The following is a 144,179-nucleotide window of genomic DNA, read 5'->3' on the forward strand; positions in this document are numbered from 1 at the left end:
TAAGGGGAAATTTTGCCGGAGCAATGTGTCTCAATGTGTCAGAGAATCCGATTTGATCCCGGGTACATTTTTAGGGTTTCCAGAAAATCTGGAACCCGACTACCTAGACATTTTCTCCGTAAAACCCACCTTGAAACTCATAGCCTAGCAATCTCTGCTTGCTGGCACACCTGGAAAGATTAAAGACATAAAATTCTTTGTCGCATAATTTACAGACATGCAATGACAATCACTGGGCTCAAGAGCCGACACTCCCGAACCCCAAGTAACCAGACGGGCTTAACCTTTATTGTTGAGGCTGGTTACCACTTCACCGTCCCGGTTACGAATACTCTCTTGATGCTTTTGACGTGGCACTGCATTGTTTCAATTGCCTTGGATTTTTGTAAACACACAAGTTCTTTTAATGACCATCACCCAACCTCATAATATGGGAGGTATTCCTATTTATATCAACTAAGCTGAACAAACTTGTCCAATCGCAGCTTGTTCTGAAATATATGGGGTAACTGTAATAATGCCACCTCTAACACATGAATCGATAAGATGCTCTTTCATGCAGTCCTTCAAATTTTGAGTTGGTGCATGTGGACATTTCATAAAGTGTGTTGCATAAGTCATTTGAACTAAGAAAGGTCTTTCTTTCCTAATAATGTATGTGTTCACATTATACACATGGGTATTTCTTTATTTCTGTTTGTGTTCATTACCTGTCTTTAGGATTGAAGGACATATGCACTACTTGATCATTTGATTCAACTTATCTATTTTGGTTGGAATGCCTATCTAAGATATTAAATATTTCCAGAATGGCAATTTAATTCAGCTAGGGAAACTTACCAAGCACAAGGAATATCCACCAAAGCCAATATTGTCCATTGAAGTATCCAGTGAAATAATCAGAAAACTACAAATAAAAAGAAACAAATCAAACATTGTTATTTTTAGAAGACGTGCAATTAATACTTTAAGGGTGAAGTTGCCTGAAGTGCAATGAAGTGCTTTAAAAAGTACTCATCTGGTTAATAAAAATATAGTACATTAACATTAGTCACGTTGACAAAAACTGAATCACAGAAAACTTTATAAAAAATAAAAAAACACAATTGAGAAAACTTGTTAGAGATCTCTTAAATATTGTTTAATATACTATATACAACTATATATATGCATTTAAAATCAGAATATTATGTGCTCTTGTTACCTACTGAAGTACTATCATCCTGCACCCTTTTTCCCCTCCTTGTACCAAAACATTATAACACTGTTGCTTTAACCATTAACACCAAATCCTACTATAATCTTATCAGACGGGATGTACAGCTAACCCCTTAAAAGAAGAGCTTTTGACCTTCAGTAACCCCCTATGGCTAACCGCTGCCAAGGATACCAACCTCAAAAGCCTCAGACTCATTAAAGTCTTTTCATTTTCAAAGTAGATGTTCTTGTATTTGGTTCCCAGCAGAGAGCAGAACATGGCTAAGTGAACCTTGAAGTGGTGTTTCAACCCTGTTACTGACCATGGCAAACCGTTTTGTCCTTCTTGTGATAAGGAAATATGACGAGGCACGCTTTGAATGATACTGGGAGGATGATACTGGAGACAGGCAGTGCCTCCCTAGACAGGCTGTACGCTTCACTGATAAAATGACTGATCAAAAGTCTTCAGGATTCATTAGGCTCACTTTTTTCCTGGTCTTCAATATGGTATGCGCAAATTATTTCATAAAAAAAAACAAAAAAACAAACATACATACATTTTTTTCTGACTTGTTATAACATGCTTAATGTACAACAGTATTCTACTCTACTGAATGACAACTTTCTTGTGGAAAGACCCAGTATTAACACTTCTGCATTAAATGTAACATATACAGGCAGTCCTCGCTTTACTGACAGAATGCATCCTGCAAATCCGCGTCGGATAGTGGACCGTCAGAAAGCAGGACCCATGTTAACCGGCGGCGGTATCCATCGTCGGATACGCGAAAACAGCAGCGGATAACGCATTTTTGGACTGCATTATGCGCCGTCGGAAAACGCATGCGACGGAAAGCGGAACGGCGTAAAGCGAGGACTACTTGTACAATATTTAATTAAGTGACTGAATAATCTCCTCACTGAACACTCCAAAACCCTCTCACTAATGTTAATTATTTCAGCGCTTCTAAAATAACTTTGCTAAAGCTGTTTCACTTTTTTCTTTTTGAGATCAATTTTACCACATAACTTCCACCTAAAGCCATAATTGTAATGGCCATATAAATACAGTGCTTGTAATAGCAACATAAATGCACATCCACTTCACGTTTACAGTGCAAGGAATCTGGAGAGTCATTTAAACATCATTGTGTCCGAATATCAAATAGTTCTAAACATGGTTAGATTATGTTTATATTTATTTGGATAATGCTATAATACAGTACATAGGTATTAAGCAGACGTGTAAGCAAAGCAACTGGAGTTATACAGTACATTGGTTAATTAGCACTATGCTGCTTGGAATCAATGCAATCAATAGCATAGCACAATGTAATATTTTAAAGGAAAGTCATTTTGTTTGACACACACACACACACACACACACACACACACACACACACACACACACACACACACACACACACACTAAAACTGTAGTTTAAAAAAAATGTTGTTGAGGAACCCTATAATTACATTGTGAAATTCTGCGGAACACCGACCCTCTCTAATAGCGCATCCGAGATCAGATGCATTGTAAAGAATCCCAACCCTCTCTAATAGCGCATCCGAGATCAGATGCATTGTAAGGAACCCCAACTCTCTCTAATAGCGCATCCGAGATCAGATGCATTGTAAGGAACCCCAACTCTCTCTAATAGCGCGCCTGAGATTAAATTGATTGTAAATTCTTCTGTATTTGGTACCATTTTTTAATTAAAAATTGCAGGAAACCATTAAGGGATGTTCGGGAAACCCCAGAGTTCCTAGGAAGTGGAACCCCTGTTTAAAAACACTGCTGTAGAGTGTATGGATAAACAAATTGCGTTGCAAACTTCTTTAACCCCTTTGCTGCCACAGAAACAGCTTCAACAATCCAAACAATGTTGTGCCTCTATCAGCATAGAGATTCAAATATTTGGTAAGTAAAATGGCATTCAAAGATTTGTCCCATAAATAATCATCTAATGTTCACGTTAAACTGGTCTTTTTTTTTTTTGTTTCTCCAAACGTAGGCCTTGCCAATTGTGTTTCTATGCATCAAACATTCATAACTGATCAATAAAAATGGTATGAAGCAATAACATCTTCTAGAATGTGTCACTATAAAGTAAAGATTGCAGGTCTTCAGTGTTGAAGTTTAATGCATTATGTGCAACCCCCTACAAGCAAGGTACATTATCCTCCCCTATCTTAATTAGGCTTCCTGTATTTAAATCATAGTGGAATAAACAAATAAAAGGAGATTGAGACTATAAGAGATGTATTTATTGGAACTTCATAAAGTAGCCCCTGTAACATTAAGAACTCTTCACCGGGTAAACAGCTCCATACATCTATAAACCAGATACACTGGTGCCCATTATTATGCAGTTCTCATGCTGCCACATCTATTATTAGCACAGATGTTCCCATAACACAAGAAAATGTGCTCAAGCAATAATTGTAGCAACAGTGACACACAGTGGCAAGACAGGTGCATAACAAAAGAACTCATGATACATCGAATGCAATTTCATTTTTTTCAACAAATAAGTGGAGAGGCGGAACTAGGTATTTTTGCACCTGGGGCAAGTCCCAACTGCACCCCCCCCCTCCCCAAATGTTATAATCTAAATGCAACATGTTTATAGTTTCAGCTTTACTTTTCAGTTTGAGACATTTTAACCACCGTTTAGTTACTCTTCCTCTTGTTCCCTAGTTTTCCTCCCCTTGTGAAATTCCACACCCGATGGACAATTCGTACCCATGTTTCATGATTGAAATTCTTTGGGGCATATTCTCAAATCTCCGAGATCACCATTCCGTGTGATCTGACCCGGTTGGCCCATTGAAGCAAATGTGGCTTCTGGGTCAGATAGTATGAAACGGCGATCCCGAGCTTTGAGAATATGCCCCAAAAATTGTACAGGCATACCCCGTATTAACTTACGCAATGGGACCGGAGTACTGAATGTATGTAAAGCGAAAATGTTCTTAAAGTGAAGCACTGCCTCTTTTCCACTTATCGATGCATGTACTGTACTGCCATCGTCATATACGTGCATAACTGATGTAAATAACGCATTTGTAACAGGCTCTTTAGTCTCCCTGCATGTGCACTGCTTCGGTACAGGTAGGGAGGTGATATTGCTGTTCAGGACGTGCTGACAGGCGCATGCGTGAGCTGCCGTTTGCCTATTGGGCTATATGTCCTTACTCGCGAGTGTACTTAAAGTGAGTATCCTTAAAACTGGGGTATGCCTGTACAATAAACCAAATTCTGCACCCACTATCAGGCTGCGTACAGGGAAGATTTCCCCCGCTCAACCCACACTAGTTCCAGGGATCACTTTTCAACTACTATTTCACTGTAACTAGCATGCTCAAACATTTGTATTGTAGCTTTAATAGGCAACATTAAAAGGAACAGCCTCAGATTTTCTTCGATTACAAATTATTTACTACTGTTCTACTTCTGCTAGTGGAAACAATGCAAAACATTTGTTGCTCAAGAATACAAAATCAGAATCTAAATGGTGGTGTGATTTCAATTATTTCTATAATGTATGTATGCACTGCGTGTATATCTTTATTTAAATAGCACCATTTATGTACATAGTCCTTCACAGCAGTAAAACACACGATATAATATAACAAAAAAGCGCTTCAAACATAAAAGTAACATTAGGAAAAAGGAGTCCCTGCCCAAAGAGCTTACAATCTGAGTGGTAAGTAGGAAGAACGTACAGAGAGAGTAAACGGTTAGTGTGTCTGCAAGGGGCCAAGGAAGATGTATGAGGTGTATAGTATCAGCCACGGAGCTACCCATATGCTTTGTTAAAGAGGTGTGTTTTAAGATGCGATAAAAGGTGGATAGTGAGGGTGCCAGTCAAATATTGAGGGTAGGGTATTCCTGAGGTGTGGGGCAGTAAGGGAGAAAAGTTTTAGGCAGAAGAGGGCTTTAAATACAAGAGGGGTAGACAGAAGACATCTTTGAGTAGAACACAAGAGTCGGGATGGTGTATAGCAAGAAATTGGGGCTGAGATGTAAGGAGTAGCAGAAGCGTGTACAGCCTAAAAAGTGAGGAGAATTTTGTGTGTCTTAGGAGATTTGATAAGAAGCCAGGGAAGGTAGTTCAGCAAGAGAGACACAGACAGATTTAGGAGAAAGTAAAGTGATTCTAGTAGCAGAGTTTAGGATAAATTGAAGGGGAGACTGGTGAGAGGAAGGAAGGCCGGACAGTAGAAGGTTACAATAGTCGAGACAGGAGAAAATTAGGGCCTGTGTTAAAGTTTTAGCAGAAGAGCAACAGAGGAAAGGGTGTATCTTTGAGATGTTATGGAGAAAAACAACTACAGATTTGGACTACATAGTCAACAGAGGAAAATGTGAGGGAGTGGAATATGACACCTACAGTAGGCAGTGTGCTTGTGATACTTGGTGTATGATAGTGCTGCCAACAGTAATGGAGAAGGGGGCAGTATGTCCATGCTTGGGAGGAAGTATGAGGAGCTCCATCTTTGACATGTTAAGTTTGAGTCAGCGGAGAGCAATCCAGGATGACATAACGGAGAGTCATTCAGAGACTTTGGTCTGTACAGCAAGTGTAAGATCAGTGGTTGAAAAGTAAATTTGTGCGTCATCAGGATAGAGGGGATATTTGAACCCAAGAGATGTGATAAGGTCACCTATAAAGTGTGTAAAGAGAAAAGAGAAGAGATCCCAGAATAGACCCCTGGGGTAAGCCACAGGGAGATCGACAGAGAATGAGGAGGTGTTAGTAAATGAGACACTGAAAGTACGATGGGAGAGATAAGAGGAAATCCAGAATACAGCTCTGTTACGGATACCAAGAGTATGGAGAATGTGAAGGAGAAGAGGGTGGGCCACCGTATCACAGGCTGCAGAGAGGTTGAGCAATATGAGCAGAGTGTAATGATCTTTGTCTTAGGCAGAATGGAGGTCATTAGTTATTTTAGTGAGGGCGGTTACCGTGGAGTGAGCAGTGCGGAAGTCAGATTGTAGAGGATCTAGGAGAGAGAGAGGTGAGAAAATGGAGCAAGCGAGAGAATACAAGGTGTTCAAGGAGTTTAGAGTCAAAAGGCAGGAAGGGGAAGGGAGAAAGGTCGATAGGACGATAGAGACGTGTAGGGTCAAGCTTGCTATTTTTGAGTAAGGATATAACTGTAGCATGTTTGATGGAGGAGGGAAAGGCTAATAAACACACATATACCCAGCAAGCTCTATACATTTAGCCATGCCCACTAGCACTCCAATGGACACACACACACATTTATATATATATATATTTTTTATGTGGTAATTTTGGGGGGGGGGGGGTTTAGAGGTTGCTGGGTATCTGTGTGTTTATTAACTGTTTCCAGTTGTCTCAGCTGTTTTGGAGGTTAGTGTGGCTGCTCCCTCCCAGGGTTTAAGATAGCCCCTCCCCACTATCTAAATAGGCACTTCTCTTTCATGCAGCTGGTTGTGACAGATCCAATGCGATAATTCTTCCTCTAACTATAGAGGTAAATAAGAATTTTAATCAGTGTTAGGACCTGCAATATTTGGTCATGCCTTGAAGTGGCTTGCAGGCTTAAAATGCTTTGGCCAAAGGGTTTAACTAAATGACCCTTTTTCACGAGATATATATGTATTGCACTGTATATTTTTGTCATATTGGATGCATCTTTGGACTTTTGTTTTTTGTAGGAGGGAAAGGTATCAGAGTAGAGGGAGGAGATGAAAATGTGAGTGTAGGGATTAGAGTAGGAACAAGAGGTTTGAGGAGATGTGAGTGAATGGGGTCGAGAGGGCAAGTGGTAGAGGGAGAAGAGTAGATCAGCAGTGACACATCTTCGTCCATGACAGCTGAGAAAGAGTTGAGGAAGACAGGAGAGTTAACAAGAGGTGTAGAATGTGAGGAGGATATAGAGAGGATGTCTTGACAAATGGAATCCACCTTTGTCTTGAAATAGTCAGCAAAGTCCTGAGGTGAAATGGAGGAAGAAAAACCGGTAACAGATGGCATTCTGAGTAGAGAGTCAAAGACAGAGAAGAGGCGGCGTGCGTTAGACGTGTGAGTGTTGATTAGCGAAGAGAAGTAGGTTTGTTTAGACTGGGATATGGCAGAGTTGAAACAGGATAGGATAAATTTGTAGTTAAGAAAATCTGCCACAGTATGAGATTTCCCAGAGGAACGAGTGCAGGAACGCAGCATGCGTGTGTGGCTATAAATGAAAAGAACATTGCGACATTGCATCTGCATTTAAACCTATAAATGTGTTTTATTAACTTAAAAAAAGAGAAAAAATCCCCTTGTATTACTGCTTTTTGCTTAAAAAGATAAAAGTATGTTGTGGCTGACTTACCCTTACAATTAGAATCCATTTGATCAGTGAGAGACCAAAACCACAAATTGCTCCATATCTCCCAGCAATTGTGTTGGTTATGCAGAAAGATAAACAAAATCCAATCCAATTGAAAATGAATGCCACTATAATAAGAGAAATATAATTAATAAAAGCAGAACTTCTCTACTGCATACAGTATAAAAAATACACACAACCATCTAGTTGCAACATGCCCAATTACATTGTACCTTGTCATAAATATCTTGTTAAAGCATTATAATTTAAAGTGTCTTTTTAACTGTAATTGTAATTCTTCACCTGCATCTCAAAACTTCCCAACGTGTCGGAAATACTGGTCATCTTGTTTTCATTTGAATAGGAGTGCACACATTCTCTCATGACATGATGCTTACTTTGTACCTTTCTAAGGAATGTATTTATTTTCTTAAAATCTTCAAGCACAAAAAGTTCCTTCAAAGCTGAATTTAAATTTTACCAGTATTTTAGCCCACTGTGCTACTTACTAATCTAGAAAAGAAATGATGTGGTGCTGCTATAATTAAAGCACAGACTACCCAAAGGTTGCTGTACTGCATTGCTCATCATTGCTTCATCGTAAAACCCATCACATACACATATCACTGCAAGGACTGCCAATTGCAAATGGACCTGAATGGCAGTTTTCGGATGATCGCAGTGCAATCGCCTGTATCCGACCTTACTGAATACGGGTCACTTCCTAAAACTTGGCCCCCGCTTTTTAAGTGTTTGGCTACCTCCTTCTGACCAATGCTTCAAAGTAACCACATGATAGACTGAATACTATTTTCATACAAACCAGACGGTGGTTCATAAAAAACCCTATGGTTTTTCAGAAGTTTGATGTTATAGCAGCCTTAAATGCTCTATTGCGAAAGTAAAGTTCATGCAGTCTGCAACGTTAAAAATGTTAGATGCCTTTTCTTTTTCATTATACATTAGAGCCTCGATTATCCAACTTTCTGTTATCCGACACATCGTTTTATCCGACATCTACGTGCTACCCCCCATCTCCTCACTACTGTCAGTGGCAGGAGGACTAAAAACCACGGGAGCGAAGCAGCACAGGAGGAAAACAGCTGGCAGCAGGAGAAGAGGACTGCCAGCGGAAAGGAGTTAGACAGCGGGCGGCGGTGGCAGCAGGAGAAGACCATGAGACCATGTGAGCGGAGCAGGAGAAGAGCGGCGCTGACAGTCCTCTTCTTCTGCCGCAAGCTGTCTTTTCCTCCTGTGCTGCTTCGCTCCCGTGGTCTTCAGTCTCTTCTGCGGTCGCCGGTAAGCCTGATATTTTCCGTATTATCCATAATTTTTGGTTATCAGACACGCCATCGTCCCGTTTACGTCAGATAATCGGGACTCTACTGTACTGACAAAATACCACACTGCGACAAAGTAAGTCACATTGGGAGAGTAGTGCTTCATGAAACAAAGTGCTCTATAGTTACAATACACAACACTGCCGATACAATTATACAGGTACAGTCCTTGCCCCAATCTTACACAGGGCCACAAACAGAACTATTGGGGGCCAGAACAAATTAAACGAGCAGGGCCCCCTCTGGCGCACCTGGAGTCCCTGGGGGAGGGTAGGCGAGATATGGACCTGGAGGAGTAAGAGAGCGAGAGAGAGGAGGGGCGAAGAGAGAAAATGGGGGGGGGGGGTGGGGGGGGGGGGAGAAGAGAGAAAATGGGGGGGGAAGAGAGAAAATGGGGGGGGGAGAGAGAAAATGGGGGGGGGGGGAGAGAGAGTAGGGGGGGGGGAGAGAGAGTAGGGGGAGGGAGATTAGGGGGGGTGGGAAAGAAAGTAGGGGGGTGGAGAGAGTAGGGGGGTGGAAAGAGAGTAGGGGGGAGAGAGTAGGGGGAGAGAGTAGGGGGGGAGAGAGAGTAGGGGGGGAGAGAGTGTAGGGGGAGGGAAGAGAGTAGGGGGAGGGAAGAGAGTAGGGGGGAGGGAAGAGAGTAGGGGAGAGAGTAGGGGAGAGAGAGAGTAGGGGGGGAGAGAGTAGGGGGAGGGAACAGAGTAGGGGGGAGGGAAGAGAGTAGGGGGGAGGGAAGAGAGTAGGGGGAGGGAAGAGAGTAGGGGGGGAGGGAAGAGAGTAGGGTAAAGAGAGTAGGGGGGAGAGAGAGTAGGGGGGGGAGAGAGAGTAGGGGGGAGAGGGAGTGGGGGGGGAAGAGAGAGTAGGGGGGAAGAGAGAGTAGGGGGGAAGAGAGTAGGGGGGAAGAGAGTAGGGGGGAAGAGAGAGTAGGGGGGAAGAGAGAGTAGGGGGGTAGAGAGAGTAGGGGGTAGAGAGAGTAGGGGGTAAGAGATAGTAGGGGGGAAGAGAGTAGGGAGGAAGAGAGAGTAGGGGGGGAAGAGAGAGTAGGGGGGAAGAGAGAGTAGGGGGGGAAGAGAGAGTAGGGGGGGAAAAGAGAGTAGGGGGGAAGAGAGAGTAGGGGGGAAGAAAGATGAGAGGGAGACACAAAGGGAGGGGGGGAGAGATACAGTGAAAGGGGGGCGGACAGGAGCCTACCCCCCGCCCTAGAGGATTGAGGGGGCCTATTGAGAGGCCTGTGGAGAGGGCTTGCTGAGCTGCATGCTGGAAGTTGTGCACGAAGGTGCCCGACAGGGAAGCCTGCCTTCCACCAACCTATAGTATGCTGTCTCGAGCACACCTTCCAGCAGGTTCCTTCTATGGATCAGGACACTTTGTTTGTTTGCTGGCAGGAGGCTCAGGTCCCTTTACACACCGGGCACGGGACAGGAGTCCCGGCTGTGTCCTGTACCCCAACCCCCCCCCCCCCCCTTCCATCAGCAGCTCTCACCTAACCGTTTTAGTGCCAGAGGCACAAAGAGATGACCAAGGTCTAAAGAAACAGATGTAATGGTAGGGGGTAACCTGATAAGTGTATAAGGGTTAAAAAAGTGTCAGCTCTTAAACCCAGCAACAGTAAATGCATAATCTATAAAATGCGTTAAAGAATTTATGTGTTTTTGCCTTTCCAGGAATGCCAGCAAGCAGGGATTGCTAGGGTATGAGTTTCAAGGGTTTTTTTGCAGAGAAATAGTTGGCAGAATGTGCCTGGGTAGTTGGGGTCCAGAATTGTTGGTCCCCTTAAAAATGTAACTGAGAATCATGCTTGGTTCTCAGAAACATGTAGGCACATTGTCCCGGCAATATCTCCCCTTGGAAACACTTGCGCGACTCACTGCTAGGGTTCCCTGCTTCAGCACAGCCCAGAAAGATAAATGGGGCAAAGGGATGCAAAGTGACCCTGAAACTATGAGGGGTCCCTAGGTTAAGGGGGATATCCAGTTAATGCCCAGAACCTGTATTGGGGTTCATGGGCACTCCAACCATAATTAGAAGGTTGTGAGAGGACTCAGATTCCATTCCAAGTCTCTGAGATAGGTGTTGGGAATAAAGGCAATTAAAAAATAAAGTGTAGCTTTCTATTCTATTCCCCATACCCAGAGACATAGGAAATATAAAGTATATTTTATTAATAGTTTGTTTAATATGGTATATACTGTTGTGCACGGTAAATGAGCTGGGACATTCAGAACCAATGTTCCAACAGGTTCCCAGGGCTACCAAGTTAGGTGCCAGTAAGTCTGCCACCAGAGGATAACAGGGGTGTGAAGACCATTTAGGTAGCAGGGCGGGGCTTAAGAACCCATGTCCTGGGATGAAAGGCAGTCGTCCGGGCTGCCATTTGTCTCACCAGACTTGGAGGAGCCTGACCCAGCAGTGGCATCTGAATAACAAGGGACTAAGGTGGCAAACTTCGCATGTCCTTGGCAGATTCAGATTCTCCGCTTACCCAGCTTTCCAGGCCGACAATGCTCTGATTGGCTGTAGTATTTTGTGAATGAACTCCAAAATACTATAAGAAACCTCTAAGCCAATCACCGGTAAGATTCTGAGCGCCAGAAGTAGGGCGGGTTTTTTCAAAGTGCTCTTGCGCGAACAGCAGAGCACCAGCTTCAGAAAAGTCTGTCCGTAAAATATTCTAAGTCCAGCTTTTTGTGACCAAGTTCTCAGAAAGGAACGTAGCGGTCATGGATGGGATTTCAAGCTGATTTGAGTTCCAGGACATTTGGAGCAAGTCCCGGTCAAGCACAAACTCTGTTTTAGAGTGCACAGCAGCTAACAAAGTCTAGTTTTTGACCCCAGTCCCTAAGTGTGTCTTTTCACCTGTATTTTGTGTTCTACTGTGTGTATGTCTATTTTTGTGAATAAATCTCAATTTATTTCATTACCTTGTTTTGCTCAATTTATGATCCTGGTAAAAGGTGTACAATAAACCTGGTCTCCAACAGGAACCGGAATATCAACCAGACTCCAGTTCAAAGTCGGTGTCATTGTTTCAGTACCTTTAATCCCTGTGTCACTCCTTCTGTATTTTTTGTTGTTGTTTTTAGTATTACGTAATAAATTCTGAAGACAATATTGATTAGGTTCCACTGCAAGGCTTGGAGTCCCAGTAAGCAACATTATAGGCTAAAGCTGTAAAATTCTGGGCATTATTGAAATCCCTGCTCTCTGTTTGGTTAAAATTCCAGGCATTATTCATTCAGTAATGCCCGGAATTTTTGCAGCTTATTATGTGTTTATTTCCAATGTGTTTATTTCCAGCCAATCAGCTTTCAGAACAGCTCTGAGACAGGGCAGAGGATTGGTCAGGAATAAGCAGCGTGGCAGTGACCCCATCCTCCGTGAACAGAGCTGCCAGATTCAGTTGAATTGGGGAGGGAGAGAGTGTGTGTGTGCGTGTAGAGGTGCAGCGTGTGTGTGCAGAGGTGCAGCGTGTGTGTGTGTGTGTAGAGGTGCAGCGTGTGTGTGTGTGTGTGTGTGTGTGTGTGTGTGTGTGTGTGTGTGTGTAGAGGTGCAGAGTGTGTGTGTGTGTGTGTGTGTGTGTGTGTGTGTGTGTGTGTGTGTGTGTGTGTGTGTGTGTGTGTGTGTGTGTAGAGGTGCAGTGTGTGTGTGTGTGTGTGTGTGTGTATGTGTGTGTGTGTGTGTGTAGAGGTGCAGCGTGTGTGTGTGTGTGTGTGTAGAGGTGCAGCGTGTGTGTGTATAGAGGTGCAGCGTGTGTGTGTGTGTAGAGGTGCAGCGTGTGTGCGTGTAGAGGTGCAGCGTGTGTGTGTGTGTAGAGGTGCAGCGTGTGTGTGTGTATATAGAGGTGCAGCGTGTGTGTGTGTCTGTGTAGAGGTGCAGCGTGTGTGTATATAGAGGTGCAGCGTGTGTGTGTGTAGAGGTGCAGCGTGTGTGTGGATAGAGGTGCAGCGTGTGTGTGGATAGAGGTGCAGCGTGTGTGTGGGTAGAGGTGCAGCGTGTGTGCGTGTGTGTAGAGGTGCAGCGTGTGTGCGTGTGTGTAGAGGTGCAGCGTGTGTGTAGAGGTGCAGCGTGTGTGCGTGTGTGTAGAGGTGCAGCGTGTGTGTAGAGATGCAGCGTGTGTGCGTGTGTGTAGAGGTGCAGCGTTTGTGCGTGTGTGTAGAGGTGCAGCGTGTGTGCAGAGGTGCAGCGTGTGTGCAGAGGTGCAGCGTGTGTGCAGAGGTGCAGCGTGTGTGCAGAGGTGCAGCGTGTGTGCGTGTGTGTGTAGAGGTGCAGCGTGTGTGTGTGTGTAGAGGTGCAGCGTGTGTGTATAGAGGTGCAGCGTGTGTGTGTGTGTGTGTGTGTGTGTGTGTGTGTGTGTGTGTGTGTGTAGAGGTGCAGTGTGTGTGTGTGTGTAGAGGTACAGCGTGTGTGTGTGAGTAGAGGTGCAGCGTGCGTGCGCGTGTAGAGGTGCAGCGTGCGTGCGCGTGTAGAGGTGCAGCGTGCGTGCGTAGAGGTGCAGCGTGCGTGCGCGTGTAGAGGTGCAGCGTGCGTGCGCGTGTAGAGGTGTGTGCGCGTGTAGAGGTGCGTGCGCGTGTAGAGCTGCAGCGTGCGTGCACGTGTAGAGCTGCAGCGTGCGTGCACGTGTAGAGCTGCAGCGTGCGTGCACGTGTAGAGCTGCAGCGTGCGTGCACGTGTAGAGGTGCAGCGTGTGCGTGTTAAGCTGCAGCGTGTGCGTGTTGAGCTGCCGCCACGTGACAGCCTCTGAACAAATCAATGGCAAGGTCGCTTGCGACGTCGCTGTATAGCAAAATACAACTTTCCCGGGTGACGACGGCGATGGGTGACGTCATCTGTCGCGTCGCCATCGCGCGCACTATAAAGGGGGCGGCCCAAGTCCCTTCTACAGCGCACGCCATCGTTCAAGCTCCGCTCCGCCCCTCCCCAGTCAGGCCTGTCCCAGTTACTACATTGTCGCGCATCTTTCCCCAGAGGTGCGCAACAGGTTTTCAGTCAGGCAGGGGAATTTAAACTCAGAGTTTGCGACGGAGGCATGGCCACACCCACCCCGGCGGTTCAGCCAATGAGGGCGAACCAGCCCCGTGAGGTCATGGCCACGCCCCTGCAAACCTACCGCCACGCCCCCTTCCGTCGCAAACGCTCCCACTCTCCCAGGACTGCAGATGGCGGTGCAGCGCTGTGCACGCGCCGCCCCTCCGCCAAGCGCGCGTGCAACTGAACGCACTGGGACCTCACCCTAAGTGCGGCCTAAAAAGGTATTAATGTTCATTATGGGATTTAATGCAAGGCAAATTAGATGGGTCTGCCTATTAGAGCATTGCTATGGTGTACACACAATATAGGACATGGTTTAGAAGTGTAATTACTATTTTGTAAACAGTTTTATTTAAATTATAATTGTATGTATTCAGATTGTACACATGGATTCCACTATGATTTTGTTCTAAAATTCTCTAGTTATTGTTTTTTCTGTGCCACAATCTTTTTTGTATAACTATCAGTATGTATTATATGGACACATTTACTACACACACTTTTATTCCATAAAATATTCTGGTGATGGGAATCTGTTGCCACTGAATTGGAAAATCAGCATGTGCTCCATTTTGTGCTTTTAGGCCAGGAAACAAAGCTCACTCATGTAATGCGCATATTCACCACTAGATGGAGGCTTCCTACTTAAAAATACATAATTGAAGCATAACCTCTCTCTCTGAATAGTTGATATCATTTAGTTCCCTGCTGTTCTGTAGTCTAAAATCAAGAGACTATTCTCCATTATATTATTAAAAAGTGTCACTTTCATAATGTAAGACTTGTTTGTAGGAACACATGAAATGGACCATTCAGATTTGTCTATTAAACACTGCACATGAAGACATAAGAGGCGAAAATACAACAAATACATTGCAGACTCCTGCCTTACACTGAACAATTCTGTCCAATTGTTATTACACCACGCAACTACCTAATCCCTGATTCAATGTAACTGAAAGTTAGACAATATTCACGACCAGAGTGACCACCAGCACAACATGTATGCAATTACACTGCATATTTATATATACAGCAATAAAGAAAATGACTTGGCTGTAATAACAGCACTAAAAACACCCTGTAAACATGAAGAGGCATAATTGTGATTACAGGTCATCAGTGAGGCATCAGGAAAACCTTTCAGAAACTAGCTAACAATATATTTGGATTGTGAAAGCGCATACATTCAGTTTGCCAAACAAAACATTGCTTGACAGTCACTTGCAACTCATTTCCTTTCAGGGAGGATGGAAGACCTGTATTTATTTACAGTACAATATTGATGATAACCAAGGTGGTCTCCATCTCTTGTTGTCCTTTTAGTGTTTTAAAGTGTCTCCTCTGTGCTACCTACTAATCATGGTGCGGGCGTACCATCATCTAAAAAACAACTGGGTTATTTTGTGTTGCAAACGGATACAAATTAGTAGTTGATATATAGTGCATAGTAACACTTAAGAGCTGACAATGAGAATTGTGTTGCTTATCCCTGCCAATTAAGATTTGTACTATTGGTGTAACAAATACCACCGACCACAAGAACCAAATCTAATAATAAAGTTAATCACAGCTACGCAATCAACAAAAATAGAAAACACATGAAAGCAACAATACTACATTCCTATTTTTCTTATTTTATATGTAAAGCATGTGACAATGTATAACTTTACATTCTTACCTAAGATGACAAATCGTTTTGGTGCTCCTGTTTTAAATCTGTAAAAATCCTGATTGTGTGACTAACTAAATGGCCGCCTTCTGACTGTGCTGCAGTCAGTGAAATGCTACAACTGCAATGTAACCTATTCCCAAGTGTAGCACATTGTTACATCTTTCAGAGCAATACACAGTCTGCTGTTGGGAACACAGCAACAGATGTGTGTGATACTTTGTTGCCAAAGGCAGAGCTCATAAAGGTGTCTCAGACACCTGTTTCAATAGAGGGAGTGGATTTTACTTTCTAAGGCCTCGTTCATGGTGCAGGCTTCGGAGGGAGGGCGTGCTGCCGTGCGTGCTGCCGTGGGACACAAAGTATTCAAATTGAATACTGGTTGTCAGGGTAGCAGCTGCACTGTCTCCGAAGTACGGAGTTGACGCTGGCTACAGTTTCAATAAACAAAAAATTCGTTTTTTGAAGCTGCAGCAGCGTCACTGGGACCGAGGCAGCCAATGAAATCATTCTTGAGAATGATTTCATGACTGCAACTTGGATCCCTAACCTGCCGTCTGTAGCCCCGCCCCCTCAACTCCTGAAAAAGTCTGCTGGGGAGGATGAACACACATCGCCCAGCAGACTGCCGCCCTCCCTCCCGAACGCCCTCCCTCCAACTCCTGCCTCTGGCACCCTGAACGAGGCCTAAATTGTTGCTGTACCAAGCAAAGAACTCAGAATTATTTTTAAAAGAAATGATGCAAAATCCAAAACAAGCACGAAAACAAAAATGTAGAAAAAGAAAAGGAAGGGGAAAAGTAGTAAATGAAATAAACACTTTTTGGTTGTATATTATGGTTTGTATAGCGAAACCCTACCCTAATCATTTACAACTTTTCAATAAGCTGCCTAACCAGTTAATACACACAATTGGATACTTTAATAACAATGCCTAAACCCACAAAATGACTACACAAACAAAGGATATGATTGTAAAATGTACAAAAATTCCTGCAAAAATATAACAGTAGGAAAAGGAATATGAGAAAGTATACTCAATCGCATGCGCCTTCATACCACATAAATGAATAGAGTTTATAAGCAGATGTTTTTGGCTAAAATTATATATTGTGTACCTCTTTGTAGCTCGTTATGCATGCTTGTCCTTATATGTACAGTATGTAACGGTTTACATCATTATCAAATCTCCGTACCCCACTGCAGAATAATTGGGCGCTTTAGAAATAAATGATATTACAAGGTGCAGTCAAAAAAAGTGGGGGGAAAAATTTGTAATAATTATTTGTTCATTTGCTCATAAGAAATGAAGGCTACTAAAAAAACAGTAGTAACCATTTTTGGCAAATCCTCTGGAACCTTCTGTCACAAACTAGAGAAACCATGTTTCAAAACAAACATATTTGAAAAGATAATAGTTATGAACACATGAAAATGACTTACTAAAGAATGCCAGCATGAAGATGCCATCATTTCCAACTCTCAGCTGATCAGCATCACTGAAGTCATCCCGTGGTGGGTATTCTTCTTCCTGTTTGAATACATTGTCAATATGTCAGTAGTGCATATGTATCTGCTGTGTGAAAACAGTGGGGAATGAAAAGCATATTCATATGGGTCAATAAAAACACAGACATTTAGGCCATTACAAACTAGATATTGGTTGTTACAAAAATATTCGATAGCCATTTGGAAGTACAGATAACTAAAACATAAATGTTTCTACAGCCCTTGTTTTTTTTTTTTTTATGTAAATAGAATGAATAAATAGCAAGTAATTTTATTTATTTTTTATTTTTTAAACCCCCATTGAAATACTAGGCTAATCAAAAAGTATTTATTTAGAGATGGATTCTTTTCAATTCTAGGATACTGAAACTGTAAAAAAAAAAAAAAAACACACCTCTCTCTAAGCAGAATTTGCTCCCTGTTGAGAATCTGAACTTATTAACCACAACTGGGAAAATATAGGCAGCAACCTCCATTTCAGAACACACAGAATCTGATAGTTCTACACCTCATCTCTTTCTGCCGCAAGCAAGTCTTGTTTGAGACTGGCATGAAAATAGTTGCCATGTACCTTTTTAATTTAGGATACAAGAGGCTCTATCGTAATGACAATGTAATGACAATTTTAGCAATATTACTTTCCTTCCATTTTTATTTAACATACAGTCAAGTCTTCCAGCAGTAACTTTAACAAATGAGGAATATTATCAAATAATGCCACAACATTTTGTTCACCAAGAAATGCCTTTAAGCACATGACAAAAATCACAGCAACATTATTACCAACAGAGCCAAGAAATACAAAGAAATGCAGGTATACTCTGTTTATTTCAATATACAGTATATGCAAAAACATTTCAGGTATGTCAGGGATATCCAATCTTAACAGTATAATGTAAGCCTACTCTGTACATATAGCACTTCTAATTAATGCACAGGCAAACACACGATATGCCGATAGCATTGGGGGGAGGGAGGTGAACCTGCAAAATACACACAAACACAAAAATGTTTGTCTCTGTGAATTGAACATAAATCTGAAAAAATTATGAACTGTAAATTTGTGTATTTTTATTATTTTAATATTCTGTTTATTTTAGCTGCTAATTTTGTAATTAAAATTAAAACGTTCTTTAATATATGTACTAATAAGTAAGTGTTTCAATTATTCATACATTCCATGAGGAATAAAATGTAAATGAGTTGACAGTTTTCAAATAGCCAGTTCATTGTGTTTGTCCACTATAACTTTTGAGTTTCATAGGGATATTACTTGTTGGAGTCTCCTCTTATAGACCAGAACATGGAAACGTTACCAATACTGCACCATATTTATTTCCAGGGGGATGAAGTTTATCCCAAAATGTGCATTTAACAAGGTGGCTTTATGACAGATACATTAAGAGAAAGCCTCCAAAGTCATTGAATATATAAATTATGAATATGATTAAGCACTTCAATGTATTGAAGACTTCTTATAGATCGTGGAAATACAACATGCCATTGGTTATTTTTTTATTGTTTTTGTTATATCTTTTTTTGTAGGGAAGCAAGGAGGACTTAGAAAATCTAGAAATGACAAAGGAATTATCCAGAACTAAATAATAAAACAAATGTTTAAAGTGTCTTGCGGCGGCCTGAGGTGAGGTCTGGGACGGTGCTTAAAGTGGTGCAGGCTGCCGACACCATGCTCCGCCGCCCACAGGACACGATGTCTTGGTGTAGGTAGGAAGTGGTAACGGGGGTGCACCCGCCGGGTGCGGGAGATGGCGCGGGGGCGAGCAGTGGTGGCTGCACGGTCGCTGGCGGGCTGGGGGAGGCGGGGAGCCCCCTGCTCGGATCGCGGCCTTTTCTCTCTCCCCTGCCCCCCCTCCAGTCACTCACATCCGTTTCTGCCTCTGTTATCCAGTGCGTGTGTGGGTATAGAGGAGAGAGTGTGTGAATCAGTGGCTGTGTGTGTGTGTGTATAGGGGAGTGTGTGAGTATAGGGGAGTGTGTGTGTATAGGGGAGTGTGTGTATCAGTGGCTGTGTGTATAGGGGAGAGTGTGTGTGTATGTATCAGTGGGTGTGTGTAGGGGAGAGAGTGTGTATGTGTATGTGTGTGTGCGTGTGTGTGTGTGTATCTGTGTGTGTGTGTGTATAGGGGAGAGAGTGTGTGTATGTATGTGTGTGTGTGTGTGTATAGGGGAGAGTGTGTGTGTGTGTGTGTGTGTGTGTGTGTGTGTGTGTGTGTGTGTGTGTGTGTGTGTGTGTGTGTGTGTGTGTGTGTGTGTGTGTGTGTGTGTGAATAGGGGTGTGTGTGTGTGTGTGTGTATGTATCAGTGGGTGTGTGGGGGTGTGTGTGTGTGTGTGTAGGGGATAGTGTGTGTGTGTGTGTATCTCTGTGTGTGTGTGTGTGTGTGTGTGTGTGTGTGTGTGTGTGTGTGTGTGTGTGTGTGTGTAGGGGACAGTGTGTGTGTATCTGTGTGTGTGTATAGGGGAGTGTGTGTGTGTGTGTGTATGGGAGTGTGTGTGTATATCAGTGGCTGTGTGTGTGTGTGTGTATATCAGTGGCTGTGTGTGTGTCTGTGCTGCCTCTGTTATCCAGTGCGTGTGTGGGTATAGGGGAGAGAGTGTGTGTATCAGTGGCTGTGTGTATAGGGGAGAGTGTGAGTGTGTGTATGTATCAGTGGGTGTGTGTGTGTAGGGGAGAGAGTGTGTATGTGTGTGTGTGTGTGTGTGTGTGTGTGTGTGTGTGTGTGTGTGTGTGTGTGTGTATGTGTATAAGGGAGTGTGTGTGTGTGTGTGTGTGTGTGTATCTGTGTTTGTGTGTGTATATAGGGGAGTGTGTGTGTGTGTGTGTGTGTGTGTGTGTGTGTGTGTGTGTGTGTGTGTGTGTGTGTGTGTGTGTGTGTGTATAGGGGAGAGTGTGTGTGAATCTGTGTGTGTGTATAGGGGAGTGTGTGTGTGTATAGGGGAGAGTGTGTGTGAATCTGTGTGTGTGTATAGGGGAGTGTGTGTGTGTATAGGGGAGTGTGTGTGTGTGTGTGTGTGTGTGTGTGTGTGTGTGTGTGTGTGTGTGTGTGTGTGTGTGTGTGTGTGTGTGTGTGTGTAGGGGAGTGTGTGTGTATAGGGGAGAGTGTGTGTGAATCTGTGTGTGTGTATAGGGGAGTGTGTGTGTGTATAGGGGAGTGTGTGTGTGTGTGTGTGTGTGTGTGTGTGTGTGTGTGTGTGTGTGTGTGTGTGTGTGTGTGTGTGTGTGTGTGTGTGTAGGGGAGTGTGTGTGTATATATATATGGGAGAGAGTGTGTGTGTGTATCAGTGGCTGTGTGTGTATAGGGGAGTGTGTGTGTGTGTGTGTGTATGTATCAGTGGGTGTGTGTGTGTGTATGTGTATAGGGGAGAGAGTGTGTGTGTGTGTGTATGTGTATAGGGGAGTGTGTGTGTGTGTATGTATCAGTGGGTGTGTGTGTGTGTATGAGTATAGGGGAGAGAGTGTGTGTGTGTGTGTGTGTGTGTGTGTGTGTGTGTGTGTGTGTGTGTGTGTGTATATATATATATATGTAGGGGAGTGTGTGTGTGTGTGTGTGTGTGTGTGTGTGTGTGTGTGTGTGTGTGTGTGTGTGTGTGTGTATAGGGGAGTGTGTGTGTGTATCTCTGTGTGTGTGTATAGGGGAGAGAGTGTGTGTATCTCTGTGTGTGTGTATAGGGGAGAGAGTGTGTGTATCTGTGTGCGTGTATAGGGAAGTGTGTGTGTGTGTGTGTGTGTGTGTGTGTGTGTGTGTGTGTGTGTGTGTGTGTGTGTGTGTGTGTGTGTGTGTGTGTGTGTGTGTAGGGGAGTGTGGGTGGGTGTGAATATATATATGGGAGAGAGTGTGTGTTTGTATCAGTGGCTGTTGTGTGTATAGGGGAGTGTGTGTGTATATATCAGTGGCTGTGTGTGTGTGTGTGTGTGTGTGTGTGTGTGTGTGTATCAGTGGCTGTGTGTGTGTCTGTGCTTGCCAGCAGTGGCTGTGTCTGTTCAGGTCTAACTGTGTGGGTGTCTGTGCGTGGTCAGTGTCTGTGTTGGTCTGTCTGTGCGAGTGTCTATAGGTCAGTGAAAGTGTGCGACTGTGCAGGTCAGAGAGAGAATGGGGACGGGGGGAAGAGAGAGAATAGAGGGGATTGGGAGAATATATGAAATCTGTATGGACATTCATAACTGTTTTATTTTACCTATAGGCGATACATTTTTTAGTGGGTCACGAAGGAGAAGTTCAAAAATAACCGGGTCGCGTTTGGGAAACACTGGCTTAGAGGATTTTGTAGGACACTTGCTGGTAGTGCTAGGTACTACCATAACTAGGTAATGGTGAGAATCTTGCTGTGATCATTTCAACTAATTATTACCATTGTGTAAACACATGTGGAGTTAAAAAGTAAGGGGTGTTTATTTATTTTTAGGACTGAACAAGCAACAGCTTAGTATTAAGAACACTGCCTTTTGCAAGTTGTAAATCCAGACTGGAACTCAGTGTCAGTCTTCTGTCATTCTGGGCAAGTCACTTTATCTCCCCATGAATCAGGCACCAACAGTAGATTATAAGCTCGTCAAGCAGGGACTTAATGTAAACACAAAAAACAAAACTGTGCGCTACTACCTAACTACCTATAAAGTTTAAATGTATAAATATATACAGTGCAGTGACTATACCATCAATTTAGTGATAAAAAATTAAACCACAACTCCCACAGTGAGATAGTTAAACATTAAATAATAAGTGCCACATAACCGTGTTGGGGATAATGGCGTCTGCAGCTGTAAACGCAGGGGTGGCTCAGCACCCCACACACACTAAGAGAAGGGAAACAAAAGAAAACAGCGCACAACGCCAAATAGTGAAGCAAATTCAACAATATATTATAGAATTAAAAAGGGGGTAATATATCTGCGTACATAAAAAAGGTTGGTAAAAGGCATGTAGTGTGTATCACACTGTTTACCACTCGGCTGTTAGCTGTAGATTCAGGTGCTTGCTTCCCTCTGCTGCTGCAGCTCAGTTGATTCTGACACATAGACAAAGGCCAATGTAAGCAGATATAAGGCAATAGAATGTTACATCCAACTAGTTTCGTAGAATTAACTACTTCTTCTCTGAAGAAGTAGTTAATTCTACGAAACTAGTTGGATGTAACATTCTATTGCCTTATATCTGCTTACATTGGCCTTTGTCTATGTGTTGGCCTGTCCTGTTTTTATTTCATCCTGTGTGCTGTTTTGGACACTTGTGAGAGACTCTGTAAGACTGTTCAAACTTCCCTATTGAATCCACCACTGCTGCGAAGACAGCAGCAAGCTGCGTTTTAACCTCTCTGCAGAGGATACACCTGCCAAGGTACAGGAGCAGCTTCATATCGGCTAGGAAGCAGGAGCGATTTCACCGAGCCCCAGTACCAGCTGCTGAACCTGGATGCATGAAGGGAAATCCCCTTGGGAGTGAAAAGACTGACGTCCTGCCCCAGAATCAACTGAGCTGCAGCAGCAGAGGGAAGCAAGCACCTGAATCTACAGCTAACAGCCGAGTGGTAAACAGTGTGATACACACTACATGCCTTTTACCAACCTTTTTTATGTACGCAGATATATTACCCCCTTTTTAATTCTATAATATATTGTTGAATTTGCTTCACTATTTGGCGTTGTGCGCTGTTTTCTTTTGTTTCCCTTCTCTTAGGGACTTAATGTGCCTGCAAAATGCTATGTACAGCATGGTGTGTACATCAGAAATGTATTACAAATACAAAACCACTGCACTACAATATTTAGAATAATGGGTCAGCTGATTAGCAACGTAACGGCACCGACATATAGAAAGAAATAGGCAGGTTTCTCATTTTCTTAGCATGTTAAATATATGTTCTCCACAACTGCAAAAAAATATTGAGCACTAGCTGAGAGACCCGGCGTTGCCCGGGATGTAATTTTGGGGGGGCGGACGACAGGGTTGGGCTTCCCCCGGGTGACTGACTGAATGGGTGGGTGACTGAATGGGTGGGTGACTGACTGAATGGGTGGGTGACTGACTGAGTGGGTGGGTGACTGACTGAGTGGGTGGGTGACTGACTGAGTGGGTGGGTGACTGACTGAGTGGGTGGGTGACTGACTGAGTGGGTGACTGACTGAGTGGGTGACTGAGTGGGTGGGTGGGTGACTGAGTGAGTGGGTGGGTGACTGAGTGAGTGGGTGGGTGGGTGACTGAGTGAGTGGGTGACTGAGTGAGTGGGTGGGTGAGTGAGTGGGTGACTGAGTGAGTGGGTGGGTGAGTGGGTGGGTGACTGAGTGAGTGAGTGGGTGACTGAGTGAGTGGGTGACTGAGTGAGTGAGTGGGTGACTGAGTGAGTGAAAGTGGGTGACTGAGTGAGTGAAAGTGGGTGACTGAGTGAGTGAAAGTGGGTGACTGAGTGAGTGAAAGTGGGTGACTGAGTGAGTGAAAGTGGGTGACTGAGTGAGTGAAAGTGGGTGACTGAGTGAAAATGGGTGACTGAGTGAAAGTGGGTGACTGAGTGAAAGTGGGTGACTGAGTGAAAGTGGGTGACTGAGTGAAAGTGGGTGACTGAGTGAAAGTGGGTGACTGAGTGAAAGTGGGTGACTGAGTGAAAGTGGGTGACTGAGTGAAAGTGGGTGACTGAGTGAAAGTGGGTGACTGAGAGAAAGTGGGTGACTGAGTGAAAGTGGGTGACTGAGTGAAAGTGGGTGACTGAGTGAAAGTGGGTGACTGAGTGAAAGTGGGTGACTGAGTGAAAATGGGTGACTGAGTGAAAGTGGGTGACTGAGTGAAAGTGGGTGACTGAGTGAAAGTGGGTGACTGAGTGAAAGTGGGTGACTGAGTGAAAGTGGGTGACTGAGTGAAAGTGGGTGACTGAGTGAAAGTGGGTGACTGAGTGAAAGTGGGTGACTGAGTGAAAGTGGGTGACTGAGTGAAAGTGGGTGACTGGGTGGGTGTGTGGGTGACTGAGTGAGTGGGTGACTGAGTGGGTGACTAAGTGAGTGGGTGGGTGACTGAGTGAGTGGGTGGGTGACTAAGTGAGTGGGTGGGTGGGTGAGTGGGTGAAAGTGGGTGACTGGGTGAAAGTGGGTGACTGGGTGAAAGTGACTGGGTGACAGTGCGTGGGTGGGAGACGGTGGGTGACTTACCTTGACCCCGTGGCATCTGGCTGGGGCAGGAGGTGAGTTCGGGAAGCTGGCGGGGGCAAGAGTGGCCGGAGGCCCGCGCCGCGCTTACCCTCCGTCTGGGAGCCGGTGCATGTGAGGAGGCCCGCGCCGCGCTTCCCCTCCGTCCGGGAGCCGGCGCACGTGAGGGGGAGTGCAGGAGGCCCGGGCCGCGCCACGCTTTTCCTCGTTGTGACCGAGGGGGGAGGAGCCTGGAGTTTGCTGCTGAGCAGGAGGGCCGCGGTTCCCCTCTCCGGGAGCGGCGCACGGTGAGGGTGATGGTGCGGCTGGGGATGTTGCGGAGCGTGGGGATTTGGGTGAGGTGGGGAGGGGGGAGAGAGTGAGGGGCACCGGGAGAGGAGGGGCACCGGGAGAGGAGGGGGGGGGGGGTGTGGAAGGTGAGCTGCGGTCCAACTGACGGGGGAGAGTGAGGCCAAGCAACAGAGTGTGAGTGTGTGTTTGGTCACTCCGCCTCAGGCCAATGAGAGGTGTGGGGGCGGGCGGCCCAAGGGACCAATGAGATTTCCCCTAGGGACACAGGAAGATGCAGACAGGCATACAGTGCTTTCACAAATATATAATAAGATGTAGTTGGACAACATTAAAGCTCGTTTAAAATATATACCCTTCACGTGGTGTTCTTGATTTGTCTCCACAGTAGAGTTTTGTTCATTTCTCTTTTTCCTTTTACATTATTGTTTTTTTACTGTTTGAATCATCCTCAAAATATTTTGAGTTCATAATGCAGCATTTGATGAAAAGCAAGAAAGCTTCATAATGTCACTACTGTGGTAAAGTCAGGTTCCATCGCACAGTCCAGAGTATGAATTAAGGGCATTCCAGTGAAGATTATATGGCTCAAAACGCAGCAGGAAAAATATATTTTAAAAAAGTATACCACTTTAAAAAAAAAAAAAAAAAAAAAAGTTTTTTGAAAACTATGGTCTAATCTATGGGGGTTATTTTGGGACTGGTCTTTTCATTAATAATCTCACACAGCGCATTATGCAAAAATAGAGAGTGAGGGGTGCTTTCTAAGTAACTTGTGTGTTATGGACATTACCACAAGAGGACTCCTATTCCTAATCTTCAAAGACGGTAACTCAGGTTTCAGATCAGTCCCAGGGCTGGGACAAGTCCCTTCATATTCCTCTGTGAAGCATGTAAAATGTTATGCTGCATATACAATCAGTGCCATTTAATAAAAATTAGCATTACTATGTAACAATCATTATTGAACAATTCATATAAAAGTCATTCCATACGAGAAATAGACAGAATGAAATAGGAATAGTTAGCTTCACAGCATAGAATGCATTATCAAAATCTAGACTAGGTAAAATTGTTCCATACCTCTGAAGGACTGAGGAATATTTCATCAAACAGACTTCTAGACTCTCTAATTTGGCCGTGCTAAGCATGTAAAACAAAGACAAGATAAAAAGGACTGAAGCAAAGATGTTAAAGGCCATCAACTAGACAGAATAAACATTTTACAAGTTTCCAATCCTCCAAGCTGTTTTGCTAAAATTCAAGTGAAGATGCAGTACCACATAATACCAGAGTGAATGAATATCACTGATGGGTTTCATATGCTAAAAATAAGTGTTTTATATATTTAATTAAAAAGAAAAGGGAAAAAAAAAATCTGAAGGCAAAATCAGATTTATGGACACTCGCGGTTTTGAAGGTAAATTGAGAAAAATAATGACAATGGAGAGATAGTGGAAAAAGGAAATATTACTCACCGATAATTTATTTTCTCATGGTCCCTCCATGGCAGGGCATGACAGGAGGGATATGCTCTCCCACCCAAAGGTAGGACATACGTCTGACCCGTTTGAGGTCTTAGAAAGCCCCTTCTATGCCTCTCTCTCTCATTTATATGTCTAGCCAAGCTCAAAAACATACATAGAATTCCATAAAAGAAAATAGAAAATGGTAGAACATGCGAGAAAGAAAATGCACAGTGAAATCTGCTTAAAAAAACAATATAGAGTTGGGAACTAGGCACATTCTGTCAAGGAGGCACCAGAAGAAAATAAATTGGAGAGTAAAATGTACGTTCTCTTCCATTCTTCCATGTCAGGGCATGACATGGGGGAATATACAAAAGCAATTCTCGTGAGGGAAAAATAAAAAATGGGTTGGGCAAATTAGTGATACCACCACCTGGAGGACCTTCCTTTGCAAATTTGTTCTCCGGATGCAGGTTTCGTAGCCCAGGATATTGCTACTGCTCTGGTAGAATGAGCCTTTAATTAAATTGGTAGTGAGTTTGTCGATGCCCTATATGTCTTTTTGATGGAGGGCCTTGATCCATCTGGCTATCACAGTCTTTGTTGCCGTTATCTTCTGTTTCCCTGCAGAGAGGATGAATACATTTCTTTATCATCTACAAAACTGTCCAGTCAATATATGCCTTGAGAACTCGAACCACATCTAAAGTGTGCAGATATTCTTCCTTCTGATTCTTGGAGTTTGGGCAGAAGAAAGGTACCACTATTTCTCCATTAATGTAAACTCCACCTTTGCACGGAAAGTTAGGTACTGTCCTGAGAATAGCATTGTCTTCATGGAAAATGCAAGAAAAATAAAATAAAAAATATGGGGGTCACAAGACAATGCACTAAGTTGACTCACTCTTCTTACCAAGTGATAGCCATGAGAAAAGACGGCCTTCAATGTTAACCATCCCTGCTGGAATTGGATCGTATAATTTTATGATTCTGTGTTTTATTCCTCATGCCTGGTGATCTCAGTGTCTGGGAAAAAAAAGGAGATGGCATTTGATGTTGTGTTTTTTTTGCCATGAGATCTATTGATAGCTGTACAAATCTGTGAACAATATTTACGAAAATTCCTTGCTCCAGAGACCAAACCCCTGGGTCTATAATATTTTTGCATAAAAACACAGCTCGACATTCTGGTGTCCTGTGATATGAACCATCAAATAGCTGTGATATGGTGTTCTGCCCATCTGTTACGTCTTGCAAATGTTCTTGGGGCTTGAGGGATTCTCCCCAATTGTTTATATAAGCAACCACTGTGATAGTTAGCGTGTATCTTGACTGGAAGACCCTTCAGATGATAGAACAATGTCGAAAGCACCTTGAAGATCACGCCTCTCCAGAATGTTGATATATGTTGCTTCAGTTGAGGACTAAATCCCTTGGATGAATGTTTCCTGCTAGTTGGCACCCCATCCTGAAGAGCTTACGTCTGTTAGAAGAACCCAACTGATCGAGCCTAATGATTTGCACCATCTCAGTGACCCATGAGTCACTGGAATGAGAGGTACTCTATAATTTATGAATGACTGCTTTCGCCCTGAATCTGGCTCTTAGCAGGATACTGTTCATATATGGGACTAAACATATTTGTTGCCTACTGTAGTCACTCATGACCACTACTGTATATCTGTGAAAACCTTGAGGGGCTGAGGAGGGGCCAAAGGAAAGAGCTGCGAACGGATAATGCTGGCTCATGATGTTGAATCGGATACATTTTGTGAATGGATAAGTATATGTCATAAGCATCCTTGAGGTAAACGACTGCTAAAAAGTCTCCCCTTCTGATATCTACGATCGATCTGATGGATTCCATCTCGAAGTGTGTCTTCTTGATTAATTTGTTCAAGCCCTTCAGGTTGAGCACTGGACTAAAGGATCCCTCTTTCCTTGGTACCAGAAAGAGGGTAGATTAGAACCTTGACCCTTCTGATCCATGGGTACCTCTAAGATCACCTGATGTTTCACTAGATCTCTTAAGCACTGATAAAGAGATTGTAATTTCTGAGGATCTTGGGGCATGGACGGTTGAAGGAATCTTGAATGCAGGGGTGTCTTTAAAAATTCTGTGGCATAACCACTCATGACGACTTGGAGTGCTCAGCAACTGGTTGTTGATTGGATCCAAATCTCCTTGAAACACTTTAATCTGTCCCAAGTGCAACTGTGTTCAAGAAGGGGATAAGCAATTGAGGGGAATTTCAGAAAGGCATTTCTGGAAAAGGATTGACTGTCTTCCTCTGCCAGTGAACCTCGACATCCTACCTTCTTGCTGGCAATTGGTCTTGGTCCTTTAAAAGACCTGTAACCTCCAAAGAGGACTGCCTGTAACCTCTGGATGACTTAGTAAAATTATGTTATCTATATTGAGGAAAGATGGTTCCTTTGCCACTGCCAGCAACCCCCAATTCCATGATTCTGGCGATTATGGTCTCCAGCTATGGGCCAAAAAGCGCTTTTCCTAGGTAAGACAGGCATCAACTTGTTCTTTGACGAAACGTCTGCAGACCAGAGTTTGAGTCAGAGATCTCTCTGCGTGGCTAAAGACATTGCAGAGGATCCAACGAGCAATTTGATTGTGTCCAATGAAGCATCGCATGATATCCAATGAATCCAACATGATAGAAATACTATTATAAAAAGGACTGCACTATTTGTATCTATTGCTTTCTGAACGGTGGAGAACAAGATCGTCATTGCTCTTACCAGGGAGGATGATACAACCATGGACTTGAGGGAAGCTCCTAATTTCAAATACAATCTTTTTGCCAGACCATCTATTATCTTGACTATAGGATTCCTGAAAGACGCTGTCTCGTCTAGGGGGATAGTCATCCTCCTAGTCAGTATAGATACTGTGACTCTGGGTGGATTGAAACAATCTTCATCTTGTTGTGAATGGGTACATGCAATTAAACTTAATTGTCGCCACTTTCAGTCCAGGCATTTCGAATTGCACGATACTAAATCTTTTAATAACTCATGGACCAGAAAGGTTTTGGTTTTCTTCTTTTATCAACAGAAAATCCTATCCTAGATCTTTTTCTTCTGGTAGCACAAGAGTCGATGACATTTCATTAATAAGCTCGTCTAAACTGTCAAGATAAAAGCTGGCATGCTCTTCTCTGACAGCTTACACTACTGAGGAAGAGTGGAGGTATAGGTCTGACATACCTTCACGCTCCGAATACGAACCAGAGAAGTCAGATTCTGCTTCATAGGGCGCGCAAAATGTCAATGTCCCGTGGCGCACTCTTGGACCCAACAAGACAGCTCCGATAAGAGAATCTTTAAATGTTTTGCGCGGGACCGCTACACTGCCTAGGTCGTCCATTCCGCCAATTATGTACTGCTCGGGACATTTAAAACTGCAGTTATCTGAGATGGTTTGTTGTCAGAGCAGGCGGTTGGGCGCGGCATTGACATTTTGTGCTGCGAAGTCTGATGCAGTTGGGTGCCCTGCGGCCAGGTGTCTCACCGGCGGTGACCGAGCACCGGTGGCCAAACTATCTAGACCGTGAAGAGAACCTGTGTATGGAATCCGCTCCTGGCTTTGATTCTAGCCTTGCAGATCACTGCAGTTTACAATGTCTCCCTCTGGCAATCAATAGCACATGTGCTGCCTCTCATTGCAGCTTCCACCTGTGCATGCAATTACTGCAGTCCTGCCTCAGTGCGCTCATTGGAGGAATGCTCTCATACCTCTCTCCTGTGATTGGTCCGCTGGCCTTCTTATACTATTCTCTCACACTGCATCAGTGCCGAGCATAATACTTTGTCATAGGATGCAACTGTGTTTGCAACAAGCTGCCTGTTTGGCCGTCCTGTTCTTGTATCTTGTTCCCAGATCTGGTTCCTGTTCTTTGTTCCTGGGGCCTGCTGTAAATGTCCATTGCAGAGGCCATGTCCTGGTTTCTGTGCTGAAGCGTTGGATCCCCAGCATTATCCTTCAGCTCCCTGTTCCCCGAGGCCTGCTGCCTTTCCCATAGCAGAGGCCTGCCTTCTGAGTCCTGAGGTCTGCTGCTCGCTCTACTCGCAGAGGCCCGTTTTGGACTTCTGTGCTGAAGCACTGGTTTGCCAGTGCTGCCTTGCGGTGTGCCTACTCTGGTCTGCCTTCTCCCTTTGCAGTAACCGGTACCATGGGCCGTTCCCGCTCCTCGCACAGAGGCCACTCCTGCGCTGCTGCTGCTGCTCCTAAGCTGAAGCGGAGCGCACCTGACTTCCCGTTGCCGAACCCCTGCTTGGATATCGATGTTGCTACTGTCTCCAACCCTGGCCCCGCTATGAACGACTACGAACTGCGCAATCCAGAACCGGCTGTGCGGCCTAAGGTCGGTGAATTCACATCCCCACCTCAGCCCCGCGGTCCGGTCCCGGTTTGTGGCGAGCACGTCCGTTACACCTGCCCCTGGAACATTCTCTCAGCCTCAAGGAGTAATAAATGGCACCTGGAGGGGGGTAGTGCAGGGTGAAGGCGATACATGGCTGAACGCCTGCACCAGTGGAAGCCTAGGGCAGCACAATAGCTGCTCTGTAGAGTGAAAGTAACCAAGGTCCTCCTTTAGTGTAAGACACAGACAACTGACCTGAGAGGCATAGGAGGGGCTTCTAAGACCTTATACAGGTCAGAAATCTGTACTATACAGAGGACCATATCATTACCATCTTGTCATGCGCAGACATGGAGGGCTGGAAGAGAAAAGGGAAGTAAACATCATTCTAAACGTCAAACTACAATATTAACATTGACAAGATCATATTAAAAACATTTTTTATTTAAAAAGCACTTTTTTTTCTAAAAGACAAACATCTAGTTTTAACCTGTTAAATGTATCTTTGCTGGTAGTTAAAACTGGTCCTACAGTACGTAGGATTGAACATGCAACTGAAAAGGCCAAAAAGGTGACAAACTAATTTTAAAAGAGCTGCTGAAAAAGATATCTTCTATAAACATTGAACAAAAAGAAAATTGTAGTTTGTACATTAAAATATAGTGATGGGCGGAACAAAAAGACAGACTTCCATTTCTTCTGTAAAAGAAGGTATTCCAAAATGTATGTGCATAAAGTCCTACAGTGCCTAACTTTAATAGTATTACCACGTGCTGCTGAACATTTTCATACAAAGTTCTAGTAGCCGTATTGGTCTTTGAGAATTGTAGATTTATCATATAGATGTGTCCTGCTTCATTTGCTGGATTCCTATGCTTTGAAATCCCATCATTACCTATGTCTGGTATAGTTGATGTGGGACATTATGTTTGTATATATGGAGCCACCAACAAAAATCTTCGGCTCAGGAAAAATTAAACCCCTCTGTGGTGTCTGTTTATATGTTTTTTTCAAGTTGACAACGTCATTACCTGAGAATGTACTTATGACGCAGGACACATCTAGCCACACCCGACAAAGCATCTGGTAAAACGGTGTTCCTATGTGGTTGGACTCCACAGACGCTTGGCAATCATTACCTGTCTCTTAGGATGTCAGTTTGCAGAATGCCGTGTGATGTTTCCATAAGCCTGTGGATATGCGGCTCAGTGTTTAACGATTCACTATTCTGGACTATCAAACTGCCATCATTTTTTGTATTCACAAAACACTGACTTATGCTATTTGCCTCCATTACTGTCAACACATTAATAGAAAAAAAAATTCTGGCTGCCATATGTTCATCTGGGCAATATCAGTTTACCGTTGCACACTGCACTTTATTATACCCGGGTATACTGCGACTGACTTCAGAATTCCCGACTGGGGACTCCCTGGAGACACAAGGTTATCGATTAATTTACGGCCTTTCAGAGTATTTATTTGGGCCGTTAATTACTTGGGGAGTCGTCTTTTTGTTTTTAGCGGTTTTTAATATTGTTAGATTATGTATTTTTCAATAAATTGATCTGTGATATTTTTACTTTGATTGCCCCACACTTTAGATTTCTCTCCTCTCCTTTGTGAGGTATCAACTTGGTATTTGTTTACAATTTAAACCAGTAGCCAACAGTCATCACAATTCAAATTTTTTTTAAATCTAAACAAAAATACATAGAAAATTTAATAGACAATGCATTGGCTATTACTGTATTCATCTGTACCCACAGATTAATATATTAGCAGTCAATGGGGAATGAAAAACAAAGACAAATCCACTGAAAAAAAACCTGTAAAAATAAAAGTACATACATTCAATATTTCTCTTAATGTACCTTTAGAAGTGTTGGCCCTCCGAATCCAGGCGAATCAGGAAGCTCTCGTCAGTTAACGTCACGAAACACAATCCAACGCCATCCACTGAGAAGATCGTGGCCAGGTAACAAAATTCTTCTTTCTTCATTTGTGACAATTTCTTTAATTTCTTTATCTTCTGTCTTCTTCTTTCAATCCAATAGCCCCATATTAAAGCCACGGTGTTGACATGTCTGCTTCTTGAGCTCAAATGAGCCGTCATGGCCTTAAATATGGCCCATGACGTCACATTTAATTGGCAAATGGTTCTCACGGCTGTGAAAATCATGTGTCTTTTTTTTTTTTGGGTGACGTCATGCAAAAGGGACTGAAGCCAGCCAATCACAATGGCTGTGCTTCATTTCCCTTTAACATGACGTCACCAAATCCAAAATGGCTGCCCTCACGTGGTACTTCAGCCAATCAGATTGTGAGAAATATAGCCCCAAATCTGATTGGTTGTAGCAGACCATGTGACTCCCTTTGGATGACGTCACATCCTTTCCCACAAATTACTCGGTCACATGGTCTACTACAACCAATCAGATTGGGGCTCTAGTTCTCACAATCTGATTGGCTGAAGTACCACGTGAGGGCAGCCATTATGGATTTGATGACATCATGTTAAAGGGAAATGAAGCACAGCCATTCTGATTTGCTGGATTCAGTCCCTTTTACATGACTTTAGGAAAAAAAAAAAAAAGTACATGATTCTCACCGTCAATCACAGGTGTGAGAACCATTTGCCAATCAAATGTGACGTCACAGGCCATGACGGCTCATTTGAGCTCAAGAAGCCGACGTGTCAACATCGTGGATTTAACATGGGGGATTGACAGATGAAGACTGAAGATAAAGACAGAAGATAAAGAAATTAAAGAAATAGTCACAGATGAAGAAAGAAGAAGAGTAAGATAGATGAAATAAAGACGAATTTTGTTATCTGGCCACGATCTTCATCGTGGATGGCGTTGGATTGTGCTTCGTGACGTCACCTGACGAGAGCTTCCTGATTCCCCAGAATTCGGAGGGCCAACACTTCTTAAGGTAAGAGAAATACTGAATGTATGTACTTTTATTTTTACAGGTTTTTTTCATTGGATTTTTCTTTATGTTTTTCATTGCCCATTGACTGCTAATGTATTAATCTGTGCCTGTTTAGGGTACAGATGAATACAGTAATAGCCAATGCAAATTTTGGCAAATGCATTTCTTCTATTGACTGTTATATTTTCTATGTATTTTTATTGTTTAGAAAAAAAATTTCAGATTGTTTTGTATTTTTATTTATGTATTTTGTTGGATACTGGTTTTAATTGGTGCTGTCTAGTGTTGTATTAATTAATTGTTGTGTTGGTTAGTTCTTTTAGCTATTAAATTATTATTTTTTGGCTAGTGGTGTGATTTATTTAATTGATTGGCTAGTGGTGTGATTTATTTAATTGATTGGTTGGCTAGGGGTTTTATTTAGGTAATTGATTGATTGCATATTGCTTTTAATTTTCCAGTTTGGGTGTGTAAGTGCTTGTTGTATAGATTTTATTATTGTGTATTTTGGACATTCAGGCTTTTGTATTAGGGTGATCATTGACTGCTATAGTAGCTTATGCCTATATTATATGGGTATAATGTACTACTATAACAATCAATCAATCAATGGGTATGGGTAGGTATAGTGGCTAGGCCTCCCGGGTGGGTAGCGGGGCAGGGTGGGATAAACCCTTAATTACTGTAGCGGTAATTAACCGCTATGGTGATTAAAAGCCATTAGATTGTATTTATTATGTATGCTTTCTGGCAACGGGGGACATGGCCCTGCAGTATGCGGACGAGGACGCCCTTCATATTGGAAGAGGTAAGTAGAACGGTTTTTAGTTACTTTATTTATGCTGCTTGGCTAATGTTGTGTTTAATAATGGGCAAATGATCTATTATCCATATCTGGATAACGGTTATTTTGCCCATTACTGTACTTTATGTGTTTGTTGGGTGGGTGGTTGTTCTAGGTGTATTTATTGAAAAGTAGGCTATGTTTATTTTTAAATACAGGAATGGTACCGCAGGCAAGCGGGGACCCACGGGGACCACATGAGGACCCACGTACACCTGCGGGGAGGGACAGGGAGCCTCACAGCTGTGGGGGACCCGTAGGGACCACATGAGGGCTCCCAGACACCCGTGGGAACAACTTGAGGGCCCCCAGACAGTTGTGGGGATGACCTGGGGACCTCCAGACACCCGTGGGAACCCCGCAGGGTGCACTGTGGCGCCTGCAGGGAGCCATGGGGACCACCCAGGGACCCCTGCCAGCCTGTGGTATTAATCCTGTGTCTATAAAAATAAATATTGGTTTTATGTGGGGGCACAGGAGGTGGGTTGTGTATTGGTGCTTACACCATATTTTAATTTAAATGTATGACTATTGTAGATGAGCAGGGGGTCTCCGGAGCAGAATTGTGTTGGTTTCCTGTCCGGGGACACCCTGCTTCCCGTGATACAGGCCCCGTTATGGGGTGCCGGTATCTCCTATGCATGGAAATGTCCTGATCACGTGAAGCGAGACTTTTCCATGCATAGGCGATACCGGCACCCCATAACGGGGCCTGTATCTCGAGAAGTAGGGGGTCCCCGGACCTGAAATCAATGCGGTTCAGCTCTGGAGACGCCCTGCTACATTACTGTAATGCTTAAAATTAAATAAAATCCCCGCGATCACCTGTGAGAGGCACGCAGTTAGAGTGACTGATTCAGCCCTCTTACTGCACGTCTCTCACAGACAGGCAATCCCGGTAGGACTCACACAGCAGGGACACCTGCAGTGTTAATCCGATGGGCTATTATGTCTTCAACGGAACATCTCGCAACACCACGCGGCATAACGCTAAATTTACCCAGGTAAATGTTCGAATAACGGCCGCTGCCTCTGTATATTTCATGATCTCCTGTGTGAGCACCATCGTCCTGTTTTATCGAATAAAATTGATATTTTGGAGATGTTTTGAGGCAATAGTTCTTTATTTTTAGTTATTTCTTGAGTGCTATTGTTTTCAGTTTTGTGAAGGCATAAAATGTGTATCAAATTTCATAACATAACTAGTTATGAGTTACTTCATCCCAAGACACAGCTGTTTTCCAAAGGTCATCAAAAGATGGAACCGAATTAGTAAGTACAGCTCAACCCTGTTATAGTGCGATCCGCTATAACGCGGTTTGAGCGTGGACCCCGAATTTTAAAAAAATTAAAAAAATTTACACACACACGCACAGCACACTGCACACTGCACACTGCATACACGCACAGCCCACTGCATACACGCACAGCCCACACAGCCCACTGCATACACGCACAGCCCACTGCATACACGCACAGCCCACTGCATACACGCACAGCCCACACGCACACACAGCCCACACGCACACACAGCCCACACGCACACACTGCCCACACGCACACACTGCCCACACGCACACACTGCCCACACACACACAGTATCACAGTCAAATACACACACACACACACAGAGACGCACTGTCTCTTTAAGGGAGCTTGCACTCGCAAGACTGAAGCAGAAGCAGGAAGCAGAGACAGGGAGAAGAGCTGCCAGATGCCGGGTAAGTGCTGCGTGCTGTTGCCACTGCCCCACCGGGTCTGGGAATGCTGGGAGAGTTCTCAGCTTTCCCCCTCCGGCGGACCCCCGAGGACCGCGCTATAACGGGGTTAAGCTGTACCATAATTTGCAAGCACATCCCAGCAGGTAAAGACTGTAATTTGTGACAAAATAACCATGTACAGTAGTAAATTTTTGGAACGTGACCAGCACATCACTAGTATTATTCATTTTTACAAGCTAGGGTTCTTATAATCGTCAAGACAAATATTTTAAATAGTGCTTTCTTAAAAATCCCATGTTTATTTATTTTTCTTAAAAATCCAACAGGGTTTATATTAACCAATTCCATGTCTTTTGAAACAAAATGATGTTTGAATTAGACAAACAATGAGTAATTAAGAGTCAGGGTATGTGCAAAAGTAAGAGAGACTATTTTAATCAGCTAAATTTAAGGGGATAATTAGAATCAGGTGTTTAAATAATCAGGTAGATCTTCAGGTTTGAGTTTAGGAGGCCCCACCCTATTCAAAGATCAGAAACTTTGTGAGTTTGGTCATCATATAGGTGTGTGGAAACAAGTCATGTCACGATCAAAAGAAATCTCTGAGGACCTCAGAAAAACAGTTATTGATGTTCATCAGTCTAGAAACAGCTACAAAAACAATTTCTAAGGATTTGGGGCTCTACTAATCCACTGAGACTGAGTCTACAAATAGAAAAAGTTCCAGACCACCATCACTCTACCCAGAAACAGTCATCCCACCAAAATCTCTCTATGAACAAACCGGCAACTCATCCAGAAAGTCACAAAGAACCCCAGAGTAACATCCAAGGATCTGCAGGCCACTCTCGCCTAGGCTAATGTGAGTATTCCTGACTCGGCTATCAGAAAAGACTGAACAAGAATGGTGTTCATGGAAGAATAGCCAGGAGGAACCCACTGCTCTCTAAAAAGAACATTGCTGCCCATCTGAAGTTCACCAAAGAGAACATAGATGATCCACAAGACTTCTGGAACAATGTTCTCTGGACAGACGAGTCAAAGATAGAACTTTTTGGCCTCAATGAGAAAAGTTATGTTAGGCGAAAACCAAACAATGCATTTGAACAGAAGAACCTCACCCCAACCGTCAAACATGGTGGGGGTGTGTGATGGTTTTGGGCTGCTTTGCTGCCTCAGGACGGTTGGCCATCATTGACACAACCATAAATTCTGCATTGTATCAGAAGATTCTAGAGGAGAATGTCAGACTATCCGTCTGTGAGCTGAAGCGAAAGTGTGCCATGCAGCAAGGCAATGATCCAAAACATACAAGTACATCTACAAAAGAATCGGTGCAGAAGAAGAAATGTCACATTTTACAATGGCCTATTCAAAGTCCCAACCTAAACCCCATCGAAATGTGGCAGAACTTGAAGCGAGCTATCCATGCAAGGAAGCCCTCAAATGTCACTGAGTTGAAGCAGTTCTGTAAGGAGGAATGGGCCAAAATTCCTCAAAACTGACGTAGAGATTGACTAGCAGTTACAGGAAACTTTTAGTTGCTGCTCAAGGGGGTGTCCCCAGGTAGTGAATCTAAAGGTTCACTTCATTTTTCACACATGGATATTGAATTTTGAATCATTTGTGATAAATAAATGTTTCAAACGTATCATGTTTTGGTGTAATTTGTTGAATCAGGTTATCTTTTTTTTTTTATAACTTTTATTTTATTGGGTGATACATTACATATATGGTAACACAACCCATTGGCTTACAAAGGACCACCACGTTTTCTACTCCACCCGCCGACAAAAACAAGAAACTGACCGACAGGACTCACAAGACAGACAGGGAGACAGGACCTCAGGGAAGCTGGGGAGGGGAGGGATGTGGAGGGGGCGACCTTGGCGACCAGACTTTTAGAAAATTTGAGCCAGTGTCGTTAACCAGACTTGTCAACTGTTCCATCCGGCAAACAAACCAAATTCTGTTTCTGATTCTGGGTACAATTGGGATATCTGGTTGCTTCCACAATGCTGCGATCTCACATCTGGTGGCAGTGGCAAAATGTGTAATTAATTTATGAGTTGCGTTCGAGAGCCCCCGGACCCGCCTGCCCAGTAGGAACAGCCATGGGTCAAGGGGGATCTCCACACCTATCAGCTGCTGTAGCCACTCCTTAATTTCCGGCCGAATCGGAGCCACCTTCGTGCACGACCAAAGCATGTGGCGCAGGTCCACTCTTTCTCCACACTGCTTGGGGCAGAGAGGAGAATAGCCTCTGACAAATTTAGATAGTTTTGTTGGGGTGTAGTACCAGCGCATCAGGACTTTATATGCGTTCTCCTTTAACGTGGTACAGATAGAGCTTTTAGCTGCCGCCTGCAGGATCCTATCCCAGTCCTCGTCCTCTAGGGTCTCCCCTAAATCCGCTTCCCACTGTCTCATGTAGCTAAGTCTGGGCTCGTCTTCTGTCCCGGGGCAGATCACTTCCTTGTACATTCTAGAGGTTAGTCCCCTCGCGTCCGTTCCTCTTGAACACAGCCGCTCTAAATTTGTTCTCCGGGGCCGAATAAGGGCCTTTTTATAGAATGCCCTGACCTGTAGGTATCTAAAGAATTCAGCGTTAGGAATATTTTTTTCCTCTTTGATATGGTCAAAGGTTTTGACAAATTTTCTTCCTTCCAGATCTTTTAGTCGGAGATACCCTGACTGAATCCACTTTGAAAAATTAAAACTATCCATGCCTGGAGCGAAGTCCGGGTTATCCCAAATTGGGGTCATCAAGGAGTTTTGTGTTGTTAGAGAACATCTAAATTTGGTGGCCTCCCAAACTTTAAGGAACTCAGCATGGCCTGCAGAGGTGTCCGCATTTTGGACCGGCTTATCTTGGGTAGCCAGATTAGGTTTCGCAGCTCTAAGGGTGCGCAGCACTCTCTCTCTCAAGCGCCACCCATCTCCGGAGAGTCGGGTCGGCGTGCCACTGCAGAATCTGCGTTAGCTGGGCCGCTTCGTAGTAGGCGAGCAAGCAAGGCACCCCCAGCCCTCCTCTTGAGGTCGGCCTCCTCAAGATATCTTTTCTAATTCTTGGGCCCTTTTATTCCAGATAAACTTCGTTATTGCGGACTGCAGCGAGAGGATCTCCTCCTTTGGCAGGGGGATCGGGAGGGCCTGGAAAAGGTATAGCACCCGCGGAAGGAGATTCATTTTTACGCTATGAATTCTACCTATCCAGGAGATGCCACACTCCGCCCATCTCCTGAGATCCTCTCGTAGAGTCTTAAACAACCTGGGATAATGTGCCTTATATAAGGCTTTGTAATCTTTAGTTAGATATACCCCTAGGTATTTGATCGTGGAGGGCTGCCATTTAAAGTTAAAGTTTAGTCCAATTAGTTTTTCCACTGGTTTAGGTAAATTTAGATTGAGGGCTTCCGACTTGGTCTGATTAATTTTGAACCCCGAAATTTGGTTAAACTTCCCTAGAGTTGAAAAAACAGAGAGGTGAGAGGTTTGGATAATGTCAGGATCACATCATCCGCGTACAGCGCCACTTTATGTGACTGCTCTTTTAATGTTATTCCCGAAATATCCGGGTTGATTCTCAGATGTGCCGCCCAGGGTTCTATACAGAGGGCGAACAACAAGGGGGACAACGGGCATCCCTGCCTCGTGCCACTGCGAATTTGGAACTGTTCAGATGGGAACCCCTGGTGTCGCACCCTTGCCGCCGGCCCCTCGTACAGTGCCATAATGGCTCCCAATAGACGTCCTTCAAAGCCAAATGTCTATAGCGTCCCCCTTAGGTAGGGCCAGTCGATCCTATCGAAGGCTTTTTCCGCGTCCAGACTTAATACCATTGACGGAATATTTTGCTTTTGAGCCAGATCAATCAAATCGATTATTCGTCTGGTATTGTCTGCCGCTTGCCTTCCTCCGATAAACCCCACCTGATCTGGATGTATCAACCTGGGAAGGACGATACCCACTCTATTAGATATAAGCTTAGAGAAAAAATTTAAATTCCGTATTTATCAAAGAGATGGTCCGGTAGCTCTTACAGTCCGCCGGGTCCTTTCCAGGTTTATGGATCAGAGAGATAGACGCCTGAAGCATCTGAGCTGGGAACGAGGCCCCTAGCAAGACCGAATTAAAGAGTTTCAGCATATGCAGGGCTAGAATTTTCACATATTTTTTGTACTAGAGGTTTGAGAAGCCATCTGGACAGGGCGCCTTGGCTGGCTTAAGGGACTTTACAACTTCCGTTAACTCTTCTAAAGAGAAGTCTTTCTGTAACGCCTCTCTCTCCGCTCTGTCCAATGTCGGCAATTTCGCCTCTTTTAAAAATTCTCGGAGATTGTCCCTCGTTCTCTGATTGTGTATGACCTTACCTCCATCGTAGAGCGTTTCATAGTAGTTTTTAAATTCCTCTACGATCCGCTTAGGACTCGAGGTAAGTTCCCCACCCTGCGTGCGAATAGATTGAATGTGGTAATTTGGTATTTTGTTTCTTAGTCTATTAGCTAAGAGAGTGTCCGGCTTGTTCGCCTTCTCAAAAAACCTGCGCTTAGTCCAGCTCATCTCCTTTTCAGCCTGGGAAGCCAATCGTATATTTAACTGTCGTTTGGTATCTAAAATTTGTTTAAGGGCAGAGTCATTTTTGGAGCTTTTATGCGTTGCTTTGAGGGATGCCAATTTCTCCTGCAACTCTTTGATCTGGCTCTCTTGCTCTCTTTTGCATCTAGCGGCTAGCCACATAAGAGATCCCCTGAGGGTAGCCTTATGGGCCTCCCACAAAGTGGCGTGTGATGACACACTACCCTCGTTCTCTGTGAAATATTCCTTGATCTTGTCTGCGACCTCTGTCTCAATTTTTGGAATTTTTAACAACAGCTCATTTAGTCTCCAGCCCGCTCCCGGCCTGTCTAGTAAGTTTAGTGTGCACCGCAGCTCTATAGGTGCGTGGTCTGACCACGAAATGTCGTGTATTCCCGAATGGCAGACCACTGGAACCAGTCTATTGGACACAAGGAAGTAATCTATCCGACTATAGCGGTTATGGGGGTGGGAGTAAAAAGTGTAGCATTTGATCTGTGGGTGTTGCTCCCTCCAGATATCGACTAGCTGGCAGTCTCGTAGTCCTTGGGTAATGTTTAGTACGTCCTGTCTGAGGGGGGGATTTGGTGCTGTGCAACGGTCAAGCTTAGGGTTTAACGTCCTGTTCAGGTCCCCTGTCACAATCATATTTCCCTTTGCCTCCTTCTGCAGTTTCCGGAAGAAAAGGGAAAAAATCCTGCAGCTGGCTTGCATGGTGCATATATTGATGCCAGTGTAAGGGCCTGGCCCTGTACGGATCCTACGAGAATAAGGAATCTGCCCTCTGTGTCCACTACCTTCTTTTCTAGCTTAAACGATATTCTATTGTGAATTGCTATGGCTACCCCTCGCTTTTCTTCTTTTGCTGATGCTAGGTGTACTGTGCTAAAGTCCTTGTCTAAAAATTTGGGAAAGCTAACTTTGGAAAAGTGGGTCTCTTGGAGAAAGAGAATGTCAACTTTGTGTCATTTGTAATCTTTAAGGGCCAACTTACGTTTTGCGGGGCTATTAAAGCCTTTGACATTATGGGAAATGCACCTGATCTCTTTATTCATTGTGCTTAACTCGAGGCGACTCTCTATCGGTGCATTTCCGGGCTGTTCTGTTCTTCAGCGGCGGTGCGCTATTCATGGCTCCGACTTCTCTATTTTCACCGTCTCCTGCCTTGGTTGCACATGGGAAGGGGGAGGGGGTGTGGGATGGCGGGGTGTGACACAGAGGGAAAGACCATTAGGGAACACAAAAGGAAAAACATCACATAAGTACATGCACAAAAAGAACAATATGTCCTCGGCTCCAGGGCCTCCCCGTCCTGTAGCCAAGTCCAGCGCCTTTGGGGTGGCGGCTCCTGTGGCCTCCTGACCACGACCCTCCCTTACCCCCCAAAGGACTTTAACGGAACCCAGGGGGACCCACCTCCCTTGGCCCCATCTGCAGCACATGCCGACCCCGAGGCGTGAAGCTCCCTCACCACCCCGTGCCCGCGCTCTCTCTATACCCCACTTAACCCTTTAAACATACAACCATAACCATAGTTGCCTTAACTTGCCTGTATGAGCTCTAACCTTCACCTCTATTTAACTCCACCTGCCCCTACAGCGTGCTTCTACCTTGCCTATCCTCTGCCCCATCCTCTTCAAACCTATGCGCTCTTATCTCCTCTGCCCCCATGTCTCTCTCTAGGCCCCCTCCTTTTATCCTTCTCCCCTGTCTTTCTTATCCCCTCTGTCGCTTCCCTCCCTCCCCTCTTCCATCGCCTCTCTTCTCTGGCCTCCCCTGTCTTCCGTACTGATCTGCCTCATTCTCCTTGGGCGGCCCGCTGTCAAACCCTACCCACCCCCTGACCCTCCGTCCTTCTAAACCTCCCCCTTTCCTTCCGCTGCTTTCTCTGTGTCCAGCGCCAGGTTGGGCTCCTAAGTGGTGCTTTCCTCTCCCAGCTGACGCTCGCCGGTGCGCTACCGCCTGCTTGTGACATCAGCTGCCCCAATCAAGATGGCGTCTCTCTGTACGGCTCCATGTGATGGCCGCCGGAAACCGGAAGTCGTCGCCATTTTGGATTGTCTGCTGCCTCGAGGAGGATGGAGCGCGCTCTCTCCTCCCGCCTTTTTACCTCTTCCTGGTTCTGCGCCGCACGCTGGATCGCGAAGAGCGCCATTTCGCCCGCCATCTTCTCGCAACCTCCAGGACCGGAATCAAAAGGTGAGTTTCTCTCTTTTCTTTACCAGGAGCTGTCGCGAACTGTGCTGATTGATGGGGGGTTTTCGGGAATCATCCGGGGGCTTCCACTTTTCCCTTCCACCGGGGCATTCCAGATGCCATGCTTTCCCAAGTGGGAAGATCCCATAACTCACAGGCAGGCAACTTTTCTCTGGATTTAACTGAACAACTTTTAACTTTGTGTGAGCCATTATCGTGCCTATTGTAGTCCTTCACCGCTTGCTCCCCTTGGACTTTGGTGAGCCCGCTCCTCCGTTCCATTCGGGCTCCAGTGTGTCTGCCTCATCCGCTGCCCTTACAGGGGCACCCTTCAGGCCTAGTTTGGCTAGGAACTCCGGCCCCTCTGCAGGTTCTTTCATCGTGATGGACCTCCCATTCCGCGCCACCAGCAACCCAAACGGGAAGGTCCATCGGTACCGCACGTTCTGCTCGCGCAGAACTTTAGTGACCGGCAGCAGGCTGCGACGCCTCAATAGGGTTACGGGGGACAAATCTTGGAAAATGAGCTTTTTATTATTTTCGAATTCGACAAATGGCAGGGCCCTTGTCTGGCATAAGACTGCCTCCCTGGTAGTGTAGAAATGCAGCCGGATAATAATGTCCCGCGGCTGTTCGTTTTGACCCGGTCGGGAGCGGAGGGCTCTATGGCAACGGTCCATGGCCAGAGCCTCCTTGCCACAGTCCGGCAGCAGGGATTCCAGCCAGCGCGCAGTGAATTCTTCGCAGTCCCCCACCTCCTCGGAGACCCCCCTGATTCGGATGTTATTCCGCCTGTCGCGGTTTTCTGCATCTTCTTGCCGCTTTTAGTTAATCTATTTGCCTCTGCAAGTCGCCTGTCTTCTTCTCCGTATTTTTTTCCTGCTTTGATGGTGAGATCCACTTTATTTTCCAGGTCATCTATTCTGGTCCACAGCTTCACCACGTCTCTTTTGACCTCCTTAATTTCCGCCTGCAGTGGGGATTTTAAATCATTATAACGTCTTTCGAAGTCGCAGCGCCGTACTGGGAGAAGGGATTGACTGCTTATTCCTTCCCCGTCCCCCTCTTGTTCCGTGACGGTATCTGGAGTTGAAGCCGGCGCCATTTCTCCTGCTCTCTCACTCGCGCCTGCTCCTCCAAAGTATGCCCTGACATCGGCCAGCTTTTGCTTTTTTTGACTTGCTGGCTTCTTTGGGGCCATCCTGGGATGTTTATGCGGTGATGTCTAGAGGTTTTATGTAGATTTTGTGAGGTTTGGGGTATTTTTAATGTATTCTTCGTTGAGCGCGGCACGGAGCTATTCACTTATGCCTCCATACCCTTGTCCGTCGCGCAAGCGCCCCGAATCAGGTTATCTTTAATCTATTATTAGGTCTTGAATTAAGATCTAATAACATTTTAGATTTGAAATATGTGAAAATCCTAAGGGTTTCACAGCTTAAAATTTCAAATGTTAATGCAATTGCCCCATCCACATCTACCCATGCTCTTGAAATATTAATCTACTGATGCATGGATTCTACCCTACGAGGCTTGATTATCTGTGTGAGAAAGCGGCAGCTTTCAGGTTAAATTGCTGACGTTTCCAAGAAACAAAACAGATGAAACAGAGTCACAAAGAAGCAATACAAAGCTAGTATTCAAGAAGAATGCAGATGATAACTAAAATGTCACTGGGCTTGCATTATTGCTGAAGCTGGCTGTGGTTCACCAGCTTGCTATGGTTCACCAGCTTGCTGTTGTGGGGATCGATGTGTATGGACTGACAGAACCCGAAGAGTGGCTCCCTCCCAATGTCCTGCCAAGACACTGTTTACAAAAAGAGTACAAAAGGTTACAGGTGGCAGACTTGCATTCACTACTGCATCTGATAAACAAGTTTAATTCCGTGATACTTCTAGCAGGATAAAGCACCCAGAAGATGAAATATAAAAGACCTAATAAATTACCCTGTCAGACCCCATGAACACTAAAGAAACACACAAAAAGGTAGGCTACAGTATTTCCATTGAACAGAAAAAAACTGTTTTATAGAACAGAATTTTCTTTATATCACTTCCACTGTACAGTCAAAGGTTTTTATGCATAATGGGAGAGCAACGCTGTCCAAAATTAGATAGTACAGTAGGACTCAAAAGTATAAAGTCTGAAAAGCAATTCTTCCTAGCAGGAGCAAAACTAGGTTATTGCCTGATCATGTGATCAATGTTGCTTGTTTAAAGGAGCAATACAAAAACAAATTTAAAATCGAATGCCTAAAATCAACAGGGACACAGTGTCAGTCTCCTCCAGTATGAAGCAGTGCCATCAGGGCATGACATTGTGGCTTCTTATTGGTTGACTCTGGCATCCATCTTGATTTTTTCAGTGTACACCAATGTAGGACTTAAAAAGGCTTTAATATTCTAGGGCTTGCATTATACCAGGATTACCATTCCGACCTAGAAGAAGGTGGGTGGTGTGTTTTATCAACTACTGCACAAGGAAGGGCTTGAAGTATAAAAGCACCTTGTCCCTTCTTTCCTACAAATGCATACTTATCAGTGAGTGTGTGCCAACATTTCATTAGCATTTCACAAATGGTAGTATTTACCCGTTTCTATATTTTAGCTGAATAAAGGATACATGAAAGGAAAATAAATAAAGAATTAACACTACTTGAGAGAGTTTGCAAACATACTACAATTAACAGATATATTCTTAGGAAAGTTGATGTAATGAAAGTTAGTGAAATTATGCAATATGGCAGTGATTTATAACAGGGGGGTTGGTTACCCCTAGGGGTCTGTGAGGTGTCTCCAAGGGGTTCACCAACAGAGTCTGTAATGGGTTCCTGAGCCGGTGTGGGGACTGCGCACTAAGGCCCCAAACTGCACCTTAGCGTGGGTAGCATAACTGTCAGTCGCTCCGCAGAATGTTTTTGCATCCACAGCGGCAAGGCATTGTGGAGTGTGACTTTGAAAGCTATACCACCCATGCTCTCGGCAGACACTGAAGTTTTGTTTGGTGCATTATTAAGCATGTGTTCCCCCAATGATCTCAGGGCACTATGCTGCCTGGTATTGGTCAAACAGTTTTGTTAATGATGGTCTGGTAAGCAAGGGGTGCACAATATAACAAAAGTTGGCAACCACTGGGATGTTGGTATATTCGTTTTCACTGGTGTCCACAAAACTTGGAAACCTAAGACACTAAATAAAAGTCATAGGTCCACTGCAATTTCTATTAAAAAAATATATAATTAAAAAGGGTTAGTGTGTAAAATGTTTACATACAGGTACATCGTATAGTAGAAACTACTAGAAGCAGTGACGGGAAAGAGTAGAGTTTTAAACGGGTTCCAAGATAGTTCGGATTGAGTACGATTGTAGCGAAATTACGTGCAGTCAGCAGCAAGACGCTAGACACATTACTTATCGATTAACTTGGCTAATGGCTATTCTGAGATATTTCTATCATCTGTTTTAGGAGAGGGCTAGCCAGGAACCCAATTAAAGCAGCAAAACGTGAAATCTCATGGGGTTTTTGTTGTTGCTAGTTTTTTAATAAATCAGTTCTGTAATATTAGATAGTGACTTTTCTGTTTTTATTCAACTCAATGCCATTTTTAAAGCATCCATTGATTTCTATAGCAGGTTCTAATCCACCTCCCAAACGTCCTGTTTGGGATAATTTGTTGCAAATGTGCCCAGCAGTTTGAGCTGTAAACTGCAACAATAGATGTTACTTTAGTAATATAAGGATACATTGTAGCGGCTGTGCTACACTGACTGAAGCAGCCATTATGTTAGGCACACAATCAGGAATTTGACAGATTTATAACAGGAGCACCAAACGACTGCCAGCTTAGGTAAGAATGCAGACTTATACATTGTCACATGCTTTACATATAAAAAAAAAAAAAAGTTGGAAAGTAGTACAGTATTGCTGTTTTAACCATTGTTCCGTAAAAACGCTACTCACTATTAGATACGAACTAACACTGTGTGTATCTAAAGCGTCTGCTGTATAAATGCTGGATACAACTGACTGCAGTGCTATTTTGCTTTAATCAGGGTTATGGATACTTTATGATACCTTGTAATTAGACACTATCTACAGAGACTGATCTCATTTCAGGTTTCAATATGGTGCAAGCTATAAATGTGAATGATCTACTTCTGGCCTTGCATTGCATACAGCAATAAAAAGAGGATTACTTTAGTTCTCCTTTCATCTGAATCAACAGGATAAATTGACAAGAGTTTTACCCTTTGGGTTTGAACAATTATAATAATCCTGAGGTGGACAAAAAATTTGTGGGACTACTTCAGCTTCCTCGCTCTCACCTTTAATGAATTCACTTAATGTTATCTTAAGTATTTGGATATATTTCTTACCTGTAAATGATACTAAAAGTTAAATCTTTTATGTTGACCCCGGCGGTTTGCTCCAAAAAGTGAACTGCTCATTCCAGGGTCTCTCTCTCTTCATGCCTGCAGTTTTCTGTTTGTTTGCAATTAATAGGTTCACATGGAAGCACCATAATTTATTCATCAATATTCCATAAGATTAACATTGGGAGGTTACGTGGTTCATTTTGATCTCTTGTACACGTAGCCTTATTGGTTATCAAGATATCATCATGATATTTTCAGTATTTTAATCAATCAATCTGGCACATGAGGTTGTATTGTATTGTATGTCTTTATTTATATAGCGCCATTAATGTACATAGCGCTTCACAGTAGTAATACATGTGGTAATCAAATAAATAATAGATAATATAAATAACAGATCATGGGAATAAGTGCTTTAGACATAAAAGTAACATTAAGGAAGAGGAGTCCCTGCTCCGGGGAGCTTACAGTCTAACAGGTTAATGTTGACTTAAAGACTATTTGCAAATACAAGAATTGGTTTTATGGTCTGTTTAAACCCCTGACCAAATCTAATTTTGTATGTTTTATTGTAGTGGTAAACAACCTTTTTTTTAGCCGCAACCCCTAAATATAATTGTCCACTACGAAAGCCCCCAAACCGCGGCCTCAAAAACATAAGTATTAACTCTGTGTGGGTCCCTGCAGCCTTAACCTTCTGGCCGAAACTACAGAAACAAACTTGCACTGTAGCAGCAGCAGCCCATCTCTCTCCGTCTCCCCAGCACCTGCAGCAGTCAGAAGCAGTCTCTCCGGCTCCGTCCAATCAGCCTGGATGACGTTGTAGAAGCGAGAATATGGATATGCCCATATTTGGCCATCAATGTCGTCATTCAGGCTGACTGAACCGAGTGAAGACTGCATGTGGCTGCTGCTGCAGCTGGGGAGGAGAGAGATGGGCTGCTGCTGCAGTAATGCAAGTTAGTTTCTGTAGTTTCAGTCAGAAGATTAATTCTGCATTGTCCCATTCAGAAGCAGTGACCCTCGCAGAGTTCATTGCGACGAATGGGTTGTGCACCGCTGTTTTACAGGACTACGGTCATCTTAAGTCAAAATTTGGGTTTCAGGAAATTTGGCGTCGCAAATCGTTTAACAGAAATAAATGAAACCCCTCTTTTTTGTATTTTGAAAGAGAGATTCCTAAAGAGGATCTGCAAATACCAGAGGGTGGGGCTCAGAAGGTATTCCAAAAAGTGTGTACATTTATTAAATGGGAAATATCCTGGGCCTCACAGCAATACACAACAACAAATAGATATTTGTAAGGCCGAGTCCATGCTGCCTGCTTGCGCGCTGAGGCGCAGGGAAAGTGGGTGCTTTCCCTGGCATTGCGGTTGTTTACTGCACGCGCCGTCAGCGGGCCTTCAGGGGGCAGGCCGGGGGCGGGCGCGTCACTGGCCGGGGGCGGACCAGTGACGTCACGGAGCTGGTTCGCCCTCATTGGGCGAACTGCTCACGTGACCGGCCTGTCTCGCCGGCAAGCGGGGGATTTTTAAATTCCCCCAAGACCTGCGCTTCCGCAAGCGCGCGGAAGCGCAGGTGAGCCCCTACTAAAGCCGCTCTAATTGCGGCTGTAGGGGCTCAGTGCTGAGCGGGAGCGCGCCTCAGCACGCTTCCGCCAGCAAGCAGTTAACATGGCCGAGGCCTAACAGTTGCAATGAGATGAATGAAATGATGCCAAACATTTCAGTATTATGAGGTGCAAAGGATGTATATCTGGTTCTCATGCAAAACGATAAGGTGCGTTGGCAAATACACTTGCCTATTAACTATAAAAACGTGACAGTGAAGGTGCCATTCTACATATTATAGAAATAACGTCACGAGCGGATTTCTACATTCAGGAAAGTTTAAAAGCAAAACTGAAGGTTTTTTTCTTACTTCAGTCGTAAAACTGTCATGGAGCTGATGGATGAAAAGGGGTGGGTTGAGGACACAACCTGAAAGTATGTTTTCAGTGAGTTTCAATTAAAAGGTTTTGTATAAAAGTCACCCATTTGAATTATGAATTAGAAATCATGATGTATGATGTCAAGAAGATACGTGAATTCTTATATTCCGATCCATGACCTCTTGGGGAAAAGATCTGACCAGTGTTCTGTTATGTTATTGCCTAAGTTAGAATCTATTTATTTTTTAATTTTAAGAAATGGTCTGCATTTGTATATAGTTACATAGTAGATGAGGTTGGGGGGAAAAAACCAACAACGACATGCCATCAAGTTCAAACTATGCTAAATTTAGACCACAGATACTTATTCTATATTTGTATCTACAGTATTTTGATCCAGAGGAAGTCAAATGAAAACAACCCCAGTGAATCATCCAATTCTGTCTCATAAGGGGAAAATTAAATTCCTTCCTGACTCGAATAATAGGATTAGATTTCTCCCTGGATCAACATTCTTCCCATGTTTACTTATTTGGTATATCCCCGAATACCTTTCTAAAAAGATGTCCAACCTTTTTTTGAAGATATCTATTGTATCTGCCATCACAGTCTGCATGGGTAATGAATTCCACATTTTAACTGCCCTTACTGTAAAGAACCCTTTCCTTTGTTGCTGGTGAAATTTCCTTTCCTCCAACCTTAAGGAATGACCCTGTATCGTTTCTACTGCCTTTGAAAAGAATAGTTCATTTAAAAGCGCATTGTATTGCAACGAATATATTTGTATATAGTTATCATATACCCTCTTACACATCTCTTTTCTAATGTAAAAGAAACTTAATTAGCTAGCACCTTCTCAAGTCAGATTTCCCACCCCCTTTATTAATTTCCAGTGTTGAATGGATATGAATTCATGGGTCGATGCCAACAAGATCCACAGCAACCAGAAAAAAAGCATATACTTGAAGTTCAAAAGTTCAAAGGAATTGTATGTTACCTCTTTCTGTGTGGCTACCCTTGAAGCATATAAACCAATGATATGTTTAATCTCAGTCACCTAATGGGATTTATTAATATCGTGAGTTTCCTAGGTGTATGGTTGGCCCCGGTGTGAATGTGAACAGGACTGCACAAGCCAGCAGAGTTCAGAGCCTGCGAGATCCCGTCTCACAGTCGCCAGCAACAACTTGTGTACACACCACTATAGCAACCCAAACACTCAAAGTCTCATATCACTTGATTGAAGAGAAGAAATGTACAACTCATGAAATAGGTAGCCATTGAAGGTAAGTGTAGGCGTGCTCCCTGCCGCGATGTGCTGTAGAACGAGGAAGACGATGCACTACTCCAAGAAAAACAAACCGTGGGCTGGAGGGCAAAAATTGGGCTAAAAAACACCCTTTATTGCCACATGGATAAAAATGGAGATTCACGAACAGTCCCTCTGACGCGTTTCGCACTGGGTAGTGCTTTGCAAAGAGTTAATAACAAACTTGCAATAATGGCTTAAATACCTGTTTGTCTCTGCGCATGTCCTCAGAGGGCCTGGCAGATCACCAACACCTCACATTGAATCAATGTGAGAAAGGTGGAGGAATCACCTGTGATTTTACAAGAGTCTCCAAAAGGAGCCAATCACAGACACGGGCTGATTACACAGTAGAGTTGTATTATCATGGGCAATCTTAGCCAACCCCGTGAGACAAACAGAATATTATAAAAGTATCTTCAAAACAATCTTTTCTAATTGTTGTTATTACGGTACTTGAATAACTTTTTAGAGTTATTCTTTTTTTCTGTTGCAATTCTTTTTTTATTTACATTTTTTTGCTTATTTGATTGCGCTTTAGCAACTTTTGTTACATTCCTTGTAATTCTGATACGATGCATCCGTCCCTTCTGACTTTAAGAATCTAAATGCCTGCCTCTTTTCCATTTCCTCCCCGACCTGTTTATTTAGCCACATTGGTTTAGACTTGTTTCTTTTACACTTGTTACCCAAGGGTATACACTGATAAGTGTTGCTTTTCTAACAAGGTTTTAAAGACTGCCCATTTATCTTCCACATTTTATACTGTAAGTTTCTTGTAATTTTTTCCTGTAACCCAAGCCCTGTACTTTTTGTATATTAAAGCTAAACTTTAATAAGAAATTATTTGGGTTCTGATTGAACTGTTGCATGCTACAAGAGAGTAATCTATATTTTCGGATACATTTTGCTACAGCAGGTGTGTGTGATAAGTACATCGTTTTCATAATAAACAGGGAATAGAAACTCTGCAAATGAATTATATTTGATATTTCGTTGGAGGTGGCGGAGGATTAAAGGTAGATATTGTGACAGAGTGCGGGTAGACCATATTAATTCGAGGGACCAATGCACAGGTGTAGGAGAGTTTGCTAGTTTAGCTGTGTGTATTAACTCTGGTCACATATACAAGTCACATGCTCACAGCTATGCTGTATAAGACACTGATCCTGAAGAAATGCAGATTTGTTTTAGGTTGTGATACCTTTTAGGGTACCAACATTCTTCATAGATGAAATTAGTGTAGAGAGCTTTTGACCCAAATGTCTCTAAAAAGTATCACAACCTACACCGAAACACCATTGTATAGTGGCCAATTGTTATCAAATCTGTACAACTTGTTATACTTTGATAGGGCTTTCACTAGACATTTGTAATACAGTTCACATTAATATACATATAGTAATATCTGAGGAAAACGTGGCAAAAATCTCTAAGGCGATAAAGTGCAAATTATGGCATGGAATTTAGAATTCATGTTTGCAATTCTGCTGTATTTGTGCATAGCGCTATACATGCAACAGTAGAATTTCAGACATTCCCAATAAAGTACAGATAGTAATTATTTAGTAAAGGAGGTACCTGGAGATAATGTTACTTGCTCCTCGCTAAAAGCGTGCTACCGGTGCATCATAAAACCTGTCCTACTACTTCCACTACCTGTCACATGATAATTATCTCCCATATAAGTGGATCAAAAACAAACAAAAAAACCTACAACTGCTGCCCCAAATGAGTAGGCATAGGTGAAGCAGCACAAATAGCTTTCTAGTAACAAAGGGAATAATCATTTATTACTGTGGAATGTTTACTACTGTAGAAAAAGTTTAGCTTGTTCCTGTAACAATGCCAAATCATCTACAATACGACATCTACATCTCTCAGCTGGAGTAAGAGTTAAGCCACGGCCAGTCCTTCGATGGGGCTTTCAGTGCAATAGCTCTGGATCAGTGCCATTGCAGTTTATAGAGTAAGTGTCGAAGTGTGCACTGTCAATTATTGTGGTATCACCTTTACAAAAATAAAAAAGTGGCGACTGACCTTTAAATATGCACTGATATCTGTAACTTTGGAATCACTAAGTTATTTCATCTGTGTTGTGTAAACACCCAACCAGTCCGTACTAGAATATACTAAACATGACATACAGTACAGTATATATGTTGCTGCCTATTTGGAGCTAGGCTTCTGAGCTACACAGAATATATTATGCGACAGTGTTTTCCCTTTATTTCAACTTTAATTTTTGTCAGTTTGTATGCCCTTTTGGCACAGCTTGGACAGGACAAATCAAATTAACATGTCCTTCTCTCACTTTCCCTAAAGTATGTCCTCCTTCACATCTGTACCCTGCTTCCCCCATCTTCTACACATTACTCCCTCGTTTCAATCATACCACCCTCACGAGTCATGATGTCAACCACTTCTTTTTAATTTGTTATATGAAATTAACTGCTCATTCCAGTAATTAAACAGTAAACAAAAAAAGGTCAGGTGACAAAACTCAAACTCCTTTGGCGTTAGTCATTATATAATCTGCATCCAACAATGTTGGTGTGTTTCAAATGCCTACTTTACATAGGATTTAATTGTTGTGTAGATGCCATCATATGATTAAAATGTATTTGGAGGTTTCTAAACCTGTTTAGTTAGGATTATTTTTAACACTGTTGTGACAGTACAGGTATTGTCATATCATACGATATAAGTATGAAGGATACTAAATGCCTAAAACATTCAGTAAATTAGAGCAACAGTACAACATTAAAAGGACAACATTACATGCTGGTCAATAATGTACATTATGTAATGCCCATTAATTCAAACAGTTTCTACAAGTATATAGTGCACTTTTAAAGTCTGAAAATACAAAAAAAGGTGTGTTCCCCTGAATTGGACATTAGATCTATTAAGTACACTATAACTTAACATTACAGCCACAACAATAATTCTCTTTTTTTACATACATGGTAAAAGGTATGTTGCAATACAAAACATAACATATACTGTAGTTGATAGATACCACCATTGGACAAGGAGGTACACGCTTCTAAATCCAAGTTATGGTATCACCGTTTAATGCTGCTGCATGTTAAAAAAAAATATCTGTTTCTATTTTGGACGATATTGCTGCTTTAACAGGTTTAACAAGGTTAACAGGATTCCAAACCAGGGGAGGGGGGAGAAGGTGGATTGCTCTGGAGTTGAACCATGCTATTTCCAGGTACAGGGACCCCAGATACAGTGTCCTCTTCCCATCGCATGAAATAAAAAAAAAAGGCCCAAAACACAGGTGCGTGATATTGCAGCTTCCTATAGGATGTCCACAGCATAATATTTAAAGAAAATAAAAAAATGAAAGTGCATTGGGAACCTACAATTAAACATCTCGTGAGCCGTGGGGTCCCGAGAAGTGAAAGTAGCATTGTTCTGCTCCTAGGCACCCATTAATTAAAACAAATAGAAATGTTCATGTTTGACTGGATTGCTACTTTAAAGATAAGACGTTGCAATGACATTACCAATACCTTTTTAGATTATGTAAATAAAAAAAAATTCCAGGCAGTGCTGCTTTCATTGCAACTATATTTATTCTCGGGGAAGAAAAGGTGTGTGTGTGTGTGTGTGTGTGTGTGTGTGTGTGTGTGTGTGTGTGTGTGTGTGTGTGTGTGTGTGTGTGTGTGTGTGTGTGTGTGTGTGTGTGTGTGTGTGTGTGTGCGTGCATACATTTTTTTTTTAAAGATGCATAAAAAATAATAATGTAACAAACCATCATAAATATGTATAAAATGATCAGTGCTTACTCTTTGTGCGGCTTCTGCAGCCGCAGCTGCCATTGCGGCAGCTTTGGCCTTCTCCGCTTCATCATAAGTTGGAAGAGTGGTTGCTACGCTGTATGGAGGTGGCACAGGGTAGAATTCATTGTGAGTTTCTGTTTCTGTTGACAAACAAATATACATAAATCACTCCGTTGCTTTGCCTGTGTAGTACTGTATGTAAAAATCAACTTTTCTGTGTTAGATAATTAATAACAAAGTGCTATTTGCAAACCATAAATCTGCCTTTTCAACAATAAAACAGAGATCGAAAAGAAGGACAGATTGTGTGCCAAATTTACTAAGTGGTGCTATGCTATAGCTGAAGTGCGTCTGTTCCCTCTAACCCCCATTTGCACCCCCCACCGAGATTATGAAGAGCAGGGACAGGCACAGTGCAGGAGTGCTCTACCTTTCTCCCTCACCCAGCCGTCACACTGTATGCCACCCGCTCTCTCCCCCTGCACACTAAGCAGCCGTGCAGACAGACTCCTCAGTCACTGCTGGTCTCAGCGCGTCTAACCCTGCTTTGCGAACGTATTAGTGAAGCAGGATCGGGTGCTGTTGCCGGTGGCAATGGGGATATCACTCAGCTCTTCAACAGAGGCACACAGGGGAAAATTCGATCCCTGTGCATCCCTTCCAGCTCTGGAAGTTATCTTATTATAAAGGACAGCTGGGAAAAATATATGGGTATGGTGTCTAAACATTCCAAATATAGCAGCTGATTTACATGCAGTTTTTTCTTGACAGTAATTGCCATAGCTATTGTATGCTTTAGAGTGGCTGAATGTTGCTAATTTATGTTGTTCATGGTGATTGAGGTCATGTTTTTTTATAAAACGGTTTCAATTAAATGTATTTGGAGCGATGCCACTACAATACTATAGCTTTAATATTAAATTCAAATAGTACTGGTAATAAGGTCACCATTGTTATAATTTTACGTAACATCATTAGTTGAGTAATACAATACTAAGAAACAATGAAGGTACTTATCTATATTTAGTATACTCAATTCGGCAAATGTGGTAACTGTACCAATTGTATCAACCACTTATTCAGCCTATTTGGCATAGGAACAATAATAGCTGAATAGTTCAGACATCAATGCTTTAAGACGCCAAGAACATTCACGAAAGGCCAAAACTACTGCTGCCAATATCATCAGTGCTTTATTATTCTTGGTACTGAGAAAATAGGTTCTTCTTACAACGATCATGTGTTACACATAAAAAGCTCCCTGTTTTTCCCAGAAATTTTAACAACACATTATCTAAGTTATACTGGGCAAAAAAGGGACAAAAAAACGTCACCTTACAGCAAATAAAACTATCACTTGTGAGCACATTCACATGTCTAATGTGAACCATTAACAATGTCACTTGCCTATACGGATCACTTGGTTCCTGAAATACAGACTGTTCCTCCACCAGGCAAGAATACTTGCTCAGTAGACACAATAAGGCCACGTCGATAGCAGGGGAAGCCACGCTGATCCGTGCGGACGCTCCGCGCTGAGCCCCAGCATCCTCAATGAGGATGTCTTTAGAGGGGGCTCACGCAAGCGTCCGCAGGCGTGCTGAGTTGGATTTTTCAGCCGACAGCCAAGCTGTTTTTCAGCGCGCTGTCGCCTGAAAACATCCAATTAGCACGAAGCAGCGTCAACGTCATGGCGCCGTGACGACGGCGCCGTGACGATGTCGGTGCGTCACGGGCGATTGGCCCAGCGACGTCACTGCCCCGCCCCCCGATCGCGCCCGCTAGCTCACCTGCATGTGCATGAAATCGCACAGGCTTCAGCAGGCGAGCCTCAGCGCGGTTCAGCACTGCTCCCATCTCTATGGACGCAGCCTAAGGCTGCCTGGTTCATACTTATTAAAAGTACCAGTTTCTAATCTAGCATTTAAATATCCTCCCTACTTTCTGATCTACATTGTTGCCAGTTATCATGTATAAACATGCTGCAAAAAGCATGCACAGTGTACTTTGCACATACCGCTTTCCCTAAAGTATTACATTTATCTTCTCCAGCTATCAATCTAACCAATTGTCACATTAATCATATATAAAATCAACAGATTTAGAGAAACCTGAGAGGACGCAGTAGGAAAAATGTGCAGTTCATGCTTAATTATCCCCATTTCAGAACCCCCCCCCCCCTACATTATAATAGATGTATTTTTTTTTACTTCTACTCAAAGAAAAATTCCATACCCTCAGCAAAACGGTCACATTTTAGCCAGATCTCATGATCACTAAATTTACCTGCAGCTGTAGCCGTTTCCACAACAATGCTGCTGTATGGGGGAGGAGAAGCATCTGCTGCAGCTGTTACGGGTGTTTGTGCGGTTTGAGACGCTTGTGTAGAGGTTGAAGGCTGTTCAACAATTGCAGCTTCTGAGGAGTCGTCCTCATTCTCAAGCTAAGGGGAAAAAAAGATTTTTTTTAGAATAATAATAAATATACACACACAATTATGACCTACATGAAGTACACCATGAAGGGATGAAGTCTCTAAATAAATCACAAAAGGTGTTGCATAGCTATTGGACATACATTGTACCAGAACCAAGTCTACTGCATATCATGTTATGTTTGTGTGAGTAGAAAGAAATGTTTTCAGCGATGTACAGCGAAAATATATTTCAGGGCTAGAAGGTGGAGTGTAATAAAATGCAGTTTATTTAGGCAAAAGCCATGTAGTAAAAACAGGGAACAGAAGTCCTCCAACGCATTTCACACCCAAAATGGAGCTTTGTCAAAGAGTAATTAAAACACACAATAATTTTTAAAATAAAAATTCACTATTTTTTTTATCAGCATTCAAACCAAATGCAGAAACCTGCAACACCACAAGTCGGATCCATCTGTCCAATACGCTTAATTGAACGCTTCTTCCACGTCCAAAGCTTTATATCCACTTTGTTGAAACTGAGATGGAAGCTCGCTCATTTGTTCTAATGAACAAAATTACGTTTTCATCTCAAGAAATGCCGCCTTGGAATCCCTCATAAGTGATTTGAGATAGCGATTGTCCGCTCTCAAAAAAGTATTTTATGAATTCATTTTACGAGACGTCTGTCTCTACATTGCAGTCTATAATCAATATAGAAGTACAAATCTAAGAAGTGAATATGGTGATTGTGTTCATAATTAATTAATTAATAGTTAAGTGTAGCTATAAAAAGTGAAAGTGAATTAACATCCCTGTCCCACATACATATAATAACAAAAATAGATGTTGAAAAGAAAATAATGGCATCACGATAACGGTTAGTGTCCCCAAAAAGCTGTATGAATTCTAATTGTTCAAAAAATAAGTTGGCATAGGAAGGGGCTGTTTGTGAGAGGTTTGTATTATTTTAAGTAATATTTTATGTCTTCTGCAGTGCAAGCTGAAATAAAAGGTGAGAATGCTTACTATTTAGGTATCAGATATTACATCCTGTCTCAGAATAATCACCATTCACAAAGCCACAGAAAATAGATAATTCCCGGCAAGATATTGCACTGAATAAATGTACTGTACAAGTAGTCACTACAAGAAGTTACTGAATGACCCCCCTTTTTATTTTTATAATCTCCCTTTGCAACAGATCATTCTATCTCGCATATTGGCAATTCTAGTCTTCAAGACCCCACCGACAGGTCAGGTGTTCAGGATATCCCTGCTTCAGCACAGGTGACTAAATCAGTGGCTCAGATTGAGCCACCTGTGCTGAAGCAAGGATATCCTGAAAACCTGACTTGTCGGTGGGGTTTGAGGACTGGAGTTGCCCATACCTGTTCCATATGCTTAAATATCAAGGGGTTATGTGCTAAAGTGACGCTTTAGAGCTAAAGCACAGAAACACGAACACCCAGGGACTTGAATGTGAAGTTCTGCATGTTAGTTCACAGTTGGCATAAATGCAGTTTAGAGCATAACCCCTTAAGAATCTTTTTTTCAGAATGAGTCAGCATTCTTACAACCCCATTATTATTCATTTGTTAGCCTCTGGCATGCTAAAGAAACAAAAACTAACATTCAGCAACAGACCATTCCATGGCAACGGACATCATTTCCATAATACAATGGTTCATTGTTAGAGGTTCCTGTTCTAAGTAGGGCAAAATCTATCAGGTAAAGGAGAGGAACTTTTGGTTAGATCAGCTTTTTGTTAGACACAGAAGGAATTCTAAATATAGCATTAGTGTACTAGCAAAACAACATTAATCAAATGTAGTCAGTGTCTTGTAACAAACTACCATCCTCCTTTGACTTAAATTTTTTGTTTCATTGTCTCTTTTCCCATGTTTGTTCTAATAACACAAATTTCCACAGAATCCAGTTTTGTCCGAGACCAGTCTGGCTACTAGCACTCTACCAAATTTCTCAACTCCGGCTCACACACACTTGCACCATCCCGCAGCTTCTTGCCGATACGGAGAAGTAACTTTATGCAGTATACGCCCACACATTACCACTGTGAATAGGAAAAACAAAGCAAAACTGCAATGGCATCAAAAAAGTCTTAACATTCTCGCACATGTACCAATGCCCTTTACATAATTAAACTAGAACGCATTTATTTAGCTGGAAATAAAGTGTTTTTCATCCTTTCAGAGCCATCATAAATATGAAACCATATTTGCAACCACTTCTGTGGTCCGCATTTTCATTCAAAATTAGGAATAATGAGATATAGATATATCTATATTAAAAAGTAGCAGTATTACACAGGTAAAAAATAAAGCAATACTGCATGTATATTTGGTAAACTGAAATCCACATAGTTCGGATTTCGTGTTATTTTGATTTAAGACCAATACACTCCTAACATCATTCTATAAAATATTACTAGGAAGCAGGTGAACAAGTAAAGAAATATTTGGAAGAGAATGCACTGTGCTACTTTGAAACATTACGGCATCTCAGTTTGTTAACGTGACATAAGTATATTCAGTTATTTCTCCAAGTATTTTGCCTCACAATGTGATGACAAAGGAGCAATCCATGCAATATCCTACATGTGTTTTTTTTAAATAAATCAATTCTGTAGTATTAGATAATACAGACAACATTTGTTTTTTATTCAAATCTATGCCATTTTTAATGTTTTAATATACTGATCATCTTGTGATTATAGCCGGCTTTAGCCACCTCCCTAGCAATGCAAGATCTTTGTAACACTTTACTGTTTGTGATAATTTGTTGCCAATAATCCCAGCAGTTTAAACTGTAACAATAGATGATGTTACCTTTGTAATAAAAGAATACATTGTAGCTGCTGAGTCACAGTGACTGAAGGATTGATTGAAACTTAAAGGCAACCATTTAGTGAACCCTAGGAAGCAGGATCTTTAATAACAGGATAACTAATCGATCAGCAGTTTAGGTAATTGGTTTTCAATAAAGGCTGCATATATTAAACCACATTTATTTTATTTTTTTCAAAGTGCCGCACGGTAAATGAGCTGGGACTTTCTGAACCAATGTTCTGACAGGCTACCGGGGCTACCAAGTTGGTGCCAGTAAGTCTGCTTGTGACGGTGAAGGGGCTAACCAGGCTCACTACTAAAGGATCAGCCCACTTGATTACCCCTGATTCGTGTGTTGAGGTCCTAGAGTGTCAGCTCTTGGACCCAGTTGTCCTAAATGCATTACTGTGACTGTATGCTAATTATGCGACATTAAAGATTTGTTTGTGTTTTACCTTTCCTGGGGTGCTGGGACCAGGAGATTTATAGGCTTTAAGTTTCAGAGTGGGTTTGTCAGAGAAAGTCTTTAAAGAATGTGTCTGTATCGGGGTTCCAGAGTAATTGGATACCCCAGGATTTGGATCTGGCAATCGGAGTGAGATTCTCGGATGCAGCCAAGCACATTGCTCCGGGCAAACTCGGACTCTGAAAACGTTCTTACAACTCTCCGCCAGGATTCCTGCTGCAGCATCATCCAGACAAGGTAAACGGACATGAAGGGGTTAATGTATACCTGCAATCATACACGCGGTCTGTAACAGGGACTTATCCCTGTTAAAGAAACTTGCCTCTAATTATGCAGTGTGCTGGTTAATTGCAAACCAGCAATTAAACTCCAACTGGCTGATTAGAGCTCTCTCAGAAATAGCCAGTTCTGAGACAGAAAGGAGGATTCTTTAGAGCTCACAATTGGAGCTGACCCAGGGAAGACAGACCAGAGTTCCCTAGTCCACAACTGTGCTGACCTGGGGAACAACCAGATGGCTTGAGCTGCAAAGAGACTGCAGGCTGACAGCAAGACAAAAGGGGACAAGATTTCTAAACCTGGATCCTGATATTGCTATAGCACACAAGGAGAGCAGAGAGCACTTCCCCCTAGAGCTACAAGAAACAGATAAGACTTTCTTATGGGACTGTTATATATCTGTATATATATTTGGGCTGGTAATTAGCTTAGCTAACCACCCAATTAGAGAGGGAAGGACTACATGTGTAGATATTCTCCAAAGTGAAGTAGGTTTTCGTTTGCTTAATTTGAATGTTTTTGTTGTGTTAAAAGGACAGGCGCAATAAAGACCAATTTAAGTTTCACTTTAAACTGTCTCCATTGCATACCTCTGCACACGTCTCTTACAGGGTCCCTAGTATAAAGAGGGGTCCCTAGTATAAGGAGATTCCCAGATACATGCCCAGGTACTCTGGACCTGGTATAGGGGTTCAGGGGGTGCTCCAGCCAAGTGCTAACGCGGAGAGTAATTTCTTGTGTGTAAAAGTTTTTAAAGTTAATTTCTAAAGCGTGCCAAGAATGAAGCTAGTGAGTGTAGGCAATATATACTCTCACGCCATCCCTGACACTAAAACAGGGATTTAGATATTCTATCACACAGAAGACAGGACACAGAATATTTTATTAAAAAGAGTTATATTTAATAGGTATATGTACTGAACCTGTGAATGAACTGTGGGATTTCCAAGTCATGGATTCCGAGAGACCAGATGGCTACCAAGCTTGGTGCCTATGGGTCTGTGCGGAGTCCTGATTTGAACGCCTCAGAGATGCCAAGGTGCTAGAACAGGAGGGGTACTGCATTTCTGCTTGAGTACCCGCATCCTGGGCTAACACAGGGCTATCCGGCTACCATTTGCCAGAGTCCAGACTCTGTGGAGCCTGGACCGCGGGTGGGCTCAGTATGCAAAGAGGCAGAGGTGCAAGGTTGGCACATGACCCTTTGCAGACTGAGAAAAGGTACCCACCTGGCTTTACAATACCGGCAAATTGGTGATTGGCTGGCAGGGAAATTCCATGCTCTGATAGGCTGTAGGGGTTTGTGAATGGGACCCTGAAAACATAAAGAACCTTGCAGCCAATGGGGAGCGTAGATTCCAAGCGCCAAACCATCCGCGGCAAATTCAAAGATGCTCTGTACTGAATAGACGTGAGCCGGCTTCAAAGATTTTGACTCAAGAATTCTTCTCTAAGTCCCACTCCTGAAGAACATAATGGTCGCGGCTGGCATTGCATGCAGAAATCAGTTCCAGGACTTTCGTGAGTACCTCCCGGTCATTGGAAAGGGCTGCTACAGAGGTAATTTTTGTGAATTTCATTCCAAGAATAGATTTATTCGTTAGCCCCGTTCCCAGTAAGTGTGTTAACCCTGTAAATTGTGTTACATTGTGTGTATGTCTTTTCCTGAAACAAATTACAATTTATTTTACCTCCTTGATTTGCTTAATCAATGATCCCGCTAGAAAAAGGTGTTGATAAACCTGGTCGACCGTGACATTGCTGAACATCGGAGATGAAAGCCACCAGAGGATGTCAGGGGTGTGAAGACCATTTGGGTAGCAGCAAAGGGCTCAAGTACCCACATCCAGGGATGAATGGCAGTCGTCCGGGCTGCCATTTGCCTCACCAGACTTGAAGGAGCCTGACCCAGCGGGTGGCATCTGAATAGCAAGGGACTAAGGTGGCAAACGTGCGCATGTCCCTTGGCAGATTCAGATTCCACGCTTACCTGGTTGGCCAATGAGAAAGTTCCCAAGCTCTGATTGGCTGCAGTATTTTGTAATGAACTCCAAAATACTATAAGAAACCCCTAAGCCGGTGAGATTCTGAGTGCCAGAAGTGTGGGTGGACTTTTCAAAAGTGCTCCTGCGTTAATAGCAGAGGACCAGCTTCAGAAAAGTCTGCCCAGAAAATTTTCTAAATCCAGCTTTTTGGGACCAAGTTCTCAAAAACGAACATAGCGGTTGGGATTTCAAGCCGATTTTAGTTACAGGACGTTTGGTGCTAAGTCCTGGTCAAAGAAACACACTTAATGTCATACAGCTAAGAAAAGAGAAAATTTAAAACAGCTTACCGTAATTTTCTTTTCCTGGAACCATGGCAGTGGGCACCGTAGGGTTAACTCCATCCTCATCTAAGGACAGGAAATTAAATTCTTGCAGGTAGGCCATAAAGGCCCCTCCCACTACCTGCAGATTCTCCCATAGCTGAAAAATACAACTAATATATATTCGACATACATAGTTACCATCCCTATGTGCCCACTGCCATGGTGCCAGGAAAAGAAAATTACGGTAAGTTGTTTACATTTTATTTTTTCTTGTTCACCCTGGTAGTGGGCACCGTAGGGACATAAGCCAGCAGTATTATTTAGGAAGGGAAAACAAAACCCAAATGCCAAAATGAGTTTCAACCATTTTATGGATTTCATTTTCCACTTTATTTTACTACAGACTAACACTTTTCACCCAAAGCTTGCATCAGCTGAAGACTGAATGTCCAATCTGTAATACTTCATAAATGTGTTAAATGAAGACCACACTGCCGCTTTGCAGATTTGTCCTGGTTATTCATGTGATCATCACATATGTTACCAAACACTGGATCGGAACACCGGTCAGATGAACAGTCCTGGATGGTCTCTGGACAGATTCTTAACCCCTCAACGATGGTTGCCTCTCTCACAAGCAGCACTATCAGTCCATCTCGGAGCAAAACGTCAATCAGAGGAGCCGCCCCACGGCTGGTGTAGAATTAGTTCCAGAGCAGAGAGCAGATTGACCCTCTTTGAAGCAGCAGTCACACAATGTAACTTAATCGGTGGTGGTAGGTCCACGGGTTCATATGGTCATGAATATGATAAACTCCACGGATCAAAGTAGTATTGCTTTAGTACGTGGTAAAAGCCTCAGACTAACACTATCAGTGTAGTGCATCAATCAGTGACGTCACAACCCTTACAGCCGCTAGTCAGCGGTTCACCAGAGGGACGCAACACTGAATTTGCGGCACATGCACAAAGTGTTCAGGGCTACCAAAATCACTAAAGCTAAAATTAAGCAGAAACAAAGTAAAACAATTATCCTACGCGTTTCGTAGCTGTAACGCCACTTATTCATGGAATATTTGGACACTAACTTTCAGAGACACTAAATATCTGTCCGACTAGCCAATCGTGGTCAGCCAATCGAATTAGCACCGGCGGCATCCGTGTCAGACGAGACTTAACCAATGTATTTTTATGAATTAAATGCTATTAAAACAAACAGTAAACCATAGATTTACGGCGCACAAAGAGTCTAACGAGAGAAACAGTTATTAGAAAAATGCCAATAAATAGTACACTTGAGCTAACAGAATGAGGAGTAAACAACTATTACATTGTATATCCTAAAGACAGAAAAGAGCAAGATATCTAAACTACTTGAAAAAGAGACTAGTACAAAGACCAGACATCAATATCTTCATTTAACCACTTTGGCGTCAGGGTAACTAGTTTATGACCATATGAACCCGTGGACCTATCACCACCGATTAAGTTACATTGTGTGACTGCTGCTTCAAAGAGGGTCAATCTGCTCTGGAACTAATTCTACACCAGCCGCGGGGCAGCTCCTCTAATTTAGACATTTTGCCCCGAGATGGACTGATGGCGCCTCTCACAAGCAGCACTACCATCCTTGAGGGGTTAAGAAGCCGTCCAGAGACCATCCAAGACTGTTCATCTGAGGGCCCTTTTCCTGACCGGTGTTCCGATCCAATGTTTGGTAACATATGTGATGAACACATGAAATGCTTATGACCTACTGATTGTATGTACGCAGAATAATTACCCTTTTTCTAAATATAATTATATTTGATATACTTCACTATGTGCACATTGCACTGTTTCTTTATGACTCTTTAGTGTTTGGGGGTGTTGTGCCACCCCTTGATATACAGTAGCTGCAGACGCTCTTTGAGACCTACACGGTTTTGTATGTTTTTTTTACTTTGTTGTATATCCAGCGTGTGTGATAATCAGGGTATTTTGCATTTGCACTTTAATCACTCTGTCACTAGTTACACTTTATATTACTTTGAGGTTTAGTTTAGCTGCGCACATTTTCTTTTTACTTTATACCTTGTCCAGGTGATCCTGTGCCTTAAATGCCCATGATGTGGCCATGGCTCTTGTTGAGGGTTCTTTTAAATGTAAAGGAGTATTTTGTCCTTTGTTTTCGTATGCATTCCTGATTGTATCCAATTGCATTCTGTCACTATGGACGCTGCTTGTCCCATGCTTCGTGTTTCAGGAATAATAAACAGTCTGGACTTTCTTATGTCCTGCACCCTTTCCATATAGGTTTTCAAGCATCTTACTACATCAAGGTTATGCACTCTCTCTTCCTTCTTGTTACCTGGTTTTGGGCAAATTGAAGGAATTACTATTTCTTGGGTCTACTTTTGGCAAAAAAATGATATACAGGTCGCAACACTGCTTTATCCTGATGGATGACCAGAAACGGTTCTTTACAAGACAAGGCTTGTAATTCTCCAACTCTCCTTGCTGATGTGATAGCTATCAGGAATGTCAACTTCCATGCTAGTAACTTTAAGGATATTTGGTCAATAGGTTTGAACAGGTGCATAGTGAGAACATCCAGTACCAGTGACAGGTCCCATGTCGGCACTCTACTCTCGACTTGTGGTCTTAATCTCTTGAACGCTTGTAATAAACGAATAATAAGTCTCTCAGTTGCAAGATTCTTCTCGAATAGTGCAGACAATGCCTAAACTTGCACCTTCAATGAACTGAGGCCGAGTCCTCTACCAAAACCTTCCCGTTTCTCTACTAGTTCACAGTATTTGGAGAAAAAAAACTTTTGTCTCTGTTTCACACACCAGTCTCTGAAGCATAACTAAATTCGATAGTACACTGTTGAAGTAGATATTTTTCTTGCTTCCAACAAAGTTCTTATTGTTCTAGCTGAACATCCTTATTCTCTCAGCGTCTCCCACTCAATATCCAAGACTCCAAGGCCCATTGTTTGGGGTCTGGGTGATATACTCGTCCTTGTTGCATCAGTTCCTTGATATTTGGAAAATGCCACGGAGTGTCTATTGCCATGTTTATGAGATGGGCACACCATGGTCTTCTCTGCCAATATGGTACCACAAGTATCAGTTTTGTTTGATCGCTCCTGATCTTCCTCACTATTTTTGAAATGAGAGGAATTGGAGGAAGCAGATATGCCAGATTGAATTGCCACTCAACACTGAGGGCACCTGTGTGACATGCAGTGGGATGAAAATGCCTTGCGCAATAATTCGCCACCTTCCTGTTTTGGTGAGTAGCCATTAGATCTCTGGCTGTCCTCAGCATTTTACCAACCTGTGGAATACTTGGTTGTCTAACGACCATTCTCCCGGGTGAATCAGGTTGTGACTGAGAAAATCTGCTGTAATATTTTCCGGCCTTGGCATATATACGGCTATTATATCTGTAAAATAGCCTTCTGCCCACGATAGAATCTCTGATGTTTTGCTTCTTGTTCCTCCTTGCTTGGATATATATTTTACCATGGCTCTGTTGTCTGACTTTATTTGTACATTTCCATCTTTTACCTGGCTTTGGAAAACCTTCCAATGCTTTCTGTACTGCCTTGAGTTCCAGCAGGTTTGATAACTGTTGTTCTTTGGTTGTCCAAGAACCCTGCACCAGTAAGTCCCCCAATTGGGCTCCCCAACCTGCGCTGCTTGCGTCTGTAGTGATTGTTACCCATTGTTTCTGGTGCAACGTATGTCCTTTTAATAGGTTCTGTGTCTTTTCCCCACCATCTTCGTTCTCTTTGTGTGTGGGTATATGTATAGTTTTTGTCTTCCATCCTTGGGATCTCCGTTTCACTGTTGTAAAAAAAAAATGTTGCAATGGTCTCATGTGTAGACCTGCCCATTTGACTACGTTTAACGTTGAAGTAAACTTTCCAAGGAGTCACATGCAGTCTGCTGCTGATGTTGTGTTGGCTGTTCTGAGCGTTCTTGTCTGAATTCCAAAATCTTGGATCCTCGAGTATGGCAATCGTACCTCTCCTTCCACCGTGTGATATTTTACTCCCAGGAATTTTAGTGACTGTGTTGGTATTAGCTGGCTCTTGTCGACATTTATGATCCAGCCATACTGTTCTAGAAAAGACATGACAATGTTTCTGTCTAGTAGCAGTAATTCCTCTTTTTTGTGACTTGATCAGGATTTTGTCTAGATACATTTCCACACCCCTTTTCCTTAATTCTGCTATCAAATAGGGCTAACACCCTTGTGAATGTTCTGGGAGACGTTGCTAGTCCAAACAGCAGAGCCGTATATTGGTAGTGTTGTTTTACTGTAAATCTGAGGCTTTTTTTTTATGTCTTTTTGCAATAGGAATGTGTAAATAGGCATCTTTTAGATCTATTGATATCATCAAATCCTTTGGTTTTACTTCTTGAATGTTTAATAAAATAATTTTAAAATTTTCTTACCTGTAAAAGGGTATTTACTGTTCTTAGATCCAATACTGCTCTGCATCCTCCCGATGCCTTTTCTATCAAGAAGATTTTGGAAGAAATGCCTCTTCTCTGTCTTGTAGGAACCCTTGTAATTACATTGCCCAAAATAAATCCTTCAAAATCAAACTCATTTGCTTTATTTTTTCTTTCGTCTGTGTATATTTTGTTCTTAAAAATATATCCCTTCTTGGAATGTCCTTGAATTCCAGGTGGTACCTATAAAGAAATGATCTGTAGTACCCACCTGTCTTTTATTGATTGGGCCCATGTCACTTCGAATTGGTTTAGTCTTCCCCCAACTGGAAGTCGCTGGACACCCTGACTTCATGAGAATTTTCCTCTGGCAAATGACACTCTCCCTCTGGCGCCATGAAAAAGCTTATTCTGTCCGCCTCTCCATGACGTTTGGCTTGAAAACGGTTTTCCAGGACGATACGTTCTTGCTTCTCTATACTGTGTCTTTGCCGTCTGATGGAATGTAGGGCCATATCTTCTAATTCTACTCTTGTGGTAAAAATGTTCTTTTACCTCCTGACACTTTATTTATAAATCGCATCCAATGTATTCCCAAATAGGAATTCTCCTTCAAAGGGCAAGTTACATAAACTGTTCTTGGAAGCTGTGTCTGCCATCCAGTTTCTAAGCCATAGTTCTCTTCTTGCTGTTACTGTACAAGCCATTGACTTGGCTGCCAGCCTCACTGCATCCAGTGACGCTTCTGCTATGTAGTCCGCTGCCCACTTTATTTCTGACAACACCTTCAGAATAGAAGTTCTCTTCTCCAATGCTTCTTTTATATTAGCAATCCATATACGCATTGCTCTTGCCACTGATGTTGATATCGCTGGTTTGCATGCTGTCCCTGCGATTACATATGCCTTTTTTAAAAACACTATCCATCTTTTTATTCATTACATCCATGAGGGATGCTGCATCTTCAACTGGTATAGTTGTTTTCCTTGACACCCTGGAAATTGCTGCATCAATTTTAGGACTGACTTCCCAGTCTTTTACCTCTTCTTGTGAAAATGGATACATTCTATTAAACTTTTTCTGCATATTTAGTTTTCTATCCGGCTGTGACAATTCCATCTATGATCTCCTTGATCACTTGATGAATTGGAAAACATCTGGTTTTCTGCTGCTTTGTCCCGAATAATTAGATTTTTGAACCATTTCTTCCATATCCTCTAGCTCCAATGTTTCCCTCATTGTCTTTATAACAGCGTCCACCATTTCTAAATCAAACTCTGATTCTTTAGTTTGCATTTCTTGCTCTGATGAATCCCACTCCCCATCTGACACCTGGTAACACATACACTCTGATTCGTCTGATGAGGAATCTCTTACTTTATCCATGATGGTCTGAGACCTTGCTCTCTTTTGCGGTGGCTTCACTGCTTGCTGCACTGCAGAATTAAGACTTTGTTCTACTGTATCTTTCATCCAAGCTAGAAAAGTACTCATCTGCTCATTTGACTCTCCTGCTGCAGCTTTAAGACAGTCTGCACAAAGCTTCTTGTCCTCTAGGGCTAGCTTTTCACAAGTCGCACACCACTTAGTTTTTTTTAGCAGCTTTTTACTTCTGATGCAGTGACTCTACTTTACTTTCCCCTTAGAAGTTCCTTCCTCTGGTTGTATAACCATAGAACTGAAGTTAAAAAAAATGTTTTTTAATCTATTCCTTTAGTTCCTGCAATCCACTCTCTTAAATCCTTTTGTAAAACTAATCTAAGGACTCACCTAATTTTGTCAGCGACCCTTTACTTCCAGCGATGTCCATGCTGGCTTCCACACTCCTTTCAGGTTCTTAGGGCTGATTTGTTCTATCTTCCGAGCGTTCCATGCTGCGGCTGCTTCAGGGCTCCGCTCACACATTGTGGTCCGTCGCACAGTGACGTCAGCACAGTCGGAGCTCTCGGCCCTCGTCCACCGGTGGGACGCAACACACGCTAGAACGTGCACGCGCTATGCTCTGCCCGAGATACCCGGCCGGCTTGTCTCTCCCACACCACTGCGTTCTTAGACGCCTGTGCAGTATACACTGAGCCTCCGTTGCTCAAACAGCCCTGCTGTTCTGCCCCAGCGTTCCAAGACGCTTCCGTGGGACTGCCAGGTTGCGCAGGCCTCCGTCTTGATACCCACCAGGGTACGTCGATCAGAGCTTCAGGGACAAAAGAGGTTGAGATTCCCTGGCTTTACTGCACTAATTACAGTCAGGTGAGCCCTTTTTAACAAAATAACAAAACCTGCTCCTAGCTGTAGGACAGGAAAAAAACTAATCTGCAGGTAGTGGGAGGGGCCTCTGGCCTACCTGCAAGAATTAAATTTCCTGTCCAACTAAGCGGAGGATGGAGTTAACCCTACGGTGCCCACTGCCAGGGTGAACAGGAAAGTCTAGTTTTCAACCCCAGTCCCCAAGTAAGTGTGTCTTTTCATCTGTATTTTGTGTAACATTGTGTGTATGCCTGTGCTTGTGAATAAACCTCAATTAATTACATTATCTTCTTTTGCTCAATATATGATCCTGGTAAAAGGTGTACAATAAACCTGGTCTCCCGTGACAGACACCAAGAAGATGAAATCACAAACAGTTGATTATTTTTAGGATAAAAGCAGTTCAGAGGTAATGTTTAGATTTTTTGGGACTAGAAAGGAGAAAATTTAAAACAACTTACCGTAATTTTCTTTTCCTGGAACCATGGCAGTGGGCACATAGTTACCCTCCCTATGTATGTCTAATGCCTATGTGCCCACTGCCATGGTTCCAGGAAAAGAAAATTACGGTAAGTTGTTTTAAATTTTCTCCTTTCCTGATCACCCTGGCAGTGGGCACTATTGGGACATACCCAAGCAGTGAACATTTTTAGGGAGGGATACATCAGAATAAACACCACCAGTTAATGCCTAATCAATTTGACCTTTATTAATATACCTTATACTTATTTCACTACAGATTCTATCACTCTACGACTAAAGCTTGCGTCAGCTGATGATTGTACGTCTAGTCTGTAGTATTTCAAGAATGTATTGAATGAGGACCAGACTGCCGCTATGCATATCTGTCCTGGTGTATCCTGGGCTTTAAATGCCCATGAAGTAGACATGGCCCTTGTAGAATGAGCTTTAATGTTCCAAGGTTTATCTTGTCCTTTGCTTTCATAAGCCTTTTAATACAAGACACTATCCACTGGGAAATTGTTGTCTTTGATGCTTCTTGACCTTTCTTCGGTCCCTCTGGAATTGATGAATAGTCTGTCTGACTTTCTGATATCTCGCATCCTTTCCAGGTACACTTTTAGACATCTTACCACGTCTAATTTGTGTAGTCTTTCTTCTTTCTTATTCTTTGGTTCTGGACAGAATGTCGGAATCACAATTTCTTGATTCATATGGAACTGTGATACAACTTTTGGCAGGAGTTGCTGCACTGGTGTGAGAACTGCCTTGTCTTGATGTATGACTAGGAATGGTTCCTTGGCTGATAGAGCCTGTAGTTCTCCCACTCTCCTTGCTGAGGTGATTGCTATCAAAAACGCCATCTTCCATGATAACCATTTTAAGCCTATCTCCTGTATAGGTTCAAACGGAGCTGCTGTTAGTACATCCAATACTAGGGACAAGTCCCATGTAGGTACCCTGTTCTTGATTTGAGGCCTTAACCTTTTTACTGCCTGAAAGAATCTGATGATCAATCTTTCCATTGCCAGATTTCTTTCCAACAAGGCTGATAGTGCAGACACCTGTACTTTCAATGAGCTAAGACTGAGACCTTTCTCAAATCCTTTTTGCAGGAACTCCACAATTGATACAATTCTAGGTGAAAGGAATTCTGTTTTTCTTTTTCACACCAATCGCGAAAGCAAAGCCAGATTCTATGGTATACTTTCGATGTGGAACTTTTCCTTGCTTGTAAAAGGGTTTGGATTGTTTTGTCTGAACAACCTTTCAATCTCAATATTTCCTGCTCAATCGCCATGCCGTCAAAGCCCATTGTTTGGCATTCGGATGACATATTGGCCCCTGTCGCATCAACCCTTTGCGATCTGGTATGTGCCATGGTGTATCTATTGCCATATTTACCAAGTATGTGAACCAAAGCCTTCTTGGCCAGTAGGGTGCTACGAATATCACCTCTGCTTGGTCTTCCCTGATTTTCCTGATTGTTTTCGGAATTAGGGGAATTGGAGGGAACAGGTATGCCAACTTGAAGTGCCATTTGAAACTGAGAGCATCAGTACCTTGTGCGCTTGGATGAAACGGTCTGGCACAGTAGTTCCTTACCTTGCGGTTTTGGTGTGTCGCCATGAGATCTATGTCTGGCTGACCCCATCGCTCTACCAGTTCTTGAAACACCTGTGGATATAATACCCATTCTCCTGGGTGCATGATGTTCCGACTTAGAAAGTCTGCTGTGACATTTTCTAGTCCTGGGATATGTATGGCTGTAATTTCCGACAAGTGGCACTCTGCCCAAAAGAGGATTTCTGCTGTGAGGTTCATCAGCTTTCTGCTCCTGGTTCCTCCTTGTTCGGCTATATACTTGACAACTGACCTGTTGTCTGATTCTATTTTTATACAGCCACCTCTTATATGGTCTTGGAAAGCTTCTAAGGCCCTTTGTACTGCTTTTAATTCCAGCAGATTTGATGGAAGATGCTTTTCCTGGTTTGTCCAGGTTCCTTGCACCAATGTTTCTCCCATCTGGGCACCCCAACCTGTGTTGCTCGCATCTGTTGTAATTCTTACCCAGTGCACTGGGTGTAGTGTTTGTCCTTTTTTCCAGGTTTCGGGTATCTTCCCACCACTTTAATTCCTGTTTTGTGTGTGGGTGTAACAAGATTCTTTGTCTTGTGTCCTTGTGATTCCCGTTTCATTGTTGCAGAAAATTGTTTTGCAGTGGTCTCATATGTATTGCTGCCCATTTTGTGACGCTTAATGTTGAAGCGAATTTCCCTAGGAGCTTCATGCATTCTTCTGCTGAAGTCCTGGTAGCTTTCCTGAGCTTCTTTGTTGCATGGATATGTCTTGCCTCTTTGCGTCTGGTAGTCTCACTTCTCCTTTTGCTGTATCAAATTCTACCCCCAGAAATCTTAACAGCTGAGTGGGCATGAGATGGCTCTTGTCTCTGCTTATTAACCAACCGTGGTGTTCCAGGAAGGTTATTACCATCTTCTGGTCTTGCTGGAGTTTCTCCAGACTCCTTGATTTTACCAGGATGTCGTCCAGGTATGGGTATATTTCTATCCCTCTTCTCTCATTTCTGCCACTAGAGGGGCTAGAACCTTTGTAAACGTCCTTGGGGAAGTCGCCAGACCAAATGGCAGTGCTGTGTACTGATAATGATCTTGATTTACTGTAAACCTTAGGCATCTTTGGTGTTCCTTTGCTATGGGCACATGTAGATAGGCATCTTTAAGTCTATCGCCACCATCCAGTCTCCTGGTTGTACCTCTTGAATAATCAGGTTCAACGACACCATCTTGAATTTTCTTATTTTCAAGAATAAATTCACATTTCTTAGGTCTAGGATTGCTCTGTACTCCCCTGTAGGTTTCTTTACTAGAAAAATTCTGGAATAAATTCCACTTCCTCTTCCTGAGGTACCTTCTTTATTACTTCTGCTTGTAATAATTTCTTTAAAGCCGAATTCATCTGCCTTCTTTTTTCCTTGGACTGTATCCATGTTATTAAGCCCCTGACGAATGGTCGGTAATACCCAATTGTCCTGTATTGTTTGGGCCCATGTTGCAGAAAACTGCTTCAGTCGCCCTCCTACTGGCAACTGCTGGGCCCTCTGACCTTCATGTGGACTATTCTTTGTGGATGATCCTCTTCCTCTGGCGCCACGAAAAAGCCGGTTCTGGCCGCCCCTCCATGTTGTTTGTCTTGGAGATGACCTGCCAGGTCTATATGCCTTTGGTTCCTTATATTGGTTTCTATTAGCCTGTTGGAAACCGAATCTTCTGGCCCTGTTTTCCTGAGGTAAAAAGTGCTTTTACCTCCTGATGCTTTTGTTATTATTGCATCCAGTTTGTTACCGAAGAGGAACTCACCTTCAATGGTAATCCACACAAGTTGTTCTTTGATGCTGTGTCAGCCATCCACTGTCTGAGCCATAAAGCCCTTCTTGCTGATACCGCCAGCACCATAGATTTGGCTGCTCATTTTACTTCTGACAGTGCTTTAAGAATAGCACTTTTGTATATTGCTTACACTCGCATAGCCCTTGCTGCTGAAGTAGTTGCCATGGAGGTTTGAGGATGTTCCTGCGGTAACGTATGCTTTCTTCAATACGTATCCATCTTCCTATCCATAGCGTCCTCCAATGACGCAGGTTCCTCTATTGGAATTGTGGTCTTTTCTACTATTCTGGAAATAGCAGTATCCACCTTTGGGCTGACATCCCAAAATTTTACCTCCTCTTGTGGGAATGGATACATCTTCCCAAACCTTTTAGGTGTAAATACTCTGGCGTCTGGTTGCGCCAACTCCACCTGAATGAGGTCCTTAATTACTTGATGGATAGGAAAGACTCTACCTTTTTAAAGCAGCAGCAGCAGACTGCCTAGCTCTGTCAAACAGCAGGCCAGTACAGAAACTCTTGAAGCAGCCAGGACACTCTTTGTCTCGCCCCAAAAAGTTTATCTTTTTTGTGGGTTAACTCCTCAGTGTCTTCCAGTTCCAAAGCCTGTATCATGGCTTTGATGAGTGGATCCACCCTTTCTACATCAAATTCAGATTACTCTTCCTGAATATCTTGATCTGATGAATCCATTTCACCCTCTGACACATGAAAACAATCAATGTCAGACTCATATGATGAAAAACCTTTCCCCTTATCCAGACTGGTCTGGGATCTAGATCTTTCCTGCGCAGGGTTAACAGCTTGCTGGACTGCCGCATCAACACTCTGTTTAACAGCCTCCTTCATCAATAAGGAAAGTGCTCATTTGTTCATTGGTATCACCTGCAGGTGCCTTAAGACAATCTTCACATAATTACTTCCCTATTAGGGCTGGTTTCTCACAAGCTGAACACCATTTAGTTTTCTTAGCAACCTTTCATTTATGTTGCAGGGATTCACCTGTCCCTTTTGAAGATCCTGCTTCTGGGAGGGTAACCACCGAACTAATTTATAAAAACAAAATAAATACTAAACATACACCCTAATGTATATAGACCATCTCTCTTTCCCATGTAGAACTAAAAACTACGGACTCACCTAGTCTTGGGAACTGAAGTTTTGGGTGTTTTCATTTCAAAACCATTTCCAGCACTTGGCTTCTCCCTGCTGAGCGTTCCATGCTGCAGCTTTTACTCACACATACACACAGTGTGTTCGTCGCTTCTATGACGTCATCAAGTGCACGTGCACGGCCCGCGTGTCTGTGCACGCATCTGCCGGCCGGAACCTCACGCGCACGCTCCCGTGCGGCCGCGTGCACTGTTCCCTCTACCACAGCGTTCCAGACGCTAGCGCGGTCAATTTGAGCCTTTTCTCCGGCTCGCAGCTATGGCTGCTCCCCCCTCCGCATGTAGCGGGCTCCTGGGGTACTTTTACCGCAGCGTACCAGACGCTAGTGCGGTGAGTCTGGGCCTCCACGGCTCTCAGCTGCAGCTGCTATGCACCCCCTCTGTTTACCTTCAGTTGGTAACGGGTTTTTTGCACGTAAGCTTCCCCGCCCGCGGCTGCAGCTGCTCCCCACCCCACGGATGTAATGGGTTCCAGGGGCTCCCCCGACTCTAAGGGGTCTCCGTCTTGCCACCAGCAGGGCGCGTCGATCGGAGCTTCAGGGCAGAGAGGCTGAGACCCTGGATATCTGCACTAGGTGCAGTAGGTGAGTCCCTAACAAAATAAAACATCCTACTCCTAGCTGTGAGGACAGGAAAAAGACTAATGTGCAGGTAGAGGGAGGGGCCTTATATGGCCTACCTGCAAAAGTCTACTTCCTGTCCTACCTAGAGTGAGAAGGGATTAACCCAATGGTGCCCACTGCCAGGGTGATCAGGAAATATGCAATTTTCTCCAATACAAGACAATGGTTTAACGCTCTATAATTTAATGTCTAGAGAAGGCGTACTCCCGGTACTAGCAGGAAAACGCCACAGGTGCAAATCAACAACAGTCCTGTATAAATACAAATACCGTAAATCACAAGAAAAAAAAAGTAGTGGCACTCCGGTGGTCTTCAAAAAACAAAAAGATATTTAATAAGCAGAGATCCTCATTTATTAAACATCTTTTTCTATTTTGAAGATCACTGGAGTACGTTCTTTTTTTATAATTTACAGCATACATCACATCTAGATGAATAAATATGTACTAGAAAAAAAAAGTCTATATAGAATAAGTATTGAAAAACTTATGTCAAGCATAAAGTAGTAATATTAATACTCAGGCATCCTGGCACAGCTGGGCCATAGGAATTCAGCCATTGGTCATTAGATAAGCAAATAAATACAAATCGTTGTTTACATAAAGAAACTTTGTGCATTTCAACACAAATTGAGTAATTGGCAGAAAATGAGACATTAACTTTTGCAACAGTATATTTCCTTCCATAATCTAATCAGGCACAAAAAGGAAAATGTGTTTGTTTGTTTTTTAAACCCAACTTGCTGTACTTCCCTCCCAAAGGCTTCTTCTGCTGAAGATGCAATGTCAATACTGTAATGATTCACAAAGGTTTGGATGACAGATCAAGTAGCTGCTCTGCATGTGTCAGCTGGTGAAGAAACTGCTTTCTCGGCCCAAGACATACACATTGCTTTAGTACAATGAGCTCTTACATAGATTGTAAGCTTCCACAATAGTGTTTTTAAGCCATCAAGTGTTTAGATGCTGTTCAACCTTTTAATAGATCCCCAAAGACGACAAAAACAGCCTGTCAGACTTACGCCAAGTTTTTATAGGGGGAGGGAAGTAGAATTATGAAATGCCATTTAGTCCGATTGTGCGGTTTTGGGAAAAACGATGGAGGAATGAGGTCATAATTGAGATTGAAAAAGGATGACACTTTAGACCTAAATTGTAGAACCATTCTTAAGACTGCTTCGTCTTGATGAAAAATTACATCACGTGACAGATGAGGCCTGGATTTCTGCAACTCTTGTTTCTGAGGTCATGGGAACTAAAAATAAGATAGCCGAAAACAGTGGTCGTTCGCTATGAGCGATGGTGGTCGAAGATAGGAAGTAGCCTCACCTTGTCCTAAATAAAGATGGAGTCTGGAGATTGGTTACACCTGCCTTAGGCCTTCAAGTAGCAGCCATTTGCAACCAGCCAATGCCTGAGCAATGTGTTTCCCTGAAGTCCACATTGGTTTCTCTGCACTAACCTTGATTTCTGCTCATGACCCAGATTACAAACTTTGCCGACTTCATTGAACTCTGCCTGTGACTCTGCCATCCTTAACTGAACACAGTTTTGAAGCCTGTGGTCAGTCTCAAAATCCTGCCTCTGCCCTGCAGGTCAGCTTCCTGGTCTGAGACGAGCACCATCACAACAACCTCATGCAAGTCCTTATTTTCTTGTATTCTTTGATCAGGGTCTTGCATCATGGAGGGAAAAACATGTTTTCCTGGCTAAAATTGAAGACAAATCCTAAAAAAAAAAAGTTTCCGATTGCTTCAATTTGCTCTTTTCCAGTTGATAGTGCATCCATGTTTCGTTAAAAATTGGACAACTCTTGTAATATATCATTTTGCAACTGTACTGAAGAACCTTTAGAAGGAGGGAGGGGGAGCATAAGGGAGAGAGCACAAGACATGTCCACCTTGCAGCTGCTAGGACACAAGAGAAGAGTTGTTCTTACACAAGTCAGAAAGTCAAGTGATCTGTGTCCCACCTCCAGTTGGAAAGGGCTCAATCCCCAGTGTTAAGCAATTACATGCAGGGACAAGGGAGGAAATATACTGTATATTTTACAGTCTATGGAACTTGTGCTCTCTCTAGTAAGACTTTTGTGCCCCAATTTGAAAAACCCTTACATTATAATGCCAGCATGTAACAGGGACTTATACCTGTTAAGAAACGTGCCTCTAATCCAGCAGTGTGCTGGTTAATTGCACACCAGCAATAAACCAACTCCACCTGCTTAATCAGAACTATAGAAAAAGCCTGTTCCCAGAAACAGGAGGAGGATTCCTGAGCTCACAATTAGAGCTGACCCAGGAAGGAAAGACCAGAGAGTTCCCTAGTCCACAACTTGGCTGACCTGGGGAACAAACAGATATCTTGAGCTGCAAAGAGACTGCAGGCTGACAGCAAGACAAAAGGGGACAAGATTTCTAAACCTGGATCCTGATATTGCTATAGCACACAAGGGTACGAACCCAGAAGAACCCCCTACAGCTACAAAAAACAGATAAGACTTTCTTATGGGACTGTATGTATGTATGTATATTTATTTAGCTTAGCTAACAACCCAGTTAGAGAGGGCTGGACTACATGTGTAGATATCCTCCAAAGCGGAGTAGGTTTTTCTTTGGCTTATTTTGAATGTTTTGCTGTGTTAAAAGGACAGGCGCAATAAAGCCTAATTTAAGTTTCACTTTAAACGGTCTCCATTGCGTACCTCTGCACACGTCTCTTACACAGCATTGTTAAAATGGCAGGTTACAGGACCTATAATTGCATATCTAGTGTTACTAAATGAGACTGCGGCTTAGAAACCTTTCTCCCCCTCACTGTGTTGCATTAGAAAACTGGGACTTAAGGAACCGTTTAGTCCATTAAGGAACTCATTGTTAGAGTGAAAGTTTTCCAAAAGTACAGATGCTTATTACATCCTGGAGTTTAGATCACTCTTGACCCAGTTGCAGATGCACAGCGACACTGCAAAGAATTTCTTTCTGAAGCCAATGTTTCCATGAATGCAGTACAGAGCAAACATCTTCTTGTTTTGAATCACATTTGCCATGATTAACACCAGCTTCCTGTCTAGTCAGTTGCTGAGATCCAAGATCTAAAAACATGCTTGTGAAATTGTATAGCTTCCTGCACGCCCTCTAGTCTTTGGTTCCTACCCAATACGCAATGAAGACCTCTTCTCTGTGCTGGAGAAATTGTAGTCTTTTTGATGTAAATAGAGCTTAACTGTCCTCCAGAATGGGGACCAAGTATTCACAGCATATTTAACAGGAGCACAAAAGAACCTATATAATTCAATAAGGAACTATAAAAAATAAAAAAAAGAGAGAAGATGCCATCTGTGGATACTCCTCTAGATGTGTTACCAATCAGAAAATATCCATCCCCAGAGAGGGATTCCCATGAACTTCAAAAAGGTGCACTCCAAACAGAAAACTCATTGAGGAAAAGGTTACCAGGACTGGTTATGAGCAGACTCCCAAGCATCTCTATTAGGAATGTGGTGTTCAAATGCTAATGTTAATTAACTGCAAGCAATTATAGTGACACACTAAACAAACAAGTGGCAAAGTCTTGAATCAGTAAATAATGTAAAATATAGGCCCAGCATTTATCAATAGATGGATGTTATAAAAGGAAGAGTGGGAATAAAGCCTGATATCTTAAGGATTGGTGAGCTGTGTTAGAGATTAACTCAGAAGAACATATGTTTAAATGCTTACCATGTTAAACAATCACGATCCATTTGAGGGGGGAAAAAGCTGCCCTTTGACATTTACAGTATTATACCTATTTTGGCCTAACCTTTCTGTAGTTAACCATGCTGGGAAAAAAATGGTAAAAACGATTATATTTTTAGACTCTCTGCTTCTGCAGTCAGTTAATAAAACTAGGAAAGGGACTTTCCTAATTACTATAAAAAACTAATTGTCAGATATAATTTTATTTAATTTTAAATGTCAAAATCAGCAGTGGCCAAGAGTATAAAATTCTTAGAAGTCAGACAGAATATTTAAGACCCAGAAAGTGCGTGGGAGGGGGAACAGTCACGGCACTTCCCCACGTCCTCTGGCAGCAACTCTGTGTACATATGACACAAACACAAACAATCTTCCCCCCCTCCCGACACAAGTTAGCTGCACTGTAACAAAAAAAATTAGAGCAGGTATAGACATGGTTACGGAGCACTCCGCTCTCGCTTCCACTGCGCTCTCGCTTCCACTGCGCTCTCGCTTCCACTGCGCTCTCGCTTCCCACAACACAACCTATCCTCGCAATAGCAAAGCCTGATGGGTTGCGAACAGGACATGTAAGGTACTGCTTTCTACCAATAACAGGGTGTCACGGTCACAATATTATTCACAGTACAAATGGGAGGACCAGCACACGTATTAGTGAAATTTGTACTTATTAAATGGTGATCAATGTTTCGTCCCCAATGGGAACCTTCTCAAGATCTTGAGAAACAAAAACACGTCAAAACTGCTGTCTCAGTAGGTTTACTGGTCATGCATTGCTTTAACTCAGACTTTGTTTGAGATGTGTAAAACAGCAGGCATCAGCTTATAGGGATCCATGTTAAAGTGGATATGAAGCAAAATGTTACACACTAAGGCCACGTCCATAGAAGGACAAGCCGCGCTGAGCCGTGCGGACGCTCCGCGCTGAGCCCCGGCATCCTAAATGAGGATGTCTTTAGAGGGGGCTCACGCGAGCGTCCGCAGGCGTGCTGAGGAGTTGGATTTTTCAGCCGACAGCCAAGCTGTTTTTCAGCGCGCTGTCGGCTGAAAACATCCAATCAGCGCGAAGCAGCGTCAACATCACGGCGCCGTGACGTCGACGCGTCGCGGGCGATTGGTCCAGCGACGTCACTGCCCCACCTCCCCCCGCCTCCCGATCGCGCCCGCATGTGCATGAAATCGCACAGCTTCAGCAGGCGAGCCTCAGCGTCAGCGCTGTTCAGCACTGCTCCCCTCTATGGACGCAGCCTAAGGCTGCATCCCCGCTAGTGCTGAGCGCACGGCGCTTGCCGAGTTCACTTTGTGCAAAGTGAATTCTCACGTCCCCGCTCACGCGATGCGCGCTCGGGCACGCACGCTCTCAAGCTTGGCAAGTCAAAAAAAAAAAAAAAACGCCCTCAATAGGCCCCCCATGCAACCCCGCCCCACCGCCCACAAAATTCGCAGGACACCCGCGCTCATGCTTGAAGAGTTGATGACGTCACCACTCGAGCATGCGCGCGGTCAGCACCAGCGGGGCTGCAGCCTACGACCCAGATCCACAAAAGGGTGCGAAGCTTTAGCACAACTTTACACCTATTCACATGAATGGGAGTAAAGGCGTGGTAAAGCTTAGCACCCTTTTGTGGATCTGCCCAAGCGTTCATTTGCATGTTCTTACCCAGAATCATTTGCTGCAGTGGAAGCATGGCATGCTATGGCGGGGGGAGGGGGGTAAGGTAGGTTTGTGGACTGTCCTCAGATGTAAACATGCTCTTAGGTTTTCTGTATGCTTACATATGTACACAGAACAATAACAACAACAACAACAACAACAACAACATTTTAGGAGAAAAGAGTCAGATGAATGAGCACTGGAATTACAAGTAAACATTGGGAGATGTTACTTCCAACCAATCATTTACAATGCAGGGAGTTGAGGATGTCTTGGCCTTTCTGGCTGTACAATCATTTGCTGAAACTGACTAACTAAATGGAGCTGCCAGAAAGGGGGGGGAGGGAGAAAAAAAAATCAAACCCCTCCCAAGTTTTAAAAACAAATATGGGAAGTAGGTAAGAGCCCTTAAACATGCCACTGAAATTTGAAAACTTTAGTCCTAGGAGGGATTCCCTTTAAATGACACACAATTGCACAACGGACATGCTTAATGAGTTGGGGAGAAAGTGAAAGTATAAAAAAAACTCTGCTTAGCATTCAGTAGCCATATAGATCAGAAGTAAATAACCACCAGTCAACTGCCCTGCTCCAGAGCTGCTAGACACAAAATCTCTCTTGCTCTTTTGCAGCTTTAAACATGGTAGCAAATCACATCCAAACATTAGGACCCACAAAGGCATACAGCAGCAAGTATTTTACTATTCTTTCTTCCAATCATTAACATGCAGGCATCACATTTTACATATTTGCCCATTGTATAAAGGGTAACATTTAGGACAATTAGAATATTGTGTGTCATGTGCCAATATGCAAACGCTTGATACAGGAATCACAATGCGTTTGCCCACTACATTAGATTTTGAAGTGCAGTGTCTCGTGCCTTTGTTTTTAGATAACTGAAAGAACTGCTAGAGGTGCCTTCTTGCATGCATTCACTACTCTCTTAACAATGATATTTTCTTGTTGCAAACACTCTAATTTTCAGAAACACTTCTTGATCAAGAATAGAGATTTCCTTTACGACAGGCTAGTAGTCCCCCCGAGAGCTGTTCGCACTGATCCTAGGACCCGAGCTATAGATCGTGGATAAAATATGTTGTGTATTCTGGTAAAAGAAGATCAAACGCCTACATATGCACAACGATTATATAACATAACATCATAAATTCTAATTATACAACTTCACACAAATAGCCTGCGTCAGTAATTTCTGGCTAATTGCTAGAAAATAAACAGCTTAGCAGTTTTTCCCCACCGTGAAGAGCATCACGCAAGTCAAAGTATGAAGAAACAGTTCCATGTGGTAGTTTATCACCCATGTCCTGGCATTTACTGGTCTGATAATACATTGGTTAAGATAAGACAATATCTCCCCTCCACTCCTGAGAGCAGGGAAATCCCTTGCTGAAGAATAAGGCCTGTCACTTGTCTGCTTTTCTGGCTACCTTACATAACTTGTCTTTTTGGCATTAACAAAAGAAATAAGGTGTCCTTATCTGAGCTAAAAATAACAATGAGGGTCTCTGTGCTTATTTATTCTTAGTGAAGTACTGTAGGTGGCTAACATGTGTTAAAAAAAACCCCATAGGATATGTCTGCAGTGCACAGTAGTAATGTATATAGTGTATGGGTATTTTTATTTTTATATAGCGTCCACAGTATACTCAGAACTTAGAGACAAGGCAGTACAGGGAATTATAATACAATAAGTGCAAGAACGTCAGATAATAGGAAAGGAAGTCCCTGCCCCAGAGAGCTTACAATCTAAGAAATCATGTGCTATATAACATGTTTCAGTCCAGGGCCAAATTTATGTTGAGGCAGTGCATAGGAATTTAAGCCCTTGTATCTTGCAGCAGGACACATGTAGTAGAGGCGATCCATACATTTTAGACCCTTTGTCAAACCAGAAACAAACTACTGTGATACACAGCTAGTGGGGCCTGTGGAAAATATACACACACAAAAGATAGGACTCCATAGATACACGGAAGAAACTCATTCAATATAAAACATACACACACACACAGTGATAGTGTAATCCCATCACATACAAACGAGCTATAACCAGGGAACATCACATCATATTACACATAACATAACATATACTGGGTTGTGAACATATTTGGCCTTACCCTAAAAAAGACAATACATACACGGACTAATATGTCACAGAATCTACATAATGGCACCACCAAGAATATATAGTTCAACTACTGACTTCTGATTTTCAAGGGAGAAGAGCCTATAGATATCTACAGTATTAAGGGCACCAGATGTTTGAAGAGAGATCCTGATTTTTAAAGGCATTGCAGTGCAGTGTCTGATAGGGAGATCCCACTGCAGTGCAGTGTCTAAAACACAGACCCAATTAAAGCTTATAAAAGCCACCTGATGTTTTGAGAGGGATGCAGGCGGTCCTCGGTTATCCAACGGAATCAGGTACGTAAACTAGCTCGAATAGTTAAAGTGACGTATAGCAAATCCAATTTTAATGAGCAACGGACAATCTGTTCCGCAGAATGCATTGTGACATATCAGATAATTCGTTCGTGGTAAAGTTATACGGTCCTAACTAACCATAGTATGTATTGGGATTTGAAGGGTGTGATCCTATTACAGCATATGGTATATAAAAAGGTGATCCTATTGCTGCATATGTTATGCAAGAGAGAGGCGGTAACACTGTGTGTATATATAGTGTGTAAGATCGCAGTCAATCTCATGGTGTGTCAAAGGATGACCCAATTGCAGTGGACAGAGTGTAAGACAGTGACAAAAAAAACAATAAGGCAGACTCTACTGACAAGTGCTCGTACAAACCGGAAAGCAACACATCCACCGTGACATCAAACTCCGCCGTGCATAGGCGCGTTGACGTCACAGCTCACACAGCAGTTCTTACCACTTGGTATCGGTTGGCGACCTGGAGATGATCCATAGCTCTGCGGGGAGCCGCACACCTACTCCCGGGGGGCTCCGGAGCCACCTGCGCTGTCCGGACACACACGTACCGCCTCACTCGTCTACCAGTACCTCTGCCCTGTCACCTTATCTGTACCTCAGCCTCCTTTCTATCTGCGCCTCTGTGTCACTGCCAGCGGCGGCTCTGCCCCTCTCCTGCCCCTGTCACTGCCCCTTTCCAGCCTGTGTCACTGCCAGCGGCTCTGCCCCCTTCCTGCCTGTGTCACTGCCAGCGGCTCTGTCCCTTTCCTGCCTGTGTCACTGCCAGCGGCTCTGCCCCTTTCCTGCCTGTGTCACTGCCAGCGGCTCTGCCCCTTTCCTGCCTGTGTCACTGCCAGCGGCTCTGCCCCTTTCCTGCCTGTGTCACTGCCAGCGGCTCTGCCCCTTTCCTGCCTGTGTCACTGCCAGCGGCTCTGCCCCTTTCCTGCCTGTGTCTCGGTGTGTTCGTCCCTGCAGCGGATGCACGCGCCTCCCCTCTTCCGTTAACTGCCTCTGCGCGCGCACACTTCCTTTCATCCCGGCGCTCGCCTGTAGCTAGTCCTCCCCTGTATGCAGCAGCGCTGAGTCTCGCAAAGGGGGAGGCGGGTCCATGCGGGAGAGGGGCGGAGCAACGACTGAGCCTTCGTACCCAGCGCGACAGTTGCTATGGAGTCCGCGAGAGTGCGATTCCTGTATGTCAGAGGTGACTTGTGACGTCACAGAGTCACTCAGAGTGTATGTTGCTCACTGGAAGTTAGTGTAGGTTGTCACCTATTCATAGCTGGTGTAACTTCACTCACTGCAGAGCAGTACAGGCAGTGGATACACTGCATTTAAATACCCACTGCTTCTAGTTTAAAAAAAACTCAGATCTCACCAGGGTTGCCACCATCTGCTGAATGATAACCCAGAAACTTTATTTATTTCTGTTTTTTATTTATACATGTAGCTCACTTTCCCCCAGCACTTTCCCCCACCCTCTGGGAGATGTGTAGCTACGGTGTGTGTAGGGTGCGATATCTGGTGGCTCACAGGAGGCCTGAGCCTCCGCTGCTGGAAATCTGGGGTGTATCCTGGAACGATGCTCGGTAGTGCCTCCAGCTGTACGGGATTCTAGCGTGTGGAATTCCTCCTTTACAGGACACATAAAGAATACACACTTGGTAAAGCAGAACAGTTTTACTATAAGTAACTAATATAGTACAGCTTACCCACCAGGCCCCGCACGGCCGTACCTGTCAATACTCCGCTCCCTCTCAATGAAGCCACCGTTCCCCCAAAGTAACTAGGGGCCCTTGGGCACCCAACCAACCAGGTGTCCACAAGGTCAAACCCCCTACCCAATGTGTGGTACAGCGCTGCCCATTAATGTGTAAAGGTGAGTTGGTGCACTTTGTTGGGAACCTGCCGGGTGTGTCCACACCGAGCGCGCAGATGCTGTATCTGATGATGGGATCCACGGATCCATTGCCGTAGCCCGTGAAGCCTCGCCTCTACATTGGGTTGTTGTCACGGTAGACCAGGTCTTATTTATGTAAGTGATCGGGGGGGCACTTCCTGCATAACGTGCCCCCTCCTCACTCACCCCGGTCCCCACAGCCGTCGCGGCCTCGGTCCTCCCTCCTGCTCCGGCGCGAGCAGCTCCCTCCTTCCCCATGCCGTCCGGGTCCCGCTTGGGCCGCACGCGCCACCCCGACAGCATTACAGGATTCGCACAGACCCGCACTTTTGTCGGCAATCTCCTGCGCCTGTCTCCGCCCCCAGCCATAGCAGGACTACGCGCTCAAGCAGCGCAACCGCCCCTGATCCCCATGGCCCTTTCTCCCTATCCCTGCCGCTCTGGGGACGCTCCTCCGCTCCTACCCTTCTCCCTGTGGCCTTTGCACTGCATTTAGTTCCCCCCGCGTTCAGTCAGTGCCCAGCATAATCCTCTGTAGCTTTGTGCTGTCTGGTCTTGTGCTTGGCTCTTTCTTGTCTTCCAGTTACCTCGTTCCTGACCCGGTCTGTCTGATTACCCCCTCTGGATCTCGACATTGGTTTACGGACTCGACTACGCTTCCTCTCTAATCCCTGGACTCAGCAAATGGACACTCACTACACGGCTCTCTCTACTCCCAGACCATTGGCTTACGGACTCGACCACGCTACCTTCTACAACCCAGGATCCGGCAAGTACCCGACTAACCCTTCTCTACAGCCCAGGTCCCGGCTACGCTCAATACCACACTCCAGGCACGCCCTTGCTGCTGTGGGTCTGTGGTGTTCCACTTCCCCACCTCCAGTACCGGGGTCTTGTCTGTGGCAGCACGAGCATTACAATATGCTGAGCCCAACAAACCCTGACCCCCCTGAGGTGGACTCAGTCTTGGTCTCCAATCTCTGAGGAGTTTTCCTATCTGCAGGATCAGATTGCCTCTCTCATCCAACAAGTTTCTACACTGTCCCTGCAGCAACCTCAGGCCTATGTTGTTAGACCCACCTCCCTCTCTCCTGTTGTCCAAGAGGCGGCTGCCGCACTGGAACCACGGATTCCTACCCCTAACAGGTATGCCAGAGACCCGCTCGCATGCCGGGGTTTTCTGTAATGGATCGGGGGACTCGCAGTTCCCAGCGTGTTCCCGTCACCCCTGCTTCCACAGTGCCTAGTTCCTCCGCTCCCTTACATCCCCAAACTCTACCTTCCTCCCTCAGCCATTCCTCCACGGCTCGATCCTCACGCCCAGGCTCACACTCTGCGCACGCGCACGCGCGCGGTTCCCTCACCAAGCGCGCACGTTCACGATTGCGGGTTCCCTATCGTGGCTCGCGCTCCTCGGCGTGCCTCTCTCACCCCTGTCCGTCTCCTACCTGGTTCCTCCGTTCCTCCTTCCTCTCTGTCTTCTCTCCCGTGCACCTCCTCCGCTGGTCTTCCCCCACGCTCTGGTACACGCGCGGTGCGCGCGCATAGTAGGGTTATAGAGGGAGGGCGCGCGCACCGCTCTAGTTACTTACCTCCCCCACTCTCTAGCTCCGCCCCACGTCGGTTGCAGGCTATAACCCTTGATTACCTCCCTGTTTCCTCCCCTGCTCTCACTGACCTATCCCTGCAAGTACCCACTCAAACCTATGCTCCTCCCTGCATCCCTATTGGCCCTCCTTCCCATATAACCCCACTCTGTCCTCTCAGTCCTTGCTCTGCATAGCTTTCCTGTAGCTCCTGTGTGTGCAGTGTCTATGCCTAGCTCCCTTGTCTGTTTCAGCCCTGGTTCCTGTCCCTGCCCCTGTTTGGATTCCTTTGGCTTGAACTTGAACTCTGTTTTGGACTTGACTACGCTGCCTTCTCCTGCCCTTGAACCTGGCTTTCGGACATCACTACGCTGCTCTCTCCAACCCCTGAACTCTGGCACTTGGACATTACACTCCGACCTCTGGCACCCCCCACGTTGGTTGCAGGCTATAACCCTTGATTACCTCCCTGTTTCCTCCCCTGCTCTCACTGACCTATCCCTGCAAGTACCCACTCAAACCTATGCTCCTCTCTGCATCCCTATTGGCCCTCCTTCCCATATAACCCCACTCTGTCCTCTCAGTCCTTGCTCTGCATAGCTTTCCTGTAGCTACTGTGTGTGCAGTGTCTATGCCTAGCTCCCTTGTCTGTTTCAGCCCTGGTTCCTGTCCCTGCCCCTGTTTGGATTCCTTTGGCTTGAACTTGAACTCTGTTTTGGACTTGACTACGCTGCCTTCTCCTGCCCTTGAACCTGGCTTTCGGACATCACTACGCTGCTCTCTCCAACCCCTGAACTCTGGCACTTGGACATTACACTCCGACCTCTGGCACCCCGGACTCTGCAAGTATTACGTTAACCCTTACTCACCAGGCCCGGCAACGCTATTACCACACTCCGGGCACGCCCTCACTGCTGTGGGTGCGTGTTATACCCTTACCCACCTCAGTACTGGGGACTGGCCAGGTCTGCGGGCATACAGGCGTTACATTTTCTTAACCAGTGCGACATTCAATTTGAGCTAACTCCCTATCTCTTCCCTACTGACCGTACCAAGGTGGCTTATATTATTGCCCTTTTGACCGGGCAGACATTAGCCTGGGCCTCACCCATCTGGGAATTAAGGCTCGAACTCACCCATGACTTCGAAGTTTTAAGAGGGAGTTTCGCCAAGTCTTCTATACCCCTTGTCGTAGGCACACGGCCGCATCCTCTCTTTTCCACATTTCGCAGGGTCGTAGGTCTGTAGCACGCTACGCATTGGAGTTTCGGACTATTGCGGCGGAGACGGATTTAAATAACAGGGCACTCTTTGCCGCCTTCTGGCAGGGACTATCTGGATCACTGAAGGACGAGTTGGCCTCCCAGGAGAGACCGCCAACCCTTGAGGACTTATTTGCCTTATGCATAAGGGTAGGCCAACGAATGCAGGAGAGACGTACCGAGCGCCAGACCCCCCGTTTTATTCTGCCTGTGTCTTCCATCCCCAGGAATTCTCCACCGAGCCTCCCGGCTCTGGAAGTACCTGAACCTATGCAGCTGGGTAGCCAACAACTCTCGTCCTCGGAGAGACTGCGTCGCAGGAACGAGGGTCTCTGTTTCTATTGTGGCTCCAGCGGACACATCTTGTCACATTGTCTCCTGAGATCGGGAAACGCCAGCACCCAGTGAGGTATGAGGGGATCTCATTGGGTACAATTTCTTCTCTTCCCTCTAACAAGGAAAGTCTCCCCAAGAGAATCTTCTTACCCATCCTCCTCGAAGGGCCCAACTTCCGGGCCACTGCCTAAGCCTTCCTCGACTCTGGATCCGGGGGTAATTTCATGGACTAGGACTTTGCTAACAAGAACAACATCCCGCTGGTAGAGATGGCGGTATCTGTCGGTCTCGAGGCCATTGATGGACAACCCTTCCAGCCAGCCTTCATTTCCCTGGAGACCACTCTCTTGTCACTCTCCACGAGGGGTGGACACTATGAGATGATTTCCTTTGACGTAATCCACTTCCCTTCGTCTCAGGTCATCCTGGGACTGCCTTGGTTCCAACGCCATAACCCTGTTGTTGATTGGACTGATAAATCACCTATCCAATGGACTCCTTCCCATCCTGGATCCTCGACGCCTCCTTCAGCGGTACTTGCCGGTCTGAATACCACCACACCTGGGGAAACCTCTCTGCCCTACACAGAATTCCTGGAGGTCTTCAACAAGCCTTCCCAGAAGTGCTTCCCCCACACCATCCTTTTGACTGTCATCGATTTGGTGCCCGGGGATGTCTTTCCTAAATGAATATACAGGCAGTCCTCATTTTACAACGCTTCGCTTTACAACTAATGGCTTATCCAACGCTATGCAATGCATACCTATGTTCATTTTTACAATGCCAAAACGGCTTATCCAACGCTCTTACGACGCTTTGCAACGTTGTGTATATGTGTATATACATATACACACATACACAACGTTGCAAAGCGTCGTAAGAGCATATATATAATATTATATTATACTATATAATATTATATTATACTATATAATATATTATTTATTATATATTATATATATAATACAGTATAGACACTATGGGCTCTATGCAGTAAGCGCCGAAAAAGTCCTCTCGCGAAGTGTTCCTTATCGGCATGATTCTGCCGATTTTCCCTCGCCATATGCAATAAGTGCCGGATCCCTTCCGAATCAAGCCGAAAACATTTGTTCCCACTCTGCCGATGATTTGCCGATCACACACAGGTGTATCGGCGTGCATGGCGGGGTGGTGTTAGGTTCGCCAATGAAACTTCTTGCTGAATCTGCCGAAGCAAGCATGTTTTGGATTGAGCGGCCCATTTAAAGGCAGCGTGTATTTTTATTCATTCTCTGTGTTGTTGGGAGAGAGAGAGAGAGAGACACACAGAGCTGGGCGATTTACAAATTTCATATTGAGTGAGAGAGTTGTTGTGTATTGTGAGAGGCTTGTCCTGTGTTTGTCTTGTTTTCACTTTGTAAGTTCAGTGCGATTGTCTTTACATTTCTTTTCTGTTCTTTGTGAGTTCTATAGGTATGGCCGAAAGGCGTGGGAAGAGTGATGCTGGTGTGAGTGGTACTGGTAGTCGTGTGAGTACGCGTCTGAGTGAACGTAGGATTCAGGGGAGTGCTGTTGCTGCGAATGCGACTGGTGTTGCTGGGAGTGCGACTGGTGTTGCTGGGAGTGCGAGTGGTGTTGCTGTGAGTGCGAGTGCTGCTGGTGGCTCTGTTGCTGGTGCTGCTGGGGTGTTTGTTGCTGGTGCTGCTGGGGTGTCTGTTGCTGGTGCTGGTGGGGTGTCTGGTGCTGGTGGGGTGTCTGTTGCTGGTGCTGGTGGGGTGTCAGCTGCTGGGGTGTCTGGTGGTGGGGTGGTTGGTGGTTGGTGGTGGGCCGCTTTTGGAGTCTCTTCCATTGGAGAGTCCAGTCAGCAGCAGCCAAGCTCTTGGGCTGCACGTGTTCGGAGGAAACATGTGGAGCGGCCACGTAATCCTCGTTTCAATGAAGAGGAAAACAGAGTTCTTGTCAGAGGGTTTTTGGAGCACTATGACTCTCTGTATGGGCATTTACTAGGTAAGTCTATCTTTGCATTGAATTTTCAAAGACATGTTATCCTAGGTCATGTGAGATGTCTTAATATCAAGCTATTATTCTCAAATATCTATCAATTAAAGTTAATTGTTACACACATAATCCTTCATGCTTTATAACGACCATAACAATCAGTCGAAAAAGTTTGCCAAAGTTCATACAATATTCATGCAAGCTTCCTTACATTTGTATGTTTCCACGTAAATGCTCATGTGCTACACATGTTCAACCTAAACCAGCATGTTTGGTATCTCTTGGAACAGGTAGCAGTTTAAGAAACTGCTCGTTTTTCTAATAATAATTAACGTCATTTATTTTGTATGTATTTCAAGGGCGGACAAGTTCAGCATCAAAAAAAGAAATGTGGGATCAAATAACATTGGCTGTGTCTGCGTGTGGGAATCATGTCAGGGACCGGGCGAATTGTCGGAAGAGATTCGATGATATCAGGGCAAACTTAAAGAAAAAAATCCAAGCACAATGGATGCACTGGAGGTGGGCCGCCAGCACAATCTCTAATGTTAACTTCATTTGAGGAGCAGATGCGGGAAAATTTTCACTATTTCATGTATGTGTCGATACATATATACCTATAATATATCTATATATATATATATTTGTGATAATCTATGTTATACCTATAAACAGGCCATTACTGCCTAATCAAGTCTTGCATGGAATATTGTGCATTCAAAGGCGAACATAAATAATTTGCACAAACACATTTCGTTATGTTTTATGAAAGCTCTTTTTTCGCGTCATGTAGTATAATGTGAGGATAAATAGGAACATGTACCATATGGTATTTAATTGTGTTCATATGTAGCTCACTTCATATTTTTATTTTGCTCATGTACCGGTGTGTGAAACCAGCTGCAATTAATATGTAATCACAGCATAGAGGTGAACAGAGGGGGTGGGGTCAGGCACAGAGCCAGATCACAGGGTCATGGTAGGGTCAAGTCTTGTGGGACGGATTACAGGTGTTAGAACCAAATAAAAGGTCAGGGTGGTGTCACGTCTTGGGGGAGGGACTACAGTTGTTAGACGCTGACAAGATGAACAGAAGTTCATCACATTCATTTGAAATGGTAATTATCTGAATACTTTCACCCGCCAGTCCACTATATATTACAAGTACGTTAGTCATTCGTTCACTCATATATTCTTTTAACGTTATAGATACGCCACCTTCTCACACCAGTACCATCTGTGAGCTACACACTGCATGTGTTGCTGAGTGTCAGCCACATTGAGCGCTACACCTGCTTCTCTTAAATGTTCAGACAGATCTCTAAACACATTCATACACATTTCCACAATTAGGTGCTGAATTCTAAGCACAATCAACTTTGCTTTCATGGTAGTGCATTATTCTAGTTAGCTTACTACACAACATATGCAGTGTATGTACAACAGAACACTTAATTTTACAACGCATTCCTGCATGAACATTGAATGTTGTATGGTGTTTAAAATAATTGTGCCGATTAGGTTCACATGTACATTTATGTTAAGATGGATAAAACACAGATTGGCCTAACCATATCATTGTCATTTCGTTATGTGATGCTGATATTTAGCCATAACTACTCCCACTACAGATACTTCATGTTAATTATGTACACATGACAATTAAATGCTGATGTTATTCTTCTATATAGGTGTTCCTGCAGCTTCTGGGTCACCTGACACTGAACATGTCTCATCAACTGTCATCAAGGTCATCATCAAGAATGGAAGGTGAGTGTATGAGGTGCAGCATATATAATGTGTACATTTGAAGAATTTCCTTTGCCATGCAAAATAAATACCTTTCACATGTAATGAACTTCACATCAGTTATTGTCACAGAAGATGTAGTGTTTCCTGACAACATGTATTGTGTGTGTTTTAAAGTATCAGCTAGGAGTTGTGATGTTACAACAATCTGTAATTCATTCTTCTTTCACACTGAGTCGAAACATCATTGTTACTTCAAGCATCATCTTTTAATTGGACACAAATAAAAAAATTATGGAAACATGTTATGTGTTCCACTATTTGAACAACTATCATTATAGTGAAAACAAAGTGAAAGTTCCATGGCAGTTCATAATGTCTTTCTTTAGTTGTAGAACCAGATGTTGCCACTCAAGGACAAATTCACTCAAGTGACCATGAAGCTGTTGACCCTCCTAGATTAACCCAGCATTCAAGACCTCCTGCTCGTGACACCTACTCAGCTATTGCAGCTTCTGAAGAACGAATCTTGGGTGAAGAAAATCGTCGCTATTCAGAAATGATGTCAGTGCTTGAAAGGATGATGTCACTGCAAGAAAGGATGTATGAAAGGTCAAAATCAGAAATGTCACAAATTAAAAATGTCATCATCCAAGTTCCTAAAGAAATCCAAAATCTAAACAGGACATTGTGACGGGATGTTTGTGACAGGCTAGAAATAATACACCACCAAATATAACTGGGTTGAACTGGACGAGGCTTAGATATGATAAAATATAATTTATTCCTTGAAAAATGTGAACACGAGATATACAAATAACAGACAAAATATGACACTTACTTAAAGGTTAGGACAAGAAAGCCATCAGGATACAGGATGGGCCATTTCTTCCATAATTCAGGTTCAGATGTTGACCTCACAGCAATACATGAAGATCATACATGAAGACATTTGAGTAAGGGCTGACTGGTTTAAATACCATTTCAAACCCATCTCTTAACCCTAGATGCCGAGTTGGCTAGAAAAAAATCTCTTTGAAGCAGATTTTGGCTTCCATTGTAAGTGTGAAGTATCACACTTAAAAACACTCAGTTCCTTGGTTCCTGCCCCCCAGTATAAACAATTAGGGCAGATACCTTTTGATCACTGGCCTATGCTAATTCTTGCAGGATGCTCTCCCTGCCCTATTAGCATAGCAGATGGGGGTCTGTATTTTCAGAGCAGATCCAAAATCCCATATACACTGTAAATAACTTCATAACTTCAGTTCAGTAGTACTTACTGGCACGCGATACATATTAATACATTCCGTCACGCATGACGCTCCCAATGAGACTAAATATTACCGTGTAATACTAAAATTAAGAGAGATATTAATATCTGTCTCTTAGGACCGGCTAAACATCAGGTGTCTGTAATCCTTATGAGCGAATCAGTCCCACGAATACACATATGTAGCTTTTAGCACGTTCAGCCGAGGACATCTCATAATATTCTTATATTTAATAAGGTCACTCATTCTGTAGCCCCACTCCTAAATCAGGGGTGTCAGGCAGGATACTATGGTTTGTAAGTTATAACACTCACAAACCACTCCAGCTTCCTGCAAACAGAGTGGCTGAGCCTTTGATCAGGGGTCTGCTTCCTAAACATTTGGTAGCTCTACTGACCATTTGCATTTAGTAGGCAGGCATCTTTGAGGGTAACTTAAACAAAGGGCTATAATCACTATTCAACTATTAACCCTTGCCCTCCCGGATGGATCCCAGTGTTTGTGTGGTGCAGACACGGGAACAGAAACAATACATTTTTACAGGAGAATAAACATTTGGATACTGAAGCAAGGTAAAAAACACATTGCTAGACCTCAGTCCAGTTAACCCCTTGCTTCCCAGGTGAGAGTAGAGGGTGGCCAAATGGGGTGTAACCCCTTTAATCCCGGCCAAATCCCCTCTCTCTTGACAGACATTACAAGCACTAGTTCTGAATGTAAGCCAAGTAAATCAGTTTCGCAGTACAGCAAGAGAACAATAATTCCACTTTACCCCATCAGAAGATGGATCTTTACATGCTGCTACTTTTTCTCCTGAGTCATCATTTCTTCATTCCCCAGTTCTGGATGATACCGGTACAGTAGGTGCATGTTCTGTGCAGGTCCCTGACAACATCCAACCGCTTACATCTGTTCAAAATATGGAACCGACACCTACAAATGAGACACGCAAAAGAAAGTTAGGGCAACAATTACTAATAACCAGCTTTTGGAAAAAGATTAAAACACAAAAACAAGAAAGTGCTCCGACATCACTCTTGCAATGTTTATCAACTGTTTCACAACTGCCACAGCCCACACTCAGTGCCCCTGAAGTGCAACAGCCCACACCCAGTGCCACAGAACTGCCACTGCCCACACCCAGTGCCCCTGAAGTGCAACAGCCCACACTTAGTGCCACAGCCCACACCCAGTGCCACAGAACTGCCACAGGCCAGTACAAGTGGTACAGTTAAGGCCAGAGTACTTGGCAGAGGGAAAAGGCAAACACAACAGCCAACATGCAGGCCTGTGACTCGCTCTCAAAAGGATAAACAAAAATAAATTATCACATTCACTAAATTTGGTGGTGTCCTGGTTTTGTTTACTGCAGACTATTTCATGCATAGTGTATGTATGATCATGTACAGATGCTTCATAACATTCAAGTATGTCCTTGTACACATGAATGTTTATAAATGCTCACTGTCTGAATTAAGGCATATTTTATAACATGAATATCTATTAATCATCAGTTGATTCATGGTACAACATTATTACACACTTGGCATGTTAATGGAAGATGACATTCACTTAGCTCTTGTTCAAGATGAGATGTATGTGGTTTATTATGGTAATGTAGATAGTGATTTCATGCTAATATTATTGACATACAACTTTAAGTAAGTACCCATATTACAGCATACATTTTAATGTTATGTTTTCTGGTGTCTTAACTCTAAGACATTACTTACCTTAATCTTCTTTCATAGTTCATAATGTTGGCATGTGATCATGTTTGATTTTTGGTTACAATAACAGATATGTAAACCTGTATGAATATATCTGTAGTCTCTCTGTATCTCTATCTATATATGTATACAAACACACACTGTGTGTGTGTGTGTGTGTGTGTGTGTGTGTGTGTGTGTGTGTGTGTGTGTGTGTGTGTGTGTGTGTCTATATCTATATCTATTAACTGATAAATATATATATATCTCTGCCACAGTTGTCAGCAAACAGGCCTTGTGTTAATGAGATATTAATGTTAGGACACTTGCTACAATTATGGGATCAGTATGAGTGAGCCCCTAATTCACTCAGCTGTATTTAACTTACAATATGATTACAACAAGGCCTGCTTACACACATCAATGCCTTTAGTTTAGCACTCTATATATAATATATATATAATCAGAATGAACAGTACAGGCCTTCATGGCTGCAAAGAGGCATTGTTTGCTGTTAAATACAACTTCTACACAGCTGACTCAATTAGGCAATCAAACATACTCACCCAGTAATGTTAAAAACTGTCATGAACTGTTAAGATAATTACAACAAGGCCTTCAATGTAGCAACACACATTTTTATATATATACTAGCTGATATACCCGGCGTTGCCCGGGGGTCATGAGGGGGGGTGTGAAAGGCAGGGGGGGGCGTGAAAGGCAGGGGGGGGCGTGAAAGGCAGGGGGGGGGGTGAAAGGCAGGGGGGGGCGTGAAAGGCAGGGGGGGCGTGAAAGGCGGGGGGGGGCGTGAAAGGCAGGGGGGCGACACACACACACAGTGTGACACACACACACACACAGTGTCACACACACACACAGTGTCACACACACACACACACACAGTGTCACACACACACACAGTGTCACACACACACACAGTGTCACACACACACACACCACCTAGAGCGACACACACGCGACACCTACCTCAACTTCCGGCCGCCGCCATCTTCTCACTCGGCGCCGCGAGGGAAGAAGGGTGTCCTTCCGGTTGCGCCGCCATCTTAGGCGCCGCGAGGGAGGAAGGGGGTCCGCTGCCTGTTCCCCCGCCGGGGATGGAGATGAGGCGCCGTGAGGGAGGAAGGGGGTCCGCTGCCTGTTCCCCCGCCAGGGATGGAGATGAGGGGAGCGCCGGGAGAGGTGAGCGGAGGGGGTGTAATGTGCGCGCGTGTGCACAGGGACAATAAAGGTAATGGACGCGTGCGGGCGGTGTAATGTGCGCGGCGGCGGGCATATATGAGCGGTTTACACGGACATGTGGCCAGAGAGCGGGATGAAAAGAGATGATGTGCACAGGGACAATAAAGGTAATGGGTGTGTGTGTGTGTGTGTGTGTGTGTGTGTGTGTACAGGTTGTTGTTTGACAGGGGTGAGTGTGAATGTGTGTGTACACAGGGGTGACAGTGTGTGTGTGTGTGTGTGTGTGTGTGTGTGTGTGTGTGTGTGTGTGTGTGTGTGTGTGTGTGTGTACAGGGTTGAGTGTGAGTGTGTGTACAGTGTTGAGTGTGACACTGAGTGTGTGAGTGTGAGGGGGTGACTGTGTGTACAGGGTTGTGTGTGAGTGTGGGGGGTGACAGTGTGATATGTCAACTTACCAAGGAGTCCTCAGAGGTTCTGGGCGTGTGGTGTGACTGCAAGTGTGTGAGAGTGAAGGAGGTGATGTCACAGTGGGGCGTACCTCTTGGCCAATGAGAGTCACGGACCAATCAGATTCACCGCAGATAGCACTAACCTCACTAACCATTCGATTTTATATATTAAGATATATATATATAGCAACTGTAAATATTACTGTATGTTCATTTGCATGTCTTATATATATACACACACACATATATACACACTATATATATATACACACACACAATATATAGTTAAATATATATAGATATATAAATATATATCAACATATATATTTATCTAATTATATATATATTTATTTATATATATCTATATCTATGTATATATTGTGACATAGTCCAAAGATGTTAGGCAGCTTTCTGCCCCATTTTAGAGCAGAAAGTGCAGGAATAGTTACAAATGATCCGTTCCACAGCTTCCCATTAACTCAGGCAGCTGGATGGAAAATCCAGACCACAGATTACCATGGCTCTAGTTCTCCCTCACCTGCTCTTCTAATCACTTGCGCAGGTATTTAGAGCAGAGAGGTTTTGCATTTCTCTCTCTCTCTCTCCTTGGAGCCTGGGGGCTGGGGGTGTCGCTGCTCCCCTGCATCCAGTATCGGGGTTGACGGCCCCTCCACGTATCACAGTACCAGAGAATTTGCCTGGACTCCACGAACAGATAAGACAAAACAAATGGTTACTGCTGTTGCTAAAAGACTGTACTGTATCTTGTGACCCTAAATGAGAGAGCATTGTTTTAAGCTGGGGAACCAGTTTAGTTGGCCAGCAGCTGTTAGAGAGACTGATTCTGATGTGTAGTTAGATCCCTGAAAGGGATAGGATTTTGCTTATATGATTTTGGTTTTATTTCTTGAAATAACAGTGTGGGAAATATGGTAACACTGAAATATGTGAACTGCTGAATGAAAGTATCTGAGTACCTCTAACCTACACATGTTAAAGCTGCAGTACCTTACTTGGATGAAAATAAAGCAGGCAGAAGCCTGAGTTAAGCAGCATAATACTTTGCATGATCCTGTTTGTTGTATAATTAACCCTAGAAGACTGTGTCGGGAAGAACCCAGACAGACGTCAGCACTACAAAAGAGGGGCGTTTGTCGCATATGGTGGAGAATGCGGGCAGACACTAAAAAGTCTGTGGGTTTGCAAATAAATGCGGGGGTTTAAAATGGCCGCCGAGCTGAACTAAAGTACAGATGCTATGAGTGAAGTCTGTCCCACTGTGTATATCAGTTGTGCTTCTAGCATACACAGAGAATGTGCGAAGTGTGGATGCAATAGCACCCTGAACCCAAACAGAAAACCAAAATGTTTTGCTGAAAAAAAAAATTGCATCTAGCAAGTGCTGTTTGTAAAGCTAATGCCTTTTGCTGAAGTGAGTGAATTTGCAGCTAGCAAGTGCTGTATGCAAGTTGCTGAAGTGAGTGAAATTGCAGCTAGCAAATTGTCCCTGCCGGGTTTCTAAAATGGCCGACGTGAAATGTTTGTTGTGTAATGTACGTAACCATACAAAACAGTGTCCCTTCAGGCCATACTAAGATCACGACCCTGGAGGAGAGCCGTACCCACAGATGAATTTAGTATGCGGGGCCTGTCGTGAAGTAGGTCACATGGAAGATGTGTGCCCCAAAATTTTCAAAGACAAACAGCTGCAAAAGCAAGCAACGCCCTGTGAGTGCAAGCAAGATGTGGAAGCTGATAACAGTGAGTGTGTGCCCAGTACCACTGATATCTCTGGAGCTAATAAAGCAAAAAGAAAGAAAACTGTTCCTCAAGTCACAGGGGAAGTGAACGAGCCATTTGAACCTGCACTGTCAGGACATGCGTCAGAAAGGCGCCGAGATGAGCAACAGCCCATAGGGCCTGGCGCAATCGTCCCAGGAATGACGACACGCCTAGAGATGACAAAGGCTACTGCTACCATCATAGGCAGAGAGCCAAGCGAATCAAAGAAAACAAGAACTGACTGGAAACTATGCTATGAGATGTCCCAGAAAGATGTGCAAAACTTCATCACAGAGTTAGGGGTTTCTCGGCAAGAGGCTAGCGCGCTTAAAGCAGAGCTGGAACTCTCACGCCATGAGGTCTACGCTCGCAGCACAGAGCTGTGTACATTGAAGGAAACCTATGAGAATACCCTGAGTAATTTAGAGACTGTAAAAAGAGAGAATGTAAGTCTGACACAGAAAAATTCAGACTTGACTGACCAGATCAGTGAAGGTGATGAGAAGCTTCACCAAGCAGAAAAAGTGGAGAAGCAATTGATCCAGGAAAAGTTAGAAATGCAGGAAGCACTGCAGAATACAGAATCAGCGGCGATCCAGGCGACACAAACTGCAGAGCTCCAAAAAATGGAGGCGCTGATGCAAACCCAGAGCAAGCACCAGATAGAGGTGAAGACCCTGAGGGAGGTCTGGCACGATCAGGTTGAAGAGCTGCAGAAGCAGATGGCTGAGCGCGAGATACAGTGCGCCAAGAGAGAGGAGATCTCCGTCCGTCAGGTGGTCTGCCTGACATTGCGCTATGAAAGCGAGATGGCCGATATCTACAAGCAGCTGGACCACACGGCAAATGAGGGGGCCCGGCTGCAGCTGGAGCTGGACAAGACCCAGAAGGAGCACCTGCAGCTGCAGGTCAAGAATAGAGAAAATGAAACAGAGTTAAACCTCGCTCTGAAACAGATGACGGACATGGGAGAAGCGGCTAAAGTGGTTCAGTCGGGCTATCAATCCTACCTCCTAACCAAGCAAGCTGTACGTTCCTATACGTGTATCTTCAATGCTGTTGCAATATTACGATTTGCTATAAAGATGAAGTTGGAGAAAGAGATTCCAAGGCTAAAAGAGACACGGTCACAAAAGGAGACCAGGGAACGTAAACTCAATGCCCTCACTGATGACAAAGAGGAAGGAGAAAGAATTGACTTTGATTGTGCTGCTGTTATTCCAGAAACAGATAGGCACCCTCCTGAGAATATTCTCCCTGATCTGGGATTCAAAAATCCAGATCCTCAATTTCATTTACGTTGTCCAGAAGATTATCAAACTAGTGGACACACCCAGGACACCACAGAAGATGTTTTAGCCAAGTGGGTGGCAGTTCCTGAAAACACAAACTTGTTGACAGATCCTGATGACGTGGTTAATATGGACTACGTTTGTACAGAGGCAACTAGGTCTCCAAAACCCAAAGGCTTGGTAATGGCCACAAAAGGGAAATCAAAGATTGAAAAGAAAAAACAACGAAGGTTAACACGGCGCCTGAATAGTTCCATGTCTCACCAATCTGGACCACACTGTGGAGCCAAGGAGAATCCAGTCCAAGGGTCTCATCAGAAGCTAAAGAAACAGTCCAGTCATTTGCAGGTTGCAGCGGGCTATGAAATAAAGTCAAAGGATGCAATAGACTGGAAGTCAAAAAAAAAAAATGTTTGGGGGAACTGACCGATTTTTTTTTTTTTATTACACGTGTGGACTATGTCACGGACACTTAACTTTGCAAATAAGCATTTTGTCAATATTACAATGTTATATTGGTTCTCTGTGTTGAAAATGTAGCTAAACTACAAATTAATATACAGGGTTGATGGCCCTTAAGATTATAAGGCTGTAGTATAAGGAAAAAAAAAAATATTGGTTGCTTACAATATGGAAAAAAATAAAAATAAATAATGCCCTTTTCGGTTGGTAAATTTATAATGAGGTTCATATTCTAGAGTAGAAAAACCCAGGGAGGTAATAGAAATTGTCTGGTTTTGTGAATATATTTAGCAGATCCTGGGTTGCAAGAATGTGTGCTAGACATTTATTTTTCAAAATAGTTCCCTAATAGAGAGCAACAAAAAATATGTTTGCCAAGTATAGTCTCTTATGACGAAACCTATTGTCCATAATTGCCGTGGAAAAAGTTCATATTCGTGTCATGTGAATACTTAATGTTGTACTGAGGAGTTAGCTCAAGTATTTCAGGTAGGACGCTCACCCCAGTGAGGTCCATGGCCGCTCACCCCAGTAGGTGTGAGCTGGGGAGGGGGATATGTGACATAGTCCAAAGATGTTAGGCATCTTTCTGCCCCATTTTAGAGCAGAAAGTGCAGGAATAGTTACAAATGATCCGTTCCACAGCTTCCCATTAACTCAGGCAGCTGGATGGAAAATCCAGACCACAGATTACCATGGCTCTAGTTCTCCCTCACCTGCTCTTCTAATCACTTGCACAGGTATTTAGAGCAGAGAGGTTTTGCATTTCTCTCTCTCTCTCTCCTTGGAGCCTGGGGGCTGGGAGTGTCGCTGCTCCCCTGCATCCAGTATCGGGGTTGACGGCCCCTCCACGTATCACAGTACCAGAGGATTTGCCTGGACTCCACGAACAGATAAGACAAAACAAATGGTTACTGCTGTTGCTAAAAGACTGTACTGTATCTTGTGACCCTAAATGAGAGAGCATTGTTTTAAGCTGGGGAACCAGTTTAGTTGGCCAGCAGCTGTTAGAGAGACTGATTCTGATGTGTAGTTAGATCCCTGAAAGGGATAGGATTTTGCTTATATGATTTTGGTTTTATTTCTTGAAATAACAGTGTGGGAAATATGGTAACACTGAAATATGTGAACTGCTGAATGAAAGTATCTGAGTACCTCTAACCTACACATGTTAAAGCTGCAGTACCTTACTTGGATGAAAATAAAGCAGGCAGAAGCCTGAGTTAAGCAGCATAATACTTTGCATGATCCTGTTTGTTGTATAATTAACCCTAGAAGACTGTGTCGGGAAGAACCCAGACAGACGTCAGCACTACAAAAGAGGGGCGTTTGTCACAATATCAAGAGAGACAAACAGAGAGAGTCAAAGAGAGAGAGAGAGAAAAACAGACAAAGAGAGATATGTGTGTGTATGGTTAATTTTAGCTAAGTGTAAGCAGAAATATTTTCATCATAGCACTGCAGCTGATTTCACACACATTGTTATTTTAATTAAAATAGTAAACTTGTTTTGAACATTTTGCTTGCCTAAGCCGAAAGTAAAGTTTCGATTCCTGTGAAAATAGGGTATCTTAGAGAAAGAATTTCAGCCAATTATTGTAACAAATTTCTTGTGGGAGAAAACCTAGGCGTATAACTGTTAGGTTGTATTATAACCTTGGAACAAACCGCGAAGATAACATGTAACTATTCACACATTCAGCAGACATCCGTATGATAGCTCAAAATGGGGGAATACTATCACCCCCTGTGCATCTAAAATCTGTTCATCAATTTTCACCGCCCTTGTCATACTGTCTAGCAAGGACTGGGTCTTTCCTTTGCTTCTGGCGAAAGTCAGGGAGGTACAGGTCTGGTAAATCTCCAGGACCCATATCCCCCTCCCTTTGGCCATCCCCAGCCATCACTTGTGACCTCTGACTACTAGAATGGTCACCTTGAGACCCAGATTTCTGCAACCAGTCCTGTTTGTCCAAGCGTCTTTGCTTCCGAGTCTTTTGAACCCGGTGTCTACTGGGAAAAAGGTCTGCCGAGAAGGGGAACAGTTTGCCAGGGTTCTCCTGAGCCCTAGAAGGAGGCTCCTCGTGAAAGACTGGGGCCATTAGGTCCGAAAAGAAAAGCCAGTCCCGACCAAGCACAATGGGGGCAGGGAGCCATGGAGCGACTCCTACTTCGAGGTAAGCCTCCTGACCTTTTACCTGTAGCCGGATTTTGGCCGTCGGATAGCGTTTTACATCGCCGTGTATACATTCTATGCTCCATGGGGAGTCAAAAGAACACACGTTAGGCGGTAACAGTTCCTGGAGGACCAGAGTTTTCCCAGAGCCCGAATCTACAAGGGCCTGGACGTTTTTTCCCCCAATCAGGGCTGGAAGTAGCCAGGGCTTGTAATTTTTCCCAGTAAAAGCCGAGGCGACGGTTCTGCTGAATGAGCAATCCATCTGTGGACAGTCCACATACCGGTGGCCTTGTTCTCCGCAGGCGGAACATGGAGAGGGTTCCCTTGCAGGAGGGGGCTGTGGATAGCGCTCCGCTGGACCGGTTACTCGAGACCAGGCATCTGGTTGGTCCTGTGGGCGACGTCCTCGGAAGTTCCTCTCATTTTGTGACGAGCCGACATCCGGAAGGAGATGAGGGTCTCGGCTGGGACCAGCATTTGGACTCCGTCCTTGCTGGAATGACTGCTCCTTCCGTTGGACTTGGCAGTTGCGTATGGATGGGCCGTAGGTTCCCCATTGATCCGACCTCCCTCTTTGGGCGTCCGCAAGAGCCGGTGGAATCGGGTCCAGGACACTCACCTGCTGCTCAGCCCCAAGGAAGTTCTCCACGAGTCGGACCGCCAAAGCTAGGGTTTCAGCAGCGTGGCGTTTTACCCACGAGCGTGCGGAAGGGGGTATTATTTGTAGAAATTGTTCCAAAACCACCTGCTCCAGAATTGCCTCCTTAGTGCACTCCTCAGGTTGTATCCAGCGTGTACACAAGTCCAATAATCGCTGAGCGAGGACCCGGGGTCTCATCTTAACGGTGTACTTCATGTTCCGGAACTGCTGCCGGTAGGTCTCTGGGGTCAGACCTAAGCGATCCAGTATGGTGGCTTTTACTTGGCGGTAGTCCATTGCCTGATCTGCTTGGAGACCCTGATATGAGGCCTGGGCTTCTCCTATGAGGAGTGGGGCCAAAGCAGTTGCCCAGCGATCTGTAGCCCAGCCCTGAGCTTCGGCAACTCTTTCAAATGTCAGTAAAAAAGCCTCTGGATCCTCGTTCGGAGCCATTTTCCTCAGGAGTATCGGGGGTCTGCTTGCCAGTTCTGCACTGGCAGACCCTTGGAATTGGGTCAGCAGCTTGGCAATCCGCTCATCCTGTGCTGCTTGTAGTCTTTCATCTCTCTCCGCTTGCAGTCGGGCCTGCCCCTGCATTAACAGTCCCTGCTGTTTGGTCTGCTCCTGCATTAACTGTCCCTGCTGTCTGGTCTGCTCGCACAGAAAGTCTTTCAAAAGTTCTTCCATTCTTGTGTGTGTGTGTGTGTGTGTGTGTGTGTGTGTGTGTGTGTGTGTGTGTGTGTGTGTGTGTGTGTGTGTGTGTGTGTGTGTGTGTGTGTGTGTGTGTGTGTGTGTGTGTGTGTGTGTATGTGGCCCTTTAACTGCAGGAGCCTTTTGAAAAAATCCTTCCCAATTCTTGACACCATATGTTGCAGGGTACATGCAACTACACACGTGGGTTTCTTGACAAGGCTTATTTATTTAGCCTTAAAAGATATACAGCACACAAAACAAAAATAGCTTTTCATCAGCAAACAAAAGAAAGAATGGCTTTTTCTTCAGCAAACCAAACAAAACAGTTTCTCTTTAGCTGTAAAGGGGGACGATAGACAGCACTCTGATAATGTTAAATTAATGCAATAGCAGGGTGCACGGAACCAAAGGGGACCCTTATTCCCCTGTATAGTACTAACAAATCTATGTAAGTACCAGCACACACTGTCTAATGGCTAAATGATGAAAAATGTTGTAATGCAGAATAAACATTTAATAATAAAACAAACCAGAAATAAATCAAATGTGTTTGCAGAAACCAGTATCACAAATGGGCATGTCACAAAGTGAGGGGTGGGGGGGGGGAGGAAAAGGGGAAAAAACATGAAACACAAGGAATATACACAAAAAACAGAGAATGGCAAGTATGCTAGAGGGGCGACGTTTTGAGGGACTACCTCTTCATCTGGCCCATTCCCCCTGGTCCAAAAGGTCCCAGAGGTACTTGGGGACACACATTTTTTTATGCTTATTTTAATTGCAATGACCAGCCTATGATGCTATTAGCCAATGTTGTTAGCATTGACACTGTATTTTACCCTTACATATTATGAGGCATATACACATGCCTTTATCCAGCCTGTTTAGGCTTATCCCCCTTCTTCCCTGAATGAGGCTAGTTGCTCCACACAGTTCAACAACTGTCAATGGGCTATCACATCAGTTAGTGCGCATCATGGTCACCACATATGCGCAGATAAACTCAGATCGCGAAGGACCAGTTCCCCTGCAGTTGCGCTCATTATTTATTTATTTTTCGCGGTTCGCGCATGCGCAATGGGCACCCTGTAAGCTCCACACGCGTTACACTCTCCCTTCACCAGCTCACGGTTCGCGCATGCGCAGACATGCGTTGCATTGGCTACATGCGCCCACTCTGGCCCTTAGACACGCGATGGAGGTTATTTGACTTATAGTCTATAACCCTTGACCCGCGCATGCGCAGTGAGTGTGTTTCACGGGACGGGTGTATCATTGCGTTTCAGATTACGCCTGACGGTCTAGTAGCAATGGGAGTGTCCTACATTTAGCATGTAAGTTACTGTTTGAATTAAATTATGTGTTGCACCTGTTTCTCATGGTTTGGTAGGGTATTTATATGTGTTCTATTGCACTCTGTATGTACATCACCTTGAGAAAGGTCCCGTGTGTAGGACCGAAACGTTGGATATGATGTCTCACTAATACAAATCTTTTTTGATTACTTTTTGGAGTGCTGCCTCTGATATTCGCTCATACGATATCGTATTGCCTATTTTGTTCATACAGGATTTGCACCCACCTTTGTTTACCTGACGGAGTGCCTTGTTCTCATTTATTCACTATATATATATATATATATATATATATATATATATATATATATATATATATATATATATATATATATATATATACTGAGTTAAGTTATGGTGAGTAAAAAAAGTGACAAAAACCCTCCACAGGAAAGCAAATATAGCTGTATGCTCATCTGCATGTCTTAGGCAGGTCTGCAACCCCGCCTTTCCCCATTATCACCCAGCATACAGCACTTCCACTGCAGCAAGGGATTCTGGGAAATGACATGCAAATGAGCACACAGTGTCACTTTTTGCCTCAATAACCATTTTTAACATGGTTCCCTATAGGCTTAAGCTTGCTGCATGGTCACAGCTTTGAGCACAGCCAGGGTTAAGGTGCATAGCCAGAAAACCACCCACAGACAGCTGTTTCGACCTTGATGAGTCTCATCAGTGTGGGGTTGATTTTACTGGGAATGCAAGAGAGGCTATGGGATAGGCTAAACCATAATACTGAGTTAAGTTATGGTGAGTAAAAAAAGTGACAAAAACCCTCCACAGGAAAGCAAATATGCAAATATAGCTGTATGCTCATCTGCATGTCTTAGGCAGGTCTGCAACCCGCCTTTCCCCATTATCACCCAGCATACAGCACTTCCACTGCAGCAAGGGATTCTGGGAAATGACATGCAAATGAGCACACAGTGTCACTTTTTGCCTCAATAACCATTTTTAACATGGTTCCCTATAGGCTTAAGCTTGCTGCATGGTCACAGCTTTGAGCACAGCCAGGGTTAAGGTGCATACCCAGAAAACCACCCACAGACAGCTGTTTCGACCTTGATGGGTCTCATCAGTGTGGGGTTGATTTTACTGGGAATGCAAGAGAGGCTATGGGATAGGCTAAACCATAATACTGAGTTAAGTTATGGTGAGTAAACAAAGTGACAAAAACCCTCCACAGGAAAGCAAATATGCAAATGTAGCTGTATGCTCATCTGCATGTCTTAGGCAGGTCTGCAACCCCGCCTTTCCCCATTATCACCCAGCATACAGCACTTCCACTGCAGCAAGGGATTCTGGGAAATGACTATTGAGGCAAAAAGTGACACTGTGTGCTCATTTGCATGTCATTTCCCAGAATCCCTTGCTGCAGTGGAAGTGCTGTATGCTGGGTGATAATGGGGAAAGGTGGGGTTGCAGACCTGCCTAAGATATGCAGATGAGCATACAGCTATATTTGTATATATATATATATATATATATATATATATATATATATATATTGTGACAGGGTCATTGACTCCGTGTATGTGAATAGGAGATGGCAGTATGCATGCTATCCAGTAAACGAGGGGTTAACTCAGCTTGTCAAGCAGACCACAGGTGATTTGAATTAAGCTCCTTCACCTGCTTTAAAACAGGAAGAGGAAATACCTCTGGGGCGGCAGTCTCTCTCTCTGAGGCATAGAGGGAAGACAGAGGAAGTGTTAAGACAGACACAAGCTGCCCAAAGCGATCCTGTCCCAAGAGGGAAGAATAAAGCTCCCAGGTAAGGAGCCAACTGCGTTTGCTGTACTTTATTGGGCTGGAATAGGTTAGCTAGCCAGCCAGATAGTTAGCCTGCACTTTTGTTTAGCTAGTACCCCGACCGGGGTTAGGATTTTTGTTTCGTTTCAATTTTAAAGGGACAGTGTACCCATTGTTTAGTTACCGTTTTTGGACAAATAAACCCATCAGCATTATTTCACCGGAAAAGACGTGTTGTCTCCTCACTTACCACGACCATACCTGTCACACGTGGTGTTAGAAGTGGGATTTGAACGCACGCCTCCATACAGAGACCAGAAGCTAGAAGAGGGGCTATTCAGTCAGAGGTAAAGAAAATGCTAGATCTAGGCATAATTGAGGAGTCCCATAGTCAATGGTCGAGCCCTATTGTCTTGGTACCTAAGCCAGATGGGACAATACGGCTCTGTAACGACTTCAGAAAAGTAAACGAAGTCTCGAAGTTTGATGCCTATCCTATGCCACGGGTAGACGAGTTAATTGAGAAGTTGGCGAGGGCACGTTTTCTAACCACTTTAGATCTTACAAAGGGTTATTGGCAAATCCCCTTAACGAGGTCAGCAAAAGAGAAAACGGCCTTCTCCACACATGATGATCTATTTCAGTATATTGTTTTACCCTTTGGTCTTCATGGGGTGCCTGCAACCTTCCAAAGGTTGATGAATAAGTTGCTACACCTACACTCGAACTACGCCTCAGCGTACTTAGACGATGTAGTTATTCATAGTCCAGATTGGGACTCACATCTAGTAAAGGTTGAAGCAGTGTTAAGAACCTTTCGGGAGGCGGGTCTTACAGCCAATCCAGCTAAATGTTCAGTCAGCCTAGCAGAGGCAAAATATCTTGGCTATGTTGTGGGAAGGGGGACAGTAAAACCCCAGCTCAATAAAGTTGAGGCCATTGAGAGTTGGCCCCGTCCCCTTAAAAAGAAACAGGTTAGGACGTTTTTGGGCATTGTAGGTTACTACAGGCGATTTATACCCCATTTTGCAACCCGGGCTGCACAGCTGTCAGATCTAGTAAAGGCAAAGGCACCTGAGGTTGTAAAATGGAACGGTAATGCGGAGACCGCATTTGTAGACCTACGCACAACGCTCTGTAGTCACCCAGTCTTGGTAGCCCCGGATTTTAAAAAGGAGTTTTTTTTGCAAACGGACGCCTCCGAAGTAGGTCTCGGAGCTGTACTGTCCCAGTTTGTAGGAGAAGAGGAACACCCGGTCCTCTATTTAAGTCGCAAATTGTGTCCCCGCGAACAAAGATATGCCACAGTGGAAAAAGAGTGTCTGGCCGTAAAGTGGGCAACAGACACATTGAAATATTACCTTTTAGGCAGGTCTTTTACACTCATAACAGATCACGCACCACTACAATGGATGCACAGAAATAAAGAAAAGAACTCGAGAGTTACCCATTGGTTTTTGTCGTTACAACCTTTTAACTTTACGCTCCAACATAGGCCAGGCATACTGCACGGTAATGCTGATGCACTCTCTAGGGTGCACAGTCTCGGTGCACGGGCCACTCCACTCAGTAACGTTACGCTGGGAAGGGGGATATGTGACAGGGTCATTGACTCCGTGTATGTGAATAGGAGATGGCAGTATGCATGCTATCCAGTAAACGAGGGGTTAACTCAGCTTGTCAAGCAGACCACAGGTGATTTGAATTAAGCTCCTTCACCTGCTTTAAAACAGGAAGAGGAAATACCTCTGGGGCGGCAGTCTCTCTCTCTGAGGCATAGAGGGAAGACAGAGGAAGTGTTAAGACAGACACAAGCTGCCCAAAGCGATCCTGTCCCAAGAGGGAAGAATAAAGCTCCCAGGTAAGGAGCCAACTGCGTTTGCTGTACTTTATTGGGCTGGAATAGGTTAGCTAGCCAGCCAGATAGTTAGCCTGCACTTTTGTTTAGCTAGTACCCCGACCGGGGTTAGGATTTTTGTTTCGTTTCAATTTTAAAGGGACAGTATACCCATTGTTTAGTTACCGTTTTTGGACAAATAAACCCATCAGCATTATTTCACCGGAAAAGACGTGTTGTCTCCTCACTTACCACGACCATCCTGTCACAATATATATATATATATATCCCCTGAAATGGGGTTATTCTACATATAGAATCCCGTACAGGTGGAGGCGCTACTGAGCATCGTTCCAGGATACACCCCAGGTTCCCAGCAGCGGAGGCTCAGGCCTCCTGTAAGTCACAGGTATTGCACTACACACACTCTATCTATACATCTCCCACAAGGGGGGGGGGGTGTTAGTGCGCTACAATTATATTAATGAGCAGGTGTAATTATGGAACCGTCCTTTCTCATCAAATGTATTCATTCTTAGCGGAATCTGCTAAAAGTCCCAATATATTATTAGTGTTCTTTCTTCCTGTTCTTCTCAAGCTTACAGTTGCTTTGGTCATAACGGTATCACACCTCTGTTTGCTTTTCACAGAACAAAAAAGCAAATCTTTTATTGAATTTGAAGTCTGCAGAAACACTTAAATTAAAGCCAAGTAGCTTAGTAATAACTGTAGGTTAGTACAATGCTAAAACATGATACTGATGATGGAGTTAATCAAATGACCAAGTTTCAAATAGCATTTGAACTTCCATGTGACATTTTCAAGACATTCCACTCCCTTCAACTTGGATCCATCTCATTCAGATTGTATATCACTCTTGCGAGAGTACAGTGACCCACCAATAAGTTTCTTCTGTATATTTATAGTCTATTTAATCCAACTTGTCTTGGATAACATCTATTTTTAATTTAAGTGAATGCAAACTCAACTCCAGCTGGTGTTATATTTCAGAGACACAGGTCAGTGAACTTTTAAATAAGCACCAAACACTTTATCAAATTACTTTTAAAGCCATACTGAAAGAAAGATCCAAACATGATTGGGTTATTGAAAAATATTAGCAAAATACGTGTTGTCATGGTATGGTTTATAATTAAAAACATTTCTTTGTGCTCACAGTTCTCAATACAGATGTGAGGTCAAGGGCATGGTGAGAGAGTGAGATCTAGAATGTAATAGTAGAGATGTATAGGATCAGATTGAGAGAGAACAAACACAGAATGCAGAGAGTTAGAGTGAACGTGAGATCCAGAATGCAAGGATAGAAAGAGCCGAACCCTATGTGAGGTGTGATATGACCACAAGGCCCAAGCTCCAAGCTGAGGAGGGAGGGGCAGAAGCGAGGCTCTGTCGGGGCCCTCCAGTGAGAGCAGCGTGGCACACCCTGACTTACCAGGTGATCGAGAGCAGGATCTGCAACAGTAATTAGGCCTCCCGCTGCCCCCCCCCCTGATATTCCTTGAACCCCCAGTTATATAGCCCCAGGTGGTTACGGGGGAGGGAGCTCTGTGGCACCCCTCTTATTTGTAGGGTTGTGCCAACCTGTGGGTCTCTTTCAGTAGCCTGGGTAGAGCAGCGAATGAGAAGGCCATGGCAGACGGGCGCGGGAGCTAGTTCGGTGCGGCCCCATTCGCTGCTGAAGGGGGAACCAGATGACAGCTCATAACACGCATGCTAGGCCCCAGACTGTTGTGCTCATCATGCTATGAGCATGGTGGGAAGACTTCTGCAACTGAAAGTCACAGTTAACCCCTTCAGAGCCAGCAGTGCTATCAACATTTCCAAAGAAGGCAGTATATTAAGGCAGTTTGGAATAGATTTTGGAGCAGTCTCAACAGGACTGCAGCTTTAAATAAGTCTACATTAAATCTACCTAAGATTTGATTGACCGTGCAATTAGAACCTTATCATTTAATTTAACTCACAGGACAAAGATCACTGATGCTGTGATCTGCAGGACAGACTGGAATTCATCCTTTCACAGCCAGGTTTAATCTATCATATGAGATTTCGGCAATAATGCAATGTTCCTTCAGATCGAGTTTGGGAGGTTTCTGTGAGTCTGGCGGTCTGGGTATAGTTTACGAGTATTAAATAGCCCTGTTTGTGATGTTTGGTTGGGGGTGAAGTGCAGGGTACCCTTGCAAGACGGAGCTCAGTTACAGTAATGCTTAGTGGTGGCATGATTGACTAGTAGGCAGGGCTCATTGTGCTTTGAGTACCTGGGGCCCATCTAGCAGCTGCTGTGGGTTCACCTGATTGGCGGGCCATGATTTAAAAGTTATTAGCCTTTCCCGTGGGTGGTACTCTCAGGCAGGGTCAGCACATCCCCTTTGATGTATTTGAATTAACAGCCACAGCTATTGTGCCTCCACACAGAGGTTCAGTGTGAAAGCAGAGTAAGAACACAGAGAAGTGTATTTATCAAAGTCTACCAGCTGCAAAGCTGAGACAAAAAAAAAGCACCTGATTTATCACAGAAAAAAATCACTTCACTTTCAATGAGATTCTTTACAATGATGTATCTACAGTAGTGCTGTTGATTACTCCAATTCTGCAGACAGGTCACTGATAACTAGACCCAATAGAGTACTGAGAGACAGGGTTATAGTGAAAGAAAAAGTTGTGAAACAGTTTACTTCTAGTCCAAATAAAGTGTCAAATACACACATACGCGCTGAACTAGTGTGCTACAAAGGTGCAGTTGCACTATAGAACGTGTAATGTAACAGTGATATATCAAGTTATATACAGTCTAATGACTCCAAGTGATGTGATATCAGTGCAAGTTAAATGAAACAGATAAGAAAAAATATCCCAAACCAGTTCCAGTCAAGTTCAGTGAACAAGAAATCTAAATCCAGAAGATGATCCTTATGGAGAACACTGCAGCTTCTGAGTGATGTAGCCAAACCACATAGATGAAAAAAGAAACACAGCGCACGACTCTCATAGGGTTAATAAGTATTTAAAAGGTGTATTCATGAAAGTGATAAGAATTGCACGTATGAGATAGTTTAGTCAAATAAGCAGGGCATGTTTAGGGCACATATTACCACTCATGGATGCAGGTTGCTTGCTTCAGGGACTCCTCACAGACTGCAGTCTCTGGTTCGGATGGGAGCGCCTTTCATCTGCTGCTGTACTGTCCTGGTAAGTCTTTTACTTAAAGCAATGTCCGCACATCAGGGGGTAGCATGTAGGTTAAACTGGAACACAACACTTCCCGCACCGTCAGGCTCCGGCCATCCTTGCCTAGAGCTGGTAGATCAAGGCTGTTGATACCACACCGGGAGCGATGACGTCACTGAGGTACGCTGCGGAGTACTCTCCTTGTTGTCTTCAGCTCCCTGGTTCCTGTGACCGGCTGCTAGTCTCATGCAGCGGTCAGTTCCTGTTTCCTGTGCTGAAGCTGAGTACTCTCCTTGTTACTTCAGCTCCTTGTTTCCTGTGACCGGCTGCTATATTCATGCAGCGGTCTGTTCCTGGTTTCCTGCACTGAAGCGGAGGTTTCCCTGTGTATCTTCAGCTTCCTGGTTCCTGGGGCCTACTCTTTCCCTAATCTAGAGAGGCCGTGTCCTGGTTCCTGCGCTGAAACGGAGGATTCCCCAGCCCGCTCAGGACTCTTGCGCCGAAGCACTGGTTTACCAGTGCAGCTAGGCGGTGTGCTACTCTGGTCTGTCTACCACCTCCTGAGACCAATACCATGGGCCATGGTCGCCGCACACGCAGAGGCCACTCCCGCGCTCCTAAGCTGAAGCAGGGCTCTCCTGACTACCTATTGCTGAACTCCTGCTTGAACAACGTTTACCCTGATGTCTCCAGTCCTGACCCTGGCGTGTCCACCGACGATGCTGTCTTCTCCTATCCTAATCCTGCTACGTACGACTACGAACTGCGCAATCCGGATCAGCCTGCGCGGTCTAAGGTCGGTGCTTTTACAACCCCACCTCAGCCACGCGGTCCAACCCAGGTTTGTGGCGAGCAGTCGTGACAGTATGCTCGGCCCCACAAACTCGGACCGCCCTGTGGTGAGGGTTGGTATGTTTCTGTCTGAAATCCTGTCCCGGCCTGTAGACCAGTCCCAGTTTGAAAACCAGTTTCTGTGCGAAATACTACCCCTGATTGAAGATCAGATTATGTATGAAGGTTTAACCCCGTTGCAAAGACAATGCCGTAACGATCTCATTAGTAAGGCTTATGGCCTCAAGGACTTAAAACAGTCTCTGGCCACTTGTGTTTGCTCCTCTGGTTCCCCTTTAACCTGGGATAATGTGCATCCTATCAAACTTGCCAACGCCCGAAATGCACTCCTTGCCTTGGCCTTATCATTGGACATTCACCTAGTACAACAGGACCCTCTCTTCATTGTGGTTTATGCTCAAGACACACTCCGTGTACTTTCCCTGACTTTGGACATTTGCATAAAGGAACAGGACCCTCTCCTCGCCAGCTATGCTGCCGCTTGGCAGTCCACCTGTGCTGCCAGTCCTGTCGCTAAACCTGGGGACTTATCTCCCTCTCCAGGAAATGACCAAACTGACCCACTATCACTGCCCCCTAACATAGATGCTGCCATGGTCCCTAGCCCTGATGGTACACCCGGGTACTCTGACACCAATGATACGTCTACGTTAACCCCTGCTGATCAGTCCTGTGAGGTTCCCCTGGAGTATACGTATATTTCTCTAGCCAACACTAAGGCTCTAGTATCCGAGAACAAGTCCCTTTTTCAGTCTATTCCTAACTCTGAATCTCCCTTTTCAGCCCTCGAAGTTTTTCCTGCTTTAACCCCTGCTAGGCAGTTCTGCATGCCTTCCCTGTCAGGGAACAAATCCCTCCTACCTCCACGTACTCAGCTTCAATTTCTAAGTTCTGTTCCCAAGGTCATTCCTGTATTAAACCCTGTGGGGCAGCTGTCTGAGTCCCCTTTGGTAACCCCCTGTTCTCCGCCAGCCATGGTCACGTCCCTAGCTCCAGAGGAAGAATCCCTTGTCGCACCTATTACAGAGGAAAAACTCTCTATGTTCTACTCTCAGGTATTATCTGCTTTAACTCCTGTAAATTCTTGCTGCCTCCAAGCTAATGCCTTCGTTCTAGCCTCAGAGAATGTGTCCCCAAGTCCTATAGCAGAGGTTGCATTAAATGACTTCCCCAAGGTTGCTGAATCCTTAGTTAGTTTTTGCTATAAAACCCCTGCTTCAGCTCAAGTTTCAGCTGCTGTGCCCCCTGAAACTTCGGCTAAAGTTCTGATTCCAGTTAAATGTATTCAGTTACCAAGTTTTTCCCTAAGCTTGGTCGCAGAGTTCCCATTTCCAGGTACTTCGCTGAACCAGTCTGTCACCCAGAGAGCGATGATCCCTGCTTCAGCACATAGTCCCCACGTCGTGGAATCTGCAGTCATTTCTGGTTTCCCAGACACTCCTTACCAAATACCCACTTCAGAGACCAGTACAGTTATGATTACCCCCCGTGTACTGTCTGTGTTCTCCCCTTCTCAAAGCTTAGGGTTAAAACCGTACAGTGGTCAGTATGCCCCTCCTGGGGTTCATGTTGTGTTCCCAGGAATGTTTGCTGACACACTGTTTTCACTTAAAAGCGACGCTTTTTCATATGTGCTAGCTAGAAGCCTGCACACAGTTTCCCCTCTCTCTGAAATTTGCCTTGTCGGCCCTGATACTCGGAGAGGTAAAAACCTCTCTTCAGATTCAGAATCTCTTTCTATAGAGGTCGTCCTTGCTGTTAGTTCCCCTGATTTCTCTGCCCATGCAAACCCTCCAGGGATCAGCATATCGGTTGTTACCCCCTTAGTACAGTCTGAGACCACCCTGCTTATATTACAAGTCCTGGTGTTTAAATCTGAGCTATTTAGTTTTACTGCTCTTGCTAAACCTCAGTCCCTCAGCACTGCAGCTAAACGTGCTCCAGCAACCGTTGGGTTACTCGGGGTAAAAATTAAAATTCCTGTCTTAAAGGGTACTTTCTCACACATGTCCAGCAAACCTAGAACCTCAGTGATTGATTCTAAGTCACTTATCACTATATCTGATATTCTCACTAGTCAAACCCTGACACCCTCACCACTGGCTAGGAGTCCCGTTATCAGAATTTTTGCACTAGTAAACACGCCTAAATCTGTTTTTGTGATGACAAGCACCCCTGTTGTTAGGGCCCTTGCAGTTTTGGATAAGACTCCTTTTACTTCAAAGGTTTCTGCTATTAAGAGTTTCCACGGTTCCAACTTACCGCTTATTGTCTCTTTAACTCCTATCATTACTCTCCCATTATCAGTCACTGATTCCCAGGCACCAGCTCCTGACGCTAGTTCTCCTATCGGTACCCCTGCTTTGCGAGATGTTTCTGTTATGGATTCCGAGCCTCCAGCTCCGGAGTCAATTCCTTTACTCGCTGCTGTTTTTGTAGTCTCTCAGGTCCCTGTCACTGAAGTACAGACTTCAGCTTCTGTGGTTAGCTCCCCTCCCTCCGCTACCCTTGCTCTGCCTGATTCTCAAGTTTCTGATATTAAAGCCCCAAAGCCTATTCCTACTCCCCAGACAATACTATCTCCCACTGAGGGTTCCCCAGTATTTGAGAGCTCCACTGCTGAGTGCTTCTCTGCCTCTGTGAAACGATGTTTTTCCCCCTCGGAACCTTCTGTTGCCCCTGTTATTTCCTTTGAGTTGGAAATACTCTGTACGTATCCCAAGATTTCGGTCTCTATGTCTGGTTTAATGCTTGCTTTGTCACCTTCCATACCAATACCGGGAAATGCTCCCACCCACCCTATACCCTCGCTGACCACTACCTGGGAGACCTCTGGAGGAGAAGTCCCTCTCAAATTCCTACATGCAGAGGTCAGCCAAGACTTGGTCTGTCCCGAAGGTCGCCCGGGTATATTCGATCAACTATCAAGGCCGCTTATCCTAAATTCTGGTCCCATTACTAAAGACTGGGCTCCCAGTGGGGGTTCTTCTGCCGTTTCTGCTCCGGAACCCTCTGGTTCTTCACAGCCTTGGATTCCCAAGCCATTTCGCGGGGCGAGCCAGGTACCAATGATATCTCTACCACCACTCTCATATCCTAGAACAGTACTCACCAAGGAACTGCTCGTTTACGGATCCCCTTTCCACCTAAAAAACTTTAGGAACAACTCGATGTCCCCGAGACCCATGGATGGCCCTATCTGGCCACAGTTCTCTCCGGGGGGTGGGGGTACACAAAGGAGTGACCACGAGTCTCTGAACCATTACTCTAACACCAATCCTAGACGGTTCAGGAACAACTCCTGGTCCCCCAACTCTATGAGTGGTCTTGTTCGCCCGGAGGTCTCACGTGAAGGGGGGGGGGAGGTACTGTAAGGAATCCGCTCCTCGGTTTACTGTTTGCCTTAACTTGCAGACCTGTGCAGTCCTGGAACACTTTCCCGGATATTTACTGCAGCCTGGATTCACTCACCAAAGCAATACTGCCACACGCCCCTTCTGCCATTGGTCCTCTGACCTTTAAGTACTGCTTTCCCACAATGCTCCCTGCCGAGCATAGTCCTTCCTGGATGTCTCTGTGTTCTGCCATAAGCCTTGTCTTGTCTGTCTCCTTGGTTCCTGAGACCGGCTGCTAGCGTCACGCAGCGGTCTGTTCCTGTGCTGAAGCGGAGTACTCTCCTTGTTGTCTTCAGCTCCCTGATTCCTGTGACCGGCTGCTAGTCTCATGCAGCGGTCAGTTCCTGTTTCCTGTGCTGAAGCTGAGTACTCTCCTTGTTACTTCAGCTCCTTGTTTCCTGTGACCGGCTGCTATATTCATGCAGCGGTCTGTTCCTGGTTTCCTGCACTGAAGCGGAGGTTTCCCTGTGTATCTTCAGCTTCCTGGTTCCTGGGGCCTACTCTTTCCCTAATCTAGAGAGGCCGTGTCCTGGTTCCTGCGCTGAAACGGAGGATTCCCCAGCCCGCTCAGGACTCTTGCGCTGAAGCACTGGTTTACCAGTGCAGCTAGGCGGTGTGCTACTCTGGTCTGTCTACCACCTCCTGAGACCAATACCAAAGACCATGGTCGCCGCACGCGCAGAGGCCACTCCCGCGCTCCTAAGCTGAAGCGGGGCTCTCCTGACTACCTATTGCCGAACTCCTGCTTGAACAACGTTTACCCTGATGTCTCCAGTCCTGACCCTGGCGTGTCCACTGACGATGCTGTCTTCTCCTATCCTGATCCTGCTACGTACGACTACGAACTGCGCAATCCGGATCAGCCTGCGCGGTCTAAGGTCGGTGCTTTTACAACCCCACCTCAGCCACGCGGTCCAACCCAGGTTTGTGGCGAGCACAGTCGTGACATATACATAGGAATTATAGCGGGGGGGCAAAAGGATGGAGAAGGAGGGATAGGTTAGGGTTGGAGGACAATGCAAGTGGTTGGCAGGGGACGCAGTAGAGAGAGGAAGGGGGGAGAATATGGATTTAGGGTCTGGGACAGTAAGTTTAGGAGAGAGAGGTCAATATATATAGACATACAGTTATAGGTGGAACTTTACATAAGGAAGGGAGGGTGCAACATGTTAGGGCATGAGGGTCTGGAAAAAGCCATTGGTTTAGCAGGAATCCAAAATAAGACTTAGGAAATGCAGGGAGTCACATGGATCAGGGGAGAGTTCACTAAAAGGTTAGGAGTTATGTATAAAATAATGAGGTATAATATAGAGGAATAATCAGAGTAATTTAGAGTTCATTTCACAGTTATAGAGTTAATTATAGCTGAGCAGGTGGGGCTGGGGGGGGTTTGAGTGGGTGTTTTATGTTTACAAAAAAAATAAAATGTGCGCCAGGGTTTAGGCAGGAGTGTCGCCACCCTGACTGTTGGCATGAGCTGGCAGTCCAACGGGCCGGCCCTAACCCAGCTCACGGGCAAAGACCAAAGGGATCATGGGCTCACCTGCAGCCCATGTCTTTGGCCACATTGTTATGTGGGCCCAGAGAAGGTTTGTTTCCCTAGGGCAAATGAGCCTAGGTCACTCGGGACCAAAAGAGGCTCAGTTAGTTTTGTATATTTCTTGTATGTCTTTTCTTCCCTGTCTACCCTCTTGTGTGACCCCATTCCCCGTCCCGGCCAGGAGGGCGGAGAAGTTGCAACAAGAAACTCCCAGTGAAAATTGATCTGGAGTTCCCAGCGGCATCTGATGGTGAGCGTGAATGGGGTAAAAGAGGCACATAATAGACACAAATGGTGGTAAACTTTATTTCCCACAACGTTAAGGGCTTTAATACCCCACACAAAAGGCGCTTAGCTTTCTCTGAGTACAGAAAGAAGAAAGCGGATATACTGCTCCTGCAGGAAACTCACTTTAGCAAAACAAGTTCCCCTACATTTTTAGACAAAAGCTTTAGACATTTCCACCTAGCGTCCGCAAAAGAGAAAAAGAGACGAGTAGCTATATTGATTCATAATAAGTTACCCGTCAAAGTAGATAAAAATCAGGAGAGACAAGCAAGGCAGATTTGTAATAATAATAAGTACAATCCAAAGTAGCCGTCTAACACTGGCGAACATTTACGCGCCTTGTGAAAATGATCCTCAATTCTTCAATTCGTTTTTCATATTATTGAAGAAGATAGCAGAAGGCAACATAATCTTAGCAGGGGACTTCAACAAGACCATTGACCCGACACTTGACAAAACATCTCGGAAAAAGAGGGGTAAGAATAAAGGTACGGTGGCAATTATCAAAGGACTAAGAGACAGACAATTAGTAGGCATATGGAGGAAACAGCACCCTAGGGAAAAAGGCTTCACTTTCTACTTAAACCCAGACAACAGTTACATTAGAATTGATTACTTCTTTGTATCCAATAGACTGGTCCCGCAGATTGCCTATTCTAGGATCCATAATATTTCATAGTCAGATCACGCACCCATAGAGCTACGGTGCTCACAAATTAGACTAGACAGCCCAGGAGCAAACTGGAAACTTAATGGATTATAAAGATCCGAGAGATAACACAAAGTCTCAAAAAAGAATTAGTGCTATTTTTTAGGATTAATAGAGATAGCGTCAACTTCCACACAACCTTATGGGAGGCTCACAAAGCTACTCTCAGAGGCACATTAATTAACATAGCAGCTGGTAGGAAAAAATAAAGAGACACAAAATTAAACCAGTTAAAAGCAAAGCTTCACAAGCTCTTGGTCCTTTATAGCAGAAATGGTGGAGACGAGATCTTACAGGAGCTAAAAGACATGAGAATTGAACTCAACATGCTCCTCACCTCCCACGCTGAGAAAAACGCCGAGTTGGTCAAAGAGGACATTTTCCGTAATCCGTAATAGGCAACCAAATTATAATATTCACTCCATTAGGACCTACAAGGGAGACGTAGCATCTAACCCAAAACTCATAGTGGCAAAGTTTAAGACATATTATGTAAAGCGTTATAACCGGTATTATCTCATTTTTTACCGGACAGAGTAACCAAATAGTGGGCTTTCCGGATCAATTCCGGACACCTGGCAACCATAGCTGTACTATCCCTGGCCCGTGCAACCCACAAGGTGACGCATTGTGGCCCGTGCCCACTGAGCCAACAGGAGGGAGAGCGGGGCCCACAGGCCAGCACTGGGAGTTGTGTCCGGCTGCCGGGCCTTCTTTCCCTCCGCTGGTCTGGGCCTCCTCTCCCCACTTGTGCACACCAGAAGTAGGGCACGGACAGTAGCTGCGCCCAACTTCCGCGACCGCGTAGCACCAGAGGCTCCCACGAAGGTAAGGTGTAGGGCTATTGTGGGCGAGGGGAGCTGGTGTGGGGCTATTGTGGGGGATAGGAGCTGGTGTGGGGCTATTGTGAGGGAGAGGGGTTGGTGTGGGGCTATTGTGGGGGAGGTGGGTGTCACAGAAGACCAGAAATTAACAAAGGAATCAAGGTACCAGACAGGAAAAGCTGTTCAATAAATATTTTTTATTTCAGCTGTAGCAAGCAAGCCCTACAGGGGCATATGGGGGGAATCCTAGCAGGCAATGTGATGAGCGCCACATTTAATTTTTACCCACGGTTTGCTTCCACATTCCATAGGGGTAGGGACCATCCAGGCCTCTTTGTTACAAATAGAGGTAGAGCTTGATAAAAAGTCCTACTCTTCGCTTCTCCAATACAGCTTTAGTGCCTTAGCAAGCAGCACTTTATTTTTCTTGGTGACAAAGTTCTCGGCATCGGTTCCAGGTGTCTCTGGCAAAGCCTCGAAGCACACCGCTTAGTCCGTCTACATGTCACGATCCGAAAAAACGAATCCTGAAGTGGTCTAATTTTATAATAAAAACAGGAACCAAAAAAGACAAAAGCACTACTATCCAGCAGGTAGAAATGATAAAAAAAAAAAGCAGGGAGAGCGTTCCCAAAGTGAAAAACAGAGCTAATTAATTAGCAGCATGGAATACATACAGCATACACAGGCAAAAAAAAAAGCCTTCACCTACATGTTTCAAGCGTTAGCTCTTTATCAAGGTGATTTTATAATTTTATAGTAAGAACAATCTCTAAGAAAGTGTGCAACAAAAAATAAGAACCCCAAAGAGTGTGGAGAACGCACTGAAAATAAGACCAATTTACCAGCTCTTGGTCCGGCATCATCTTTCTTCCCTCCACTTTGTATATTGGTGTCGGAGATGTTAGGAGATATCAAAGAGCTTTGAAATTTGAGGAGAAGAAGGGATAAAAACCAGTGTCTTCCTCAGCTCTGTCTTCACCCCTGAAACTTCTTTTAGTGAGCTGGTAATCATCAGATGCCTTGTATTTACAAGGCGATTATTTAATTCCATGTTTGTGAGGGCTTTTTTTAATCCATAAACCGTTTTTTTTTTTTTAAACACCAATTAAATAGATTCATATTATGGAGCGCAAGCTTTTTGTTTTGTTTTTAGATTTCTTTGAGGATATAGGTGATCCCAACTGAAGCTGCTATGCTGGCATTGATATACTCCTGCTATGTTGGCAATTTTCTCCAGATGATTCTTTGAGACTATTTTACAAATAAGAATTTCTCTTTCGAAGTGATTCCTTGTGTGTGTGTACATAAAATGTTGTGTGCTATAATGGATGCATTAGTTGTTTGCATAGATATATATGGAGATTAGGGTACAATTGTATTAATATATTACACTGTTTATTTGTGCACCATATCTGTGTTTTACATGTTGTACATTATGCTATTTTCTATTTCATATTTAGTATTCTGCTGCGGAGACATGGACAGGCAGAGAGACAAAACCGAGAGGTAGGTTAGTTTTTTTTATGCTTACGTCAGAAGATTAACACTGCGGGGTCCCTTTCAGATGCAGGGACCCCGCAGCATTAATTCTCACTGTAAGTTGGGCTAATCACTGAGCAAGAGTGATGTAGGTATGTAGTCTACATCATCACTCGCTCAGTGATTTTCAACCTCCGCGGGCACCCCTCAAGGGTTCCGTGGCCTGCCATGGGGGGGAGGGAAAGGAAAGACTACTGTCCTAAGCTCTCCTAAATCCGGCAACTCCCCAAAAGCAGCAGCTGGAAGTTGGGTCCAACTTCCGGCTGACCTGAGAGAGCTGCAGACCAGTGCAGCACCGCAGGCTTCCTTGCCCCAAGGTGTGTGAGTGAGGGCGGGGAGGGAAGACAGAGTAAAGAAGGAATAAGAGAGGGGAGGAAGAGGAGGGGAGAGTAACCCGAGACACCCCAGTCCCCACCAACAATGCATGGGCGAGTACTGATAGCAAAACAATGACAAACTGTGTAGCAGCAAAGTCATATTAGCAGTCCAGCAATACTTGTTTTGACTCCTTTCTGGCTAGCTATACCTAATTTAAAGAGGAATCATTACTTTGTTTTGAAAACATTATGAGATTTCCAGCAATAACCAGGCAGATGTGGAGAATTCTGAATGAATCCTGGACTATGGGTAATTGTCCAAAATGTAGACCGTGGGATTTTCATTAACATCAATATGTTAATGGGTGTGACGGTGAGGGGGTAACCAGGCTTAACAATAAATGTTAAGCCCGTCTGGTTACCTCTGATCCATGTATTGGGGTTCAGGAGTGTCAGCTCTTGAGCCCAGAGATTTTTCATGCATTCTGTAAAAATATGCAGCAATAAAGAATTTTGGTGTTTTGTTTTTACCTTTCCAGGAGTGCCAGCAAGCAGAGATTGCTAGGCTATGAGTTTCATGGGGTGGGGTTACAGAGAACGTCTTGTCAGAATGTGTCTAGGTAGCGGGGTTCCAGAGTTGCTGGATACCCCAAATATGTACCCGGGAATCAGGACGGATTCTCAAATACATTGAGACGCATTGCTCCGGCAAAATCTCCCCATGAAAACGCTGACGCGACTCACTGCTGATTCCCTGCTTCAGCACAGACCAGAAAGGTAAATGGGGCATAGGGATGTGTGGTATCCCTAGGACGGTAAAGGGGTCACTAGTATAAGAGGAGATGCCCAGTTAATGCCCTGATCTCCCAGAACCTGGTATAGGGGTTCTGGGGGTACTCCAACCATACATAAGGTTGCAAGGAGTTTAAAAGTCTATGTTCGGTAAAGTGTGTGTGGAATATGGCTTGTAGGAATAAAAGTGCAAGATTCTTAGTCTATTCCCCATAACCATAAGACTTAGAAAAGTATATATTTTATTAAACAGTATGTTTAAAGTGGGAATATGCTTGTGCACAATAATATGAGCTGGGACTTCCAGGTCCATGGTTCCGAGAGACCATTTGGCTACCAAGCTTGGTGCCATCAAGTCTGCGCGGGTTCCGGATATGAAAGCCTGAGAGATTGCCAAGTGTGAAAGCCATTTGGGTACCAGAGTTAGCCTCAAGTACTCACGTCCTGGGATGAATGTGAGTCCTCGGACCACCATTTGCCACAGCCCAGACTTTGAGGAGGCTAACTCAGCGGGTGGCCTTTGCATGACAAGTGGCAGAGGTGCCAGGTTGACGCATGCCCTTGTCAGATTCTGAATCCACGCTTGCCCGGCTTTGGTAGACTGGCAGCGCTCTGATTGGCTGGTAGAAATTCTCCCACGCTCGGATTGGCTGTAGTTTTTCATGAATGAACTCTGAAATACAATAAGGATGCCTCAGCCAATCCAGAGATCAGATTCTAAGCGCCAGAACAGCAGCAGCAAATTTGAATGTACCAAAAGATGCTCTTGGAGAAATAGCAGCGAGCCGGCTTCAGAAATTTCAGATCGAGAAGTCCCACTTTTTGCGGCCAAGTTCTGAGAATTGAATGTAGCGTTCGCGGCCAGGATTTCAAGCCGAAAATAGTTCCACTTGGAGCTAAGTTGCGGTAAAGTTATTTCAACTCCTCCGCAGCAGATACAGCGGTGGCGTCAGGAACTTCATGCCGATTTGAGTTCCAGGACATTTCGGGACGAGTCCTGGTCAAACAAAGACTTTGTTTTATGTTCTATTTAAGCTAGGAAAGTCTAGTTTTCAGCCCGACACCCAGTAAGTGTGTTCTTTTTATAGATTTTGTGTTTCATTGTGCTTTTCCTTTTTTAAGTGAATAAATTACAATTTATTTTACTACCTTGTTTTGCTCAGTGTTATAATCCCCGGTATAAATGGTGTAAATGCCTGGTCTCCCGTGACAATGGTTTGTTTTTCTAGGAGATTGATGCATCTTAAATAAATTGTATGAGTGTCTATAAATAACTTTGTAACTTGAACCTTATTTTTGCAAGTTCATCGTATAACAGGAAGTGTGCATAGCAGTATTTTTCAACCAGGGTTCCCCGGGCATCCCTAAAAAGTTCCCTGCAATTTCCAGGTCATTTAAAAAAATTTGTACCAAATACAGAAGAATGTACAGTGTATCTGATCCCATACACACTATTAGAGAGGGTTGGGATTCCTGAGAATTTCACAATATAATTTATAGGGTTCCATCAAAAATAGGTAGGTAACCACTGGTGTATAGTTTGGATTATATTTTCAATGGAATGGAAGAAACAAGATAATAACATGCTCTTTTGTAGCGCAGCATTGCATACATTATCAGTGATCTATAATTAAAAAAATAATATTTTAAAAGTAGCATTTAATGACCTAGACCCACTGCCATTTTAGTTTAGTTTGGTCCTGAATGTAACTTTTAACAAAATGGTTGCCTTGGGTTATTCTTTGTACAGCTGATATTAGTAGACAAACAAAGTAACAATCATGGGGCAATTATTAACAAGGCATGACAGCACAAGTAGCAGTATACTGATTATTGATGATAATCAGATGGCTGTTGGACATTTTGGGAGTGTTTTAGGCATCCATTCCACTTCTTACAATCACATTTTTTGTGAAACAACCTACGAAGGATTATATGGAATAGGCTGCAGCCAGGGGACAAATCCGGAGAGCAAGAAATCCTCTATGGAATACATTGGTTATAATTACATCTCCCCAATGTCATGGTAGCAGGTGTGAAGTAACACTTTACTTGCATGATTTTGCATTTCCAGCAATTTCCACCGCCAAATGTGTCTCTCTCTCTAGCTTAGTATTCACATGGTAACACAACACTCCCCTTAATTAATGGAATACTAGGGGAAACAATACCAAACACTAGACTAGTGACCACAAGGGGTCACTGTAGCCCCAAAAATTGCACTCCAAGTATATGATGGGATATAACATATGTGAAAGAAATGTTAATAGATCAGAGTGTAAATCCCCCTCATATAAATTTATGACATATTCATAGTGAGGTAGTAACAGAGAGGCCATCCGAAAACATGAGAGAAGTAGTAAAATAAAATAATAAACTTTAATAACACTCGACGAAAGGCATGACAATATATACAGTGGAATTAAAATCCCCAGCGAAGAGACAGAGGAGGCACATGTGGATAAACAGTAGGTATCATAATCTTCCTACTAGGGCATAATGCCCTGCGTATAGGTCAAATGTAAAACCCCAGACAGGGAGTAAATGGTAATTAGCTAGATAACGGTGTGTAATACTAGTCACTAGCAACATAGCAAATACATATTTAGCATCAACTAACACCAGTTTTTAATCTGTCAGTCTCTAAAGCAGTAGCTGATGTTGTTACTACTAATACAATTATTTGGCTAGTAGCAATATAGCAATAGAAATTTATGTAGTGATACTTGGTATACTGTCATGTAATTTGCGGTGTAAAAACATATAAGCAGCCAGATCAGTGTTAGCTACTAGTTACCATCAACACAGTGCACATTTAGCAACAAAATCTCCAGTGTTTGCTTAATCAGCAATTGAAGGGCAGTGATTGATATTGTTATTTGTAATACCCTGAGATAGATATATAATGCTGGTTACAACTGTGACCCTTTTATACCATCCCCCCTAAGTGAGATGGGGGGTGCTCTCCTGGGTTACTACAAGCGGTCTGGGTGCTGCAACCTGCTGGCAACAGGAGGGCTGAGGGCTCCGCAGTGGTGTGGGGAGAACCAGGACAGGGGGACAGATTACCTTGATCTCTGATGTCTTCTGATGGTGCAGTGCCTCCAGCCAGTGAGGATCCTCTGGGGTCTTCAAGGGATGTACCCCCACTGACACTCCTTCATTCCCAGAGACATAAATCCACACAGCAATGTATTTTCAGTATTTATTTGTGGCAGCTCCAACACAGAGAATCAGTGGGAGCATCTCTCTCATTTCTATGCCTGCACAGCATGATATTCTCCCCCCCCCCTTCCACTCAGCATGGGGGGGAAGGGAGAGACAGGTTGCTTCCTATGTGGTCTCCTCTCTGACTCTCTCAACTGAACACTAAGACTACGAACCCACTGCGGCCGGCGGGGCACGCGGCCGCGAACCACCAGACCCTTGCCCGAGTAGTCCCTGCCCCCGCTGCCTCCTTCCGACAGGGCTGACTACGTACTGTGACGCGTCAGCCAGCCGATGCTGCAAGAATCTTGTGAATTTCGGCGTTGAAGCGTCACGTGGTACGCGAGTCAGCCAATGGGGAGGGGAGGAGCTAGGTGGGAGGCGCCTTGGGCGGGGAGCAGGGAAGGAGCTGCTTCGCCTCGGGCCTTCAACTCTTCCAGCCAGGGCATTATTGGCCAGTAATGCCCTGTTCTTCGGGGATTATTACTTAAATACCACCAAGCAGCTAGAAGTCCCTCAAGGGAGGTAATCATACATGACTCCTCCCCCTGAAGCGCGCCAAATCGTGTGAAACGATCGTTGGGGCTAAGTGACGTCACGCCCGTGACGATCACGTGAATGAGACGGAGAGCAAGTACCAGTTATAGCAGCACAAAGGATTTTTAGGATGTTTCTGTTTTGTTTGAATGTCAGTAAAAGCTCATTCACTTGCTCGATCATGATGACCTCTAGTGGTTACATGGAATATGCTGGGCTTTGATAAATCTTCAACCACGCCAACACACACACATGCGAACACACACACACACACGCGAACACGCTGCTATTGGCCTGTGTGCAGCAGGCGATTTAAGAACCAGGAAGTACCGGTAGCACATACTGAGGGTAAGTATCTCTGGAAGGACGGGTTCCCTGAACATAACATATCATGCTTTAGCTCTGGGGACTCCCTACTTCACAATAAATAAAAATACGGCTTTAATATTGCTATAATTCTAGTAAAAAAATGTCGATGATTTTGGTCACGTTTTGTTGCTTGGTGCACATAAATAGATGTGTAATCTGATGACTGTGGTCAGAAAATAGTTATTGTGGAAATATCTAAATTCCAGCGAGTTTGACTTCAGTCGAACTATGTTAAGTCTCACTCTTTTTGATATTCCCTACCTAATAAAAAGTCATATACAGCAGGGGTGAGCAAACTTTGTTCCTTGCGCCCACCACCCCATACCTTGTCTCAAGCATCAAATGACAACAGCGTCATGTGATGTCATGTTGCCATGGCATTTAATTGAAATGCTCTGCAGAAGAGCGCAGGTCCTCTGTAAGCCCCCCCGCCCCCCTCAGAATGTGCACCCATGATATATAGTATACTTAGAATCACCAATCATCTGCTGCAGCTTAAATGTTAAACTGTGATAGTGCTAGTGCCAACTGAAGTTAATGTTAGTTTTTTGTGTGCGATAGTGCCCCAATGGAGTTTAATGACTAAACCCCTACATCTTTTTTTTTTTTAAGTCAAAATCATTATTGGCTCCCACCAACAAATTCTGGAGACAAATGTCAAACAATAAATTGCCTGCTACTCATTTACAGTAAAAGCTTTATACTTCCAGCAAACACAATGGAAACTCCATAATTGATGACAGTTTCCCTCCCACCAGTCAGTGACATTAGTTTTCACTGTAAAGCCAGGTAGGTATACAAAGCTTTTCAAACCTCACAGGTCAAGGTTAGGCCGCGCTTATAGTGCCGGAGACGTCGCGGCAAAACAAATGTATTGCCACCGTCGCGTGAGCTTATAGTAGAAGCGGCGCGACGGTTTGGTCGCGATCGTTGGAAGTCAAGTCATGTTGATTTTTCCAGCGACCGCAGCGTGACGTCACCGTCACTATAAGCGCAGCCTAAGCTTGAAAAAGACTCCTGTGTCGTTTCTGAAGTACTTCACACTGATTTACTTCATGAAAAAGTCAAACGTTCGTGAAATCTATTGTATCAGCTGGTTTTCCAATCGCCTAGTAATATAGATTTCCAAGCTTTAACAGCAAACACAAAAGCATCACTGGGAAATAACTTAGTAATGTTATATTGCATATCATAAATTAATAGCAGTAGACTGAAAAATACCATAGCAACAAATAGCACAAATAACTGCAATAAATATAGGCGGTCCTTCATTAGGCTGCGCTTATAGTGCCGGCGACGCGACGTCGCCCAAAAACAAAATACATTGCACTATAAGCGACAAGCGACGCCGTGAAAATCTGAAGCCGGCAAAATTTGATTTTTTCAAGGGTTGTCGCGTCACGTGACGGCCCTTGAACAAATCAAATTGCTGGAATACCACGACCACGCCGCCCGGCGAAACATAACTTTCGCCGGTGGCGACGGGTGACGTCACCCGCCGTCGCCAACGACGGCACAGCCTTATCCAGCGGAACCCACCCCGCACACCGCCCCCAGGCAGCCTGCTCAACATGTTACTGTTGGAACTACGATCATTGACCCAGTAGCCCAAGCACGCTGCCTAGGGGTCACACGACTCCTCTCTCACATTCGGCCCTCACATTCAAAACATTTCTAAAACCTGTCGCTTTTTCCTCCACAATATAACAAAGATACACCCTTTCCTCTGTTGCTCGACTGCTAAAACTCTGACTCAGGCCCTCATTCTCTCCCGTCTTGATTACTGTAACCTCCTGCTGTCCGGCCTTCCTGCCTCTCATCTGTCTCCCCTACAATCTATCCTAAACGCTGCTGCCAGAGTCACGCTACTCTTTCCTAGATCTGTCTCAACATCTCCCCTCATGAAATCCCTCTCCTGGCTTCCGATCAAATCCCGCATCTCACACTCCATTCTTCTCCTCACTTTTAAAGCTTTACATTCTTCTGCCCCTACTTACATCTCATCCCTAATTTCTCGCTATGCACCATCCAGACTCTTGCGTTCATCTCAAGGATGTCTTCTTTCTACCCCCTTTGTATCTAAAGCCCTCTCCCGCCTTAAACCTTTTTCACTGACTGCCCCACACCTCTGGAATGCCCTTCCCCTCAGTACCCGACTAGCACCCTCTCTATCCACCTTTAAGACCCACCTTAAGACACACTTGCTTAAAGAAGCATATGAATGCACTGTGGATATTCTGAATACACATTACATAAAGCTTGGCCCCCTGCAGACGCACTTACCAGAACTCCCTCCTACTGTCTCTGTACGTTTTCCCTACCTACCAATTAGACTGTAAGCTCCTCGGGGCAGGGACTCCTCTTCCGAAATGTTACTTTTATGTCTAAAGCACTTATTCCCATGATCTGTTATTTATATTATCTGTTATTTATTTGATTACCATGTGTATTACTACTGTGAAGCGCTATGTACATTAATGGCGCTATATAAATAAAGACATACAATACATCCGCACACGGCCACCAGGCAGCCTGCTCCACATCCACCCCCCGGCAGCCTGCTCCACATCCGCCCCCCGGCACCAGGCAGCCTGCTCCACATCCGCCCCTCGCCACCAGGCAGCCTGCTCCACATCCGCCCCTCGCCACCAGGCAGCCTGCTCCACATCCGCCCCTCGCCACCAGGCAGCCTGCTCCACATCCGACCCTCGTCACCAGGCAGCCTGCTCCACATCTGCCCCTCGCCACCAGGCAGCCTGCTCCACATCTGCCCCTCGCCACCAGGCAGCCTGCTCCACATCTGCCCCCCCCCCGCTCCACATCTGCCCCCCCCCCCGCTCCACATCTGCCCCCCCCCGCTCCACATCTGCCCCCCCCCCGCTCCACATCTGCCCCCCCCCCGCTCCACATCTGCCCCCCCCCGCTCCCCATCTGCCCCCCCCCGCTCCCCATCTGCCCCCCCCCGCTCCACATCTGCCCCCCCCCCGCTCCACATCTGCCCCCCCCCCGCTCCACATCTGCCCCCCCCCCGCTCCACATCTGCCCCCCCCCCGCTCCAAATCTGCCCCCCCCCCCCCGCTCCAAATCTGCCCCCCCCCCCCGCTCCACATCTGCCCCCCCCCCCCGCTCCACATCTGCCCCCCCCCCCCCGCTCCACATCTGCCCCCCCCCCGCTCCACATCTGCCCCCCCCCCCCCGCTCCACATCTGCCCCCCCCCGCTCCACATCTGCCCCCCCCCGCTCCACATCTGCCCCCCCCGCTCCACATCTGCCCCCCCCCGCTCCACATCTGCCCCCCCCCCGCTCCACATCTGCCCCCCCCCCGCTCCACATCTGCCCCCCCCCCCGCTCCACATCTGCCCCCCCCGCTCCACATCTGCCCCCCCCCCGCTCCACATCTGCCCCCCCCCCCGCTCCACATCTGCCCCCTCCCGCTCCACATCTGCCCCCTCCCGCTCCACATCTGCCCCCTCCCGCTCCACATCTGCCCCCCCCCCCGCCTCCGCATCTGCCCCCCCCCCGCCTCCGCATCTGCCCCCCCCGCCTCCGCATCTGCCCCCCCCGCCTCCGCATCTGCCCCCCCCGCTCCGCATCTGCCCCCCCCGCTCCGCATCTGCCCCCCCCCGCTCCGCATCTGCCCCCCCCCGCTCCGCATCTGCCCCCCCCCGCTCCGCATCTGCCCCCCCCGCTCCGCATCTGCCCCCCCCGCTCCGCATCTGCCCCCCCCCGCTCCGCATCTGCCCCCCCCCGCTCCGCATCTGCCCCCCCCCGCTCCGCATCTGCCCCCCCCGCTCCACATCTGCCCCCCCCCCGCTCCACATCTGCCCCCCCCCCGCTCCACATCTGCCCCCCCCCCGCTCCACATCTGCCCCCCCCCCGCTCCACATCTGCCCCCCCCCTCCCCTCCACATCTGCCCCCCCCCCTCCACATCTGCCCCCCCCTCCACATCTGCCCCCCCCCTCCACATCTGCCCCCCCCTCCACATCTGCCCCCCCCCCTCCACATCTGCCCCCCCCCTCCACATCTGCCCCCCCCCCCTCCACATCTGCCCCCCCCTCCACATCTGCCCCCCCCCCTCCACATCTGCCCCCCCCCCCTCCACATCTGCCCCCCCCCTCCCCTCCACATCTGCCCCCCCCCCCTCCACATCTGCCCCCCCCCCTCCACATCTGCCCCCCCCCCTCCACATCTGCCCCCCCCCTCCACATCTGCCCCCCCCCCTCCACATCTGCCCCCCCCCCCTCCACATCTGCCCCCCCCCCTCCACATCTGCCCCCCCCCCTCCACATCTGCCCCCCCCCCTCCACATCTGCCCCCCCCCCTCCACATCTGCCCCCCCCCCCTCCACATCTGCCCCCCCCCCTCCACATCTGCCCCCCCCCCTCCACATCTGCCCCCCCCCCTCCACATCTGCCCCCCCCCCTCCACATCTGCCCCCCCCCCCCTCCACATCTGCCCCCCCCGCTCCACATCTGCCCCCCCCGCTCCACATCTGCCCCCCCCCGCTCCACATCTGCCCCCCCCCCGCTCCACATCTGCCCCCCCCCCGCTCCACATCTGCCCCCCCCCGCTCCACATCTGCCCCCCCCCGCTCCACATCTGCCCCCCCCCGCTCCACATCTGCCCCCCCCCGCTCCACATCTGCCCCCCCCCGCTCCACATCTGCCCCCCCCCCGCTCCACATCTGCCCCCCCCCCGCTCCACATCTGCCCCCCCCCCGCTCCACATCTGCCCCCCCCCCCCGCTCCACATCTGCCCCCCCCCCTCCACATCTGCCCCCCCCCTCCCCTCCACATCTGCCCCCCCCCCCTCCACATCTGCCCCCCCCTCCACATCTGCCCCCCCCCTCCACATCTGCCCCCCCTCCACATCTGCCCCCCCCCTCCACATCTGCCCCCCCCTCCACATCTGCCCCCCCCCTCCACATCTGCCCCCCCCCTCCCCTCCACATCTGCCCCCCCCCTCCCCTCCACATCTGCCCCCCCCCTCCCCTCCACATCTGCCCCCCCCTCCACATCTGCCCCCCCCCTCCACATCTGCCCCCCCCCCTCCACATCTGCCCCCCCCCCCTCCACATCTGCCCCCCCCTCCACATCTGCCCCCCCCCCTCCACATCTGCCCCCCCCCCTCCACATCTGCCCCCCCCCCTCCACATCTGCCCCCCCCCCCCTCCACATCTGCCCCCCCCGCTCCACATCTGCCCCCCCCCCTCCACATCTGCCCCCCCCCCCCCTCCACATCTGCCCCCCCCTCCACATCTGCCCCCCCCCCTCCACATCTGCCCCCCCCCTCCCCTCCACATCTGCCCCCCCCCCCTCCACATCTGCCCCCCCCTCCACATCTGCCCCCCCCTCCACATCTGCCCCCCCCTCCACATCTGCCCCCCCGCTCCGCATCTGCCCCCCCCGCTCCGCATCTGCCCCCCCCGCTCCGCATCTGCCCCCCCCGCTCCGCATCTGCCCCCCCCCGCTCCGCATCTGCCCCCCCCGCTCCGCATCTGCCCCCCCCCGCTCCGCATCTGCCCCCCCCCGCTCCGCATCTGCCCCCCCCGCTCCGCATCTGCCCCCCCCCGCTCCGCATCTGCCCCCCCCCGCTCCGCATCTGCCCCCCCCCGCTCCGCATCTGCCCCCCCCGCTCCGCATCTGCCCCCCCCCGCTCCGCATCTGCCCCCCCCCGCTCCACATCTGCCCCCCCCCGCTCCACATCTGCCCCCCCCTGCTCCACATCTGCCCCCCCCCCGCTCCACATCTGCCCCCCCCCCGCTCCACATCTGCCCCCCCCCCCGCTCCACATCTGCCCCCCCCCCTCCACATCTGCCCCCCCCCCTCCACATCTGCCCCCCCCTCCCCTCCACATCTGCCCCCCCCTCCACATCTGCCCCCCCCTCCACATCTGCCCCCCCCTCCACATCTGCCCCCCCCCCCTCCACATCTGCCCCCCCCCCCTCCACATCTGCCCCCCCCTCCACATCTGCCCCCCCCCCCTCCACATCCACCCCCTGCCACCAGGCAGCCTGCTCCACATCCGCCACCAGGCAGCCTGCTCCACATCCACCCCCCTGCTCCACATCTGCCCCCCCCCCTCCACATCTGCCCCCCCCTCCACATCTGCCCCCCCCCCTCCACATCTGCCCCCCCCCCTCCACATCTGCCCCCCCCCTCCCCTCCACATCTGCCCCCCCCCCCTCCACATCTGCCCCCCCCTCCACATCTGCCCCCCCCTCCACATCTGCCCCCCCCTCCACATCTGCCCCCCCCCTCCACATCTGCCCCCCCCCCTCCACATCTGCCCCCCCCTCCACATCTGCCCCCCCCCCTCCACATCTGCCCCCCCCCCCCTCCACATCTGCCCCCCCCCCTCCACATCTGCCCCCCCCCCCCTCCACATCTGCCCCCCCCCCGCTCCACATCTGCCCCCCCCCCGCTCCACATCTGCCCCCCCCCCGCTCCACATCTGCCCCCCCCCGCTCCACATCTGCCCCCCCCCCGCTCCACATCTGCCCCCCCCCGCTCCACATCTGCCCCCCCCCCGCTCCACATCTGCCCCCCCCGCTCCACATCTGCCCCCCCCCGCTCCACATCTGCCCCCCCCCCGCTCCACATCTGCCCCCCCCCGCTCCACATCTGCCCCCCCCGCTCCACATCTGCCCCCCCCCGCTCCACATCTGCCCCCCCCGCTCCACATCTGCCCCCCCCCGCTCCACATCTGCCCCCCCCGCTCCACATCTGCCCCCCCCCGCTCCACATCTGCCCCCCCCCCCCGCTCCACATCTGCCCCCCCCCCCCCGCTCCACATCTGCCCCCCCCGCTCCACATCTGCCCCCCCCCCCCGCTCCACATCTGCCCCCCCCCCCGCTCCACATCTGCCCCCCCCCTCCCCTCCACATCTGCCCCCCCCCCCCTCCACATCTGCCCCCCCCCCCCTCCACATCTGCCCCCCCTCCACATCTGCCCCCCCCCTCCACATCTGCCCCCCCCTCCACATCTGCCCCCCCCCCTCCACATCTGCCCCCCCCCTCCACATCTGCCCCCCCCTCCACATCTGCCCCCCCCCCTCCACATCTGCCCCCCCCTCCCCTCCACATCTGCCCCCCCCCTCCCCTCCACATCTGCCCCCCCCCCCCTCCACATCTGCCCCCCCCCCCCTCCACATCTGCCCCCCCCTCCACATCTGCCCCCCCCCCCCTCCACATCTGCCCCCCCCTCCGCATCTGCCCCCCCCCCTCCGCATCTGCCCCCCCCCTCCGCATCTGCCCCCCCCCCCTCCGCATCTGCCCCCCCCCCTCCACATCTGCCCCCCCCCCTCCACATCTGCCCCCCCCCCCCTCCACATCTGCCCCCCCCGCTCCACATCTGCCCCCCCCGCTCCACATCTGCCCCCCCCGCTCCACATCTGCCCCCCCCGCTCCACATCTGCCCCCCCCGCTCCACATCTGCCCCCCCCGCTCCACATCTGCCCCCCCCCGCTCCACATCTGCCCCCCCCCGCTCCACATCTGCCCCCCCCCCGCTCCACATCTGCCCCCCCCCGCTCCACATCTGCCCCCCCCCCCCGCTCCACATCTGCCCCCCCCCCCGCTCCACATCTGCCCCCCCCCGCTCCACATCTGCCCCCCCCCCCGCTCCACATCTGCCCCCCCCCCGCTCCACATCTGCCCCCCCCCGCTCCACATCTGCCCCCCCCCGCTCCACATCTGCCCCCCCCCGCTCCACATCTGCCCCCCCCCGCTCCACATCTGCCCCCCCCCCGCTCCACATCTGCCCCCCCCCCCGCTCCACATCTGCCCCCCCCCCCCCGCTCCACATCTGCCCCCCCCCCGCTCCACATCTGCCCCCCCCGCTCCACATCTGCCCCCCCCCGCTCCACATCTGCCCCCCCCCCCGCTCCACATCTGCCCCCCCCCCCGCTCCACATCTGCCCCCCCCCCGCTCCACATCTGCCCCCCCCCCCGCTCCACATCTGCCCCCCCCCCCCGCTCCACATCTACCCCCCCCCCCCCGCTCCACATCTACCCCCCCCCCACATCTACCCCCCCCCCCGCTCCACATCTGCCCCCCCCCGCTCCACATCTGCCCCCCCCGCTCCACATCTGCCCCCCCCCCGCTCCACATCTGCCCCCCCCCCCGCTCCACATCTGCCCCCCCCCCCGCTCCACATCTGCCCCCCCCCCCCCGCTCCACATCTGCCCCCCCCCCCCCCGCTCCACATCTGCCCCCCCCCCCCGCTCCACATCTGCCCCCCCCCCGCTCCACATCTGCCCCCCCCCCCGCTCCACATCTGCCCCCCCCCCCGCTCCACATCTGCCCCCCCCCCGCTCCACATCTGCCCCCCCCCCGCTCCACATCTGCCCCCCCCCGCTCCACATCTGCCCCCCCCGCTCCACATCTGCCCCCCCCCGCTCCACATCTGCCCCCCCCCGCTCCACATCTGCCCCCCCTCGCTCCACATCTGCCCCCCCCGCTCCACATCTGCCCCCCCCGCTCCACATCTGCCCCCCCCCGCTCCACATCTGCCCCCCCCCGCTCCACATCTGCCCCCCCCCGCTCCACATCTGCCCCCCCCCGCTCCACATCTGCCCCCCCCCGCTCCACATCTGCCCCCCCCCGCTCCACATCTGCCCCCCCCCGCTCCACATCTGCCCCCCCCCGCTCCACATCTGCCCCCCCCCGCTCCACATCTGCCCCCCCCGCTCCACATCTGCCCCCCCCCGCTCCACATCTGCCCCCCCCCGCTCCACATCTGCCCCCCCCGCTCCACATCTGCCCCCCCCCCCGCTCCACATCTGCCCCCCGCCACCAGGCAGCCTGCTCCACATCCACCCCCTGCCACCAGGCAGCCTGCTCCACATCCACCCCCTGCCACCAGGCAGCCTGCTCCACATCCGCCACCAGGCAGCCTGCTCCACATCCACCCCCCTGCTCCACATCTGCCCCCCCGCCACCAGGCTGCCTGCTCCACATCTGCCCCCCCGCCACCAGGCAGCCTGCTCCACATCTGCCCCCCCCCCCGCCACCAGGCAGCCTGCTCCACATCCGCCCCCAGGCAGCCTGCTCCACATCCGCCCCCCCGCTCCACATCTGCCCCCCCGCTCCACATCTGCCCCCCCGCTCCACATCTGCCCCCCCGCTCCACATCTGCCCCCCCGCTCCACATCTGCCCCCCCCCCCGCCACCAGGCAGCCTGCTCCACATCTGTCCCCCCCCGCCACCAGGCAGCCTGCTCCACATCTGTCCCCCCCCGCCACCAGGCAGCCTGCTCCACATCTGTCCCCCCCCCCCGCCACCAGGCAGGCAGCCTGCTCTACATCCGCCCCCCGCCACCAGGCAGCCTGCTCCACATCTGCCCCCCCGCTCCACATCTGTCCCCCCCGCTCCACATCTGTCCCCCCCGCCACCAGGCAGCCTGCTCTACAACCGCCAGCAGACAGACTGCTTCACATCCGGCTGATGGATTGTTTGGTCACATGGTCACCCGAGCACTTGCTGTTAGTGCCTCCGTCTAACCAGCTGACCAATCACAGCGCGCAGTTGTTGGCGCCGTTGCCGTGGGCACAGTTCTCAGTCTCAGCGCGTTCTTCCTGCGTTTAATTACGTGATGACGTGAAGCGTGCACCGAAGTCTCGCGCTGTGTCGCTGTTGTTAGCGGCCGCCATCTTAGCGCGGCGGGGGCTGCGGTTCAAAGTGTTGTGTGTGTGTGTTTTTTTAGGGCCAGGGGGACACACACTAACGGGGAAAAATAAAGACGGGATATAAAAACGTTACGATATCCAAGGCAGGTAGAGTGGAGGCGATGAGGCGAACAGAGCGGGCCCGCGGGCTCAGTGTCAATGTTCCCACCGCGCAGCTGCTCCCCGACTCTCCGGGCCCGGGGGAAGAGAGCAACAAGATGATCATAGAGGACTTCGAGGCGCTGAAACACTGGCTGTCAAAGACCCTGGAGCCCATGTAAGTGACATGGCAGAGCGAGGGGGCAAATGTGTGTATAGAGATAACAACACGGGCATATGGAGGGGCAAATGTGTGCATATGGGCGGCACAACACGGGCATATGGAGGGGCAAATGTGTGCATATGGGCGGCACAACACGGGTATATGGAGGGGCAAATGTGTGCATATGGGCGGCACAACACGGGCATATGGAGGGGCAAATGTGTTCATACGAGGGACATGGAGGGGCAAATGTGTGCATATGGGGGCCACAACGCGAGCATATGGAGGGGAAATGTGTGCACATAAGGGAAACAACATGGGTATGTGGAGAGGCAAATGTGTGCATACAGGGGGCACAACAGAAGTCTATTGGGCAAATGTGGGCATTGGGGAGGGGGTGGGCATTGGGGGGGGGGGGGGGGGCACAACACAAGCCTATGAAGGGGCACATTTGTGCATTCGAGTGGTCCCCTGTGCATATTTTTTTTTTTTGGGGGGGGGGGGGGGGGACATACAGATATGTATCGTATATAGGACAGTTTGCTGTGGCCATTTTGCTGCCAGGACAGTACGCTTCTGTAGATTACCCTGTGAGACTGGGGCATTGTGGGCTATTTTGGATTATACAAATAGCTTTAATTTAGGACATTAATCCCTAACATTAAACCCTAACCCCATAATTCTAACTTTAACACTTAAATTCTCCTAACCCAGAATCCCCACATTTTAACACCCCTAATATTCCTAACCATAACAAGTCTATATGCCCTGGGGCGAATTGTCCCATTTCTGTGTGCACAGGGGGTGTCATTTTCTAGAGGTAAAACATGAGGGGGCAAAATAGACAAGTGGGAATAAAACAGGCAATAATGTTTAAAAATGAATGGAACAATGTAGAGGGGAATGGCACACAATAGTTGGAAAACCCTGTTTTTGTATTTTTTATTTAATGGTGTTATTGCAGAGATATACTGGGGTTGATTTACCAACGTAAAGAAAGTACATTTTTATTATAACATATTTCACCAGGAAAAAGTACTTGAAAATAAGAGGCAACTCAATGTATGTCCTGGGCACAAAGTACCGTTGACAACATTCATATTTTTAACATGTTTGTAACTGTAAATTGTAAACTGCTGAAGTCTTGTACAAACTTGGACAGTAAGAGGATTTGAGGGAGTCGGGTAAATTGTTCCATAAATTATCATTGGGCTTAGATTTTGGATGTCAGTTTATCATTATGCAAACCAAATGTTACATTGGAGTGTAGCCACATACCCAAATATTTAAAGCTATTAACTGAGGCAAGTTGAGTGTTATAACTGGTTCTGATCAGTAGCTCTGTAAAGGGAAGTTTACGAAATGTAGCCTTTGTCTCAAACACCATAGTTTCGTTTTTTTTTTTTAGTGTTTAAAAACAGTTTTTGTTTTGGGTGATGCAGTTTTCAACCATTGGGAAAAAAATCGGATTACAGTACATTTTGAATGGCAGAGAGGTTGGGAATGCATACTGTTGTACATATAGGATAGTATCATCCACATACATACCTTTTAATATTGATGGTACAAATCTATAACTCATGGCTATAAATATTTATGAAGTGTACCTATATGGCAACTTTCAATTTCTTTATATTAAAAATATGTCACTGTTTGATATTGATGTAATATATATTTTTTTCTATGAATTGGGAATTCACAATTCCCTGTGACCATTTAAGGTCTATAGGGTTAATCACAAGAAATCTCTATGGGTACTCGTAATATTGAACAGAATTGATATATCTATTAATAATCCTATTCCTGGATCAATTTTTGTTCCCTCTTTCCTTTTTTCCAAATAAGTTTATAATACCTTGGATGACGGTGGTAATGTAACTGTTTGTTTTAGGTTTATGTTCTAGGTATGATTGGTTTTAGTTAGGTTAATTGTATAGATAGTGTAAGGATACCCATCCGATTGGTTTAGGCTTCTCTGTGGGTTGGTACAAATACAACAACTCCAGGACCTCCTTATGAAGCGTCATAAGACGCGAAACGCGTAGAGGCATTGAGTCAGTGTTCTGTGACGACAGACGCCTGGATTCAACGTTTCCCTGCGAGGATGCTGCGACTGGCTTTTCAGTTGCTCTGCAGTTTCCCCTGCGATATACCAGGACTCTGAACTGTCGGGTTTCCTTTCCCTCCCCCTTGTGTGCGTGGGAATTCCCCAACCATGGGCTGGAAAAAATGCTTAAGAATACACCAGATCCCTGACAGGGAGATCAGAACATTTTTTACATATGTAAATTTTGTATTGTTTATTTTTTTTACATAAAGAAGTAATTATTTGGCCCTGTTGATCACAGGAGAAGTATCAAGCTGCAGGAGTGACACCCATAAAGGACATTAGAACACCTGTTAGTCAGCACGCACCCACTATCACCAGCTATTTATAAAATGTAAAAACAAATGTATAAATGTTGACAATTATATATTTTTTATATTGTATAAATGAAATAGCTATTTAAACAGAGGGAGTATCTAAGGCTGTGCTTATAGTAGCGGTGACAGCGACGCCGCGTCAAAACAAATGCATTGCCGTCGTCGCGTGCACTTATAGTAAGTACGGAGCGACGGCTTGGTCGCGATTGCTGTAAGTCATCTCAATTTGATTTTTCCAGTCACCGTAGCCTGCCGTCGCCGGCACTGTAAGCGTAGCCTAAGGCCGAGTTCAGGGTGCTTACTACACGACGTGCGCGCGCACGATCGGAACAATTGCATGGTTTTCAATGAACCATGTCAGGTAGCAATTTCTTGTGGCAGCAAAGTACAGCGTTGTCGCTGCTACATTTTGCCGTTACAACCGAAATTTGATTTTTTTGGGGGCGGCAGTCGCGTCACGTGAGCTGGTTCAGCGAACCAGCTCCGTGACACGGCCACGCCGGAACCCAACTCCTGCAGCCTGAACACAGATCGCTGGGCTGCAGGAGCGTGCGGTGGAGGAGCGCACGGGAGCACGCAGCTGTAGCATGCACCCTGAACTCGGCCTAAGGGTGAGAGTGATGGGATGAGGGGTGGATAAATTAAAGTTATGGGAGCAGTGAAGGTAAGAAACAATGAAGTGCAGACATGGAAAGGGTTTGGAAATGAAGGGATTAACTCTTTTGTTACAGTAGGGATTTGCATAAAACGTATCTGCAATTCCCTGCCTCTGGTTGTCAAAGGGTTAATAAGAGGTGGGAGTAGAAATGGGTTGCGGTAAAGGGCGGAGGAGTTGAGAGGTGAGAAATTTTGAGGGAGCACAGCAGTTGTTGAAGGGGGAGGGGAGAGGAAGGGGAGGGGTTAAGAATCCCAGCGGGAGGGTTAAGCGTCCCATGGATAGGGCTAGGAAGGTGGGTTAAGGGTCCCTGGGTGAGGGTAGTGAAGGGGTAAAGAGTCCAGAGGGGGAGAAAGGTGTTGAGAGGGGTTAAGGGTTGTGACCTTTTCTTCTTTTTTCATGCTGTCTCACACTGGAGCTGCCAGACACTCCTCCCTCCTGTGAGAAATGCAGAGGGAGTGACAGCAGGGTATCTGAGCCTGCCAGCTCTGAGAGAGATTCCACATGTGGCTGCTTTCAAAGCTGCTCTTCTGACCCGCACACTCCTCCAACACGTGATAATAAATAATCTCCCATATCAGCATATTGTCAGATTTTATAATCATGGTATTGCGATCATGGTATTACTATGTACTGGTATATTGCCCAAACCTAGTTCCAGAACAGAGCTTTGGGGGACACCACAGGTAGTTTCCAAGTGGTTACAGTTGGAGCCTGACAGACACATATTGGGATCATCCAGAAACTCCAGAGCCCTTCTGAGGGAGTGCGCATGACCAGAGAGCTGGCTAGCATGCTGGTCATATTAAGGTTAATATGATGTGGGTTTTATGGTATTTAAAAGTGTGGGGGGCTGCTTACATGCAGGAATAAGGAAGGTCCCTGATGAAGAAGTTGGACATTCGTTACCAGGGTATGTGCAGGAGGTCCATTAGTTAATTCTCACCATCAAGCAGGCTCAATGTTTGAGGGACTCGCAAGTGGTCCCTATGAGGTCATAGCGTTATGTGTGGCCAGGGGCAGAAGGTGTTCACGGCCCTAGGTGGTGAACATCTGACCAGGACGACGGCCGATGTGGCTTTGGGCACGAGTCATGATAGGCAGGATCATGTGCTCAGTGGGGATCTGGATGGTGAGAAGATGGATGACCTCCTGTATGGGTTCAGTAATAGAAACTGTGGCCATTGAAATATCCATTTTGGTGTCATGGTAGTTTTATTTTGGGGAAGGGTGTATGGAGTCTCCACTGTCATGTTAAAGAAAAGTTAAACCAATTTAGAGCATGTGGTTTAATACCAGAGCTTGTTTAACATAATAGCGTGGTCCACCGTATTAATAGCCTTTGCAAAATCTAGGTATATTGTCATAGAGGTGTGTGTGTGTGTGTATATATTTGTTTGTTTGTAGGTTGTTATTCCTAATGAATAATACAATTTCTCTCAGATATAATGGTGTGTGTAGAGCTTTTCAAACCTTTGTGATCTCTTCTTCCCCCATCCTTTGTTTACACACAACCTTTAGTGTGTGTGTATGTGTGTGTCATACGTGTCATACGTGAAGAAGAAACGCACTAATAATAAAAAAAAAAGTATCTGCGTTTCTTGAAGTGCTGTTTTGATTATTCTGCAAAGAAAGTAGTTTTTCCATTGGAAGAAGCTAAAGGTGCAGTCCAATTAGGCCAAAATTGAGCGAATGACAGTGATAGTTGATAGTACAGTATGTGCATTTTGAATATTAAGTATTGTAATCATATGTTAATGTACTCGGCACTGTATAAAATGTAGACTCTAAGTCCGGGCCCTGAACACATTAGAAACAGGAAAATAAAGTAGCCTTACCCTCAGACATGATGAAAGTTGTCACTGGGATATTGAGTCTAGGCGCAATGTTCATCTTTCCTGCCTTGCCTTCAAATACTTTCTGGGCAAGCTACCCGTCTATCTGAACAAGCTCCTCACCCCTACCACATGCAGCGCTTATCATCTGAGATCTGACTCCAAAAGACTGTTCATGTTCCCTTGGTTCAGCAAAGTATCCGTCCGCTCCTCCTTCTCTTACCATGCACCCCAAAACTGGAACAACCTACCGGACACAGCCACCACCAGTCTAAGTTCTTTCAAAACTAAAGCTGTCCCACATTTTAATCTGGTCTGTAACTGTTACATATGCATATAATATATATTATCTTTTACTGCATGCAATGCCTTGTATATAATGTATACAGTATCATGTTCACTTATGTAACTATATTTGTAACCATGTATTATTTGTAATCATAAGGCCGCGTTTATAGTGCCAGCGTCGTGACCGATGACATCGCCATTGGTGAAAGTTGCACGTGACATTGGCGACAAGGCCAGTGACGCCACGAGGGGGGAAGGCAGAGTGCAATAGGCGCTCTGTGATTGGTGTAGACTCACGTGTGGCGACCGTCTCTCCCAAAATCAAATTCTACTGACTGAAACATTTTTGGACGCTCCGTCGTCATCGTGCTTACTATAAGCGCATGCGACAGATTCCATGTGTTTGTTTTGGCGCGACTTCGCGTCGCCGGGCACTATAAGCGCAGCTTTACTTTGCCCAGGACATAATTGAAAACGAAAGGTAACTCATTGTATTACTATCTGGTAAAACATTTTTATAAATCAATAGTCTGGGTGCACATGCCACATCCTTCAGGAGTGGGAGATGTGACTGTTGTCTGCTTTACCCCAGTGATAAGGTTAGGATATTCTCTACTTGTTCTTGTCAAATGTCCAGCTAGGAAAGAAACTAATGGATGAACAAGGGCAAGTACAAAGGCAGTAAAATCCATACCTTATAATTAAATGTTACTGTTTATAAACATTAACAATAACTTTTACAAATGTATGCATCACTGTCATCTTTTCAATTTGTTTAATTTCTTCATATTATGTGCACAGCATTCATACATAGGAATATCTTCCACTGTGTAATTCCTCTTGTTAAGGGAAGTTTTGGTGAACGGGTTTGTTGGTCTATATAACTTCAGGTATAATGCTTTTTCTGTTTGCTGATGCTAAAGTACATGGTGTAGATGAGTATAATTACTGTTGGGTGGTAGTAAGTAGTAAAATACATGATTGGATAGTGAAGCATTAAGAGAATGGAGACAAGATCCCAGCGTGCCCCCCAAAAATATGCACAATTCTTTCTACCTTTTTATTCTTTAATGGGAGACTGTCCTTTTACTGGTATATGTAGGGAAGATATTTACATGTACAGTTTAAATCAGCCCATGTGTCTTGTCACTTCTATGTAGACTAGACGTGAGTTTACTTAATCCCTGTTATTTTCCATTTAATAGACATTGAGGGTCCTGTAGTCTACATTAGTTATTTTGGTGTGTTAATCTATTCATACTGAGGCTGCTTCTCACGTCTTGTCCTCACCGCCCATTATGCATCTACTATAGAGAGCACGTTATAGCTATGCTTGCAGCTACTCTCTGCTTTTAGTCATTTGTGCGTTCCCTGCATTATCAATACATTTTATTTTTATTATTTTCTCTGACTTTCTTATATATATATATATATATATATATATATATATATATATATATATATATATATATATATATATATATATATATACACACTTTTTTGTTCAAAAATTCTATTCTATACCTCGGCTCATATTATATATATATATATATATATATATATATATATATATATATATATATATATATATATATATATATATATATATATATATATATATACACACACACACACATACTTTTTTGTTCAAAAATTCTATTCTATACCTCGGCTCAGCATTTCCCCCAGTTGCTTAGTTGTACAGTTCCTTGAAGTGGTCATTACCAAAAGCCTTGCTAATCTGTAGTGTTAACATCTACCGTTCCTATCCTCTAAGCAGAAACAGCCCCAATACCAATTGCTCTGACAATTCACTCTCCCTTGAGCTTCTCCAAGTAATCGGTTTAGTGGTATTGCTGTATCCTTGTTTCTGCTGCTTCTAACTCCTCTGTCTTTTTCTATTTACAGTTGTGATGCTGACCCATCAGCCCTTGCAAAATATGTACTTGCATTAGTAAAGAAGGATAAAAGCGACATAGACCTGAAGGCTTTTTGCATAGATCAGCTGGATGTATTCCTCCAGAGAGGTATAGTTTAATGTTTGTGTGAATATTACTGCCTAAGAAATAACCCTGGTTGTATTTACTTAAGTAAAGAAAAAGGTGCATGGGAATACACTAACACTAAATATATTTAAAAAATCACTGCATAGTTCTACGACAAGTGAAGATATTATTTTGGCAGTACATCATGATGTTGAAATTTGCTAACTTACAAACTTGTAATACAATGCAAATATTTACCTATTTTTCTTTTCCCTATTCAGAGACCCAAGGCTTTGTGGACAAACTTTTTGATGCAGTGAACACAAAGAGTTACCTTCCTCCTCCTGAGGCTCAATCGTCTGCCACTGTAAAAGTAGAAATTTTCGAACACCAAGAGAAAGAAGTGAAGCAAGAAATGAAGGAAGAAGTGAAGGAAGAAGAGGTATGAAGTAGGGAGGCATGAATTAATAATAGCGGGACTCGTAGATTCAAAGCACCCGATGTTAATAACAGAAAATGTGTGTTTCCCTGGAAAGCTATGTCGTGTTTTGGAAACCTGTGGTGGAGTGCCACCTAGGCTAATCTTAAATTGGTTGTTGTCAACAGTTTAATAGGTTAAAACCAGTTCAATGTCTTTTTTTTTTTTTTTCTCCACCTTGAAGTATTTCCTAAATTTTTTGATCAACACTTATCAGCACTTTCACATGTCTGAGACAAACTCACATGTCTGAGACAGACCCACAAATCTGACTTACCCCATAATCACAGCATGTTATGGTTCCATTGCAGTACAGGATTTGGGGTAATGACATGACACTTCTTGCTTCTTATCCACTTCAACATGGATCCCTATAAGCTTATGCCTGACATACACAGCTTTTAAGGCAAAGCCTGGGGTTAAAGTGCATAGCCAGGAAACCTACTCGCAGACCTGTTTCAACCTTTTGGATCTCCTCAGTGTGAGGATGGTTACTGGCCTTGCACTGGCCTTGCACTGTGAAGCCGTTCGTGGCTACAAATTAGGTACACAATTAAGTTATGGCGAGTAGAAAAGTGACAAACGCCCTCCACCGGTTTGCTGCAGTGGAAGCTTGGTATGCTGTGTACCATTAAAGGGTAAGGCAGGTTTGTAGACCTGTCCTAGATATGAACTAGCTCATAAGTGTTCCTCATCATTGCTGTAAGTTGTAGGGTTTTTGTGACTTTACTTTTACGCCCCATAACTTACCTGTGTATCTGGTTTTACATTATTATTTATTTAATTTAAGTTTTCATGGCCATAACTTACCTGTGTATCTGGTTTTACATTATTATTTATTTAATTTAAGTTTTCATGGAAATGCCTGTAGACATTGTAACCAGAAGTTCTCGCTCGCGCTTTCCATGTCCTGGCCCATGCCTTTCTATTTCCTTTGTGTCCTGCATAAAATGGGCATACATCTAGTAATTTGGTTACCTTATTAGTGC

At 45.5% G+C, this 144,179-nt stretch overlaps 2 protein-coding genes across 14 annotated transcripts in view; one reads left to right on the plus strand and one right to left on the minus strand.

Moving 5' to 3' along the window:
- Positions 1-766: 766 nt before the first annotated feature.
- Positions 767-83,695, minus strand: NDFIP2 (Nedd4 family interacting protein 2). Of its 3 annotated transcripts, XM_075590875.1 has the most exons (8): positions 83,059-83,695; positions 56,371-56,527; positions 54,091-54,224; positions 30,722-30,748; positions 25,623-25,682; positions 17,035-17,122; positions 7,555-7,679; positions 767-907 (listed from the first exon to the last, which is right to left on the minus strand). In XM_075590875.1, the coding sequence occupies exons 1-8, from the start codon at positions 83,092-83,094 to the stop codon at positions 827-829; spliced, it is 708 nt and encodes a 235-aa protein (XP_075446990.1). In that variant the 5' UTR covers positions 83,095-83,695; the 3' UTR covers positions 767-826. The 3 variants fall into 3 exon arrangements, with proteins under 3 accessions (XP_075446990.1, XP_075446991.1, XP_075446992.1); XM_075590876.1 differs by lacking the exon at positions 30,722-30,748 and having other exon boundaries at positions 83,059-83,693; XM_075590877.1 differs by lacking the exons at positions 25,623-25,682; positions 30,722-30,748 and having other exon boundaries at positions 83,059-83,687.
- A 51,511-nt stretch (positions 83,696-135,206) lies between these two features.
- RBM26 (RNA binding motif protein 26) overlaps positions 135,207-144,179 on the plus strand; it is a 54,520-nt gene continuing 45,547 nt past the window's right edge. For all 11 annotated transcript variants that reach the window (XR_012799917.1, XR_012799914.1, XR_012799918.1 and 8 more), the window contains exons 1-3: positions 135,207-135,540; positions 142,636-142,754; positions 142,994-143,154. Coding sequence is in view for 2 of the 11 variants with exons in the window: in XM_075590879.1 (XP_075446994.1) it covers positions 135,386-135,540; positions 142,636-142,754; positions 142,994-143,154 (435 nt within the window). In the remaining 9 variants the exon portion in view is untranslated. The remainder of the gene's footprint in view (positions 135,541-142,635; positions 142,755-142,993; positions 143,155-144,179) is intronic.

This window comes from Ascaphus truei, chromosome 3 (genome assembly GCF_040206685.1).
Source record: "Ascaphus truei isolate aAscTru1 chromosome 3, aAscTru1.hap1, whole genome shotgun sequence".
In the NCBI taxonomy this organism is placed as follows: domain Eukaryota; kingdom Metazoa; phylum Chordata; class Amphibia; order Anura; family Ascaphidae; genus Ascaphus; species Ascaphus truei.

What these genes read in the sequence shown, in the direction of transcription:
- NDFIP2 (XM_075590875.1), bottom strand. Translation starts at nt 83,094, where the DNA reads ATGGATCATCTCCAGGTCGCCAACCGATACCAAGTG. An exon ending in GGAAACGGCTACAGCTGCAG is followed by an intron (nt 54,225 to 56,370) that starts GTAAATTTAGTG and finishes GTTTGTCAACAG; the next exon opens with AAACAGAAACTCACAATGAA. An exon ending in AATGGATTCTAATTGTAAGG is followed by an intron (nt 908 to 7,554) that starts GTAAGTCAGCCA and finishes TTTTATTTGTAG; the next exon opens with TTTTCTGATTATTTCACTGG.